Raw genomic sequence first — 144,179 nt, forward strand, 5'->3', positions numbered from 1 at the left:
CAACGTAATACTATATAACGTTACACGTTGTATGGTAATAGTATATGACGTTATACGTTATAACGTAATACTATATAACGTTACACGTTTTATCGTAATAGTATATAACGTTACACGTTATAACGTAATACTACATAACGATAAACGTTATAACGACATACTATATGAAGTTGCACGTTGTATGGTAATAGTATATATCGATATACGTTACAACGTAATACTATTTATCGTTATACGTTATAACGTAATACTATATAACGTTACACGTTATATCGTAATAGTATATAACGTTACACGTTATAACGTAATACTACATAACGTTAAACGTTATAACGTCATACTGTATAAAGTTACACGTTGTATGGTAATAGTATATAACGTTATACGTTACAACGTAATACTATTTAACGATATACGTTATAACGTAATACTATATAACGTTATATGTTTTAAGGTAATACTACATAACGTTAAACGTTATAACGTCATACTATATAACGTTACACGTTGTATAGTAGTGTTATATAACGTTATACGTTATAACGTAATACTATATAACGTTATATATTTTATCGTAATACTACATAACGTTAAACAATATAACGTCATACCATTAATGTTACACGTTGTATGGTTATAGTATATGACGTTATACGTTACAACGTAATACTATTTAACGTTATACGTTATTACGGACTACTATATAACGTTACACATTATATCGTAATACTATACAACGTTACGCGTTGTATGGTAATAGTACATAACTATATATGTTACAACGTTATACTATTTAACGTTATACGTTATAACGTAATACTATATAACGTTATATGTTTTAACGTAATACCACACAACGTTAAACGTTATAACGTCATACTATATAACGTTACACGTTGTATGGTAATAGTATATGACGTTATACGTTATTACGTAATACTATATAACGTTACACGTTATATCGCAATAGTATATAACGTTATACGTTATAACGTAATACTACAGAACGTTAAACGTTATAACGTAATACTATATAACGTTACACGTTGTATGGTAATAGTAAATGCCGTTATACGTTATAACGTAATGCTATATAACGCTATACGTTATAACGTAATACTATATAAAGTTATATGTTTTATCGTAATACTATATAACGTTAAAGGTTATAACGTCATACTACATAACGTTAAACGTTATAACGTCTGACTATATAACGTTACCCGTTGTATGGTAATTGTATATGACGTTACACGTTATATCGTAATACTATATAACGTTACACGTTGCATAGTAGTATTATGTAACGTTATACGTCATAACGTAATACTATATAACGTTATATGTTTTAAGGTAACACTACATAACGTTAAACGTTATAACGTCATACTATGTAACGTTACACGTTGTATGGTAATAGTATATAACGATATACATTACAACGTAATACTATTTAACGTTATACGTTATAACGTAATACTATATAACGTTACACGTAGTATGGTAATAGTATATGACGTTATACGTTATAACGTAATACTATATAACGTCATACGTTACAACGTAATACTATATAACGTTACACGTTGTATCGTAATAGTATATGACGTTATACGTTATAACGTAATACTATATAACGTTATATGTTTTATCGTAATACTACATAACGTTTAACGATATAAGGTCATACCATTAATGTTACACGTTGTATGGTTATAGTATATGACGTTATACGTTACAACGTAATACTATTTAACGTTATACGTTGTTACGGACTACTATATAACGTTACAGATTATATCGTAATACTATACAACGTTACGCGTTGTATGGTAATAGTACATAACTATATACGTTACAACGTTATACTATTTAACGTTATACGTTATAGCGTAATACTATATAACGTTATATGTTTTAACGTAATACCACATAACGTTAAACGTTATAACGTCATACTATATAACGTTACACGTAGTATGGTAATAGTATATGACGTTATACGTTATAACGCAATACTATATAACGTCATACGTTACAACGTAATACTATATAACGTTACACGTTGTATGGTAATAGTATATGACGTTATACGTTATAACGTAATACTATATAACGTTACACGTTTTATCGTAATAGTATATAACGTTATACGTTATAACGTAAAACTACATAACGATAAACGTTATAACGTCATACTATATGAAGTTGCACGTTGTATGGTAATAGTATATAACGTTATGCGTTACAACGTAATACTATTTAACGATATACGTTATAACGTAATACTATATAACGTTATATGTTTTAAGGTAATACTACATAACGTTAAACGTTATAACGTCATACTGTATAAAGTTACACGTTGTATGGTAATAGTATATAACGCTATACGTTACAACGTAATACTATATAACGTTATACGTTATAACGTAATACCATATAACGTTATATGTTTTATCGTAATACTACATGACGTTAAACGTTATAACGTCATACTATATAACGTTATACGTTATAACGTAATACTATATAACGTTATATGTTTTATCGTAATACTACATAACGTTAAACGATATAACGTCATACCATTAATGTTACACGTTGTATGGTTATAGTATATGACGTTATACGTTACAACGTAATACTATTTAACGTTATACGTTATTACGGACCACTGTATAACGTTACACATTATATCGCAACACTATATAACGTTATCCGTTGTATGGTAATAGTGCATAACTATATACGTTACAACGTTATACTACTTAACGTTATACGTTATAACGTAATACTATATAACGTTATATGTTTTAACGTAATACCACATAACGTTAAACGTTATAACGTCATACTATATAACGTTACACGTTGTATGGTAATAGTATATGACGTTATACGTTATAACGTAATACTATATAACGATACACGTTATATCGTAATAGTATATAACGTTATACGTTATAACGTAATACTACATAACGTTAAACGATATAACGTCATACTATATAACGTTACACGTTGCATGGTAACAGTATATGACGTTATACGTTACAACGTAATACTATTTAACGATATACGTTATAACGTAATGCCATATAACATTAAACGTTATGACGTCATACTATTTAACGTTACACGTTGTATAGTAGTGTTATATAACGTTATACGTTATAACGTAGTACTATGTAACGTTATATGTTTTATCGTAATACTACATAACGTTAAACGATATAACGTCATACCATTAATGTTACACGTTGTATGGTTACGGTATATGACGTTATACGTTACAACGTAATACTATTTATCGTTATACGTTACAACGTAATACTATTTATCGTTATACGTTATAACGTAATACTATATAACGCTATACGTTATAACGTAATACTATATAACGTTATATGTTTTATCGTAATACTACATAACGTTAAAGGTTATAACGTCATACTACATAATGTTAAACGTTATAACGTCATACTATATAACGTTACCCGTTGTATGGTAATAGTACATAACGTTAAACGTTATAACGTAATACTACATAACGTTAAACGTTATAACGTCATACTGTATAAAGTTACACGTTGTATGGTAATAGTATATAACGTTATACGTTATAACGTAATACTATATAACGATACACGTTATATCGTAATAGTATATAACGTTATACGTTATAACGTAATACTACATAACGTTAAACGATATAGCGTCATACTATATAACGTTACACGTTGTATAGTAATAGTATATGACGTTTTACGTTACAACGTAATACTGTATAACGTTACACGTTGTATGGTAATAGTATATGACGTTATACGTTATAACGTAATACTATATAACGATACACGTTATATCGTAATAGTATATAACGTTATACGTTATAACGTAATACTACATAACGTTAAACGATATAGCGTCATACTATATAACGTTACACGTTGTATGGTAATACTATATGACGTTTTACGTTACAACGTAATACTATTTAACGTTATACGTTATAACGTAATACTATATAACGTTAAACGTTATGACGTCATACTATATAACGTTACACGTTGTATGGTAATAGTATATGACGTTATACGTTATAACGTAATACTATATAGCGATACACGTTATATCGTAATAGTATATAATGTTATACGTTATAACGTAATACTGCATAACGTTAAACGATATAACGTCATACTATATAACGTTACACGTTGTATGGTAACAGTATATGACGTTATACGTTACAGCGTAATACTATTTAACGTTATACGTTATAACGTAATACTATATAACATTAAACGTTATGACGTCATACTATATAACGTTACACGTTGTATGGTAATAGTATATGACGTTATACGTTATAACGTAATACTATTTAACGTCATACGTTACAACGTAATACTATATAACGTTACACGTTGTATGGTAATAGTATATGACGTTATACGTTATAACGTAATACTATATAACGCTATACGTTATAACGTAATACTATATAACGTTATATGTTTTATCGTAATACTACATAACGTTAAAGGTTATAACGTCATACTACATAACGTTATACGTTATAACGTAATACTATATAACGTTACACGTTGTATGGTAATAGTATATGACGTTATACGTTATTACGTAATACTATATAACGTTACACGTTATATCGCAATAGTATATAACGTTATACGTTATAACGTAATACTACAGAACGTTAAACGTTATAACGTAATACTATATAACGTTACACGTTGTATGATAATAGTATATGACGTTATACGTTATAACGTAATACTATATAACGCTATACGTTATAACGTAATACTATATAACGTTATATGTTTTATCGTAATACTACATAACGTTAAAGGTTATAACGTCATACTACATAACGTTAAACGTTATAACGTCATACTATATAACGTTACCCGTTGTATGGTAATAGTACATAACGTTATACATTACAACGTAATACTATTTAACGTTATACGTTATAACATAATACTATATAACGTTACACGTAGTATGGTAATAGTATATGACGTTATACGTTATAACGTAATACTATATAACGTCATACGTTACAACGTAATACTATATAACGTTACACGTTGTATGGTAATAGTATATGACGTTATACGTTATAACGTAATACTATATAACGTTACACGTGGTATGGTAATAGTATAAGACGTTATACGTTATAACGTAATACTATATAACGTCATACGTTACAACGTAATACTATTTAACGTTATACGTTATAACATAATACTATATAACGTTACACGTAGTATGGTAATAGTATATGACGTTATACGTTATAACGTAATACTATATAACGTCATATGTTACAACGTAATACTATATAACGTTACACGTTGTATGGTAATAGTATATGACGTTATACGTTATAACGTAATACTATATAACGTTATACGTTATAACGTAATACTATATAACGTTACACGTAGTATGGTAATAGTATATGACGTTATACGTTATAACGTAATACTATATAACGTCATACGTTACAACGTAATACTATATAACGTTACACGTTGTATGGTAATAGTATATGACGTTATACGTTATAACGTAATACTATATAACGTTACACGTGGTATGGTAATAGTATATAACGTTATACGTTACAACGTAATACTATATAACGTTATACGTTATAACGTAATACTATATAACGTTACCCGTTGTATGGTAATAGTACATAACGTTATACATTACAACGTAATACTATTTAACGTTATACGTTATAACATAATACTATATAACGTTACACGTAGTATGGTAATAGTATATGACGTTATACGTTATAACGTAGTACTATATAACGTCATGCGTTACAACGTAATACTATATAACGTTACACGTTGTATGGTAATAGTATATGACGTTATACGTTATAACGTAATACTATATAACGTTACACGTGGTATGGTAATAGTATATGACGTTATACGTTATAACGTAATACTATATAACGTCATACGTTACAACGTAATACTATATAACGTTACACGTTGTATGGTAATAGTATATAACGTTATACGTTATAACGTAATACTATATAACGTCATACGTTACAACGTAATACTATATAACGTTACACGTTGTATGGTAATAGTATATGACGTTATACGTTATAACGTAATACTATAAAACGTTACACGCTGTATGGTAATAGTATAAGACGTTATACGTTATAACGTAATACTATATAACGTCATACGTTACAACGTAATACTATATAACGTTACACGTTGTATGGTAATAGTATATGACGTTATACGTTATAACGTAATACTATATAACGTCATACGTTACAACGTAATACTATATAACGTTACACGTTGTATGGTAATAGTATATGACGTTATACGTTATAACGTAATACTATTTAACGTTACACGTAGTATGGTAATAGTATATGACGTTATACGTTATAACGTAATACTATATAACGTCATATGTTACAACGTAATACTATATAACGTTACACGTTGTATGGTAATAGTATATGACGTTATACGTTATAACGTAATACTATATAACGTTACACGTTTTATCGTAATAGTATATAACGTTACACGTTATAACGTAAATCTACATAACGATAAACGTTATAACGACATACTATATGAAGTTGCACGTTGTATGGTAATAGTATATATCGATATACGTTACAGCGTAATACTATTTATCGTTATACGTTATAACGTAATACTATATAACGTTACACGTTATATCGTAATAGTATATAACGTTATACGTTATAACCTAATACTACAGAACGTTAAACGTTATAACGTAATACTATACAACGTTACACGTTGTATGGTAATAGTATATGACGATATACGTTATAACGTAAAACTCTATAACGTTACATGTTGTATGGTAATAGTATATGACGTTATACGTTATATCGTAATACTATATAACGATACACGTTATATCGTAATAGAATATAACGTTATACGTTATAACGTAATACTACATAACGTTAAACGTTATAACGTCACACTATATAACGTTACACGTTGTATAGTAGTGTTATATAACGTTATACGTTATAACGTAATACTACATAACGTTAAACGTTATAACGTCATACTGTATAAAGTTACACGTTGTATGGTAATAGTATATAACGTTATACGTTACAACGTAATACTATTTAACGATATACGTTATAACGTAATAATATATAACGTTATATGTTTTAAGGTAATACTACATAACGTTAAACGTTATAACGTCATACTATATAACGTTACACGTTGTATAGTAGTGTTATATAACGTTATACGTTATAACGTAATACTATATAACGTTATATATTTTATCGTAATACTACATAACGTTAAACGATATGACGTCATACCATTAATGTTACACGTTGTATGGTTATAGTATATGACGTTATACGTTACAACGTAATACTATTTAACGTTATACGTTATTACGGACTACTATATAACGTTACACATTATATCGTAATAGTATACAACGTTACGCGTTGTATGGTAATAGTACATAACTATATACGTTACAACGTTATACTATTTAACGTTATACGTTATAACGTAATAGTACATAACGTTAAACGTTATAACGTAATACTACATAACGTTAAACGTTATAACGTCATACTGTATAAAGTTACACGTTGTATGGTAATAGTATATGACGTTATACGTTATTACGTAATACTATATAACGTTACACGTTATATCGCAATAGTATATAACGTTATAAGTTATAACGAAATACTACAGAACGTTAAACGTTATAACGTAATACTATATAACGTTACACGTTGTATGGTAATAGTAAATGACGTTATACGTTATAACGTAATGCTGTATAACGCTATACGTTATAACGTAATACTATATAAAGTTATATGTTTTATCGTAATACTATATAACGTTAAAGGTTATAACGTCATACTATATAACGTTAAACGTTATAACGTCTGACTATATAACGTTACCCGTTGTATGGTAATTGTATATGACGTTACACGTTATATCGTAATACTATATAACGTTACACGTTGCATAGTAGTATTATGTAACGTTATACGTTATAACGTAATACTATATAACGTTGTATGTTTTAAGGTAACACTACATAACGTTAAACGTTATAACGTCATACTATGTAACGTTACACGTTGTTTGGTAATAGTATATAACGATATACATTACAACGTAATACTATTTAACTTTATACGTTATAACGTAATACTATATAACGTTACACGTAGTATGGTAATAGTATATGACGTTATACGTTATAACGTAATACTATATAACGTCATACGTTACAACGTAATACTATATAACGTTACACGTTGTATCGTAATAGTAGATGACGTTATACGTTATAACGTAATACTATATAACGTTATATGTTTTATCGTAATACTACATAACGTTAAACGATATAACGTCATACCATTAATGTTACACGTTGTATGGTTATAGTATATGACGTTATACGTTACAACGTAATACTATTTAACGTTATACGTTATTACGGACTACTATATAACGTTACACATTATATCGTAATACTATACAACGTTACGCGTTGTATGGTAATAGTACATAACTATATACGTTACAACGTTATACTATTTAACGTTATACGTTATAACGTAATACTATATAACGTTATATGTTTTAACGTAATACCACATAACGTTAAACGTTATAACGTCATACTATATAACGTTACACGTAGTATGGTCATAGTATATGACGTTATACGTTATAACGCAATACTATATAACGTCATACGTTACAACGTAATACTATATAACGTTACACGTTGTATGGTAATAGTATATGACGTTATACGTTATAACGTAATACTATATAACGTTACACGTTTTATCGTAATAGTATATAACGTTATACGTTATAACGTAAAACTACATAACGATAAACGTTATAACGTCATACTATATGAAGTTGCACGTTGTATGGTAATAGTATATAACGTTATGCGTTACAACGTAATACTATTTAACGATATACGTTATAACGTAATACTATATAACGTTATATGTTTTAAGGTAATACTACATAACGTTAAACGTTATAACGTCATACTGTATAAAGTTACACGTTGTATGGTAATAGTATATAACGCTATACGTTACAACGTAATACTATTTAACGATATACGTTATAACGTAATACTATATAACGTTATATGTTTTAAGGTAATACTACATAACGTTAAACGTTATAACGTCATACTATATAACGTTACACGTTGTATAGTAGTGTTATATAACGTTATACGTTAGAACGTAATACTATATAACGTTATATGTTTTATCGTAATACTACATAACGTTAAACGATATAACGTCATACCATTAATGTTACACGTTGTATGGTTATAGTATATGACGTTATACGTTACAACGTAATACTATTTAACGTTATACGTTATTACGGACCACTGTATAACGTTACACATTATATCGCAATACTATATAACGTTATCCGTTGTATGGTAATAGTGCATAACTATATACGTTACAACGTTATACTACTTAACGTTATACGTTATAACGTAATACTATATAACGTTATATGTTTTAACGTAATACCACATAACGTCAAACGTTATAACGTCATACTATATAACGTTACACGTTGTATGGTAATAGTATATGACGTTATACGTTATAACGTAATACTATATAACGATACACGTTATATCGTAATAGTATATAACGTTATACGTTATAACGTAATACTACATAACGTTAAACGATATAACGTCATACCATTAATGTTACTCGTTGTATGGTTATAGTATATGACGTTATACGTTACAACGTAATACTATTTAACGTTATACGTTATTACGGACCACTGTATAACGTTACACATTATATCGCAATACTATATAACGTTATCCGTTGTATGGTAATAGTGCATAACTATATACGTTACAACGTTATACTACTTAACGTTATACGTTATAACGTAATACTATATAACGTTATATGTTTTAACGTAATACCACATAACGTTAAACGTTATAACGTCATACTATATAACGTTACACGTTGTATGGTTATGGTATATGACGTTATACGTTACAACGTAATACTATTTATCGTTATACGTTACAACGTAATACTATTTATCGTTATACGTTATAACGTAATACTATATAACGCTATACGTTATAACGTAATACTATATAACGTTATATGTTTTATCGTAATACTACATAACGTTAAAGGTTATAACGTCATACTACATAATGTTAAACGTTATAACGTCATACTATATAACGTTACCCGTTGTATGGTAATAGTACATAACGTTAAACGTTATAACGTAATACTACATAACGTTAAACGTTATAACGTCTGACTATATAACGTTACCCGTTGTATGGTAATTGTATATGACGTTACACGTTATATCGTAATACTATATAACGTTACACGTTGCATAGTAGTATTATGTAACGTTATACGTTATAACGTAATACTATATAACGTTATATGTTTTAAGGTAACACTACATAACGTTAAACGTTATAACGTCATACTATGTAACGTTACACGTTGTATGGTAATAGTATATAACGATATACATTACAACGTAATACTATTTAACGTTATACGTTATAACGTAATACTATATAACGTTACACGTTGTATGGTAATAGTATATGACGTTATACGTTATTACGTAATACTATATAACGTTACACGTTATATCGCAATAGTATATAACGTTATACGTTATAACGTAATACTATATAACGTTACACGTGGTATGGTAATAGTATATGACGTTATACGTTATAACGTAATACTATATAACGTTATATGTTTTATCGTAATACAACATAACGTTAAAGGTTATAACGTCATACTACATAACGTTAAACGTTATAACGTCATACTATATAACGTTACCCGTTGTATGGTAATAGTACATAACGTTATACATTACAACGTAATACTATTTAACGTTATACGTTATAACATAATACTATATAACGTTACACGTAGTATGGTAATAGTATATGACGTTATACGTTATAACGTAATACTATATAACGTCATACGTTACAACGTAATACTATATAACGTTACACGTTGTATGGTAATAGTATATGACGTTATACGTTATAACGTAATACTATATAACGTTACACGTGGTATGGTAATAGTATATGACGTTATACGTTATAACGTAATACTATATAACGTCATACGTTACAACGTAATACTATATAACGTTACACGTTGTATGGTAATAGTATATAACGTTTTACGTTATATCGTAATAGTATATAACGTTATACGTTATAACGTAACACTACAGAACGTTAAACGTTATAACGTAATACTATATAACGGTACACGCTGTATGGTAATAGTATAAGACGTTATACGTTATAACGTAATACTATATAACGTCATACGTTACAACGTAATACTATATAACGTTACACGTTGTATGGTAATAGTATATGACGTTATACGTTATTACGGACTACTATATAACGTTACACATTATATCGTAATACTATATAACGTTACCCGTTGTATGGTAATAGTACATAACAATATACGTTACAACGTTATACTATTTAACGTTATACGTTATAACGTAATACTATATAACATTAAACGTTATGACGTCATACTATATAACGTTACACGTTGTATGGTAATAGTATATGACGTTATACGTTATAACGTAATACTATATAACGTTACACGTTTTATCGTAATAGTATATAACGTTACACGTTATAACGTAAAACTACATAACGATAAACGTTATAACGACATACTATATGAAGTTGCACGTTGTATGGTAATAGTATATAACGATATACGTTACAACGTAATACTATTTATCGTTATACGTTATAACGTAATACTATATAACGTTACACGTTATATCGTAATAGTATATAACGTTATACGTTATAACCTAATACTACAGAACGTTAAACGTTATAACGTAATACTATACAACGTTACACGTTGTATGGTAATAGTATATGACGATATACGTTATAACGTAATACTCTATAACGTTACACGTTGTATGGTAATAGTATATGACGTTATACGTTATAACGTAATACTATATAACGATACACGTTATATCGTAATAGTATATAACGTAATACTACATAACGTTAAACGATATAGCGTCATACTATATAACGTTACACGTTGTATGGTAATACTATATGACGTTATACGTTACAACGTAATACTATTTAACGTTATACGTTATAACGTAATACTATATAACGTTAAACGTTATGACGTCATACTATATAACGTTACACGTTGTATGGTAATAGTATATGACGTTATACGTTATAACGTAATACTATATAGCGATACACGTTATATCGTAATAGTATATAATGCTATACGTTATAACGTAATACTGCATAACGTTAAACGATATAACGTCATACTATATACCGTTACACGTTGTATGGTAACAGTATATGACGTTATACGTTACAGCGTAATACTATTTAACGTTATACGTTATAACGTAATACTATATAACATTAAACGTTATGACGTCATACTATATAACGTTACATGTAGTATGGTAATAGTATATGACGTTATACGTTATAACGTGATACTATATAACGTTACACGTTTTATCGTAATAGTATATAACGTTACACGTTATATCGTAATGGTATATAACGTTATACGTTATAACGTAATACTATATAACGTCATACGTTACAACGTAATACTATATAACGTTACACGTTGTATGGTAATAGTATATGACGTTATACGTTACAACGTAATACTATATAACGTCATACGTTACAACGTAATACTATATAACGTTACACGTTGTATGGTAATAGTATATGACGTAATACGTTATAACGTAATACTGTATAACGCTATACGATATAACGTAATACTATATAACGTTATATGTTTTATCGTAATACTACATAACGCTAAACGTTATAACGTCATACTACATAACGTTATACGTTATAACGTAATACTATATAACGTTACACGTTGTATGGTAATAGTATATGACGTTATACGTTATTACGTAATACTATATAACGTTACACGTTATATCGCAATAGTATATAACGTTATACGTTATAACGTAATACTACAGAACGTTAAACGTTACAACGTAATACTATATAACGTTACACGTTGTATGGTAATAGTATATGACGTTATACGTTATAACGTAATACTATATAACGCTATACGATATAACGTAATACTATATAACGTTATATGTTTTATCGTAATACTACATAACGTTAATGGTTATAACGTCATACTACATAACGTTAAACGTTATAACGTCATACTATATAACGTTACCCGTTGTATGGTAATAGTACATAACGTTATACATTACAACGTAATACTATTTAACGTTATACGTTATAACATAATACTATATAACGTTACACGTAGTATGGTAATAGTATATGACGTTATACGTTATTACGTAATACTATATAACGTTACACGTTGTATGGTAATAGTATATGACGTTATACGTTATAACGTAATACTATATAACGTCATACGTTACAACGTAATACTATATAACGTTACACGTTGTATGGTAATAGTATATGACGTTATACGTTATAACGTAATACTATATAACGTTACACGTGGTACGGTAATAGTATATGACGTTATACGTTATAACGTAATACTATATAACGTCATACGTTACAACGTAATACTATATAACGTTACACGTTGTATGGTAATAGTATATGACGTTATACGTTATAACGTAATACTATATAACGTTACACGTGGTACGGTAATAGTATATGACGTTATACGTTATAACGTAATACTATATAACGTCATACGTTACAACGTAATACTATATAACGTTACCCGTTGTATGGTAATAGTACATAACGTTATACATTACAACGTAATACTATTTAACGTTATACGTTATAACATAATACTATATAACGTTACACGTAGTATGGTAATAGTATATGACGTTATACGTTATAACGTAATACTATATAACGTCATACGTTACAACGTAATACTATATAACGTTACACGTTGTATGGTAATAGTATATGACGTTATACGTTATAACGTAATACTATATAACGTTACACGTGGTACGGTAATAGTATATGACGTTATACGTTATAACGTAATACTATATAACGTCATACGTTACAACGTAATACTATATAACGTTACCCGTTGTATGGTAATAGTATATAACGTTATACATTACAACGTAATACTATATAACGTTATACGTTATAACATAATACTATATAACGTTACACGTAGTATGGTAATAGTATATGACGTTATACGTTACAACGTAATACTATATAACGTCATACGTTACAACGTAATACTATATAACGTTACACGTTGTATGGTAATAGTATATGACGTTACACGTTATAACGTAATACTATATAACGCTATACGTTATAACGTAATACTATATAACGTTAAACGTTATGACGTCATACTATATAACGTTACACGTTGTATGGTAATAGTATATGACGTTATACGTTATAACGTAATACTATATAGCGATACACGTTATATCGTAATAGTATATAATGCTATACGTTATAACGTAATACTGCATAACGTTAAACGATATAACGTCATACTATATACCGTTACACGTTGTATGGTAACAGTATATGACGTTATACGTTACAGCGTAATACTATTTAACGTTATACGTTATAACGTAATACTATATAACATTAAACGTTATGACGTCATACTATATAACGTTACATGTAGTATGGTAATAGTATATGACGTTATACGTTATAACGTGATACTATATAACGTTACACGTTTTATCGTAATAGTATATAACGTTACACGTTATATCGTAATGGTATATAACGTTATACGTTATAACGTAATACTATATAACGTCATACGTTACAACGTAATACTATATAACGTTACACGTTGTATGGTAATAGTATATGACGTTATACGTTACAACGTAATACTATATAACGTCATACGTTACAACGTAATACTATATAACGTTACACGTTGTATGGTAATAGTATATGACGTTATACGTTATAACGTAATACTATATAACGCTATACGTTATAACGTAATACTATATAACGTTATATGTTTTATCGTAATACTACATAACGTTAAACGTTATAACGTCATACTACATAACGTTATACGTTATAACGTAATACTATATAACGTTACACGTTGTATGGTAATAGTATATGACGTTATACGTTATTACGTAATACTATATAACGTTACACGTTATATCGCAATAGTATATAACGTTATACGTTATAACGTAATACTACAGAACGTTAAACGTTACAACGTAATACTATATAACGTTACACGTTGTATGGTAATAGTATATGACGTTATACGTTATAACGTAATACTATATAACGCTATACGTTATAACGTAATACTATATAACGTTATATGTTTTATCGTAATACTACATAACGTTAATGGTTATAACGTCATACTACATAACGTTAAACGTTATAACGTCATACTATATAACGTTACCCGTTGTATGGTAATAGTACATAACGTTATACATTACAACGTAATACTATTTAACGTTATACGTTATAACATAATACTATATAACGTTACACGTAGTATGGTAATAGTATATGACGTTATACGTTATTACGTAATACTATATAACGTTACACGTTGTATGGTAATAGTATATGACGTTATACGTTATAACGTAATACTATATAACGTCATACGTTACAACGTAATACTATATAACGTTACACGTTGTATGGTAATAGTATATGACGTTATACGTTATAACGTAATACTATATAACGTTACACGTGGTACGGTAATAGTATATGACGTTATACGTTATAACGTAATACTATATAACGTCATACGTTACAACGTAATACTATATAACGTTACACGTTGTATGGTAATAGTATATGACGTTATACGTTATAACGTAATACTATATAACGTTACACGTGGTACGGTAATAGTATATGACGTTATACGTTATAACGTAATACTATATAACGTCATACGTTACAACGTAATACTATATAACGTTACCCGTTGTATGGTAATAGTACATAACGTTATACATTACAACGTAATACTATTTAACGTTATACGTTATAACATAATACTATATAACGTTACACGTAGTATGGTAATAGTATATGACGTTATACGTTATAACGTAATACTATATAACGTCATACGTTACAACGTAATACTATATAACGTTACACGTTGTATGGTAATAGTATATGACGTTATACGTTATAACGTAATACTATATAACGTTACACGTGGTACGGTAATAGTATATGACGTTATACGTTATAACGTAATACTATATAACGTCATACGTTACAACGTAATACTATATAACGTTACCCGTTGTATGGTAATAGTACATAACGTTATACATTACAACGTAATACTATTTAACGTTATACGTTATAACATAATACTATATAACGTTACACGTAGTATGGTAATAGTATATGACGTTATACGTTATAACGTAGTACTATATAACGTCATACGTTACAACGTAATACTATATAACGTTACACGTTGTATGGTAATAGTATATGACGTTATACGTTATAACGTAATACTATATAACGTTACACGTGGTATGGTAATAGTATATGACGTTATACGTTATAACGTAATACTATATAACGTCATACGTTACAACGTAATACTATATAACGTTACACGTTGTATGGTAATAGTATATAACGTTATACGTTATATCGTAATAGTATATAACGTTATACGTTATATCGTAATAGTATATAACGTTATACGTTATAACGTAACACTACAGAACGTTAAACGTTATAACGTAATACTATAAATCGTTACACGCTGTATGGTAATAGTATAAGACGTTATACGTTATAACGTAATACTATATAACGTTACACGTTGTATGGTAATAGTATATGACGTTATACGTTATAGCGTAATACTATATAACGTCATACGTTACAACGTAATACTATATAACGTTACACGTTGCATAGTAGTATTATGTAACGTTATACGTTATAACGTAATACTATATAACGTTATATGTTTTAAGGTAACACTACATAACGTTAAACGTTATAACGTCATACTATGTAACGTTACACGTTGTATGGTAATAGTATATAACGATATACGTTACAACGTAATACTATTTAACGTTATACGTTATAACGTAATACTATATAACGTTACACGTTGTATGGTAATAGTATATGACGTTATACGTTATTACGTAAGACTATATAACGTTACACGTTATATCGCAATAGTACATAACGTTATACGTTATAACGTAATACTACAGAACGTCAAACGTTATAACGTAATACTATATAACGTTACACGTTGTATGGTAATAGTATATGACGTTATACGTTATAACGTAATACTATATAACGCTATACGTTATAACGTAATACTATATAACGTTATATGTTTTATCGTAATACAACATAACGTTAAAGGTTATAACGTCATACTACATAACGTTAAACGTTATAACGTCATACTATATAACGTTACCCGTTGTATGGTAATAGTACATAACGTTATACATTACAACGTAATACTATTTAACGTTATACGTTATAACATAATACTATATAACGTTACACGTAGTATGGTAATAGTATATGACGTTATACGTTATAACGTAATACTATATAACGTCATACGTTACAACGTAATACTATATAACGTTACACGTTGTATGGTAATAGTATATGACGTTATACGTTATAACGTAATACTATATAACGTTACACGTGGTATGGTAATAGTATATGACGTTATACGTTATAACGTAATACTATATAACGTCATACGTTACAACGTAATACTATATAACGTTACACGTTGTATGGTAATAGTATATAACGTTATACGTTATATCGTAATAGTATATAACGTTATACGTTATAACGTAACACTACAGAACGTTAAACGTTATAACGTAATACTATATAACGGTACACGCTGTATGGTAATAGTATAAGACGTTATACGTTATAACGTAATACTATATAACGTCATACGTTACAACGTAATACTATATAACGTTACACGTTGCATGGTAATAGTATATGACGTTATACGTTATTACGGACTACTATATAACGTTACACATTATATCGTAATACTATATAACGTTACCCGTTGTATGGTAATAGTACATAACAATACACGTTACAACGTTATACTATTTAACGTTATACGTTATAACGTAATACTATATAACATTAAACGTTATGACGTCATACTATATAACGTTACACGTTGTATGGTAATAGTATATGACGTTATACGTTATAACGTAATACTATATAACGTTACACGTTTTATCGTAATAGTATATAACGTTATACGTTATAACGTAATACTATATAACGTCATACGTTACAACGTAATACTATATAACGTTACACGTTGTATGGTAATAGTATATAACGTTATACGTTATATCGTAATAGTATATAACGTTATACGTTATAACGTAACACTACAGAACGTTAAACGTTATAACGTAATACTATATAACGGTACACGCTGTATGGTAATAGTATAAGACGTTATACGTTATAACGTAATACTATATAACGTCATACGTTACAACGTAATACTATATAACGTTACACGTTGCATGGTAATAGTATATGACGTTATACGTTATTACGGACTACTATATAACGTTACACATTATATCGTAATACTATATAACGTTACCCGTTGTATGGTAATAGTACATAACAATATACGTTACAACGTTATACTATTTAACGTTATACGTTATAACGTAATACTATATAACATTAAACGTTATGACGTCATACTATATAACGTTACACGTTGTATGGTAATAGTATATGACGTTATACGTTATAACGTAATACTATATAACGTTACACGTTTTATCGTAATAGTATATAACGTTATACGTTATAACGTAATACTATATAACGTCATACGTTACAACGTAATACTATATAACGTTACACGTTGTATGGTAATAGTATATAACGTTATACGTTATATCGTAATAGTATATAACGTTATACGTTATAACGTAACACTACAGAACGTTAAACGTTATAACGTAATACTATATAACGGTACACGCTGTATGGTAATAGTATATGACGTTATACGTTATAACGTAATACTATATAGCGATACACGTTATATCGTAATAGTATATAATGCTATACGTTATAACGTAATACTGCATAACGTTAAACGATATAACGTCATACTATATACCGTTACACGTTGTATGGTAACAGTATATGACGTTATACGTTACAGCGTAATACTATTTAACGTTATACGTTATAACGTAATACTATATAACATTAAACGTTATGACGTCATACTATATAACGTTACACGTAGTATGGTAATAGTATATGACGTTATACGTTATAACGTGATACTATATAACGTTACACGTTTTATCGTAATACTATATAACGTTACACGTTATATCGTAATGGTATATAACGTTATACGTTATAACGTAATACTATATAACGTCATACGTTACAACGTAATACTATATAACGTTACACGTTGTATGGTAATAGTATATGACGTTATACGTTATAACGTAATACTATATAACGTCATACGTTACAACGTAATACTATATAACGTTACACGTTGTATGGTAATAGTATATGACGTTACACGTTATAACGTAATACTATATAACGCTATATGTTTTATCGTAATACCACATAACGTTAAACGTTATAACGTCATACTATATAACGTTACACGTTGTATGGTAATAGTATATGACGTTATACGTTATTACGTAATACTATATAACGTTACACGTTACATCGCAATAGTATATAACGTAAATGATCATAACGTCATACTACATAACGTTAAACGTTATAACGTCTGACTATATAACGTTACCCGTTGTATGGTAATTGTATATGACGTTACACGTTATATCGTAATACTATATAACGTTACACGTTGCATAGTAGTATTATGTAACGTTATACGTTATAACGTAATACTATATAACGTTATATGTTTTAAGGTAACACTACATAACGTTAAACGTTATAACGTCATACTATGTAACGTTACACGTTGTATGGTAATAGTATATAACGATATACATTACAACGTAATACTATTTAACGTTATACGTTATAACGTAATACTATATAACGTTACACGTTGTATGGTAATAGTATATGACGTTATACGTTATTACGTAATACTATATAACGTTACACGTTATATCGCAATAGTATATAACGTTATACGTTATAACGTAATACTACAGAACGTCAAACGTTATAACGTAATACTATATAACGTTACACGTTGTATGGTAATAGTATATGACGTTATACGTTATAACGTAATACTATATAACGCTATACGTTATAACGTAATACTATATAACGTTACACGTTGTATGGTAATAGTATATGACGTTATACGTTATAACGTAATACTATATAACGTCATACGTTACAACGTAATACTATATAACGTTACACGTTGTATGGTAATAGTATATGACGTTATACGTTATAACGTAATACTATATAACGTTACACGTGGTATGGTAATAGTATATGACGTTATACGTTATAACGTAATACTATATAACGTCATACGTTACAACGTAATACTATATAACGTTACACGTTGTATGGTAATAGTATATAACGTTTTACGTTATATCGTAATAGTATATAACGTTATACGTTATAACGTAACACTACAGAACGTTAAACGTTATAACGTAATACTATATAACGGTACACGCTGTATGGTATTAGTATAAGACGTTATACGTTATAACGTAATACTATATAACGTCATACGTTACAACGTAATACTATATAACGTTACACGTTGTATGGTAATAGTATATGACGTTATACGTTATTACGGACTACTATATAACGTTACACATTATATCGTAATACTATATAACGTTACCCGTTGTATGGTAATAGTACATAACAATATACGTTACAACGTTATACTATTTAACGTTATACGTTATAACGTAATACTATATAACATTAAACGTTATGACGTCATACTATATAACGTTACACGTTGTATGGTAATAGTATATGACGTTATACGTTATAACGTAATACTATATAACGTTACACGTTTTATCGTAATAGTATATAACGTTACACGTTATAACGTAAAACTACATAACGATAAACGTTATAACGACATACTATATGAAGTTGCACGTTGTATGGTAATAGTATATAACGATATACGTTACAACGTAATACTATTTATCGTTATACGTTATAACGTAATACTATATAACGTTACACGTTATATCGTAATAGTATATAACGTTATACGTTATAACCTAATACTACAGAACGTTAAACGTTATAACGTAATACTATACAACGTTACACGTTGTATGGTAATAGTATATGACGATATACGTTATAACGTAATACTCTATAACGTTACACGTTGTATGGTAATAGTATATGACGTTATACGTTATAACGTAATACTATATAACGATACACGTTATATCGTAATAGTATATAACGTTATACGTTATAACGTAATACTACATAACGTTAAACGATATAGCGTCATACTATATAACGTTACACGTTGTATGGTAATACTATATGACGTTATACGTTACAACGTAATACTATTTAACGTTATACGTTATAACGTAATACTATATAACGCTAAACGTTATGACGTCATACTATATAACGTTACACGTTGTATGGTAATAGTATATGACGTTATACGTTATAACGTAATACTATATAGCGATACACGTTATATCGTAATAGTATATAATGCTATACGTTATAACGTAATACTGCATAACGTTAAACGATATAACGTCATACTATATACCGTTACACGTTGTATGGTAACAGTATATGACGTTATACGTTACAGCGTAATACTATTTAACGTTATACGTTATAACGTAATACTATATAACATTAAACGTTATGACGTCATACTATATAACGTTACACGTAGTATGGTAATAGTATATGACGTTATACGTTATAACGTGATACTATATAACGTTACACGTTTTATCGTAATAGTATATAACGTTACACGTTATATCGTAATGGTATATAACGTTATACGTTATAACGTAATACTATATAACGTCATACGTTACAACGTAATACTATATAACGTTACACGTTGTATGGTAATAGTATATGACGTTATACGTTATAACGTAATACTATATAACGTCATACGTTACAACGTAATACTATATAACGTTACACGTTGTATGGTAATAGTATATGACGTTACACGTTATAACGTAATACTATATAACGCTATATGTTTTATCGTAATACCACATAACGTTAAACGTTATAACGTCATACTATATAACGTTACACGTTGTATGGTAATAGTATATGACGTTATACGTTATTACGTAATACTATATAACGTTACACGTTATATCGCAATAGTATATAACGTAAATGATCATAACGTCATACTACATAACGTTAAACGTTATAACGTCTGACTATATAACGTTACCCGTTGTATGGTAATTGTATATGGCGTTACACGTTATATCGTAATACTATATAACGTTACACGTTGCATAGTAGTATTATGTAACGTTATACGTTATAACGTAATACTATATAACGTTATATGTTTTAAGGTAACACTACATAACGTTAAACGTTATAACGTCATACTATGTAACGTTACACGTTGTATGGTAATAGTATATAACGATATACATTACAACGTAATACTATTTAACGTTATACGTTATAACGTAATACTATATAACGTTACACGTTGTATGGTAATAGTATATGACGTTATACGTTATTACGTAATACTATATAACGTTACACGTTATATCGCAATAGTATATAACGTTATACGTTATAACGTAATACTACAGAACGTCAAACGTTATAACGTAATACTATATAACGTTACACGTTGTATGGTAATAGTATATGACGTTATACGTTATAACGTAATACTATATAACGCTATACGTTATAACGTAATACTATATAACGTTATATGTTTTATCGTAATACAACATAACGTTAAAGGTTATAACGTCATACTACATAACGTTACACGTTGTATGGTAATAGTATATGACGTTATACGTTATTACGTAATACTATATAACGTTACACGTTATATCGCAATAGTATATAACGTAAATGATCATAACGTCATACTACATAACGTTAAACGTTATAACGTCTGACTATATAACGTTACCCGTTGTATGGTAATTGTATATGACGTTACACGTTATATCGTAATACTATATAACGTTACACGTTGCATAGTAGTATTATGTAACGTTATACGTTATAACGTAATACTATATAACGTTATATGTTTTAAGGTAACACTACATAACGTTAAACGTTATAACGTCATACTATGTAACGTTACACGTTGTATGGTAATAGTATATAACGATATACATTACAACGTAATACTATTTAACGTTATACGTTATAACATAATACTATATAACGTTACACGTAGTATGGTAATAGTATATGACGTTATACGTTATTACGTAATACTATATAACGTTACACGTTGTATGGTAATAGTATATGACGTTATACGTTATAACGTAATACTATATAACGTTATACGTTATAACATAATACTATATAACGTTACACGTAGTATGGTAATAGTATATGACGTTATACGTTATAACGTAATACTATATAACGTCATACGTTACAACGTAATACTATATAACGTTACACGTTGTATGGTAATAGTATATGACGTTATACGTTATAACGTAATACTATATAACGTTACACGTGGTACGGTAATAGTATATGACGTTATACGTTATAACGTAATACTATATAACGTCATACGTTACAACGTAATACTATATAACGTTACACGTTGTATGGTAATAGTATATGACGTTATACGTTATAACGTAATACTATATAACGTTACACGTGGTACGGTAATAGTATATGACGTTATACGTTATAACGTAATACTATATAACGTCATACGTTACAACGTAATACTATATAACGTTACCCGTTGTATGGTAATAGTACATAACGTTATACATTACAACGTAATACTATTTAACGTTATACGTTATAACATAATACTATATAACGTTACACGTAGTATGGTAATAGTATATGACGTTATACGTTATAACGTAGTACTATATAACGTCATACGTTACAACGTAATACTATATAACGTTACACGTTGTATGGTAATAGTATATGACGTTATACGTTATAACGTAATACTATATAACGTTACACGTGGTATGGTAATAGTATATGACGTTATACGTTATAACGTAATACTATATAACGTCATACGTTACAACGTAATACTATATAACGTTACACGTTGTATGGTAATAGTATATAACGTTATACGTTATATCGTAATAGTATATAACGTTATACGTTATATCGTAATAGTATATAACGTTATACGTTATAACGTAACACTACAGAACGTTAAACGTTATAACGTAATACTATAAATCGTTACACGCTGTATGGTAATAGTATAAGACGTTATACGTTATAACGTAATACTATATAACGTCACACGTTGTATGGTAATAGTATATGACGTTATACGTTATAGCGTAATACTATATAACGTCATACGTTACAACGTAATACTATATAACGTTACACGTTGCATAGTAGTATTATGTAACGTTATACGTTATAACGTAATACTATATAACGTTATATGTTTTAAGGTAACACTACATAACGTTAAACGTTATAACGTCATACTATGTAACGTTACACGTTGTATGGTAATAGTATATAACGATATACATTACAACGTAATACTATTTAACGTTATACGTTATAACGTAATACTATATAACGTTACACGTTGTATGGTAATAGTATATGACGTTATACGTTATTACGTAATACTATATAACGTTACACGTTATATCGCAATAGTATATAACGTTATACGTTATAACGTAATACTACAGAACGTCAAACGTTATAACGTAATACTATATAACGTTACACGTTGTATGGTAATAGTATATGACGTTATACGTTATAACGTAATACTATATAACGCTATACGTTATAACGTAATACTATATAACGTTATATGTTTTATCGTAATACAACATAACGTTAAAGGTTATAACGTCATACTACATAACGTTAAACGTTATAACGTCATACTATATAACGTTACCCGTTGTATGGTAATAGTACATAACGTTATACATTACAACGTAATACTATTTAACGTTATACGTTATAACATAATACTATATAACGTTACACGTAGTATGGTAATAGTATGTGACGTTATACGTTATAACGTAATACTATATAACGTCATACGTTACAACGTAATACTATATAACGTTACACGTTGTATGGTAATAGTATATGACGTTATACGTTATAACGTAATACTATATAACGTTACACGTGGTATGGTAATAGTATATGACGTTATACGTTATAACGTAATACTATATAACGTCATACGTTACAACGTAATACTATATAACGTTACACGTTGTATGGTAATAGTATATAACGTTATACGTTATATCGTAATAGTATATAACGTTATACGTTATAACGTAACACTACAGAACGTTAAACGTTATAACGTAATACTATATAACGGTACACGCTGTATGGTAATATTATAAGACGTTATACGTTATAACGTAATACTATATAACGTCATACGTTACAACGTAATACTATATAACGTTACACGTTGCATGGTAATAGTATATGACGTTATACGTTATTACGGACTACTATATAACGTTACACATTATATCGTAATACTATATAACGTTACCCGTTGTATGGTAATAGTACATAACAATATACGTTACAACGTTATACTATTTAACGTTATACGTTATAACGTAATACTATATAACATTAAACGTTATGACGTCATACTATATAACGTTACACGTTGTATGGTAATAGTATATGACGTTATACGTTATAACGTAATACTATATAACGTTACACGTTTTATCGTAATAGTATATAACGTTACACGTTATAACGTAAAACTACATAACGAGAAACGTTATAACGACATACTATATGAAGTTGCACGTTGTATGGTAATAGTATATAACGATATACGTTACAACGTAATACTATTTATCGTTATACGTTATAACGTAATACTATATAACGTTACACGTTATATCGTAATAGTATATAACGTTATACGTTATAACCTAATACTACAGAACGTTAAACGTTATAACGTAATACTATACAACGTTACACGTTGTATGGTAATAGTATATGACGATATACGTTATAACGTAATACTCTATAACGTTACACGTTGTATGGTAATAGTATATGACGTTATACGTTATAACGTAATACTATATAACGATACACGTTATATCGTAATAGTATATAACGTTATACGTTATAACGTAATACTACATAACGTTAAACGATATAGCGTCATACTATATAACGTTACACGTTGTATGGTAATACTATATGACGTTATACGTTACAACGTAATACTATTTAACGTTATACGTTATAACGTAATACTATATAACGTTAAACGTTATGACGTCATACTATATAACGTTACACGTTGTATGGTAATAGTATATGACGTTATACGTTATAACGTAATACTATATAGCGATACACGTTATGTCGTAATAGTATATAATGCTATACGTTATAACGTAATACTGCATAACGTTAAACGATATAACGTCATACTATATACCGTTACACGTTGTATGGTAACAGTATATGACGTTATACGTTACAACGTAATACTATTTAACGTTATACGTTATAACGTAATACTATATAACGTTAAACGTTATGACGTCATACTATATAACGTTACACGTTGTATGGTAATAGTATATGACTTTATACGTTATAACGTAATACTATATAGCGATACACGTTATATCGTAATAGTATATAATGTTATACGTTATAACGTAATACTGCATAACGTTAAACGATATAACGTCATACTATATAACGTTACACGTTGTATGGTAACAGTATATGATGTTATACGTTACAGCGTAATACTATTTAACGTTATACGTTATAACGTAATACTATATAACATTAAACGTTATGACGTCATACTATATAACGTTACACGTAGTATGGTAATAGTATATGACGTTATACGTTATAACGTGATACTATATAACGTTACACGTTTTATCGTAATAGTATATAACGTTACACGTTATATCGTAATGGTATATAACGTTATACGTTATAACGTAATACTATATAACGTCATACGTTACAACGTAATACTATATAACGTTACACGTTGTATGGTAATAGTATATGACGTTATACGTTATAACGTAATACTATTTAACGTCATACGTTACAACGTAATACTATATAACGTTACACGTTGTATGGTAATAGTATATGACGTTATACGTTATAACGTAATACCTTATAACGCTATACGTTATAACGTAATACCATATAACGTTAAATGTTTTATCGTAATACTACATGACGTTAAAGGTTATAACGTCATACTACATAACGTTATACGTTATAACGTAATACTATATAACGTTACACGTTGTATGGTAATAGTATATGACGTTATACGTTATTACGTAATACTATATAACGTTACACGTTATATCGCAATAGTATATAACGTTATACGTTATAACGTAATACTACATAACGTTAAACGTTATAACGTAATACTGTATAACGTTACACGTTGTATGATAATTGTATATGACGTTATACGTTGTAACGTAATACTATATAACGTTATACGTTATAACGTAATACTATATAACGTTATATGTTTTATCGTAATACTACATAACGTTAAACGTTATAACGTCATACTACATAACGTTAAACGTTATAACGTCATACTATATAACGTTACCCGTTGTATGGTAATAGTACATAACGTTATACATTACAACGTAATACTATTTAACGTTATACGTTATAACATAATACTATATAACGTTACACGTAGTATGGTAATAGTATATGACGTTATACGTTATAACGTAATACTATATAACGTCATACGTTACAACGTAATACTATATAACGTTACACGTTGTATGGTAATAGTATATGACGTTATACGTTATAACGTAATACTATATAACGTTACACGTGGTATGGTAATAGTATAAGACGTTATACGTTATAACGTAATACTATATAACGTCATACGTTACAACGTAATACTATTTAACGTTATACGTTATAACATAATACTATATAACGTTACACGTAGTATGGTAATAGTATATGACGTTATACGTTATAACGTAATACTATATAACGTCATACGTTACAACGTAATACTATATAACGTTACACGTTGTATGGTAATAGTATATGACGTTATACGTTATAACGTAATACTATATAACGTTATACGTTATAACATAATACTATATAACGTTACACGTAGTATGGTAATAGTATATGACGTTATACGTTATAACGTAATACTATATAACGTCATACGTTACAACGTAATACTATATAACGTTACACGTTGTATGGTAATAGTATATGACGTTATACGTTATAACGTAATACTATATAACGTTACACGTGGTATGGTAATAGTATATGACGTTATACGTTATAACGTAATACTATATAACGTCATACGTTACAACGTCATACTATATAACGTTACACGTTGTATGGTAATAGTATATGACGTTATACGTTATAACGTAATACTATTTAACGTTACACGTAGTATGGTAATAGTATATGACGTTATACGTTATTACGTAATACTATATAAGGTCATATGTTACAACGTAATACTATATAACGTTACACGTTGTATGGTAATAGTATATGACGTTATACGTTATAACGTAATACTATATAACGTTACACGTTTTATCGTAATAGTATATAACGTTACACGTTATATCGTAATAGTATATAACGTTATACGTTATAACCTAATACTACAGAACGTTAAACGTTATAACGTAATACTATACAACGTTACACGTTGTATGGTAATAGTATATGACGATATACGTTATAACGTAAAACTCTATAACGTTACACGTTGTATGGTAATAGTATATGACGTTATACGTTATAACGTAATACTATATAACGTTATATATTTTATCGTAATACTACATAACGTTAAACGATATAACGTCATACCATTAATGTTACACGTTGTATGGTTATAGTATATGACGTTATACGTTACAACGTAATACTATTTAACGTTATACGTTATTACGGACTACTATATAACGTTACACATTATATCGTAATACTATACAACGTTACGCGTTGTATGGTAATAGTACATAACTATATACGTTACAACGTTATACTATTTAACGTTATACGTTATAACGTAATAGTACATAACGTTAAACGTTATAACGTAATACTACATAACGTTAAACGTTATAACGTCATACTGTATAAAGTTACACGTTGTATGGTAATAGTATATGACGTTATACGTTATTACGTAATACTATATAACGTTACACGTTATATCGCAATAGTATATAACGTTATAAGTTATAACGAAATACTACAGAACGTTAAACGTTATAACGTAATACTATATAACGTTACACGTTGTATGGTAATAGTAAATGACGTTATACGTTATAACGTAATGCTGTATAACGCTATACGTTATAACGTAATACTATATAAAGTTATATGTTTTATCGTAATACTATATAACGTTAAAGGTTATAACGTCATACTATATAACGTTAAACGTTATAACGTCTGACTATATAACGTTACCCGTTGTATGGTAATTGTATATGACGTTACACGTTATATCGTAATACTATATAACGTTACACGTTGCATAGTAGTATTATGTAACGTTATACGTTATAACGTAATACTATATAACGTTATATGTTTTAAGGTAACACTACATAACGTTAAACGTTATAACGTCATACTATGTAACGTTACACGTTGTTTGGTAATAGTATATAACGATATACATTACAACGTAATACTATTTAACTTTATACGTTATAACGTAATACTATATAACGTTACACGTAGTATGGTAGTAGTATATGACGTTATACGTTATAACGTAATACTATATAACGTCATACGTTACAACGTAATACTATATAACGTTACACGTTGTATCGTAATAGTAGATGACGTTATACGTTATAACGTAATACTATATAACGTTATATGTTTTATCGTAATACTACATAACGTTAAACGATATAACGTCATACCATTAATGTTACACGTTGTATGGTTATAGTATATGACGTTATACGTTACAACGTAATACTATTTAACGTTATACGTTATTACGGACTACTATATAACGTTACACATTATATCGTAATACTATACAACGTTACGCGTTGTATGGTAATAGTACATAACTATATACGTTACAACGTTATACTATTTAACGTTATACGTTATAACGTAATACTATATAACGTTATATGTTTTAACGTAATACCACATAACGTTAAACGTTATAACGTCATACTATATAACGTTACACGTAGTATGGTCATAGTATATGACGTTATACGTTATAACGCAATACTATATAACGTCATACGTTACAACGTAATACTATATAACGTTACACGTTGTATGGTAATAGTATATGACGTTATACGTTATAACGTAATACTATATAACGTTACACGTTTTATCGTAATAGTATATAACGTTATACGTTATAACGTAAAACTACATAACGATAAACGTTATAACGTCATACTATATGAAGTTGCACGTTGTATGGTAATAGTATATAACGTTATGCGTTACAACGTAATACTATTTAACGATATACGTTATAACGTAATACTATATAACGTTATATGTTTTAAGGTAATACTACATAACGTTAAACGTTATAACGTCATACTGTATAAAGTTACACGTTGTATGGTAATAGTATATAACGCTATACGTTACAACGTAATACTATTTAACGATATACGTTATAACGTAATACTATATAACGTTATATGTTTTAAGGTAATACTACATAACGTTAAACGTTATAACGTCATACTATATAACGTTACACGTTGTATAGTAGTGTTATATAACGTTATACGTTAGAACGTAATACTATATAACGTTATATGTTTTATCGTAATACTACATAACGTTAAACGATATAACGTCATACCATTAATGTTACACGTTGTATGGTTATAGTATATGACGTTATACGTTACAACGTAATACTATTTAACGTTATACGTTATTACGGACCACTGTATAACGTTACACATTATATCGCAATACTATATAACGTTATCCGTTGTATGGTAATAGTGAATAACTATATACGTTACAACGTTATACTACTTAACGTTATACGTTATAACGTAATACTATATAACGTTATATGTTTTAACGTAATACCACATAACGTCAAACGTTATAACGTCATACTATATAACGTTACACGTTGTATGGTAATAGTATATGACGTTATACGTTATAACGTAATACTATATAACGATACACGTTATATCGTAATAGTATATAACGTTATACGTTATAACGTAATACTACATAACGTTAAAAGATATAACGTCATACCATTAATGTTACTCGTTGTATGGTTATAGTATATGACGTTATACGTTACAACGTAATACTATTTAACGTTATACGTTATTACGGACCACTGTATAACGTTACACATTATATCGCAATACTATATAACGTTATCCGTTGTATGGTAATAGTGCATAACTATATACGTTACAACGTTATACTACTTAACGTTATACGTTATAACGTAATACTATATAACGTTATATGTTTTAACGTAATACCACATAACGTTAAACGTTATAACGTCATACTATATAACGTTACACGCTGTATGGTTATGGTATATGACGTTATACGTTACAACGTAATACTATTTATCGTTATACGTTACAACGTAATACTATTTATCGTTATACGTTATAACGTAATACTATATAACGCTATACGTTATAACGTAATACTATATAACGTTATATGTTTTATCGTAATACTACATAACGTTAAAGGTTATAACGTCATACTACATAATATTAAACGTTATAACGTCATACTATATAACGTTACCCGTTGTATGGTAATAGTACATAACGTTAAACGTTATAACGTAATACTACATAACGTTAAACGTTATAACGTCATACTGTATAAAGTTACACGTTGTATGGTAATAGTATATAACGTTATACGTTACAACGTAATACTATTTAACGATATACGTTATAACGTAATACTATATAACGTTATATGTTTTATCGTAATACTACATAACGTTAAACGTTATAACGTCATACTATATAACGTTACACGTTGTATGGTAATAGTATTTGACGTTATACGTTATTACGTAATACTATATAACGTTACACGTTATATCGCAATAGTATATAACGTAAATGATCATAACGTCATACTACATAACGTTAAACGTTATAACGTCTGACTATATAACGTTACCCGTTGTATGGTAATTGTATATGACGTTACACGTTATATCGTAATACTATATAACGTTACACGTTGCATAGTAGTATTATGTAACGTTATACGTTATAACGTAATACTATATAACGTTATATGTTTTAAGGTAACACTACATAACGTTAAACGTTATAACGTCATACTATGTAACGTTACACGTTGTATGGTAATAGTATATAACGATATACATTACAACGTAATACTATTTAACGTTATACGTTATAACGTAATACTATATAACGTTACACGTTGTATGGTAATAGTATATGACGTTATACGTTATTACGTAATACTATATAACGTTACACGTTATATCGCAATAGTATATAACGTTATACGTTATAACGTAATACTACAGAACGTCAAACGTTATAGCGTAATACTATATAACGTTACACGTTGTATGGTAATAGTATATGACGTTATACGTTATAACGTAATACTATATAACGCTATACGTTATAACGTAATACTATATAACGTTATATGTTTTATCGTAATACAACATAACGTTAAAGGTTATAACGTCATACTACATAACGTTAAACGTTATAACGTCATACTATATAACGTTACCCGCTGTATGGTAATAGTACATAACGTTATACATTACAACGTAATACTATTTAACGTTATACGTTATAACATAATACTATATAACGTTACACGTAGTATGGTAATAGTATATGACGTTATACGTTATAACGTAATACTATATAACGTCATACGTTACAACGTAATACTATATAACGTTACACGTTGTATGGTAATAGTATATGACGTTATACGTTATAACGTAATACTATATAACGTTACACGTGGTATGGTAATAGTATATGACGTTATACGTTATAACGTAATACTATATAACGTCATACGTTACAACGTAATACTATATAACGTTACACGTTGTATGGTAATAGTATATAACGTTATACGTTATATCGTAATAGTATATAACGTTATACGTTATAACGTAACACTACAGAACGTTAAACGTTATAACGTAATACTATATAACGGTACACGCTGTATGGTAATAGTATAAGACGTTATACGTTATAACGTAATACTATATAACGTCATACGTTACAACGTAATACTATATAACGTTACACGTTGTATGGTAATAGTATATGACGTTATACGTTATTACGTAATACTATATAACGTTACACATTATATCGTAATACTATATAACGTTACCCGTTGTATGGTAATAGTACATAACAATATACGTTACAACGTTATACTATTTAACGTTATACGTTATAACGTAATACTATATAACATTAAACGTTATGACGTCATACTATATAACGTTACACGTTGTATGGTAATAGTATATGACGTTATACGTTATAACGTAATACTATATAACGTTACACGTTTTATCGTAATAGTATATAACGTTACACGTTATAACGTAAAACTACATAACGATAAACGTTATAACGACATACTATATGAAGTTGCACGTTGTATGGTAATAGTATATAACGATATACGTTACAACGTAATACTATTTATCGTTATACGTTATAACGTAATACTATATAACGTTACACGTTATATCGTAATAGTATATAACGTTATACGTTATAACCTAATACTACAGAACGTTAAACGTTATAACGTAATACTATACAACGTTACACGTTATATGGTAATAGTATATGACGATATACGTTATAACGTAATACTCTATAACGTTACACGTTGTATGGTAATAGTATATGACGTTATACGTTATAACGTAATACTATATAACGTTACACGTTGTATGGTAATAGTAAATGACGTTATACGTTATAACGTAATGCTGTATAACGCTATACGTTATAACGTAATACTATATAAAGTTATATGTTTTATCGTAATACTATATAACGTTAAAGGTTATAACGTCATACTATATAACGTTAAACGTTATAACGTCTGACTATATAACGTTACCCGTTGTATGGTAATTGTATATGACGTTACACGTTATATCGTAATACTATATAACGTTACACGTTGCATAGTAGTATTATGTAACGTTATACGTTATAACGTAATACTATATAACGTTATATGTTTTAAGGTAACACTACATAACGTTAAACGTTATAACGTCATACTATGTAACGTTACACGTTGTTTGGTAATAGTATATAACGATATACATTACAACGTAATACTATTTAACTTTATACGTTATAACGTAATACTATATAACGTTACACGTAGTATGGTAATAGTATATGACGTTATACGTTATAACGTAATACTATATAACGTCATACGTTACAACGTAATACTATATAACGTTACACGTTGTATCGTAATAGTAGATGACGTTATACGTTATAACGTAATACTATATAACGTTATATGTTTTATCGTAATACTACATAACGTTAAACGATATAACGTCATACCATTAATGTTACACGTTGTATGGTTATAGTATATGACGTTATACGTTACAACGTAATACTATTTAACGTTATACGTTATTACGGACTACTATATAACGTTACACATTATATCGTAATACTATACAACGTTACGCGTTGTATGGTAATAGTACATAACTATATACGTTACAACGTTATACTATTTAACGTTATACGTTATAACGTAATACTATATAACGTTATATGTTTTAACGTAATACCACATAACGTTAAACGTTATAACGTCATACTATATAACGTTACACGTAGTATGGTCATAGTATATGACGTTATACGTTATAACGCAATACTATATAACGTCATACGTTACAACGTAATACTATATAACGTTACACGTTGTATGGTAATAGTATATGACGTTATACGTTATAACGTAATACTATATAACGTTACACGTTTTATCGTAATAGTATATAACGTTATACGTTATAACGTAAAACTACATAACGATAAACGTTATAACGTCATACTATATGAAGTTGCACGTTGTATGGTAATAGTATATAACGTTATGCGTTACAACGTAATACTATTTAACGTTATACGTTATAACGTAATACTATATAACGTTACATGTTTTAACGTAATACTACATAACGTTAAACGTTATAACGTCATACTGTATAAAGTTACACGTTGTATGGTAATAGTATATAACGCTATACGTTACAACGTAATACTATTTAACGATATACGTTATAACGTAATACTATATAACGTTATATGTTTTAAGGTAATACTACATAACGTTAAACGTTATAACGTCATACTATATAACGTTACACGTTGTATAGTAGTGTTATATAACGTTATACGTTAGAACGTAATACTATATAACGTTATATGTTTTATCGTAATACTACATAACGTTAAACGATATAACGTCATACCATTAATGTTACACGTTGTATGGTTATAGTATATGACGTTATACGTTACAACGTAATACTATTTAACGTTATACGTTATTACGGACCACTGTATAACGTTACACATTATATCGCAATACTATATAACGTTATCCGTTGTATGGTAATAGTGCATAACTATATACGTTACAACGTTATACTACTTAACGTTATACGTTATAACGTAATACTATATAACGTTATATGTTTTAACGTAATACCACATAACGTCAAACGTTATAACGTCATACTATATAACGTTACACGTTGTATGGTAATAGTATATGACGTTATACGTTATAACGTAATACTATATAACGATACACGTTATATCGTAATAGTATATAACGTTATACGTTATAACGTAATACTACATAACGTTAAAAGATATAACGTCATACCATTAATGTTACTCGTTGTATGGTTATAGTATATGACGTTATACGTTACAACGTAATACTATTTATCGTTATACGTTACAACGTAATACTATTTATCGTTATACGTTATAACGTAATACTATATAACGCTATACGTTATAACGTAATACTATATAACGTTATATGTTTTATCGTAATACTACATAACGTTAAAGGTTATAACGTCATACTACATAATATTAAACGTTATAACGTCATACCATTAATGTTACACGTTGTATGGTTATAGTATATGACGTTATACGTTACAACGTAATACTATTTAACGTTATACGTTATTACGGACCACTGTATAACGTTACACATTATATCGCAATACTATATAACGTTATCCGTTGTATGGTAATAGTGCATAACTATATACGTTACAACGTTATACTACTTAACGTTATACGTTATAACGTAATACTATATAACGTTATATGTTTTAACGTAATACCACATAACGTCAAACGTTATAACGTCATACTATATAACGTTACACGTTGTATGGTAATAGTATATGACGTTATACGTTATAACGTAATACTATATAACGATACACGTTATATCGTAATAGTATATAACGTTATACGTTATAACGTAATACTACATAACGTTAAAAGATATAACGTCATACCATTAATGTTACTCGTTGTATGGTTATAGTATATGACGTTATACGTTACAACGTAATACTATTTAACGTTATACGTTATTACGGACCACTGTATAACGTTACACATTATATCGCAATACTATATAACGTTATCCGTTGTATGGTAATAGTGCATAACTATATACGTTACAACGTTATACTACTTAACGTTATACGTTATAACGTAATACTATATAACGTTATATGTTTTAACGTAATACCACATAACGTTAAACGTTATAACGTCATACTATATAACGTTACACGCTGTATGGTTATGGTATATGACGTTATACGTTACAACGTAATACTATTTATCGTTATACGTTACAACGTAATACTATTTATCGTTATACGTTATAACGTAATACTATATAACGCTATACGTTATAACGTAATACTATATAACGTTATATGTTTTATCGTAATACTACATAACGTTAAAGGTTATAACGTCATACTACATAATATTAAACGTTATAACGTCATACTATATAACGTTACCCGTTGTATGGTAATAGTACATAACGTTAAACGTTATAACGTAATACTACATAACGTTAAACGTTATAACGTCATACTGTATAAAGTTACACGTTGTATGGTAATAGTATATAACGTTATACGTTACAACGTAATACTATTTAACGATATACGTTATAACGTAATACTATATAACGTTATATGTTTTATCGTAATACTACATAACGTTAAACGTTATAACGTCATACTATATAACGTTACACGTTGTATGGTAATAGTATTTGACGTTATACGTTATTACGTAATACTATATAACGTTACACGTTATATCGCAATAGTATATAACGTAAATGATCATAACGTCATACTACATAACGTTAAACGTTATAACGTCTGACTATATAACGTTACCCGTTGTATGGTAATTGTATATGACGTTACACGTTATATCGTAATACTATATAACGTTACACGTTGCATAGTAGTATTATGTAACGTTATACGTTATAACGTAATACTATATAACGTTATATGTTTTAAGGTAACACTACATAACGTTAAACGTTATAACGTCATACTATGTAACGTTACACGTTGTATGGTAATAGTATATAACGATATACATTACAACGTAATACTATTTAACGTTATACGTTATAACGTAATACTATATAACGTTACACGTTGTATGGTAATAGTATATGACGTTATACGTTATTACGTAATACTATATAACGTTACACGTTATATCGCAATAGTATATAACGTTATACGTTATAACGTAATACTACAGAACGTCAAACGTTATAGCGTAATACTATATAACGTTACACGTTGTATGGTAATAGTATATGACGTTATACGTTATAACGTAATACTATATAACGCTATACGTTATAACGTAATACTATATAACGTTATATGTTTTATCGTAATACAACATAACGTTAAAGGTTATAACGTCATACTACATAACGTTAAACGTTATAACGTCATACTATATAACGTTACCCGCTGTATGGTAATAGTACATAACGTTATACATTACAACGTAATACTATTTAACGTTATACGTTATAACATAATACTATATAACGTTACACGTAGTATGGTAATAGTATATGACGTTATACGTTATAACGTAATACTATATAACGTCATACGTTACAACGTAATACTATATAACGTTACACGTTGTATGGTAATAGTATATGACGTTATACGTTATAACGTAATACTATATAACGTTACACGTTGTATGGTAATAGTATATGACGTTATACGTTATAACGTAATACTATATAACGTCATACGTTACAACGTAATACTATATAACGTTACACGTTGTATGGTAATAGTATATAACGTTATACGTTATATCGTAATAGTATATAACGTTATACGTTATAACGTAACACTACAGAACGTTAAACGTTATAACGTAATACTATATAACGGTACACGCTGTATGGTAATAGTATAAGACGTTATACGTTATAACGTAATACTATATAACGTCATACGTTACAACGTAATACTATATAACGTTACACGTTGTATGGTAATAGTATATGACGTTATACGTTATTACGGACTACTATATAACGTTACACATTATATCGTAATACTATATAACGTTACCCGTTGTATGGTAATAGTACATAACAATATACGTTACAACGTTATACTATTTAACGTTATACGTTATAACGTAATACTATATAACATTAAACGTTATGACGTCATACTATATAACGTTACACGTTGTATGGTAATAGTATATGACGTTATACGTTATAACGTAATACTATATAACGTTACACGTTTTATCGTAATAGTATATAACGTTACACGTTATAACGTAAAACTACATAACGATAAACGTTATAACGACATACTATATGAAGTTGCACGTTGTATGGTAATAGTATATAACGATATACGTTACAACGTAATACTATTTATCGTTATACGTTATAACGTAATACTATATAACGTTACACGTTATATCGTAATAGTATATAACGTTATACGTTATAACCTAATACTACAGAACGTTAAACGTTATAACGTAATACTATACAACGTTACACGTTATATGGTAATAGTATATGACGATATACGTTATAACGTAATACTCTATAACGTTACACGTTGTATGGTAATAGTATATGACGTTATACGTTATAACGTAATACTATATAACGTTACACGTTGTATGGTAATAGTAAATGACGTTATACGTTATAACGTAATGCTGTATAACGCTATACGTTATAACGTAATACTATATAAAGTTATATGTTTTATCGTAATACTATATAACGTTAAAGGTTATAACGTCATACTATATAACGTTAAACGTTATAACGTCTGACTATATAACGTTACCCGTTGTATGGTAATTGTATATGACGTTACACGTTATATCGTAATACTATATAACGTTACACGTTGCATAGTAGTATTATGTAACGTTATACGTTATAACGTAATACTATATAACGTTATATGTTTTAAGGTAACACTACATAACGTTAAACGTTATAACGTCATACTATGTAACGTTACACGTTGTTTGGTAATAGTATATAACGATATACATTACAACGTAATACTATTTAACTTTATACGTTATAACGTAATACTATATAACGTTACACGTAGTATGGTAATAGTATATGACGTTATACGTTATAACGTAATACTATATAACGTCATACGTTACAACGTAATACTATATAACGTTACACGTTGTATCGTAATAGTAGATGACGTTATACGTTATAACGTAATACTATATAACGTTATATGTTTTATCGTAATACTACATAACGTTAAACGATATAACGTCATACCATTAATGTTACACGTTGTATGGTTATAGTATATGACGTTATACGTTACAACGTAATACTATTTAACGTTATACGTTATTACGGACTACTATATAACGTTACACATTATATCGTAATACTATACAACGTTACGCGTTGTATGGTAATAGTACATAACTATATACGTTACAACGTTATACTATTTAACGTTATACGTTATAACGTAATACTATATAACGTTATATGTTTTAACGTAATACCACATAACGTTAAACGTTATAACGTCATACTATATAACGTTACACGTAGTATGGTCATAGTATATGACGTTATACGTTATAACGCAATACTATATAACGTCATACGTTACAACGTAATACTATATAACGTTACACGTTGTATGGTAATAGTATATGACGTTATACGTTATAACGTAATACTATATAACGTTACACGTTTTATCGTAATAGTATATAACGTTACACGTTATAACGTAAAACTACATAACGATAAACGTTATAACGTCATACTATATGAAGTTGCACGTTGTATGGTAATAGTATATAACGTTATGCGTTACAACGTAATACTATTTAACGATATACGTTATAACGTAATACTATATAACGTTATATGTTTTAAGGTAATACTACATAACGTTAAACGTTATAACGTCATACTGTATAAAGTTACACGATGTATGGTAATAGTATATAACGCTATACGTTACAACGTAATACTATTTAACGATATACGTTATAACGTAATACTATATAACGTTATATGTTTTAAGGTAATACTACATAACGTTAAACGTTATAACGTCATACTATATAACGTTACACGTTGTATAGTAGTGTTATATAACGTTATACGTTAGAACGTAATACTATATAACGTTATATGTTTTATCGTAATACTACATAACGTTAAACGATATAACGTCATACCATTAATGTTACACGTTGTATGGTTATAGTATATGACGTTATACGTTACAACGTAATACTATTTAACGTTATACGTTATTACGGACCACTGTATAACGTTACACATTATATCGCAATACTATATAACGTTATCCGTTGTATGGTAATAGTGCATAACTATATACGTTACAACGTTATACTACTTAACGTTATACGTTATAACGTAATACTATATAACGTTATATGTTTTAACGTAATACCACATAACGTCAAACGTTATAACGTCATACTATATAACGTTACACGTTGTATGGTAATAGTATATGACGTTATACGTTATAACGTAATACTATATAACGATACACGTTATATCGTAATAGTATATAACGTTATACGTTATACCGTAATACTACATAACGTTAAAAGATATAACGTCATACCATTAATGTTACTCGTTGTATGGTTATAGTATATGACGTTATACGTTACAACGTAATACTATTTAACGTTATACGTTATTACGGACCACTGTATAACGTTACACATTATATCGCAATACTATATAACGTTATCCGTTGTATGGTAATAGTGCATAACTATATACGTTACAACGTTATACTACTTAACGTTATACGTTATAACGTAATACTATATAACGTTATATGTTTTAACGTAATACCACATAACGTTAAACGTTATAACGTCATACTATATAACGTTACACGCTGTATGGTTATGGTATATGACGTTATACGTTACAACGTAATACTATTTATCGTTATACGTTACAACGTAATACTATTTATCGTTATACGTTATAACGTAATACTATATAACGCTATACGTTATAACGTAATACTATATAACGTTATATGTTTTATCGTAATACTACATAACGTTAAAGGTTATAACGTCATACTACATAATATTAAACGTTATAACGTCATACTATATAACGTTACCCGTTGTATGGTAATAGTACATAACGTTAAACGTTATAACGTAATACTACATAACGTCAAACGTTATAACGTCATACTGTATAAAGTTACACGTTGTATGGTAATAGTATATAACGTTATACGTTACAACGTAATACTATTTAACGATATACGTTATAACGTAATACTATATAACGTTATATGTTTTATCGTAATACCACATAACGTTAAACGTTATAACGTCATACTATATAACGTTACACGTTGTATGGTAATAGTATATGACGTTATACGTTATTACGTAATACTATATAACGTTACACGTTATATCGCAATAGTATATAACGTAAATGATCATAACGTCATACTACATAACGTTAAACGTTATAACGTCTGACTATATAACGTTACCCGTTGTATGGTAATTGTATATGACGTTACACGTTATATCGTAATACTATATAACGTTACACGTTGCATAGTAGTATTATGTAACGTTATACGTTATAACGTAATACTATATAACGTTATATGTTTTAAGGTAACACTACATAACGTTAAACGTTATAACGTCATACTATGTAACGTTACACGTTGTATGGTAATAGTATATAACGATATACATTACAACGTAATACTATTTAACGTTATACGTTATAACGTAATACTATATAACGTTACACGTTGTATGGTAATAGTATATGACGTTATACGTTATTACGTAATACTATATAACGTTACACGTTATATCGCAATAGTATATAACGTTATACGTTATAACGTAATACTACAGAACGTCAAACGTTATAGCGTAATACTATATAACGTTACACGTTGTATGGTAATAGTATATGACGTTATACGTTATAACGTAATACTATATAACGCTATACGTTATAACGTAATACTATATAACGTTATATGTTTTATCGTAATACAACATAACGTTAAAGGTTATAACGTCATACTACATAACGTTAAACGTTATAACGTCATACTATATAACGTTACCCGTTGTATGGTAATAGTACATAACGTTATACATTACAACGTAATACTATTTAACGTTATACGTTATAACATAATACTATATAACGTTACACGTAGTATGGTAATAGTATATGACGTTATACGTTATAACGTAATACTATATAACGTCATACGTTACAACGTAATACTATATAACGTTACACGTTGTATGGTAATAGTATATGACGTTATACGTTATAACGTAATACTATATAACGTTACACGTAGTATGGTAATAGTATATGACGTTATACGTTATAACGTAATACTATATAACGTCATACGTTACAACGTAATACTATATAACGTTACACGTTGTATGGTAATAGTATATAACGTAAAACGTTATATCGTAATAGTATATAACGTTATACGTTATAACGTAACACTACAGAACGTTAAACGTTATAACGTAATACTATATAACGGTACACGCTGTATGGTAATAGTATAAGACGTTATACGTTATAACGTAATACTATATAACGTTATACGTTACAACGTAATACTATATAACGTTACACGTTGTATGGTAATAGTATATGACGTTATACGTTATTACGGACTACTATATAACGTTACACATTATATCGTAATACTATATAACGTTACACGTTGTATAGTAGTGTTATATAACGTTATACGTTAGAACGTAATACTATATAACGTTATACGTTATAACGTAATACTATATAACATTAAACGTTATGACGTCATACTATATAACGTTACACGTTGTATGGTAATAGTATATGACGTTATACGTTATAACGTAATACTATATAACGTTACACGTTTTATCGTAATAGTATATAACGTTACACGTTATAACGTAAAACTACATAACGATAAACGTTATAACGACATACTATATGAAGTTGCACGTTGTATGGTAATAGTATATAACGATATACGTTACAACGTAATACTATTTATCGTTATACGTTATAACGTAATACTATATAACGTTACACGTTATATCGTAATAGTATATAACGTTATACGTTATAACCTAATACTACAGAACGTTAAACGTTATAACGTAATACTATACAACGTTACACGTTATATGGTAATAGTATATGACGATATACGTTATAACGTAATACTCTATAACGTTACACGTTGTATGGTAATAGTATATGACGTTATACGTTATAACGTAATACTATATAACGATACACGTTATATCGTAATAGTATATAACGTTATACGTTATAACGTAATACTACATAACGTTAAACGATATAGCGTCATACTATATAACGTTACACGTTGTATGGTAATACTATATGACGTTATACGTTACAACGTAATACTATTTAACGTTATACGTTATAACGTAATACTATATAACGTTAAACGTTATGACGTCATACTATATAACGTTACACGTTGTATGGTAATAGTATATGACGTTATACGTTATAACGTAATACTATATAGCGATACACGTTATATCGTAATAGTATATAATGCTATACGTTATAACGTAATACTGCATAACGTTAAACGATATAACGTCATACTATATACCGTTACACGTTGTATGGTAACAGTATATGACGTTATACGTTACAGCGTAATACTATTTAACGTTATACGTTATAACGTAATACTATATAACGTCATACGTTACAACGTAATACTATATAACGTTACACGTTGTATGGTAATAGTATATGACGTTATACGTTACAACGTAATACTATATAACGTCATACGTTACAACGTAATACTATATAACGTTACACGTTGTATGGTAATAGTATATGACGTTACACGTTATAACGTAATACTATATAACGCTATACGTTATAACGTAATACTATATAACGTTATATGTTTTATCGTAATACTACATAACGTTAAAGGTTATAACGTCATACTACATAACGTTATACGTTATAACGTAATACTATATAACGTTACACGTTGTATGGTAATAGTATATGACGTTATACGTTATTACGTAATACTATATAACGTTACACGTTATATCGCAATAGTATATAACGTTATACGTTATAACGTAATACTACAGAACGTTAAACGTTACAACGTAATACTATATAACGTTACACGTTGTATGGTAATAGTATATGACGTTATACGTTATAACGTAATACTATATAACGCTATACGTTATAACGTAATACTATATAACGTTATATGTTTTATCGTAATACTACATAACGTTAATGGTTATAACGTCATACTACATAACGTTAAACGTTATAACGTCATACTATATAACGTTACCCGTTGTATGGTAATAGTACATAACGTTATACATTACAACGTAATACTATTTAACGTTATACGTTATAACATAATACTATATAACGTTACACGTAGTATGGTAATAGTATATGACGTTATACGTTATTACGTAATACTATATAACGTTACACGTTGTATGGTAATAGTATATGACGTTATACGTTATAACGTAATACTATATAACGTCATACGTTACAACGTAATACTATATAACGTTACACGTTGTATGGTAATAGTATATGACGTTATACGTTATAACGTAATACTATATAACGTTACACGTGGTACGGTAATAGTATATGACGTTATACGTTATAACGTAATACTATATAACGTCATACGTTACAACGTAATACTATATAACGTTACACGTTGTATGGTAATAGTATATGACGTTATACGTTATAACGTAATACTATATAACGTTACACGTGGTACGGTAATAGTATATGACGTTATACGTTATAACGTAATACTATATAACGTCATACGTTACAACGTAATACTATATAACGTTACCCGTTGTATGGTAATAGTACATAACGTTATACATTACAACGTAATACTATTTAACGTTATACGTTATAACATAATACTATATAACGTTACACGTAGTATGGTAATAGTATATGACGTTATACGTTATAACGTAATACTATATAACGTCATACGTTACAACGTAATACTATATAACGTTACACGTTGTATGGTAATAGTATATGACGTTATACGTTATAACGTAATACTATATAACGTTACACGTGGTACGGTAATAGTATATGACGTTATACGTTATAACGTAATACTATATAACGTCATACGTTACAACGTAATACTATATAACGTTACCCGTTGTATGGTAATAGTACATAACGTTATACATTACAACGTAATACTATTTAACGTTATACGTTATAACATAATACTATATAACGTTACACGTAGTATGGTAATAGTATATGACGTTATACGTTATAACGTAGTACTATATAACGTCATACGTTACAACGTAATACTATATAACGTTACACGTTGTATGGTAATAGTATATGACGTTATACGTTATAACGTAATACTATATAACGTTACACGTGGTATGGTAATAGTATATGACGTTATACGTTATAACGTAATACTATATAACGTTATACGTTACAACGTAATACTATATAACGTTACACGTTGTATGGTAATAGTATATAACGTTATACGTAATATCGTAATAGTATATAACGTTATACGTTATAACGTAATAGTATATAACGTTATACGTTATAACGTAACACTACAGAACGTTAAACGTTATAACGTAATACTATAAATCGTTACACGCTGTATGGTAATAGTATAAGACGTTATACGTTATAACGTAATACTATATAACGTTACACGTTGTATGGTAATAGTATATGACGTTATACGTTATAGCGTAATACTATATAACGTCACACGTTACAACGTAATACTATATAACGTTACACGTTGCATAGTAGTATTATGTAACGTTATACGTTATAACGTAATACTATATAACGTTATATGTTTTAAGGTAACACTACATAACGTTAAACGTTATAACGTCATACTATGTAACGTTACACGTTGTATGGTAATAGTATATAACGATATACATTACAACGTAATACTATTTAACGTTATACGTTATAACGTAATACTATATAACGTTACACGTTGTATGGTAATAGTATATGACGTTATACGTTATTACGTAATACTATATAACGTTACACGTTATATCGCAATAGTACATAACGTTATACGTTATAACGTAATACTACAGAACGTCAAACGTTATAACGTAATACTATATAACGTTACACGTTGTATGGTAATAGTATATGACGTTATACGTTATAACGTAATACTATATAACGCTATACGTTATAACGTAATACTATATAACGTTATATGTTTTATCGTAATACAACATAACGTTAAAGGTTATAACGTCATACTACATAACGTTAAACGTTATAACGTCATACTATATAACGTTACCCGTTGTATGGTAATAGTACATAACGTTATACATTACAACGTAATACTATTTAACGTTATACGTTATAACATAATACTATATAACGTTACACGTAGTATGGTAATAGTATATGACGTTATACGTTATAACGTAATACTATATAACGTCATACGTTACAACGTAATACTATATAACGTTACACGTTGTATGGTAATAGTATATGACGTTATACGTTATAACGTAATACTATATAACGTTACACGTGGTATGGTAATAGTATATGACGTTATACGTTATAACGTAATACTATATAACGTCATACGTTACAACGTAATACTATATAACGTTACACGTTGTATGGTAATAGTATATAACGTTATACGTTATATCGTAATAGTATATAACGTTATACGTTATAACGTAACACTACAGAACGTTAAACGTTATAACGTAATACTATATAACGGTACACGCTGTATGGTAATAGTATATGACGTTATACGTTATAACGTAATACTATATAACGTCATATGTTACAACGTAATACTATATAACGTTACACGTTGCATGGTAATAGTATATGACGTTATACGTTATTACGGACTACTATATAACGTTACACATTATATCGTAATACTATATAACGTTACCCGTTGTATGGTAATAGTACATAACAATATACGTTACAACGTTATACTATTTAACGTTATACGTTATAACGTAATACTATATAACATTAAACGTTATAACGTCATACTATATAACGTTACACGTTGTATGGTAATATTATATGACGTTATACGTTATTACGTAATACTATATAACGTTACGCATTGTATGGTAATAGTATATGACGTTATACGTTATAACGTAATACTATATAACGTCATACGTTACAACGTAATACTATATAACGTTACACGTTGTATGGTAATAGTATATGACGTTATACGTTATAACGTAATACTATATAACGTTACACGTGGTACGGTAATAGTATATGACGTTATACGTTATAACGTAATACTATATAACGTCATACGTTACAACGTAATACTATATAACGTTACACGTTGTATGGTAATAGTATATGACGTTATACGTTATAACGTAATACTATATAACGTTACACGTGGTACGGTAATAGTATATGACGTTATACGTTATAACGTAATACTATATAACGTCATACGTTACAACGTAATACTATATAACGTTACCCGTTGTATGGTAATAGTACATAACGTTATACATTACAACGTAATACTATTTAACGTTATACGTTATAACATAATACTATATAACGTTACACGTTGTATGGTAATAGTATATGACGTTACACGTTATAACGTAATACTATATAACGTCATACGTTACAACGTCATACTATATAACGTTACACGTTGTATGGTAATAGTATATGACGTTATACGTTATAACGTAATACTATATAGCGATACACGTGGTACGGTAATAGTATATGACGTTATACGTTATAACGTAATACTATATAACGTCATACGTTACAACGTAATACTATATAACGTTACACGTTGTATGGTAATAGTTTATGACGTTATACGTTACAACGTAATACTATATAACGTCATACGTTACAACGTAATAATATATAACGTTACACGTTGTATGGTAATAGTATATGACGTTACACGTTATAACGTAATACTATATAACGCTATACGTTATAACGTAATACTATATAACGTTATATGTTTTATCGTAATACTACATAACGTTAAAGGTTATAACGTCATACTACATAACATTATACGTTATAACGTAATACTATATAACGTTACACGTTGTATGGTAATAGTATATGACGTTATACGTTATTACGTAATACTATATAACGTTACACGTTATATCGCAATAGTATATAACGTTATACGTTATAACGTAATACTACAGAACGTTAAACGTTACAACGTAATACTATATAACGTTACACGTTGTATGGTAATAGTATATGACGTTATACGTTATAACGTAATACTATATAACGCTATACGTTATAACGTAATACTATATAACGTTATATGTTTTATCGTAATACTACATAACGTTAATGGTTATAACGTCATACTACATAACGTTAAACGTTATAACGTCATACTATATAACGTTACCCGTTGTATGGTAATAGTACATAACGTTATACATTACAACGTAATACTATTTAACGTTATACGTTATAACATAATACTATATAACGTTACACGTAGTATGGTAATAGTATATGACGTTATACGTTATTACGTAATACTATATAACGTTACACGTTGTATGGTAATAGTATATGACGTTATACGTTATAACGTAATACTATATAACGTCATACGTTACAACGTAATACTATATAACGTTACACGTTGTATGGTAATAGTATATGACGTTATACGTTATAACGTAATACTATATAACGTTACACGTGGTACGGTAATAGTATATGACGTTATACGTTATAACGTAATACTATATAACGTCATACGTTACAACGTAATACTATATAACGTTACACGTTGTATGGTAATAGTATATGACGTTATACGTTATAACGTAATACTATATAACGTTACACGTGGTACGGTAATAGTATATGACGTTATACGTTATAACGTAATACTATATAACGTCATACGTTACAACGTAATACTATATAACGTTACCCGTTGTATGGTAATAGTACATAACGTTATACATTACAACGTAATACTATTTAACGTTATACGTTATAACATAATACTATATAACGTTACACGTAGTATGGTAATAGTATATGACGTTATACGTTATAACGTAATACTATATAACGTCATACGTTACAACGTAATACTATATAACGTTACACGTTGTATGGTAATAGTATATGACGTTATACGTTATAACGTAATACTATATAACGTTACACGTGGTACGGTAATAGTATATGACGTTATACGTTATAAAGTAATACTATATAACGTCATACGTTACAACGTAATACTATATAACGTTACCCGTTGTATGGTAATAGTACATAACGTTATACATTACAACGTAATACTATTTAACGTTATACGTTATAACATAATACTATATAACGTTACACGTAGTATGGTAATAGTATATGACGTTATACGTTATAACGTAGTACTATACAACGTCATACGTTACAACGTAATACTATATAACGTTACACGTTGTATGGTAATAGTATATGACGTTATACGTTATAACGTAATACTATATAACGTTACACGTGGTATGGTAATAGTATATGACGTTATACGTTATAACGTAATACTATATAACGTCATACGTTACAACGTAATACTATATAACGTTACACGTTGTATGGTAATAGTATATAACGTTATACGTTATATCGTAATAGTATATAACGTTATACGTTATATCGTAATAGTATATAACGTTATACGTTATAACGTAACACTACAGAACGTTAAACGTTATAACGTTATACTATAAATCGTTACACGCTGTATGGTAATAGTATAAGACGTTATACGTTATAACGTAATACTATATAACGTTACACGTTGTATGGTAATAGTATATGACGTTATACGTTATAGCGTAATACTATATAACGTCACACGTTACAACGTAATACTATATAACGTTACACGTTGCATAGTAGTATTATGTAACGTTATACGTTATAACGTAATACTATATAACGTTATATGTTTTAAGGTAACACTACATAACGTTAAACGTTATAACGTCATACTATGTAACGTTACACGTTGTATGGTAATAGTATATAACGATATACATTACAACGTAATACTATTTAACGTTATACGTTATAACGTAATACTATATAACGTTACACGTTGTATGGTAATAGTATATGACGTTATACGTTATTACGTAATACTATATAACGTTACACGTTATATCGCAATAGTACATAACGTTATACGTTATAACGTAATACTACAGAACGTCAAACGTTATAACGTAATACTATATAACGTTACACGTTGTATGGTAATAGTATATGACGTTATACGTTATAACGTAATACTATATAACGCTATACGTTATAACGTAATACTATATAACGTTATATGTTTTATCGTAATACAACATAACGTTAAAGGTTATAACGTCATACTACATAACGTTAAACGTTATAACGTCATACTATATAACGTTACCCGTTGTATGGTAATAGTACATAACGTTATACATTACAACGTAATACTATTTAACGTTATACGTTATAACATAATACTATATAACGTTACACGTAGTATGGTAATAGTATATGACGTTATACGTTATAACGTAATACTATATAACGTCATACGTTACAACGTAATACTATATAACGTTACACGTTGTATGGTAATAGTATATGACGTTATACGTTATAACGTAATACTATATAACGTTACACGTTGTATGGTAATAGTATATGACGTTATACGTTATAACGTAATACTATATAACGTCATACGTTACAACGTAATACTATATAACGTTACACGTTGTATGGTAATAGTATATAACGTTATACGTTATATCGTAATAGTATATAACGTTATACGTTATAACGTAACACTACAGAACGTTAAACGTTATAACGTAATACTATATAACGGTACACGCTGTATGGTAATAGTATAAGACGTTATACGTTATAACGTAATACTATATAACGTCATACGTTACAACGTAATACTATATAACGTTACACGTTGCATGGTAATAGTATATGACGTTATACGTTATTACGGACTACTATATAACGTTACACATTATATCGTAATACTATATAACGTTACCCGTTGTATGGTAATAGTACATAACAATATACGTTACAACGTTATACTATTTAACGTTATACGTTATAACGTAATACTATATAACATTAAACGTTATGACGTCATACTATATAACGTTACACGTTGTATGGTAATAGTATATGACGTTATACGTTATTACGTAATACTATATAACGTTACACGTTGTATGGTAATAGTATATGACGTTATACGTTATTACGTAATACTATATAACGTTATACGTTATAACGTAATACTATATAACGTTACACGTTGTATGGTAATAGTATATGACGTTATACGTTATAACGTCATACTATATAACGTTACACGTTGTATGGTAATAGTATATGACGTTATACGTTATAACGTAATACTATATAACGTCATACGTTACAACGTAATACTATATAACGTTACACGTTGTATGGTAATAGTATATGACGTTATACGTTATAACGTAATACTATATAACGTTACACGTGGTACGGTAATAGTATATGACGTTATACGTTATAACGTAATACTATATAACGTCATACGTTACAACGTAATACTATATAACGTTACCCGTTGTATGGTAATAGTACATAACGTTATACATTACAACGTAATACTATTTAACGTTATACGTTATAACATAATACTATATAACGTTACACGTAGTATGGTAATAGTATATGACGTTATACGTTATAACGTAGTACTATATAACGTCATACGTTACAACGTAATACTATATAACGTTACACGTTGTATGGTAATAGTATATGACGTTATACGTTATAACGTAATACTATATAACGTTACACGTGGTATGGTAATAGTATATGACGTTATACGTTATAACGTAGTACTATATAACGTCATACGTTACAACGTAATACTATATAACGTTACACGTTGTATGGTAATAGTATATGACGTTATACGTTATAACGTAATACTATATAACGTTACACGTGGTATGGTAATAGTATATGACGTTATACGTTATAACGTAATACTATATAACGTCATACGTTACAACGTAATACTATATAACGTTACACGTTGTATGGTAATAGTATATAACGTTATACGTTATATCGTAATAGTATATAACGTTATACGTTATATCGTAATAGTATATAACGTTATACGTTATAACGTAATACTACAGAACGTTAAACGTTATAACGTAATACTATAAATCGTTACACGCTGTATGGTAATAGTATAAGACGTTATACGTTATAACGTAATACTATATAACGTTACACGTTGTATGGTAATAGTATATGACGTTATACGTTATAGCGTAATACTATATAACGTCACACGTTACAACGTAATACTATATAACGTTACACGTTGCATAGTAGTATTATGTAACGTTATACGTTATAACGTAATACTATATAACGTTATATGTTTTAAGGTAACACTACATAACGTTAAACGTTATAACGTCATACTATGTAACGTTACACGTTGTATGGTAATAGTATATAACGATATACATTACAACGTAATACTATTTAACGTTATACGTTATAACGTAATACTATATAACGTTACACGTTGTATGGTAATAGTATATGACGTTATACGTTATTACGTAATACTATATAACGTTACACGTTATATCGCAATAGTACATAACGTTATACGTTATAACGTAATACTACAGAACGTCAAACGTTATAACGTAATACTATATAACGTTACACGTTGTATGGTAATAGTATATGACGTTATACGTTATAACGTAATACTATATAACGCTATACGTTATAACGTAATACTATATAACGTTATATGTTTTATCGTAATACAACATAACGTTAAAGGTTATAACGTCATACTACATAACGTTAAACGTTATAACGTCATACTATATAACGTTACCCGTTGTATGGTAATAGTACATAACGTTATACATTACAACGTAATACTATTTAACGTTATACGTTATAACATAATACCATATAACGTTACACGTAGTATGGTAATAGTATATGACGTTATACGTTATAACGTAATACTATATAACGTCATACGTTACAACGTAATACTATATAACGTTACACGTTGTATGGTAATAGTATATGACGTTATACGTTATAACGTAATACTATATAACGTTACACGTTGTATGGTAATAGTATATGACGTTATACGTTATAACGTAATACTATATAACGTCATACGTTACAACGTAATACTATATAACGTTACACGTTGTATGGTAATAGTATATAACGTTATACGTTATATCGTAATAGTATATAACGTTATACGTTATAACGTAACACTACAGAACGTTAAACGTTATAACGTAATACTATATAACGGTACACGCTGTATGGTAATAGTATATGACGTTATACGTTATAACGTAATACTATATAACGTCATACGTTACAACGTAATACTATATAACGTTACACGTTGCATGGTAATAGTATATGACGTTATACGTTATTACGGACTACTATATAACGTTACACATTATATCGTAATACTATATAACGTTACCCGTTGTATGGTAATAGTACATAACAATATACGTTACAACGTTATACTATTTAACGTTATACGTTATAACGTAATACTATATAACATTAAACGTTATGACGTCATACTATATAACGTTACACGTTGTATGGTAATAGTATATGACGTTATACGTTATTACGTAATACTATATAACGTTACACGTTGTATGGTAATAGTATATGACGTTATACGTTATAACGTAATACTATATAACGTCATACGTTACAACGTAATACTATATAACGTTACACGTTGTATGGTAATAGTATATGACGTTATACGTTATAACGTAATACTATATAACGTTACACGTGGTACGGTAATAGTATATGACGTTATACGTTATAACGTAATACTATATAACGTCATACGTTACAACGTAATACTATATAACGTTACACGTTGTATGGTAATAGTATATGACGTTATACGTTATAACGTAATACTATATAACGTTACACGTGGTACGGTAATAGTATATGACGTTATACGTTATAACGTAATACTATATAACGTCATACGTTACAACGTAATACTATATAACGTTACCCGTTGTATGGTAATAGTACATAACGTTATACATTACAACGTAATACTATTTAACGTTATACGTTATAACATAATACTATATAACGTTACACGTAGTATGGTAATAGTATATGACGTTATACGTTATAACGTAGTACTATATAACGTCATACGTTACAACGTAATACTATATAACGTTACACGTTGTATGGTAATAGTATATGACGTTATACGTTATAACGTAATACTATATAACGTTACACGTGGTATGGTAATAGTATATGACGTTATACGTTATAACGTAATACTATATAACGTCATACGTTACAACGTAATACTATATAACGTTACACGTTGTATGGTAATAGTATATAACGTTATACGTAAAAACGTAATTGTATATAACGTTATACGTTATAACGTAATACTATATAACGTTATACGTTACAACGTAACACTACAGAACGTTAAACGTTATAACGTAATACTATAAATCGTTACACGCTGTATGGTAATAGTATATGATGTTATACGTTATAACGTAATACTATATAACGTTACACGTTGTATGGTAATAGTATATGACGTTATACGTTATAGCGTAATACTATATAACGTCATACGTTACAACGTAATACTATATAACGTTACACGTTGCATAGTAGTATTATGTAACGTTATACGTTATAACGTAATACTATATAACGTTATATGTTTTAAGGTAACACTACATAACGTTAAACGTTATAACGTCATACTATGTAACGTTACACGTTGTATGGTAATAGTATATAACGATATACGTTACAACGTAATACTATTTAACGTTATACGTTATAACGTAATACTATATAACGTTACACGTTGTATGGTAATAGTATATGACGTTATACGTTATTACGTAATACTATATAACGTTACACGTTATATCGTAATAGTACATAACGTTATACGTTATAACGTAATACTACAGAACGTCAAACGTTATAACGTAATACTATATAACGTTACACGTTGTATGGTAATAGTATATAACGTTATACGTTATAACGTAATACTATATAACGCTATACGTTATAACGTAATACTATATAACGTTATATGTTTTATCGTAATACAACATAACGTTAAAGGTTATAACGTCATACTACATAACGTTAAACGTTATAACGTCATACTATATAACGTTACCCGTTGTATGGTAATAGTACATAACGTTATACATTACAACGTAATACTATTTAACGTTATACGTTATAACATAATACTATATAACGTTACACGTAGTATGGTAATAGTATATGACGTTATACGTTATAACGTAATACTATATAACGTCATACGTTATAACGTAATACTATATAACGTTACACGTTGTATGGTAATAGTATATGACGTTATACGTTATAACGTAATACTATATAACGTTACACGTGGTATGGTAATAGTATATGACGTTATACGTTATAACGTAATACTATATAACGTCATACGTTACAACGTAATACTATATAACGTTACACGTTGTATGGTAATAGTATATAACGTTATACGTTATATCGTAATAGTATATAACGTTATACGTTATAACGTAACACTACAGAACGTTAAACGTTATAACGTAATACTATATAACGGTACACGCTGTATGGTAATAGTATAAGACGTTATACGTTATAACGTAATACTATATAACGTCATACGTTACAACGTAATACTATATAACGTTACACGTTGCATGGTAATAGTATATGACGTTATACGTTATTACGGACTACTATATAACGTTACACATTATATCGTAATACTATATAACGTTACCCGTTGTATGGTAATAGTACATAACAATATACGTTACAACGTTATACTATTTAACGTTATACGTTATAACGTAATACTATATAACATTAAACGTTATGACGTCATACTATATAACGTTACACGTTGTATGGTAATAGTATATGACGTTATACGTTATAACGTAATACTATATAACGTTACACGTTTTATCGTAATAGTATATAACGTTACACGTTATAACGTAAAACTACATAACGATAAACGTTATAACGACATACTATATGAAGTTGCACGTTGTATGGTAATAGTATATAACGATATACGTTACAACGTAATACTATTTATCGTTATACGTTATAACGTAATACTATATAAGGTTACACGTTATATCGTAATAGTATATAACGTTATACGTTATAACCTAATACTACAGAACGTTAAACGTTATAACGTAATACTATACAACGTTACACGTTGTATGGTAATAGTATATGACGATATACGTTATAACGTAATACTCTATAACGTTACACGTTGTATGGTAATAGTATATGACGTTATACGTTATAACGTAATACTATATAACGATACACGTTATATCGTAATAGTATATAACGTTATACGTTATAACGTAATACTACATAACGTTAAACGATATAGCGTCATACTATATAACGTTACACGTTGTATGGTAATACTATATGACGTTATACGTTACAACGTAATACTATTTAACGTTATACGTTATAACGTAATACTATATAACGTTAAACGTTATGACGTCATACTATATAACGTTACACGTTGTATGGTAATAGTATATGACGTTATACGTTATAACGTAATACTATATAGCGATACACGTTATATCGTAATAGTATATAATGCTATACGTTATAACGTAATACTGCATAACGTTAAACGATATAACGTCATACTATATAACGTTACACGTTGTATGGTAACAGTATATGACGTTATACGTTACAGCGTAATACTATTTAACGTTATACGTTATAACGTAATACTATATAACATTAAACGTTATGACGTCATACTATATAACGTTACACGTAGTATGGTAATAGTATATGACGTTATACGTTATAACGTGATACTATATAACGTTACACGTTTTATCGTAATAGTATATAACGTTACACGTTATATCGTAATGGTATATAACGTTATACGTTATAACGTAATACTATATAACGTCATACGTTACAACGTAATACTATATAACGTTACACGTTGTATGGTAATAGTATATGACGTTATACGTTATAACGTAATACTATATAACGTCATATGTTACAACGTAATACTATATAACGTTACACGTTGTATGGTAATAGTATATGACGTAATACGTTATTACGTAATACTGTATAACGCTATACGATATAACGTAATACTATATAACGTTATATGTTTTATCGTAATACTACATAACGTTAAAGGTTATAACGTCATACTACATAACGTTATACGTTTTAACGTAATACTATATAACGTTACACGTTGTATGGTAATAGTATATGACGTTATACGTTATTACGTAATACTATATAACGTTACACGTTATATCGCAATAGTATATAACGTTATACGTTATAACGTAATACTACAGAACGTTAAACGTTACAACGTAATACTATATAACGTTACACGTTGTATGGTAATAGTATATGACGTTATACGTTATAACGTAATACTATATAACGCTATACGTTATAACGTAATACTATATAACGTTATATGTTTTATCGTAATACTACATAACGTTAATGGTTATAACGTCATACTACATAACGTTAAACGTTATAACGTCATACTATATAACGTTACCCGTTGTATGGTAATAGTACATAACGTTATACATTACAACGTAATACTATTTAACGTTATACGTTATAACATAATACTATATAACGTTACACGTAGTATGGTAATAGTATATGACGTTATACGTTATTACGTAATACTATATAACGTTACACGTTGTATGGTAATAGTATATGACGTTATACGTTATAACGTAATACTATATAACGTTATACGTTATAACGTAATACTATATAACGTTACACGTAGTATGGTAATAGTATATGACGTTATACGTTATAACGTAATACTATATAACGTCATACGTTACAACGTAATACTATATAACGTTACACGTTGTATGGTAATAGTATATGACGTTATACGTTATAACGTAATACTATATAACGTTACACGTGGTATGGTAATAGTATATGACGTTATACGTTATAACGTAATACTATATAACGTCATACGTTACAACGTAATACTATATAACGTTACCCGTTGTATGGTAATAGTACATAACGTTATACATTACAACGTAATACTATTTAACGTTATACGTTATAACATAATACTATATAACGTTACACGTAGTATGGTAATAGTATATGACGTTATACGTTATAACGTAGTACTATATAACGTCATACGTTACAACGTAACACTATATAACGTTACACGTTGTATGGTAATAGTATATGACGTTATACGTTATAACGTAATACTATATAACGTTACACGTTGTGTGGTAATAGTATATGACGTTATACGTTTTAACGTAATACCACATAACGTTAAACATTATAACGTCATACTATATATCGTTACACGTTGTATGGTAATAGTATATGACGTTATACGTTATAACGTAATACTATATAACGATACACGTTATATCGTAACAGTATATAACGTTATACGTTGTAACGTAATACTACATAACGTTAAACGATATAACGTCATACTATATAACGTTACACGTTGTATGGTAACAGTATATGACGTTATACGTTACAACGTAATAGTATTTAACGTTATACGTTATAACGTAATACTACATAACATTAAACGTTATGACGTCATACTATATAACGTTACACGTTGTATGGTAATAGTATATAACGATATACGTTACAACGTAATACTATTTATCGTTATACGTTATAACGTAATACTATATAACGTTACACGTTATATCGTAATAGTATATAACGTTACCCGTTGTATGGTAATAGTACATAACTATATACGTTACAACGTTATACTATTTAACGTTATACGTTATAACGTAATACTATATAACGTTATATGGTTTAACGTAATACCACATAACGTTAAACGTTATAACGTCATACTATATAACGTTACACGTTGTATGGTAATAGTATATGACGTTATACGTTACAACGTAATACTATTTAACGTTATACGTTATAACGTAATACTATATAACGTTAAACGTTATAACGTCATACTATATAACGTTACACGTTGTATGGTAATAGTATATGACGTTATACGTTACAACGTAATACTATTTAACGTTATACGTTATAACGTAATACTACATAACGTTAAACGATATAGCGTCATACTATATAACGTTACACGTTGTATGGTAATAGTATATGACGTTATACGTTATAACGTAACACTATATAACGTTGCACATTATATCGTAATACTATATAACGTTACCCGTTGTATGGTATTAGTACATAACTATATACGTTACAACGTTATACTATTTAACGTTATACGTTATAACGTAATACTATATAACGTTATATGTTTTAACGTAATACCACATAACGTTAAACGTTATAACGTCATACTATATAACGTTACACGTTGTATGGTAATAGTATATGACGTTATACGTTATAACGTAATACTATATAACGATACAAGGTTATATCGTAACAGTATATAACGTTATACGTTGTATCGTAATACTACATAACGTTAAACGATATAACGTCATACTATATAACGTTACACGTTGTATGGTAACAGTATATGACGTTATACGTTACAACGTAATAGTATTTAACGTTATACGTTATAACGTAATACTACATAACATTAAACGTTATGACGTCATACTATATAACGTTACACGTTGTATGGTAATAGTATATAACGATATACGTTACAACGTAATACTATTTATCGTTATACGTTATAACGTAATACTATATAACGTTACACGTTATATCGTAATAGTATATAACGTTATACGTTATAACGTAATACTACAGAACGTTAAACGTTATAACGTAATACTGTATAACGTTACACGTTGTATGGTAATAGTATATGACGTTATACGTTGTATGGTAATAGTATATAACGTTATACGTTACAACGTAATACTATTTAACGTTATACGTTATAACGTAATACTATAAAACGTTATATGTTTTAACGTAATACTATATAACGTCATACGTTACAACGTAATACTATATAACGTTATATGTTTTATCGTAATACTACATAACGTTAAAGGTTATAACGTCATACTACATAACGTTATACGTTATAACGTAATACTATATAACGTTACACGTTGTATGATAATAGTATATGACGTTATACGTTATTACGTAATACTATATAACGTTACACGCTGTATGGTAATAGTATATGACGTTATACGTTATAACGTAATACTATATAACGTCATACGTTACAACGTAATACTATATAACGTTACACGTTGTATGGTAATAGTATATGACGTTATACGTTTTAACGTAATACCACATAACGTTAAACATTATAACGTCATACTATATATCGTTACACGTTGTATGGTAATAGTATATGACGTTATACGTTATAACGTAATACTATATAACGATACACGTTATATCGTAACAGTATATAACGTTATACGTTGTAACGTAATACTACATAACGTTAAACGATATAACGTCATACTATATAACGTTACACGTTGTATGGTAACAGTATATGACGTTATACGTTACAACGTAATAGTATTTAACGTTATACGTTATAACGTAATACTACATAACATTAAACGTTATGACGTCATACTATATAACGTTACACGTTGTATGGTAATAGTATATAACGATATACGTTACAACGTAATACTATTTATCGTTATATCGTAATAGTATATAACGTTATACGTTATAACGTAATACTACAGAACGTTAAACGTTATAACGTAATACTGTATAACGTTACACGTTGTATGGTAATAGTATATGACGTTATACGTTGTATGGTAATAGTATATAACGTTATACGTTACAACGAAATACTATTTAACGTTATACGATATAACGTAATACTATATAACGTTATATGATTTAACGTAATACTATATAACGTCATACGTTACAACGTAATACTATATAACGTTATATGTTTTATCGTAATACTACATAACGTTAAAGGTTATAACGTCATACTACATAACGTTATACGTTATAACGTAATACTATATAACGTTACACGTTGTATGGTAATAGTATATGACGTTATACGTTATTACGTAATACTATATAGCGTTACACGTTATATCGCAATAGTATATAACGTTATACGTTATAACGTAATACTACAGAACGTTAAACGTTATAACGTAATACTATATAACGTTACACGTTGTATGGTAATAGTATATGACGTTATACGTATTAACGTAATACTATATAACGCTATACGTTATAACGTAATACTATATAACGTTATATGTTTTATCGTAATACTACATAACGTTAAAGGTTATAACGTCATACTATATAACGTTAAACGTTATAACGTAATACTATATAACGTTATATGTTTTATCGTAATACTACATGACGTTAACAGTTATAACGTCATACTATATAACGTTACACGTTGTATGGTAATAGTATATGACGTTATACGTTACAACGTAATACTATTTAACGTTACACGTTGTATGGTAATAGTATATGACGTTATACGTTATAACGTAATACTATATAACGTCATACGTTACAACGTAATACTATATAACGTTACACGTTGTATGGTAATAGTATATGACGTTATACGTTATAACGTAATACTATATAACGTTACACGTGGTCTGGTAATACTATATGACGTTACACGTTATAACGTAATACTATATAACGTCATACGTTACAACGTAATACTATATAACGTTACACGTTGTATGGTAATAGTATATAACATTATACGTTATATCGTAATAGTATATAACGTTATACTTTATAACGTAACACTACAGAACGTTAAACGTTATAACGTAATACTATATAACGTTACACGTTTTATCGTAATAGTATATAACGTTACACGTTATAACGTAAAACTACATAACGATAAACGTTATAACGACATACTATATGAAGTTGCACGTTGTATGGTAATAGTATATAACGATATACGTTACAACGTAATACTATTTATCGTTATACGTTATAACGTAATACTATATAACGTTACACGTTGTATGGTAATAGTATATAACGTTATACGTTGTATGGTAATAGTATATAACGTTATACGTTATAACGTAATACTATATAACGTTAAACGTTATGACGTCATACTATATAATGTTACACGTTGTATGGTTATAGTATATGACGTTATACGTTACAAGGTAATACTATTTAACGTTATAAGTTATAACGTAATACTATATAACGTTAAACGTTATAACGTTACACGTTGTATGGTAATAGTATATGACGTTATACGTTATTACGGACTACTATATAACGTTACACATTATATCGTAATACTATATAACGTTACCCTTTGTATGGTAATAGTACATAACTATATACGTTACAACGTTATACTATTTAACGTTATACGTTATAACGTAATACTATATAACGTTATATGTTTTAACGTAATACCACATAACGTTAAACGTTATAACGTCATACTATATAACGTTACACGTTGTATGGTAATAGTATATGACGTTATACGTTATAACGTAATACTATATAGCGATACACGTTATATCGTAATAGTATATAATATTGTACGTTATAACGTAATACTACATAACGTTAAACGATATAGCGTCATACTATATAACGTTACACGTTGTATGGTAATAGTATATGACGTTATACGTTATAACGTAACACTATATAACGTTGCACATTATATCGTAATACTATATAACGTTACCCGTTGTATGGTAATAGTACATAACTATATACGTTACAACGTTATACTATTTAACGTTATACGTTATAACGTAATACTATATAACGTCATATGATTTAACGTAATACCATACAACGTTAAACGTTATAACGTCATACTATATAACGTTACACGTTGTATGGTAATAGTATATGACGTTATACGTTATAACGTAATACTATATAACGATACACGTTATATCGTAACAGTATATGACGTTATACGTTGTAACGTAATACTACATAACGTTAAACGATATAACGTCATACTATATAACGTTACACGTTGTATGGTAACAGTATATGACGTTATACGTTACAACGTAATAGTATTTAACGTTATACGTTATAACGTAATACTATATAACGTTACACGTTGTATGGTAATAGTATATGACGTTATACGTTATTACGTAATACTATATAACGTTACACGTTATATCGCAATAGTATATAACGTTATACGTTATAACGTAATACTACAGAACGTTAAACGTTATAACGTAATACTATATAACGTTACACGTTGTATGGTAATTGTATATGACGTTATACGTTATAACGTAATATTATATAACGTTACACGTTATAACGTAAAACTACATAACGATAAACGTTATAACGACATACTATATGAAGTTGCACGTTGTATGGTAATAGTATATAACGATATACGTTACAACGTAATACTATTTATCGTTATACGTTATAACGTAATACTATATACCGTTACACGTTATATCGTAATAGTATATAACGTTATACGTTATAACCTAATACTACAGAACGTTAAACGTTATAACGTAATACTATACAACGTTACACGTTGTCTGGTAATAGTATATGACGATATACGTTATAACGTAATACTATATAACGTTACACGTTGTATGGTAATAGTATATGACGATGTACGTTATATCGTAATACTATATAACGATACACGTTATATCGTAATAGTATATAACGTTATACGTTATAACGTAATACTACATAACGTTAAACGATATAGCGTCATACTATATAACGTTACACGTTGTATGGTAATACTATATGACGTTATACGTTACAACGTAATACTATTTAACGTTATACGTTATAACGTAATACTATATAACGTTAAACGTTATGACGTCATACTATATAACGTTACACGTTGTATGGTAATAGTATATGACGTTATACGTTATAACGTAATACTATATAACGTTACACGTTTTATCGTAATAGTATATAACGTTACACGTTATAACGTAAAACTACATAACGATAAACGTTATAACGACATACTATATGAAGTTGCACGTTGTATGGTAATAGTATATAACGATATACGTTACAACGTAATACTATTTATCGTTATACGTTATAACGTAATACTATATAAGGTTACACGTTATATCGTAATAGTATATAACGTTATACGTTATAACCTAATACTACAGAACGTTAAACGTTATAACGTAATACTATACAACGTTACACGTTGTATGGTAATAGTATATGACGATATACGTTATAACGTAATACTCTATAACGTTACACGTTGTATGGTAATAGTATATGACGTTATACGTTATAACGTAATACTATATAACGATACACGTTATATCGTAATAGTATATAACGTTATACGTTATAACGTAATACTACATAACGTTAAACGATATAGCGTCATACTATATAACGTTACACGTTGTATGGTAATACTATATGACGTTATACGTTACAACGTAATACTATTTAACGTTATACGTTATAACGTAATACTATATAACGTTAAACGTTATGACGTCATACTATATAACGTTACACGTTGTATGGTAATAGTATATGACGTTATACGTTATAACGTAATACTATATAGCGATACACGTTATATCGTAATAGTATATAATGCTATACGTTATAACGTAATACTGCATAACGTTAAACGATATAACGTCATACTATATACCGTTACACGTTGTATGGTAACAGTATATGACGTTATACGTTACAGCGTAATACTATTTAACGTTATACGTTATAACGTAATACTATATAACATTAAACGTTATGACGTCATACTATATAACGTTACACGTAGTATGGTAATAGTATATGACGTTATACGTTATAACGTGATACTATATAACGTTACACGTTTTATCGTAATAGTATATAACGTTACACGTTATATCGTAATGGTATATAACGTTATACGTTATAACGTAATACTATATAACGTCATACGTTACAACGTAATACTATATAACGTTACACGTTGTATGGTAATAGTATATGACGTTATACGTTATAACGTAATACTATATAACGTCATATGTTACAACGTAATACTATATAACGTTACACGTTGTATGGTAATAGTATATGACGTTACACGTTATAACGTAATACTATATAACGCTATACGTTATAACGTAATACTATATAACGTTATATGTTTTATCGTAATACTACATAACGTTAAAGGTTATAACGTCATACTACATAACGTTATACGTTTTAACGTAATACTATATAACGTTACACGTTGTATGGTAATAGTATATGACGTTATACGTTATTACGTAATACTATATAACGTTACACGTTATATCGCAATAGTATATAACGTTATACGTTATAACGTAATACTACAGAACGTTAAACGTTACAACGTAATACTATATAACGTTACACGTTGTATGGTAATAGTATATGACGTTATACGTTATAACGTAATACTATATAACGCTATACGTTATAACGTAATACTATATAACGTTATATGTTTTATCGTAATACTACATAACGTTAATGGTTATAACGTCATACTACATAACGTTAAACGTTATAACGTCATACTATATAACGTTACCCGTTGTATGGTAATAGTACATAACGTTATACATTACAACGTAATACTATTTAACGTTATACGTTATAACATAATACTATATAACGTTACACGTAGTATGGTAATAGTATATGACGTTATACGTTATTACGTAATACTATATAACGTTACACGTTGTATGGTAATAGTATATGACGTTATACGTTATAACGTAATACTATATAACGTTATACGTTATAACGTAATACTATATAACGTTACACGTAGTATGGTAATAGTATATGACGTTATACGTTATAACGTAATACTATATAACGTCATACGTTACAACGTAATACTATATAACGTTACACGTTGTATGGTAATAGTATATGACGTTATACGTTATAACGTAATACTATATAACGTTACACGTGGTATGGTAATAGTATATGACGTTATACGTTATAACGTAATACTATATAACGTCATACGTTACAACGTAATACTATATAACGTTACCCGTTGTATGGTAATAGTACATAACGTTATACATTACAACGTAATACTATTTAACGTTATACGTTATAACATAATACTATATAACGTTACACGTAGTATGGTAATAGTATATGACGTTATACGTTATAACGTAGTACTATATAACGTCATACGTTACAACGTAACACTATATAACGTTACACGTTGTATGGTAATAGTATATGACGTTATACGTTATAACGTAATACTATATAACGTTACACGTTGTGTGGTAATAGTATATGACGTTATACGTTTTAACGTAATACCACATAACGTTAAACATTATAACGTCATACTATATATCGTTACACGTTGTATGGTAATAGTATATGACGTTATACGTTATAACGTAATACTATATAACGATACACGTTATATCGTAACAGTATATAACGTTATACGTTGTAACGTAATACTACATAACGTTAAACGATATAACGTCATACTATATAACGTTACACGTTGTATGGTAACAGTATATGACGTTATACGTTACAACGTAATAGTATTTAACGTTATACGTTATAACGTAATACTACATAACATTAAACGTTATGACGTCATACTATATAACGTTACACGTTGTATGGTAATAGTATATAACGATATACGTTACAACGTAATACTATTTATCGTTATACGTTATAACGTAATACTATATAACGTTACACGTTATATCGTAATAGTATATAACGTTACCCGTTGTATGGTAATAGTACATAACTATATACGTTACAACGTTATACTATTTAACGTTATACGTTATAACGTAATACTATATAACGTTATATGGTTTAACGTAATACCACATAACGTTAAACGTTATAACGTCATACTATATAACGTTACACGTTGTATGGTAATAGTATATGACGTTATACGTTACAACGTAATACTATTTAACGTTATACGTTATAACGTAATACTATATAACGTTAAACGTTATGACGTCATACTATATAACGTTACACGTTGTATGGTAATAGTATATGACGTTATACGTTACAACGTAATACTATTTAACGTTATACGTTATAACGTAATACTACATAACGTTAAACGATATAGCGTCATACTATATAACGTTACACGTTGTATGGTAATAGTATATGACGTTATACGTTATAACGTAACACTATATAACGTTGCACATTATATCGTAATACTATATAACGTTACCCGTTGTATGGTATTAGTACATAACTATATACGTTACAACGTTATACTATTTAACGTTATACGTTATAACGTAATACTATATAACGTTATATGTTTTAACGTAATACCACATAACGTTAAACGTTATAACGTCATACTATATAACGTTACACGTTGTATGGTAATAGTATATGACGTTATACGTTATAACGTAATACTATATAACGATACAAGGTTATATCGTAACAGTATATAACGTTATACGTTGTATCGTAATACTACATAACGTTAAACGATATAACGTCATACTATATAACGTTACACGTTGTATGGTAACAGTATATGACGTTATACGTTACAACGTAATAGTATTTAACGTTATACGTTATAACGTAATACTACATAACATTAAACGTTATGACGTCATACTATATAACGTTACACGTTGTATGGTAATAGTATATAACGATATACGTTACAACGTAATACTATTTATCGTTATACGTTATAACGTAATACTATATAACGTTACACGTTATATCGTAATAGTATATAACGTTATACGTTATAACGTAATACTACAGAACGTTAAACGTTATAACGTAATACTGTATAACGTTACACGTTGTATGGTAATAGTATATGACGTTATACGTTGTATGGTAATAGTATATAACGTTATACGTTACAACGTAATACTATTTAACGTTATACGTTATAACGTAATACTATAAAACGTTATATGTTTTAACGTAATACTATATAACGTCATACGTTACAACGTAATACTATATAACGTTATATGTTTTATCGTAATACTACATAACGTTAAAGGTTATAACGTCATACTACATAACGTTATACGTTATAACGTAATACTATATAACGTTACACGTTGTATGATAATAGTATATGACGTTATACGTTATTACGTAATACTATATAACGTTACACGCTGTATGGTAATAGTATATGACGTTATACGTTATAACGTAATACTATATAACGTCATACGTTACAACGTAATACTATATAACGTTACACGTTGTATGGTAATAGTATATGACGTTATACGTTTTAACGTAATACCACATAACGTTAAACATTATAACGTCATACTATATATCGTTACACGTTGTATGGTAATAGTATATGACGTTATACGTTATAACGTAATACTATATAACGATACACGTTATATCGTAACAGTATATAACGTTATACGTTGTAACGTAATACTACATAACGTTAAACGATATAACGTCATACTATATAACGTTACACGTTGTATGGTAACAGTATATGACGTTATACGTTACAACGTAATAGTATTTAACGTTATACGTTATAACGTAATACTACATAACATTAAACGTTATGACGTCATACTATATAACGTTACACGTTGTATGGTAATAGTATATAACGATATACGTTACAACGTAATACTATTTATCGTTATATCGTAATAGTATATAACGTTATACGTTATAACGTAATACTACAGAACGTTAAACGTTATAACGTAATACTGTATAACGTTACACGTTGTATGGTAATAGTATATGACGTTATACGTTGTATGGTAATAGTATATAACGTTATACGTTACAACGAAATACTATTTAACGTTATACGATATAACGTAATACTATATAACGTTATATGATTTAACGTAATACTATATAACGTCATACGTTACAACGTAATACTATATAACGTTATATGTTTTATCGTAATACTACATAACGTTAAAGGTTATAACGTCATACTACATAACGTTATACGTTATAACGTAATACTATATAACGTTACACGTTGTATGGTAATAGTATATGACGTTATACGTTATTACGTAATACTATATAGCGTTACACGTTATATCGCAATAGTATATAACGTTATACGTTATAACGTAATACTACAGAACGTTAAACGTTATAACGTAATACTATATAACGTTACACGTTGTATGGTAATAGTATATGACGTTATACGTATTAACGTAATACTATATAACGCTATACGTTATAACGTAATACTATATAACGTTATATGTTTTATCGTAATACTACATAACGTTAAAGGTTATAACGTCATACTACATAACGTTAAACGTTATAACGTAATACTATATAACGTTATATGTTTTATCGTAATACTACATGACGTTAAACGTTATAACGTCATACTATATAACGTTACACGTTGTATGGTAATAGTATATGACGTTATACGTTACAACGTAATACTATTTAACGTTACACGTTGTATGGTAATAGTATATGACGTTATACGTTATAACGTAATACTATATAACGTCATACGTTACAACGTAATACTATATAACGTTACACGTTGTATGGTAATAGTATATGACGTTATACGTTATAACGTAATACTATATAACGTTACACGTGGTCTGGTAATACTATATGACGTTACACGTTATAACGTAATACTATATAACGTCATACGTTACAACGTAATACTATATAACGTTACACGTTGTATGGTAATAGTATATAACATTATACGTTATATCGTAATAGTATATAACGTTATACTTTATAACGTAACACTACAGAACGTTAAACGTTATAACGTAATACTATATAACGTTACACGTTTTATCGTAATAGTATATAACGTTACACGTTATAACGTAAAACTACATAACGATAAACGTTATAACGACATACTATATGAAGTTGCACGTTGTATGGTAATAGTATATAACGTTATACGTTACAACGTAATACTATTTATCGTTATACGTTATAACGTAATACTATATAACGTTACACGTTGTATGGTAATAGTATATAACGTTATACGTTGTATGGTAATAGTATATAACGTTATACGTTATAACGTAATACTATATAACGTTAAACGTTATGACGTCATACTATATAATGTTACACGTTGTATGGTTATAGTATATGACGTTATACGTTACAAGGTAATACTATTTAACGTTATAAGTTATAACGTAATACTATATAACGTTAAACGTTATAACGTTACACGTTGTATGGTAATAGTATATGACGTTATACGTTATTACGGACTACTATATAACGTTACACATTATATCGTAATACTATATAACGTTACCCTTTGTATGGTAATAGTACATAACTATATACGTTACAACGTTATACTATTTAACGTTATACGTTATAACGTAATACTATATAACGTTATATGTTTTAACGTAATACCACATAACGTTAAACGTTATAACGTCATACTATATAACGTTACACGTTGTATGGTAATAGTATATGACGTTATACGTTATAACGTAATACTATATAGCGATACACGTTATATCGTAATAGTATATAATATTGTACGTTATAACGTAATACTACATAACGTTAAACGATATAGCGTCATACTATATAACGTTACACGTTGTATGGTAATAGTATATGACGTTATACGTTATAACGTAACACTATATAACGTTGCACATTATATCGTAATACTATATAACGTTACCCGTTGTATGGTAATAGTACATAACTATATACGTTACAACGTTATACTATTTAACGTTATACGTTATAACGTAATACTATATAACGTTATATGTTTTAACGTAATACCACACAACGTTAAACGTTATAACGTCATACTATATAACGTTACACGTTGTATGGTAATAGTATATGACGTTATACGTTATAACGTAATACTATATAACGATACACGTTATATCGTAACAGTATATGACGTTATACGTTGTAACGTAATACTACATAACGTTAAACGATATAACGTCATACTATATAACGTTACACGTTGTATGGTAACAGTATATGACGTTATACGTTACAACGTAATAGTATTTAACGTTATACGTTATAACGTAATACTATATAACGTTACACGTTGTATGGTAATAGTATATGACGTTATACGTTATTACGTAATACTATATAACGTTACACGTTATATCGCAATAGTATATAACGTTATACGTTATAACGTAATACTACAGAACGTTAAACGTTATAACGTAATACTATATAACGTTACACGTTGTATGGTAATTGTATATGACGTTATACGTTATAACGTAATATTATATAACGTTACACGTTATAACGTAAAACTACATAACGATAAACGTTATAACGACATACTATATGAAGTTGCACGTTGTATGGTAATAGTATATAACGATATACGTTACAACGTAATACTATTTATCGTTATACGTTATAACGTAATACTATATACCGTTACACGTTATATCGTAATAGTATATAACGTTATACGTTATAACCTAATACTACAGAACGTTAAACGTTATAACGTAATACTATACAACGTTACACGTTGTCTGGTAATAGTATATGACGATATACGTTATAACGTAATACTATATAACGTTACACGTTGTATGGTAATAGTATATGACGTTATACGTTATAACGTAATACTATATAACGATACACGTTATATCGTAATAGTATATAACGTTATACGTTATAACGTAATACTACATAACGTTAAACGATATAGCGTCATACTATATAACGTTACACGTTGTATGATAATAGTATATGACGTTATACGTTATTACGTAATACTATATAACGTTACACGTTATATCGTAATAGAATATGACGTTATACGTTATAACGTAATACTATATAACGTCATACGTTACAACGTAATACTATATAACGTTACACGTTGTATGGTAATAGTATATGACGTTATACGTTTTAACGTAATACCACATAACGTTAAACGTTATAACGTCATACTATATATCGTTACAGGTTGTATGGTAATAGTATATGACGTTATACGTTATAACGTAATACTATATAACGATACACGTTATATCGTAACAGTATATAACGTTATACGTTGTAACGTAATACTACATAACGTTAAACGATATAACGTCATACTATATAACGTTACACGTTGTATGGTAACAGTATATGACGTTATACGTTACAACGTAATAGTATTTAACGTTATACGTTATAACGTAATACTACATAACATTAAACGTTATGACGTCATACTATATAACGTTACACGTTGTATGGTAATAGTATATAACGATATACGTTACAACGTAATACTATTTATCGTTATACGTTATAACGTAATACTATATAACGTTACACGTTATATCGTAATAGTATATAACGTTATACGTTATAACGTAATACTACAGAACGTTAAACGTTATAACGTAATACTGTATAACGTTACACGTTGTATGGTAATAGTATATGACGTTATACGTTGTATGGTAATAGTATATAACGTTATACGTTACAACGAAATACTATTTAACGTTATACGATATAACGTAATACTATATAACGTTATATGATTTAACGTAATACTATATAACGTCATACGTTACAACGTAATACTATATAACGTTATATGTTTTAACGTAATACTACATAACGTTAAACGTTATAACGTCATACTACATAACGTTATACGTTATAACGTAATACTATATAACGTTACACGTTGTATGGTAATAGTATATGACGTTATACGTTATTACGTAATACTATATAGCGTTACACGTTATATCGCAATAGTATATAACGTTATACGTTATAACGTAATACTACAGAACGTTAAACGTTATAACGTAATACTATATAACGTTACACGTTGTATGGTAATAGTATATGACGTTATACGTTATAACGTAATACTATATAACGCTATACGTTATAACGTAATACTATATAACGTTATATGTTTTATCGTAATACTACATAACGTTAAAGGTTATAACGTCATACTACATAACGTTAAACGTTATAACGTAATACTATATAACGTTATATGTTTTAACGTAATACCACATAACGTTAAACGTTATAACGTCATACTATATAACGTTACACGTTGTATGGTAATAGTATATGACGTTATACGTTACAACGTAATACTATTTAACGTTACACGTTGTATGGTAATAGTATATGACGTTATACGTTATAACGTAATACTATATAACGTCATACGTTACAACGTAATACTATATAACGTTACACGTTGTATGGTAATAGTATATGACGTTATACGTTATAACGTAATACTATATAACGTTACACGTGGTCTGGTAATACTATATGACGTTACACGCTATAACGTAATACTATATAACGTCATACGTTACAACGTAATACTATATAACGTTACACGTTGTATGGTAATAGTATATAACATTATACGTTATATCGTAATAGTATATAACGTTATACGTTATAACGTAACACTACAGAACGTTAAACGTTATAACGTAATACTATATAACGTTACACGTTTTATCGTAATAGTATATAACGTTACACGTTATAACGTAAAACTACATAACGATAAACGTTATAACGACATACTATATGAAGTTGCACGTTGTATGGTAATAGTATATAACGATATACGTTACAACGTAATACTATTTATCGTTATACGTTATAACGTAATACTATATAACGTTACACGTTATATCGTAATAGTATATAACGTTATACGTTATAACCTAATACTACAGAACGTTAAACGTTATAACGTAATACTATACAACGTTACACGTTGTATGGTAATAGTATATGACGTTATACGTTATAACGTAATACTATATAACGTCATACGTTACATCGTAATACTATATAACGTTACACGTTGTATGGTAATAGTATATAACGTTATACGTTGTATGGTAATAGTATATAACGTTATACGTTATAACGTAATACTATATAACGTTAAACGTTATGACGTCATACTATATAATGTTACACGTTGTATGGTTATAGTATATGACGTTATACGTTACAAGGTAATACTATTTAACGTTATAAGTTATAACGTAATACTATATTACGTTAAACGTTATAACGTTACACGTTGTATGGTAATAGTATATGACGTTATACGTTATTACGGACTACTATATAACGTTACACATTATATCGTAATACTATATAACGTTACCCTTTGTATGGTAATAGTACATAACTATATACGTTACAACGTTATACTATTTAACGTTATACGTTATAACGTAATACTATATAACGTTATATGTTTTAACGTAATACCACATAACGTTATAGGTTATAACGTCATACTATATAACGTTACACGTTGTATGGTAATAGTATATGACGTTATACGTTAGAACGTAATACTATATAACGCTATACGTTATAACGTAATAGTATATAACGTTACACGTTATATCGTAATGGTATATAACGTTATACGTTATAACGTAATACTATATAACGATACACGTTATATCGTAACAGTATATAACGTTATACGTTATAACGTAATACTACAGAACGTTAAACGTTATAACGTAATACTATGTAACGTTACCCGTTGTATGGTAATAGTATATGACGTTATACGTTGTATGGTAATAGTATATAACGTTATACGTTACAACGTAATACTATTTAACGTTATACGTTATAACGTAATACTATATAACGTTATATGTTTTATCGTAATACTATATAACGTTACACGTTGTATGGTAATAGTATATGACGTTATACGTTATAACGTAATACTATATAACATTACACGTGGTATGGTAATAGTATATGACGTTATACGTTATAACGTAATACTATATAACGTCATACGTTACAACGTAATACTATATAACGTTACACGTTGTATGGTAATAGTATATAACGTTATACGTTACAACGTAATACTATTTAACGTTATACGTTATAACGTAATACTATATAACGTTATATGTTTTAATGTAATACTATATAACGTTACACGTTGTATGGTAATAGTATATGACGTTATACGTTATAACGTAATACTATATAACGTTACACGTGGTATGGTAATAGTATAAGCCGTTATACGTTATAACGTAATACTATATAACGTCATACGTTACAACGTAATACTATATAACGTTACACGTAGTATGGTAATAGTATATGACGTTATACGTTATAACGTAATACTATATAACGTCATACGTTACAACGTAATACTACATAACGTTACACGTTGTATGGTAATAGTATATGACGTTATACGTTATAACGTAATACTATATAACGTTACACGTGGTATGGTAATAGTATATGACGTTATACGTTATAACATAATACTATATAACGTCATACGTTACAACGTAATACTATATAACGTTACCCGTTGTATGGTAATAGTACATAACGTTATACATTACAACGTAATACTATTTAACGTTATACGTTATAACATAATACTATATAACGTTACACGTAGTATGGTAATAGTATATGACGTTATACGTTATAACGTAATACTATATAACGTCATACGTTACAACGTAATACTATATAACGTTACACGTTTTATCGTAATAGTATATAACGTTACACGTTATAACGTAAAACTACATAACGATAAACGTTATAACGACATACTATATGAAGTTGCACGTTGTATGGTAATAGTATATAACGATATACGTTACAACGTAATACTATTTATCGTTATACCTTATAACGTAATACTATATAACGTTACACGTTATATCGTAATAGTATATAACGTTATACGTTATAACCTAATACTACAGAACGTTAAACGTTATAACGTAATACTATACAACGTTACACGTTGTATGGTAATAGTATATGACGATATACGTTATAACGTAATACTCTATAACATTACACGTTGTATGGCAATAGTATATGACGATGTACGTTATATCGTAATACTATATAACGATACACGTTATATCGTAATAGTATATAACGTTATACGTTATAACGTAATACTACATAACGTTAAACGATATAGCGTCATACTATATAACGTTACACGTTGTATGGTAATAGTATATGACGTTATACGTTATAACGTAACACTATATAACGTTGCACATTATATCCTAATACTATATAACGTTACCCGTTGTATGGTAATAGTACATAACTATATACGTTACAACGTTATACTATTTAACGTTATACGTTATAACGTAATACTATATAACGTTATATGTTTTAACGTAATACCACATAACGTTAAACGTTATAACGTCATACTATATAACGTTACACGTTGTATGGTAATAGTATATGACGTTATACGTTACAACGTAATACTATTTAACGTTATACGTTATAACGTAATACTATATAACGTTAAACGTTATGACGTCATACTATATAACGTTACAAGTTGTATGGTAATAGTATATGACGTTATACGTTACAACGTAATACTATTTAACGTTATACGTTATAACGTAATACTATATAACGTTAAACGTTATGACGTCATACTATATAACGTTACACGTTGTATGGTAATAGTATATGACGTTATACGTTATAACGTAACACTATATAACGTTGCACTTTATATCGTAATACTATATAACGTTACCCGTTGTATGGTAATAGTACATAACTATATACGTTACAACGTTATACTATTTAACGTTATACGTTATAACGTAATACTATATAACGTTATATGTTTTAACGTAATACCATACAACGTTAAACGTTATAACGTCATACTATATAACGTTACACGTTGTATGGTAATAGTATATGACGTTATACGTTATAACGTAATACTATATAGCGATACACGTTATATCGTAACAGTATATAACGTTATACGTTGTAACGTAATACTACATAACGTTAAACGATATAACGTCATACTATATAACGTTACACGTTGTATGGTAACAGTATATGACGTTATACGTTACAACGTAATAGTATTTAACGTTATACGTTATAACGTAATACTACATAACATTAAACGTTATGACGTCATACTATATAACGTTACACGTTGTATGGTAATAGTATATAACGATATACGTTACAACGTAATACTATTTATCGTTATACGTTATAACGTAATACTATATAACGTTACACGTTATATCGTAATAGTATATAACGTTATAAGTTATAACGTAATACTACAGAACGTTAAACGTTATAACGTAATACTGTATAACGTTACACGTTGTATGGTAATAGTATATGACGTTATACGTTGTATGGTAATAGTATATAACGTTATACGTTACAACGTAATACTATTTAACGTTATACGTTATAACGTAATACTATATAACGTTATATGTTTTAACGTAATACTATATAACGTCATACGTTACAACGTAATACTATATAACGTTATAAGTTTTATCGTAATACTACATAACGTTAAAGGTTATAACGTCATACCACATAACGTTATACGTTATAACGTAATACTATATAACGTTACACGTTGTATGGTAATAGTATATGACGTTATACGTTATAACGTAATATTATATAACGTTACACGTTATAACGTAAAACTACATAACGATAAACGTTATAACGACATACTATATGAAGTTGCACGTTGTATGGTAATAGTATATAACGATATACGTTACAACGTAATACTATTTATCGTTATACGTTATAACGTAATACTATATACCGTTACACGTTATATCGTAATAGTATATAACGTTATACGTTATAACCTAATACTACAGAACGTTAAACGTTATAACGTAATACTATACAACGTTACACGTTGTATGGTAATAGTATATGACGTTATACGTTATAACGTAATACTATATAACGTCATACGTTACATCGTAATACTATATAGTGTTACACGTTGTATGGTAATAGTATATAACGTTATACGTTGTATGGTAATAGTATATAACGTTATACGTTACAACGTGATACCTTATAACGTTACACGTTATATCGTAATCGTATATAACGTTATACGTTATAACCTAATACTACAGAACGTTAAACGTTATAACGTAATACTATACAACGTTACACGTTGTGTGGTAATAGTATATGACGATATACGTTATAACGTAATACTATATAACGTTACACGTTGTATGGTAATAGTATATGACGTTATACGTTATAACGTAATACTATATAACGATACACGTTATATCGTAATAGTATATAACGTTATACGTTATAACGTAATACTACATAACGTTAAACGATATAGCGTCATACTATATAACGTTACACGTTGTATGGTAATAGTATATGACGTTATACGTTACAACGTAATACTATTTAACGTTATTCGTTATAACGTAATACTATATAACGTTAAACGTTATGACGTCATACTATATAACGTTACACGTTGTATGGTAATAGTATATGACGTTATACGTTACAACGTAATACTATTTATCGTTATACCTTATAACGTAATACTATATAACGTTACACGTTATATCGTAATAGTATATAACGTTATACGTTATAACCTAATACTACAGAACGTTAAACGTTATAACGTAATACTATACAACGTTACACGTTGTATGGTAATAGTATATGACGATATACGTTATAACGTAATACTCTATAACATTACACGTTGTATGGCAATAGTATATGACGATGTACGTTATATCGTAATACTATATAACGATACACGTTATATCGTAATAGTATATAACGTTATACGTTATAACGTAATACTACATAACGTTAAACGATATAGCGTCATACTATATAACGTTACACGTTGTATGGTAATAGTATATGACGTTATACGTTATAACGTAACACTATATAACGTTGCACATTATATCGTAATACTATATAACGTTACCCGTTGTATGGTAATAGTACATAACTATATACGTTACAACGTTATACTATTTAACGTTATACGTTATAACGTAATACTATATAACGTTATATGTTTTAACGTAATACCACATAACGTTAAACGTTATAACGTCATACTATATAACGTTACACGTTGTATGGTAATAGTATATGACGTTATACGTTACAACGTAATACTATTTAACGTTATACGTTATAACGTAATACTATATAACGTTAAACGTTATGACGTCATACTATATAACGTTACAAGTTGTATGGTAATAGTATATGACGTTATACGTTACAACGTAATACTATTTAACGTTATACGTTATAACGTAATACTATATAACGTTAAACGTTATGACGTCATACTATATAACGTTACACGTTGTATGGTAATAGTATATGACGTTATACGTTATAACGTAACACTATATAACGTTGCATTTTATATCGTAATACTATATAACGTTACCCGTTGTATGGTAATAGTACATAACTATATACGTTACAACGTTATACTATTTAACGTTATACGTTATAACGTAATACTATATAACGTTATATGTTTTAACGTAATACCACACAACGTTAAACGTTATAACGTCATACTATATAACGTTACACGTTGTATGGTAATAGTATATGACGTTATACGTTATAACGTAATACTATATAGCGATACACGTTATATCGTAACAGTATATAACGTTATACGTTGTAACGTAATACTACATAACGTTAAACGATATAACGTCATACTATATAACGTTACACGTTGTATGGTAACAGTATATGACGTTATACGTTACAACGTAATAGTATTTAACGTTATACGTTATAACGTAATACTACATAACATTAAACGTTATGACGTCATACTATATAACGTTACACGTTGTATGGTAATAGTATATAACGATATACGTTACAACGTAATACTATTTATCGTTATACGTTATAACGTAATACTATATAACGTTACACGTTATATCGTAATAGTATATAACGTTATAAGTTATAACGTAATACTACAGAACGTTAAACGTTATAACGTAATACTGTATAACGTTACACGTTGTATGGTAATAGTATATGACGTTATACGTTGTATGGTAATAGTATATAACGTTATACGTTACAACGTAATACTATTTAACGTTATACGTTATAACGTAATACTATATAACGTTATATGTTTTAACGTAATACTATATAACGTCATACGTTACAACGTAATACTATATAACGTTATATGTTTTATCGTAATACTACATAACGTTAAAGGTTATAACGTCATACCACATAACGTTATACGTTATAACGTAATACTATATAACGTTACACGTTGTATGGTAATAGTATATGACGTTATACGTTATTACGTAATACTATATAACGTTACACGCTGTATGGTAATAGTATATGACGTTATACGTTATAACGTAATACTATATAACGCTGTACGTTATAACGTAATACTATATAACGTTATATGTTTTATCGTAATACTACATAACGTTAAAGGTTATAACGTCATACTACATAACGTTATACGTTATAACGTAATACTACATAACGTTACACGTAGTATGGTAATAGTATATGACGTTATACGTTATTACGTAATACTATATAACGTTACACGTTATATCGCAATAGTATATAACGTTATACGTTATAACGTAATACTACAGAACGTTAAACGTTATAACGTAATACTATATAACGTTACACGTTGTATGGTAATAGTATATGACGTTATACGTTATAACGTAATATTATATAACGTTACACGTTATAACGTAAAACTACATAACGATAAACGTTATAACGACATACTATATGAAGTTGCACGTTGTATGGTAATAGTATATAACGATATACGTTACAACGTAATACTATTTATCGTTATACGTTATAACGTAATACTATATACCGTTACACGTTATATCGTAATAGTATATAACGTTATACGTTATAACCTAATACTACAGAACGTTAAACGTTATAACGTAATACTATACAACGTTACACGTTGTATGGTAATAGTATATGACGTTATACGTTATAACGTAATACTATATAACGTCATACGTTACATCGTAATACTATATAGTGTTACACGTTGTATGGTAATAGTATATAACGTTATACGTTGTATGGTAATAGTATATAACGTTATACGTTACAACGTGATACCTTATAACGTTACACGTTATATCGTAATCGTATATAACGTTATACGTTATAACCTAATACTACAGAACGTTAAACGTTATAACGTAATACTATACAACGTTACACGTTGTGTGGTAATAGTATATGACGATATACGTTATAACGTAATACTATATAACGTTACACGTTGTATGGTAATAGTATATGACGTTATACGTTATAACGTAATACTATATAACGATACACGTTATATCGTAATAGTATATAACGTTATACGTTATAACGTAATACTACATAACGTTAAACGATATAGCGTCATACTATATAACGTTACACGTTGTATGGTAATAGTATATGACGTTATACGTTACAACGTAATACTATTTAACGTTATTCGTTATAACGTAATACTATATAACGTTAAACGTTATGACGTCATACTATATAACGTTACACGTTGTATGGTAATAGTATATGACGTTATACGTTATAACGTAATACTATATAACGTCATACGTTACATCGTAATACTATATAGTGTTACACGTTGTATGGTAATAGTATATAACGTTATACGTTGTATGGTAATAGTATATAACGTTATACGTTACAACGTGATACCTTATAACGTTACACGTTATATCGTAATAGTATATAACGTTATACGTTATAACCTAATACTACAGAACGTTAAACGTTATAACGTAATACTATACAACGTTACACGTTGTGTGGTAATAGTATATGACGATAGTATATAACGTAATACTATATAACGTTACACGTTGTATGGTAATAGTATATGACGTTATACGTTATTACGTAATACTATATAACGTTACACGTTATATCGCAATAGTATATAACGTTATACGTTATAACGTAATACTACAGAACGTTAAACGTTATAACGTAATACTATATAACGTTACACGTTGTATGGTAATAGTATATCACGTTATACGTTATAACGTAATATTATATAACGTTACACGTTATAACGTAAAACTACATAACGATAAACGTTATAACGACATACTATATGAAGTTGCACGTTGTATGGTAATAGTATATAACGATATACGTTACAACGTAATACTATTTATCGTTATACGTTATAACGTAATACTATATACCGTTACACGTTATATCGTAATAGTATATAACGTTATACGTTATAACCTAATACTACAGAACGTTAAACGTTATAACGTAATACTATACAACGTTACACGTTGTATGGTAATAGTATATGACGTTATACGTTATAACGTAATACTATATAACGTCATACGTTACATCGTAATACTATATAGTGTTACACGTTGTATGGTAATAGTATATAACGTTATACGTTGTATGGTAATAGTATATAACGTTATACGTTACAACGTGATACCTTATAACGTTACACGTTATATCGTAATCGTATATAACGTTATACGTTATAACCTAATACTACAGAACGTTAAACGTTATAACGTAATACTATACAACGTTAAACGTTATGACGTCATACTATATAACGTTACACGTTGTATGGTAATAGTATATGACGTTATACGTTATAACGTAATACTATATAACGTCATACGTTACATCGTAATACTATATAGTGTTACACGTTGTATGGTAATAGTATATAACGTTATACGTTGTATGGTAATAGTATATAACGTTATACGTTACAACGTGATACCTTATAACGTTACACGTTATATCGTAATAGTATATAACGTTATACGTTATAACCTAATACTACAGAACGTTAAACGTTATAACGTAATACTATACAACGTTACACGTTGTGTGGTAATAGTATATGACGATAGTATATAACGTAATACTATATAACGTTACACGTTGTATGGTAATAGTATATGACGTTATACGGTATAACGTAATACTATATAACGATACACGTTATATCGTAATAGTATATAACGTTATACGTTATAACGTAATACTACATAACGTTAAACGATATAGCGTCATAGTATATAACGTTACACGTTGTATGGTAATAGTATATGACGTTATACGTTACAACGTAATACTATTTAACGTTATTCGTTATAACGTAATACTATATAACGTTAAACGTTATGACGTCATACTATATAACGTTACACGTTGTATGGTAATAGTATATGACGTTATACGTTATAACGTAATACTATATAACGTTGCACATTATATCGTAATACTATATAACGTTACCCGTTGTATGGTAATAGCACATAACGATATACGTTATATCGTAATGCTATATAACGTTACACGATATATCGTAATAGTATATAACGTTATACGTTATAACGTAATACTACAGAACGTTAAACGTTATAACGTAATCCTATATAACGTTACACGTTGTATGGTAATAGTATATGACGTTATACGTTGTATGGTAATAGTATATAACGTTATACGTTACAACGTAATACTATTTAACGTTATACGTTATAACGTAATACTATATAGCGTTATACGTTTTAACGTAATACCACATAACGTTAAACGTTATAACGTCATACTATATATCGTTACAGGTTGTATGGTAATAGTATATGACGTTATACGTTATAACGTAATACTATATAACGATACACGTTATATCGTAACAGTATATAACGTTATACGTTGTAACGTAATACTACATAACGTTAAACGATATAACGTCATACTATATAACGTTACACGTTGTATGGTAACAGTATATGACGTTATACGTTACAACGTAATAGTATTTAACGTTATACGTTATAACGTAATACTACATAACATTAAACGTTATGACGTCATACTATATAACGTTACACGTTGTATGGTAATAGTATATAACGATATACGTTACAACGTAATACTATTTATCGTTATACGTTATAACGTAATACTATATAACGTTACACGTTATATCGTAATAGTATATAACGTTATACGTTATAACGTAATACTACAGAACGTTAAACGTTATAACGTAATACTGTATAACGTTACACGTTGTATGGTAATAGTATATGACGTTATACGTTGTATGGTAATAGTATATAACGTTATACGTTACAACGAATTACTATTTAACGTTATACGATATAACGTAATACTATATAACGTTATATGATTTAACGTAATACTATATAACGTCATACGTTACAACGTAATACTATATAACGTTATATGTTTTATCGTAATACTACATAACGTTAAAGGTTATAACGTCATACTACATAACGTTATACGTTATAACGTAATACTATATAACGTTACACGTTGTATGGTAATAGTATATGACGTTATACGTTATTACGTAATACTATATAGCGTTACACGTTATATCGCAATAGTATATAACGTTATACGTTATAACGTAATACTACAGAACGTTAAACGTTATAACGTAATACTATATAACGTTACACGTTGTATGGTAATAGTATATGACGTTATACGTTATAACGTAATACTATATAACACTATACGTTATAACGTAATACTATATAACGTTATATGTTTTATCGTAATACTACATAACGTTAAAGGTTATAACGTCATACTACATAACGTTAAACGTTATAACGTAATACTATATAACGTTATATGTTTTAACGTAATACCACATAACGTTAAACGTTATAACGTCATACTATATAACGTTACACGTTGTATGGTAACAGTATATGACGTTATACGTTACAACGTAATACTATTTAACGTTACACGTTGTATGGTAATAGTATATGACGTTATACGTTATAACGTAATACTATATAACGTCATACGTTACAACGTAATACTATATAACGTTACACGTTGTATGGTAATAGTATATGACGTTATACGTTATAACGTAATACTATATAACGTTACACGTGGTCTGGTAATACTATATGACGTTACACGCTATAACGTAATACTATATAACGTCATACGTTACAACGTAATACTATATAACGTTACACGTTGTATGGTAATAGTATATAACATTATACGTTATATCGTAATAGTATATAACGTTATACGTTATAACGTAACACTACAGAACGTTAAACGTTATAACGTAATACTATATAACGTTACACGTTTTATCGTAATAGTATATAACGTTACACGTTATAACGTAAAACTACATAACGATAAACGTTATAACGACATACTATATGAAGTTGCACGTTGTATGGTAATAGTATATAACGATATACGTTACAACGTAATACTATTTATCGTTATACGTTATAACGTAATACTATATAACGTTACACGTTATATCGTAATAGTATATAACGTTATACGTTATAACCTAATACTACAGAACGTTAAACGTTATAACGTAATACTATACAACGTTACACGTTGTATGGTAATAGTATATGACGTTATACGTTATAACGTAATACTATATAACGTCATACGTTACATCGTAATACTATATAACGTTACACGTTGTATGGTAATAGTATATAACGTTATACGTTGTATGGTAATAGTATATAACGTTATACGTTATAACGTAATACTATATAACGTTAAACGTTATGACGTCATACTATATAATGTTACACGTTGTATGGTTATAGTATATGACGTTATACGTTACAAGGTAATACTATTTAACGTTATAAGTTATAACGTAATACTATATTACGTTAAACGTTATAACGTTACACGTTGTATGGTAATAGTATATGACGTTATACGTTATTACGGACTACTATATAACGTTACACATTATATCGTAATACTATATAACGTTACCCTTTGTATGGTAATAGTACATAACTATATACGTTACAACGTTATACTATTTAACGTTATACGTTATAACGTAATACTATATAACGTTATATGTTTTAACGTAATACCACATAACGTTATACGTTATAACGTCATACTATATAACGTTACACGTTGTATGGTAATAGTATATGACGTTATACGTTAGAACGTAATACTATATAACGCTATACGTTATAACGTAATAGTATATAACGTTACACGTTATATCGTAATGGTATATAACGTTATACGTTATAACGTAATACTATATAACGATACACGTTATATCGTAACAGTATATAACGTTATACGTTATAACGTAATACTACAGAACGTTAAACGTTATAACGTAATACTATATAACGTTACACGTTGTATGGTAATAGTATATGACGTTATACGTTGTATGGTAATAGTATATAACGTTATACGTTTCAACGTAATACTATATAACGTTATACGTTATAACGTAATACTATATAACGTTACATGTTTTATCGTAATACTATATAACGTTACACGTTGTATGGTAATAGTATATGACGTTATACGTTATAACGTAATACTATATAACGTTACACGTTGTATGGTAATAGTATATGACGTTATACGTTATAACGTAATACTATATAACGTCATACGTTACAACGTAATACTATATAACGTTACACGTTGTATGGTAATAGTATATAACGTTATACGTTACAACGTAATACTATTTAACGTTATACGTTATAACGTAATACTATATAACGTTATATGTTTTAATGTAATACTATATAACGTTACACGTTGTATGGTAATAGTATATGACGTTATACGTTATAACGTAATACTATATAACGTTACACGTGGTATGGTAATAGTATAAGCCGTTATACGTTATAACGTAATACTATATAACGTCATACGTTACAACGTAATACTATATAACGTTACACGTAGTATGGTAATAGTATATGACGTTATACGTTATAACGTAATACTATATAACGTCATACGTTACAACGTAATACTACATAACGTTACACGTTGTATGGTAATAGTATATGACGTTATACGTTATAACGTAATACTATATAACGTTACACGTGGTATGGTAATAGTATATGACGTTATACGTTATAACATAATACTATATAACGTCATACGTTACAACGTAATACTATATAACGTTACCCGTTGTATGGTAATAGTACATAACGTTATACATTACAACGTAATACTATTTAACGTTATACGTTATAACATAATACTATATAACGTTACACGTAGTATGGTAATAGTATATGACGTTATACGTTATAACGTAATACTATATAACGTCATACGTTACAACGTAATACTATATAACGTTACACGTTTTATCGTAATAGTATATAACGTTACACGTTATAACGTAAAACTACATAACGATAAACGTTATAACGACATACTATATGAAGTTGCACGTTGTATGGTAATAGTATATAACGATATACGTTACAACGTAATACTATTTATCGTTATACCTTATAACGTAATACTATATAACGTTACACGTTATATCGTAATAGTATATAACGTTATACGTTATAACCTAATACTACAGAACGTTAAACGTTATAACGTAATACTATACAACGTTACACGTTGTATGGTAATAGTATATGACGATATACGTTATAACGTAATACTCTATAACATTACACGTTGTATGGCAATAGTATATGACGATGTACGTTATATCGTAATACTATATAACGATACACGTTATATCGTAATAGTATATAACGTTATACGTTATAACGTAATACTACATAACGTTAAACGATATAGCGTCATACTATATAACGTTACACGTTGTATGGTAATAGTATATGACGTTATACGTTATAACGTAACACTATATAACGTTGCACATTATATCGTAATACTATATAACGTTACCCGTTGTATGGTAATAGTACATAACTATATACGTTACAACGTTATACTATTTAACGTTATACGTTATAACGTAATACTATATAACGTTATATGTTTTAACGTAATACTACATAACGTTAAACGTTATAACGTCATACTATATAACGTTACACGTTGTATGGTAATAGTATATGACGTTATACGTTACAACGTAATACTATTTAACGTTATACGTTATAACGTAATACTATATAACGTTAAACGTTATGACGTCATACTATATAACGTTACAAGTTGTATGGTAATAGTATATGACGTTATACGTTACAACGTAATACTATTTAACGTTATACGTTATAACGTAATACTATATAACGTTAAACGTTATGACGTCATACTATATAACGTTACACGTTGTATGGTAATAGTATATGACGTTATACGTTATAACGTAACACTATATAACGTTGCACTTTATATCGTAATACTATATAACGTTACCCGTTGTATGGTAATAGTACATAACTATATACGTTACAACGTTATACTATTTAACGTTATACGTTATAACGTAATACTATATAACGTTATATGTTTTAACGTAATACCACACAACGTTAAACGTTATAACGTCATACTATATAACGTTACACGTTGTATGGTAATACTATATGACGTTATACGTTATAACGTAATACTATATAGCGATACACGTTATATCGTAACAGTATATAACGTTATACGTTGTAACGTAATACTACATAACGTTAAACGATATAACGTCATACTATATAACGTTACACGTTGTATGGTAACAGTATATGACGTTATACGTTACAACGTAATAGTATTTAACGTTATACGTTATAACGTAATACTACATAACATTAAACGTTATGACGTCATACTATATAACGTTACACGTTGTATGGTAATAGTATATAACGATATACGTTACAACGTAATACTATTTATCGTTATACGTTATAACGTAATACTATATAACGTTACACGTTATATCGTAATAGTATATAACGTTATAAGTTATAACGTAATACTACAGAACGTTAAACGTTATAACGTAATACTGTATAACGTTACACGTTGTATGGTAATAGTATATGACGTTATACGTTGTATGGTAATAGTATATAACGTTATACGTTACAACGTAATACTATTTAACGTTATACGTTATAACGTAATACTATATAACGTTATATGTTTTAACGTAATACTATATAACGTCATACGTTACAACGTAATACTATATAACGTTATATGTTTTATCGTAATACTACATAACGTTAAAGGTTATAACGTCATACCACATAACGTTATACGTTATAACGTAATACTATATAACGTTACACGTTGTATGGTAATAGTATATGACGTTATACGTTATTACGTAATACTATATAACGCTGTACGTTATAACGTAATACTATATAACGTTATATGTTTTATCGTAATACTACATAACGTTAAAGGTTATAACGTCATACTACATAACGTTATACGTTATAACGTAATACTATATAACGTTACACGTAGTATGGTAATAGTATATGACGTTATACGTTATTACGTAATACTATATAACGTTACACGTTATATCGCAATAGTATATAACGTTATACGTTATAACGTAATACTACAGAACGTTAAACGTTATAACGTAATACTATATAACGTTACACGTTGTATGGTAATAGTATATGACGTTATACGTTATAACGTAATATTATATAACGTTACACGTTATAACGTAAAACTACATATCGATAAACGTTATAACGACATACTATATGAAGTTGCACGTTGTATGGTAATAGTATATAACGATATACGTTACAACGTAATACTATTTATCGTTATACGTTATAACGTAATACTATATACCGTTACACGTTATATCGTAATAGTATATAACGTTATACGTTATAACCTAATACTACAGAACGTTAAACGTTATAACGTAATACTATACAACGTTACACGTTGTATGGTAATAGTATATGACGTTATACGTTATAACGTAATACTATATAACGTCATACGTTACATCGTAATACTATATAGTGTTACACGTTGTATGGTAATAGTATATAACGTTATACGTTGTATGGTAATAGTATATAACGTTATACGTTACAACGTGATGCCTTATAACGTTACACGTTATATCGTAATCGTATATAACGTTATACGTTATAACCTAATACTACAGAACGTTAAACGTTATAACGTAATACTATACAACGTTACACGTTGTGTGGTAATAGTATATGACGATATACGTTATAACGTAATACTATATAACGTTACACGTTGTATGGTAATAGTATATGACGTTATACGTTATAACGTAATACTATATAACGATACACGTTATATCGTAATAGTATATAACGTTATACGTTATAACGTAATACTACATAACGTTAAACGATATAGCGTCATACTATATAACGTTACACGTTGTATGGTAATAGTATATGACGTTATACGTTACAACGTAATACTATTTAACGTTATTCGTTATAACGTAATACTATATAACGTTACACGTTGTATGGTAATAGTATATAACGTTATACGTTGTATGGTAATAGTATATAACGTTATACGTTATAACGTAATACTATTTAACGTTATTCGTTATAACGTAATACTATATAACGTTACACGTTGTGTGGTAATAGTATATGACGATATACGTTATAACGTAATACTATATAACGTTACACGTTGTATGGTAATAGTATATGACGTTATACGTTATAACGTAATACTATATAACGTTACACGTTATATCGTAATAGTATATAACGTTATACGTTATAACCTAATACTACAGAACGTTAAACGTTATAACGTAATACTATACAACGTTACACGTTGTATGGTAATAGTATATGACGTTATACGTTATAACGTAATACTATATAACGTCATACGTTACATCGTAATACTATATAACGTTACACGTTGTATGGTAATAGTATATAACGTTATACGTTGTATGGTAATAGTATATAACGTTATACGTTATAACGTAATACTATATAACGTTAAACGTTATGACGTCATACTATATAATGTTACACGTTGTATGGTTATAGTATATGACGTTATACGTTACAAGGTAATACTATTTAACGTTATAAGTTATAACGTAATACTATATTACGTTAAACGTTATAACGTTACACGTTGTATGGTAATAGTATATGACGTTATACGTTATTACGGACTACTATATAACGTTACACATTATATCGTAATACTATATAACGTTACCCTTTGTATGGTAATAGTACATAACTATATACGTTACAACGTTATACTATTTAACGTTATACGTTATAACGTAATACTATATAACGTTATATGTTTTAACGTAATACCACATAACGTTATACGTTATAACGTCATACTATATAACGTTACACGTTGTATGGTAATAGTATATGACGTTATACGTTATAACGTAATACTATATAACGCTATACGTTATAACGTAATAGTATATAACGTTACACGTTATATCGTAATGGTATATAACGTTATACGTTATAACGTAATACTATATAACGATACACGTTATATCGTAACAGTATATAACGTTATACGTTATAACGTAATACTACAGAACGTTAAACGTTATAACGTAATACTATATAACGTTACACGTTGTATGGTAATAGTATATGACGTTATACGTTGTATGGTAATAGTATATAACGTTATACGTTACAACGTAATACTATATAACGTTATACGTTATAACGTAATACTATATAACGTTACATGTTTTATCGTAATACTATATAACGTTACACGTTGTATGGTAATAGTATATGACGTTATACGTTATAACGTAATACTATATAACATTACACGTGGTATGGTAATAGTATATGACGTTATACGTTATAACGTAATACTATATAACGTCATACGTTACAACGTAATACTATATAACGTTACACGTTGTATGGTAATAGTATATAACGTTATACGTTACAACGTAATACTATTTAACGTTATACGTTATAACGTAATACTATATAACGTTATATGTTTTAATGTAATACTATATAACGTTACACGTTGTATGGTAATAGTATATGACGTTATACGTTATAACGTAATACTATATAACGTTACACGTGGTATGGTAATAGTATAAGCCGTTATACGTTATAACGTAATACTATATAACGTCATACGTTACAACGTAATACTATATAACGTTACACGTAGTATGGTAATAGTATATGACGTTATACGTTATAACGTAATACTATATAACGTCATACGTTACAACGTAATACTACATAACGTTACACGTTGTATGGTAATAGTATATGACGTTATACGTTATAACGTAATACTATATAACGTTACACGTGGTATGGTAATAGTATATGACGTTATACGTTATAACATAATACTATATAACGTCATACGTTACAACGTAATACTATATAACGTTACCCGTTGTATGGTAATAGTACATAACGTTATACATTACAACGTAATACTATTTAACGTTATACGTTATAACATAATACTATATAACGTTACACGTAGTATGGTAATAGTATATGACGTTATACGTTATAACGTAATACTATATAACGTCATACGTTACAACGTAATACTATATAACGTTACACGTTTTATCGTAATAGTATATAACGTTACACGTTATAACGTAAAACTACATAACGATAAACGTTATAACGACATACTATATGAAGTTGCACGTTGTATGGTAATAGTATATAACGATATACGTTACAACGTAATACTACTTATCGTTATACCTTATAACGTAATACTATATAACGTTACACGTTATATCGTAATAGTATATAACGTTATACGTTATAACCTAATACTACAGAACGTTAAACGTTATAACGTAATACTATACAACGTTACACGTTGTATGGTAATAGTATATGACGATATACGTTATAACGTAATACTCTATAACATTACACGTTGTATGGCAATAGTATATGACGATGTACGTTATATCGTAATACTATATAACGATACACGTTATATCGTAATAGTATATAACGTTATACGTTATAACGTAATACTACATAACGTTAAACGATATAGCGTCATACTATATAACGTTACACGTTGTATGGTAATAGTATATGACGTTATACGTTATAACGTAACACTATATAACGTTGCACATTATATCGTAATACTATATAACGTTACCCGTTGTATGGTAATAGTACATAACTATATACGTTACAACGTTATACTATTTAACGTTATACGTTATAACGTAATACTATATAACGTTATATGTTTTATCGTAATACTACATGACGTTAAACGTTATAACGTCATACTATATAACGTTACACGTTGTATGGTAATAGTATATGACGTTATACGTTACAACGTAATACTATTTAACGTTATACGTTATAACGTAATACTATATAACGTTAAACGTTATGACGTCATACTATATAACGTTACAAGTTGTATGGTAATAGTATATGACGTTATACGTTACAACGTAATACTATTTAACGTTATACGTTATAACGTAATACTATATAACGTTAAACGTTATGACGTCATACTATATAACGTTACACGTTGTATGGTAATAGTATATGACGTTATACGTTATAACGTAACACTATATAACGTTGCACTTTATATCGTAATACTATATAACGTTACCCGTTGTATGGTAATAGTACATAACTATATACGTTACAACGTTATACTATTTAACGTTATACGTTATAACGTAATACTATATAACGTTATATGTTTTAACGTAATACCACACAACGTTAAACGTTATAACGTCATACTATATAACGTTACACGTTGTATGGTAATAGTATATGACGTTATACGTTATAACGTAATACTATATAACGATACACGTTATATCGTAACAGTATATAACGTTATACGTTGTAACGTAATACTACATAACGTTAAACGATATAACGTCATACTATATAACGTTACACGTTGTATGGTAACAGTATATGACGTTATACGTTACAACGTAATAGTATTTAACGTTATACGTTATAACGTAATACTACATAACATTAAACGTTATGACGTCATACTATATAACGTTACACGTTGTATGGTAATAGTATATAACGATATACGTTACAACGTAATACTATTTATCGTTATACGTTATAACGTAATACTATATAACGTTACACGTTATATCGTAATAGTATATAACGTTATAAGTTATAACGTAATACTACAGAACGTTAAACGTTATAACGTAATACTGTATAACGTTACACGTTGTATGGTAATAGTATATGACGTTATACGTTGTATGGTAATAGTATATAACGTTATACGTTACAACGTAATACTATTTAACGTTATACGTTATAACGTAATACTATATAACGTTATATGTTTTAACGTAATACTATATAACGTCATACGTTACAACGTAATACTATATAACGTTATATGTTTTATCGTAATACTACATAACGTTAAAGGTTATAACGTCATACCACATAACGTTATACGTTATAACGTAATACTATATAACGTTACACGTTGTATGGTAATAGTATATAACGATATACGTTACAACGTAATACTATTTATCGTTATACGTTATAACGTAATACTATATAACGTTACACGTTATATCGTAATAGTATATAACGTTATAAGTTATAACGTAATACTACAGAACGTTAAACGTTATAACGTCATACTATATAACGTTACACGTTGTATGGTAATAGTATATGACGTTATACGTTAGAACGTAATACTATATAACGCTATACGTTATAACGTAATAGTATATAACGTTACACGTTATATCGTAATGGTATATAACGTTATACGTTATAACGTAATACTATATAACGATACACGTTATATCGTAACAGTATATAACGTTATACGTTATAACGTAATACTACAGAACGTTAAACGTTATAACGTAATACTATATAACGTTACACGTTGTATGGTAATAGTATATGACGTTATACGTTGTATGGTAATAGTATATAACGTTATACGTTACAACGTAATACTATTTAACGTTATACGTTATAACGTAATACTATATAACGTTATATGTTTTATCGTAATACTATATAACGTTACACGTTGTATGGTAATAGTATATGACGTTATACGTTATAACGTAATACTATATAACATTACACGTGGTATGGTAATAGTATATGACGTTATACGTTATAACGTAATACTATATAACGTCATACGTTACAACGTAATACTATATAACGTTACACGTTGTATGGTAATAGTATATAACGTTATACGTTACAACGTAATACTATTTAACGTTATACGTTATAACGTAATACTATATAACGTTATATGTTTTAATGTAATACTATATAACGTTACACGTTGTATGGTAATAGTATATGACGTTATACGTTATAACGTAATACTATATAACGTTACACGTGGTATGGTAATAGTATAAGCCGTTATACGTTATAACGTAATACTATATAACGTCATACGTTACAACGTAATACTATATAACGTTACACGTAGTATGGTAATAGTATATGACGTTATACGTTATAACGTAATACTATATAACGTCATACGTTACAACGTAATACTACATAACGTTACACGTTGTATGGTAGTAGTATATGACGTTATACGTTATAACGTAATACTATATAACGTTACACGTGGTATGGTAAGAGTATATGACGTTATACGTTATAACATAATACTATATAACGTCATACGTTACAACGTAATACTATATAACGTTACCCGTTGTATGGTAATAGTACATAACGTTATACATTACAACGTAATACTATTTAACGTTATACGTTATAACATAATACTATATAACGTTACACGTAGTATGGTAATAGTATATGACGTTATACGTTATAACGTAATACTATATAACGTCATACGTTACAACGTAATACTATATAACGTTACACGTTTTATCGTAATAGTATATAACGTTACACGTTATAACGTAAAACTACATAACGATAAACGTTATAACGACATACTATATGAAGTTGCACGTTGTATGGTAATAGTATATAACGATATACGTTACAACGTAATACTATTTATCGTTATACCTTATAACGTAATACTATATAACGTTACACGTTATATCGTAATAGTATATAACGTTATACGTTATAACCTAATACTACAGAACGTTAAACGTTATAACGTAATACTATACAACGTTACACGTTGTATGGTAATAGTATATGACGATATACGTTATAACGTAATACTCTATAACATTACACGTTGTATGGCAATAGTATATGACGATGTACGTTATATCGTAATACTATATAACGATACACGTTATATCGTAATAGTATATAACGTTATACGTTATAACGTAATACTACATAACGTTAAACGATATAGCGTCATACTATATAACGTTACACGTTGTATGGTAATAGTATATGACGTTATACGTTATAACGTAACACTATATAACGTTGCACATTATATCGTAATACTATATAACGTTACCCGTTGTATGGTAATAGTACATAACTATATACGTTACAACGTTATACTATTTAACGTTATACGTTATAACGTAATACTATATAACGTTATATGTTTTAACGTAATACTACATAACGTTAAACGTTATAACGTCATACTATATAACGTTACACGTTGTATGGTAATAGTATATGACGTTATACGTTACAACGTAATACTATTTAACGTTATACGTTATAACGTAATACTATATAACGTTATACGTTTAAACGTAATACTAGTAACGTTACAAGTTGTATGGTAATAGTATATGACGTTATACGTTACAACGTAATACTATTTAACGTTATACGTTATAACGTAATACTATATAACGTTAAACGTTATGACGTCATACTATATAACGTTACACGTTGTATGGTAATAGTATATGACGTTATACGTTATAACGTAACACTATATAACGTTGCACTTTATATCGTAATACTATATAACGTTACCCGTTGTATGGTAATAGTACATAACTATATACGTTACAACGTTATACTATTTAACGTTATACGTTATAACGTAATACTATATAACGTTATATGTTTTAACGTAATACCACACAACGTTAAACGTTATAACGTCATACTATATAACGTTACACGTTGTATGGTAATAGTATATGACGTTATACGTTATAACGTAATACTATATAGCGATACACGTTATATCGTAACAGTATATAACGTTATACGTTGTAACGTAATACTACATAACGTTAAACGATATAACGTCATACTATATAACGTTACACGTTGTATGGTAACAGTATATGACGTTATACGTTACAACGTAATAGTATTTAACGTTATACGTTATAACGTAATACTACATAACATTAAACGTTATGACGTCATACTATATAACGTTACACGTTGTATGGTAATAGTATATAACGATATACGTTACAACGTAATACTATTTATCGTTATACGTTATAACGTAATACTATATAACGTTACACGTTATATCGTAATAGTATATAACGTTATAAGTTATAACGTAATACTACAGAACGTTAAACGTTATAACGTAATACTGTATAACGTTACACGTTGTATGGTAATAGTATATGACGTTATACGTTGTATGGTAATAGTATATAACGTTATACGTTACAACGTAATACTATTTAACGTTATACGTTATAACGTAATACTATATAACGTTATATGTTTTAACGTAATACTATATAACGTCATACGTTACAACGTAATACTATATAACGTTATATGTTTTATCGTAATACTACATAACGTTAAAGGTTATAACGTCATATCACATAACGTTATACGTTATAACGTAATACTATATAACGTTACACGTTGTATGGTAATAGTATATGACGTTATACGTTATTACGTAATACTATATAACGTTACACGCTGTATGGTAATAGTATATGACGTTATACGTTATAACGTAATACTATATAACGCTGTACGTTATAACGTAATACTATATAACGTTATATGTTTTATCGTAATACTACATAACGTTAAAGGTTATAACGTCATACTACATAACGTTATACGTTATAACGTAATACTATATAACGTTACACGTAGTATGGTAATAGTATATGACGTTATACGTTATTACGTAATACTATATAACGTTACACGTTATATCGCAATAGTATATAACGTTATACGTTATAACGTAATACTACAGAACGTTAAACGTTATAACGTAATACTATATAACGTTACACGTTGTATGGTAATAGTATATGACGTTATACGTTATAACGTAATATTATATAACGTTACACGTTATAACGTAAAACTACATAACGATAAACGTTATAACGACATACTATATGAAGTTGCACGTTGTATGGTAATAGTATATAACGATATACGTTACAACGTAATACTATTTATCGTTATACGTTATAACGTAATACTATATACCGTTACACGTTATATCGTAATAGTATATAACGTTATACGTTATAACCTAATACTACAGAACGTTAAACGTTATAACGTAATACTATACAACGTTACACGTTGTATGGTAATAGTATATGACGTTATACGTTATAACGTAATACTATATAACGTCATACGTTACATCGTAATACTATATAGTGTTACACGTTGTATGGTAATAGTATATAACGTTATACGTTGTATGGTAATAGTATATAACGTTATACGTTACAACGTGATACCTTATAACGTTACACGTTATATCGTAATCGTATATAACGTTATACGTTATAACCTAATACTACAGAACGTTAAACGTTATAACGTAATACTATACAACGTTACACGTTGTGTGGTAATAGTATATGACGATATACGTTATAACGTAATACTATATAACGTTACGCATTGTATGGTAATAGTATATGACGTTATACGTTATAACGTAATACTATATAACGATACACGTTATATCGTTATAGTATATAACGTTATACGTTATAACGTCATACCACATAACGTTAAACGATATAGCGTCATACTATATAACGTTACACGTTGTATGGTAATAGTATATGACGTTATACGTTACAACGTAATACTATTTAACGTTATTCGTTATAACGTAATACTATATAACGTTAAACGTTATGACGTCATACTATATAACGTTACACGTTGTATGGTAATAGTATATGACGTTATACGTTATAACGTAATACTATATAACGTCATACGTTACATCGTAATACTATATAGTGTTACACGTTGTATGGTAATAGTATATAACGTTATACGTTGTATGGTAATAGTATATAACGTTATACGTTACAACGTGATACCTTATAACGTTACACGTTATATCGTAATAGTATATAACGTTATACGTTATAACCTAATACTACAGAACGTTAAACGTTATAACGTAATACTATACAACGTTACACGTTGTGTGGTAATAGTATATGACGATAGTATATAACGTAATACTATATAACGTTACACGTTGTATGGTAATAGTATATGACGTTATACGGTATAACGTAATACTATATAACGATACACGTTATATCGTAATAGTATATAACGTTATACGTTATAACGTAATACTACATAACGTTAAACGATATAGCGTCTTACTATATAACGTTACACGTTGTATGGTAATAGTATATGACGTTATACGTTACAACGTAATACTATTTAACGTTATTCGTTATAACGTAATACTATATAACGTTAAACGTTATGACGTCATACTATATAACGTTACACGTTGTATGGTAATAGTATATGACGTTATACGTTATAACGTAATACTATATAACGTTGCACATTATATCGTAATACTATATAACGTTACCCGTTGTATGGTAATAGCACATAACGATATACGTTATATCGTAATGCTATATAACCTTACACGATATATCGTAATAGTATATAACGTTATACGTTATAACGTAATACTACAGAACGTTAAACGTTATAACGTAATCCTATATAACGTTACACGTTGTATGGTAATAGTATATGACGTTATACGTTGTATGGTAATAGTATATAACGTTATACGTTACAACGTAATACTATTTAACGTTATACGTTATAACGTAATACTATATAGCGTTATATGTTTTAACGTAATACTACATAACGTTAAACGTTATAACGTCATACTATATAACGTTACACGTTGTATGGCAATAGTATATGACGTTATACGTTATAACGTAATACTATATAACGATACACGTTATATCGTAATAGTATATAACGTTATATGTTATGACGTAATACTTCATAACGTTAAACGATATAACGTCATACTATATAACGTTACACGTTGACTGGTATTTAGTATATGACGTGATACGTTATTACGTAATACTATATAACGTTACACGCTGTATGGTAATAGTATAAGACGTTATACGTTATAACGTAATACTATATAACGTTACACGTTGTATGGTAATAGTATATGACGTTATAAGTTATTACGAAATACTATATAACGTTACACGTTATATCGCAATAGTATATAACGTTATACGTTATAACGTAATACTACAGAACGTTAAACGTTATAACGTAATACTATATAACGATACACGTTATATCGTAATAGTATATAACGATATACGTTATCTCGTAATGCTATATAACGTTACCCGTTATATCGTAATAGTATATAACGATATATATTATGACGTAATACTTCATAACGTTAAACGATATAACGTCATACTATATAACGTTACACGTTGTATGGTATTTAGTATATGACGTGATACGTTATTACGTAATACTATATAACGTTACACGCTGTATGGTAATAGTATAAGACGTTATACGTTAGAACGTAATACTATATAACGCTATACGTTATAACGTAATACTATATAACGTTACCCGTTGTATGGTAATAGTACATAACGATATACGTTATCTCGTAATGCTATATAACGTTACCCGTTGTATGGTAATAGTATATGACTTTATACGTTATAACGTAATATTATGTAACGTTACACGTTATATCTTAATAGTATATAACGTTACACGTTGTATGGTAATAGTATATAACGATATACGTTACAACGTAATACTAGCTATCGTTATACGTTATAACGTAATACTATATAACGTTACACGTTATATCGTAATAGTATATAACGTTATACGTTATAACGTAATACTACAGAACGTTAAACGTTATAACGTAATACTATATAACGTTACACGTTGTATGGTAATAGTATATGACGTTATACGTTGTATGGTAATAGTATATAACGTTATACGTTACAACGTAATACTATTTAACGTTATACGTTATAACGTAATACTATATAACGTTATATGTTTCAACGTAATACTACATAACGTTAAACTTTATAACGTCATACTATATAACGTTACACGTTGTATGGCAATAGTATATGACGTTATACGTTATAACGTAATGCTATATAACGATACACGTTATATCGTAATAGTATATAACGTTATATGTTATGACGTAATACTTCATAACGTTAAACGATATAACGTCATACTATATAACGTTACACGTTGTATGGTATTTAGTATATGACGTGATACGTTATTACGTAATACTATATAACGTTATACGTTATAACGTAACACTACAGGTCGTTAAACGTTATAACGTAACACTACAGACCGTTAAACGTTATAACGTAATACTATATAACGTTACACGTTGTATGGTAATAGTATATGTCGTTATACGTTATAACGTAATACTATATAACGTTAAACGTTATAACGTCATACTATATAACGTTACACGTTGTATGGTATTTGTATATGACCTTATACGTTATAACGTAATACTATATAACGTTACACGTAGTATGGTAATAGTATATGACGTTATACGTTATAACGTAATACTATATAACGTCATACGTTACAACGTAATACTATATAACGTTACACGTTGTATGGTAATAGTATATAACGTTATACGTTATATCGTAATAGTATATAACGTTATACGTTATAACGTAACACTACAGAACGTTAAACGTTATAACGTAATACTATATAACGTTATATGTTTTATCGTAATACTACATAACGTTAAAGGTTATAACGTCATACTACATAACGTTAAACGTTATAACGTCATACTATATAACGTTACCCGTTGTATGGTAATAGTACATAACGTTAAACGTTATAACGTAATACTACATAACGTTAAACGTTATAACGTCATACTATATAACGTTACACGTTGTATGGTAATTCTATATGACGTTACACGTTATATCGTAATACTATATAACGTTACACGTTGCATAGTAGTATTATGTAACGTTATACGTTATAACGTAATACTATATAACGTTACACGTAGTATGGTAATAGCATATGACGTTATACGTTATAACGTAATGCTATATAACGTCATACGTTACAACGTAATACTATATAACGTTACACGTTGTATGGTAATAGTATATGACGTTATACGTTATAACGTAATACTATATAAAGTTACACGTAGTATGGTAATAGTATATGACGTTATACGTTATAACGTAATACTATATAACGTCATACGTTACAACGTAATACTATATAACGTTACACGTTGTATGGTAATAGTATATGACGTTATACGTTATAACGTAATACTATATAACGTTACACGTTTTATCGTAATATTATATAACGTTATACGTTATAACGTAATACTATATAACGTTACACGTAGTATGGTAATAGTATATGACGTTATACGTTATAACGTAATACTATATAACGTCATACGTTACAACGTAATACTATATAACGTTACACGTTGTATGGTAATAGTATATGACGTTATACGTTATAACGTAATATTATATAACGTTACACGTTATAACGTAAAACTACATAACGATAAACGTTATAACGACATACTATATGAAGTTGCACGTTGTATGGTAATAGTATATAACGATATACGTTACAACGTAATACTATTTATCGTTATACGTTATAACGTAATACTATATACCGTTACACGTTATATCGTAATAGTATATAACGTTATACGTTATAACCTAATACTACAGAACGTTAAACGTTATAACGTAATACTATACAACGTTACACGTTGTATGGTAATAGTATATGACGTTATACGTTATAACGTAATACTATATAACGTCATACGTTACATCGTAATACTATATAGTGTTACACGTTGTATGGTAATAGTATATAACGTTATACGTTGTATGGTAATAGTATATAACGTTATACGTTACAACGTGATACCTTATAACGTTACACGTTATATCGTAATAGTATATAACGTTATACGTTATAACCTAATACTACAGAACGTTAAACGTTATAACGTAATACTATACAACGTTACACGTTGTGTGGTAATAGTATATGACGATATACGTTATAACGTAATACTATATAACGTTACACGTTGTATGGTAATAGTATATGACGTTATACGTTATGACGTAATACTGTATAACGATACACGTTATATCGTAGTACTATATAACGTTATACGTTATAACGTAATGCTACATAACGTTAAACGATATAACGTCATACTATATAACGTTACACGTTGTATGGTAGTAGTATATGACGTTATACGTTACAACGTAATACTATTTAACGTTATTCGTTATAACGTAATAGTATATAACGTTAAACGTTATGACGTCATACTATATAACGTTACACGTTGTATGGTAATAGTATATGACGTTATACGTTATAACGTAATACTATATAACGTTGCACATTATATCGTAATACTATATAACGTTACCCGTTGTATGGTAATAGTACATAACGATATACGTTATATCGTAATGCTATATAACGTTACACGATATATCGTAATAGTATATAACGTTATACGTTATAACGTAATACTACAGAACGTTAAACGTTAGAACGTAATCCTATATAACGTTACACGTTGTATGGTAATAGTATATGACGTTATACGTTGTATGGTAATAGTATATAACGTTATACGTTACAACGTAATACTATTTAACGTTAAACGTTATGACGTCATACTATATAATGTTACACGTTGTATGGTTATAGTATATGACGTTATACGTTACAAGGTAATACTATTTATCGTTATACGTTATAACGTAATACTATATAACGTTACACGTTATATCGTAATAGTATATAACGTTATACGTTATAACCTAATACTACAGAACGTTAAACGTTATAACGTAATACTATACAACGTTACACGTTGTATGGTAATAGTATATGACGTTATACGTTATAACGTAATACTATATAACGTTACACGTAGTATGGTAATAGTATATGACGTTATACGTTATAACGTAATACTACATAACGTTAAACGTTATAACGTCATACTATATAACGTTACACGTTGTATGGTAATTCTATATGACGTTACACGTTATATCGTAATACTATATAACGTTACACGTTGCATAGTAGTATTATGTAACGTTATACGTTATAACGTAATACTATATAACGTTATATGTTTTAAGGTAATACTACATAACGTTAAACGTTATAACGTCATACTATGTAACGTTACACGTTGTATGGTAATTGTATCTAACGTTATACATTACAACGTAATACTATTTAACGTTATACGTTATAACGTAATACTATATAACGTTACACGTAGTATGGTAATAGCATATGACGTTATACGTTATAACGTAATGCTATATAACGTCATACGTTACAACGTAATACTATATAACGTTACACGTTGTATGGTAATAGTATATGACGTTATACGTTATAACGTAATACTATATAACGTTACACGTAGTATGGTAATAGTATATGACGTTATACGTTATAACGTAATACTATATAACGTCATACGTTACAACGTAATACTATATAACGTTACACGTTGTATGGTAATAGTATATGACGTTATACGTTATAACGTAATACTATATAACGTTACACGTTATATCGTAATATTATATAACGTTATACGTTATAACGTAATACTATATAACGTTACACGTAGTATGGTAATAGTATATGACGTTATACGTTATAACGTAATACTATATAACGTCATATGTTACAACGTAATACTATATAACGTTACACGTTGTATGGTAATAGTATATGACGTTATACGTTATAACGTAATATTATATAACGTTACACGTTATAACGTAAAACTACATAACGATAAACGTTATAACGACATACTATATGAAGTTGCACGTTGTATGGTAATAGTATATAACGATATACGTTACAACGTAATACTATTTATCGTTATACGTTATAACGTAATACTATATACCGTTACACGTTATATCGTAATAGTATATAACGTTATACGTTATAACCTAATACTACAGAACGTTAAACGTTATAACGTAATACTATACAACGTTACACGTTGTATGGTAATAGTATATGACGTTATACGTTATAACGTAATACTATATAACGTCATACGTTACATCGTAATACTATATAGTGTTACACGTTGTATGGTAATAGTATATAACGTTATACGTTGTATGGTAATAGTATATAACGTTATACGTTACAACGTGATACCTTATAACGTTACACGTTATATCGTAATAGTATATAACGTTATACGTTATAACCTAATACTACAGAACGTTAAACGTTATAACGTAATACTATACAACGTTACACGTTGTGTGGTAATAGTATATGACGATATACGTTATAACGTAATACTATATAACGTTACACGTTGTATGGTAATAGTATATGACGTTATACGTTATGACGTAATACTGTATAACGATACACGTTATATCGTAATAGTATATAACGTTATACGTTATAACGTAATGCTACATAACGTTAAACGATATAGCGTCATACTATATAACGTTACACGTTGTATGGTAATAGTATATGACGTTATACGTTACAACGTAATACTATTTAACGTTATTCGTTATAACGTAATAGTATATAACGTTAAACGTTATGACGTCATACTATATAACGTTACACGTTGTATGGTAATAGTATATGACGTTATACGTTATAACGTAATACTATATAACGTTGCACATTATATCGTAATACTATATAACGTTACCCGTTGTATGGTAATAGTACATAACGATATACGTTATATCGTAATGCTATATAACGTTACACGATATATCGTAATAGTATATAACGTTATACGTTATAACGTAATACTACAGAACGTTAAACGTTAGAACGTAATCCTATATAACGTTACACGTTGTATGGTAATAGTATATGACGTTATACGTTGTATGGTAATAGTATATAACGTTATACGTTACAACGTAATACTATTTAACGTTAAACGTTATGACATCATACTATATAATGTTACACGTTGTATGGTTATAGTATATGACGTTATACGTTACAAGGTAATACTATTTATCGTTATACGTTATAACGTAATACTATATAACGTTACACGTTATATCGTAATAGTATATAACGTTATACGTTATAACCTAATACTACAGAACGTTAAACGTTATAACGTAATACTATACAACGTTACACGTTGTATGGTAATAGTATATGACGTTATACGTTATAACGTAATACTATATAACGTCATACGTTACATCGTAATACTATATAACGTTACACGTTGTATGGTAATAGTATATAACGTTATACGTTGTATGGTAATAGTATATGACGTTATACGTTATAACGTAATACTATATAACGTCATACGTTACATCGTAATACTATATAACGTTACACGTTGTATGGTAATAGTATATAACGTTATACGTTGTATGGTAATAGTATATAACGTTATACGTTATAACGTAACACTACAGAACGTTAAACGTTATAACGTAATACTATATAACGTTACACGCTGTATGGTAATAGTATAAGACGTTATACGTTACAACGTAATACTATTTAACGTTATTCGTTATAACGTAATAGTATATAACGTTAAACGTTATGACGTCATACTATATAACGTTACACGTTGTATGGTAATAGTATATGACGTTATACGTTATAACGTAATACTATATAACGTTGCACATTATATCGTAATACTATATAACGTTACCCGTTGTATGGTAATAGTACATAACGATATACGTTATATCGTAATGCTATATAACGTTACACGATATATCGTAATAGTATATAACGTTATACGTTATAACGTAATACTACAGAACGTTAAACGTTAGAACGTAATCCTATATAACGTTACACGTTGTATGGTAATAGTATATGACGTTATACGTTGTATGGTAATAGTATATAACGTTATACGTTACAACGTAATACTATTTAACGTTAAACGTTATGACGTCATACTATATAATGTTACACGTTGTATGGTTATAGTATATGACGTTATACGTTACAAGGTAATACTATTTATCGTTATACGTTATAACGTAATACTATATAACGTTACACGTTATATCGTAATAGTATATAACGTTATACGTTATAACCTAATACTACAGAACGTTAAACGTTATAACGTAATACTATACAACGTTACACGTTGTATGGTAATAGTATATGACGTTATACGTTATAACGTAATACTATATAACGTCATACGTTACATCGTAATACTATATAACGTTACACGTTGTATGGTAATAGTATATAACGTTATACGTTGTATGGTAATAGTATATGACGTTATACGTTATAACGTAATACTATATAACGTCATACGTTACATCGTAATACTATATAACGTTACACGTTGTATGGTAATAGTATATAACGTTATACGTTGTATGGTAATAGTATATGACGTTATACGTTATAACGTAATACTATATAACGTCATACGTTACATCGTAATACTATATAACGTTACACGTTGTATGGTAATAGTATATAACGTTATACGTTGTATGGTAATAGTATATAACGTTATACGTTATAACGTAACACTACAGAACGTTAAACGTTATAACGTAATACTATATAACGTTACACGCTGTATGGTAATAGTATAAGACGTTATACGTTATAACGTAATACTATATAACGTTACACGTTGTATGGTAATAGTATATGACGTTATACGTTATAACGTAATACTATATAACGTCATACGTTACAACGTAATACTATATAACGTTACACGTTGTATGGTAATAGTATATGACGTTATACGTTATAACGTAATACTATTTAACGTTACACGTAGTATGGTAATAGTATATGACGTTATACGTTATTACGTAATACTATATAACGTCATACGTTATAACGTAATACTATATAACGTTACACGTTTTATCGTAATAGTATATAACGTTACACGTTATAACGTAAAACTACATAACGATAAACGTTATAACGACATACTATATGAAGTTGCACGTTGTATGGTAATAGTATATAACGATATACGTTACAACGTAATACTATTTATCGTTATACGTTATAACGTAATACTATATAACGTTACACGTTATATCGTAATAGTATATAACGTTATACGTTATAACCTAATACTACAGAACGTTAAACGTTATAACGTAATACTATACAACGTTACACGTTGTATGGTAATAGTATATGACGTTATACGTTATAACGTAATACTATATAACGTCATACGTTACATCGTAATACTATATAACGTTACACGTTGTATGGTAATAGTATATAACGTTATACGTTGTATGGTAATAGTATATAACGTTATACGTTATAACGTAATACTATATAACGTTAAACGTTATGACGTCATACTATATAATGTTACACGTTGTATGGTTATAGTATATGACGTTATACGTTACAAGGTAATACTATTTAACGTTATAAGTTATAACGTAATACTATATTACGTTAAACGTTATAACGTTACACGTTGTATGGTAATAGTATATGACGTTATACGTTATTACGGACTACTATATAACGTTACACATTATATCGTAATACTATATAACGTTACACGTTGTATGGTAATAGTATATAACGTTATACGTTGTATGGTAATAGTATATGACGTTATACGTTATAACGTAATACTATATAACGTCATACGTTACATCGTAATACTATATAACGTTACACGTTGTATGGTAATAGTATATAACGTTATACGTTGTATGGTAATAGTATATGACGTTATACGTTATAACGTAATACTATATAACGTCATACGTTACATCGTAATACTATATAACGTTACACGTTGTATGGTAATAGTATATAACGTTATACGTTGTATGGTAATAGTATATAACGTTATACGTTATAACGTAACACTACAGAACGTTAAACGTTATAACGTAATACTATATAACGTTACACGCTGTATGGTAATAGTATAAGACGTTATACGTTATAACGTAATACTATATAACGTTACACGTTGTATGGTAATAGTATATGACGTTATACGTTATAACGTAATACTATATAACGTCATACGTTACAACGTAATACTATATAACGTTACACGTTGTATGGTAATAGTATATGACGTTATACGTTATAACGTAATACTATTTAACGTTACACGTAGTATGGTAATAGTTTATGACGTTATACGTTATTACGTAATACTATATAACGTCATACGTTATAACGTAATACTATATAACGTTACACGTTTTATCGTAATAGTATATAACGTTACACGTTATAACGTAAAACTACATAACGATAAACGTTATAACGACATACTATATGAAGTTGCACGTTGTATGGTAATAGTATATAACGATATACGTTACAACGTAATACTATTTATCGTTATACGTTATAACGTAATACTATATAACGTTACACGTTATATCGTAATAGTATATAACGTTATACGTTATAACCTAATACTACAGAACGTTAAACGTTATAACGTAATACTATACAACGTTACACGTTGTATGGTAATAGTATATGACGTTATACGTTATAACGTAATACTATATAACGTCATACGTTACATCGTAATACTATATAACGTTACACGTTGTATGGTAATAGTATATAACGTTATACGTTGTATGGTAATAGTATATAACGTTATACGTTATAACGTAATACTATATAACGTTAAACGTTATGACGTCATACTATATAATGTTACACGTTGTATGGTTATAGTATATGACGTTATACGTTACAAGGTAATACTATTTAACGTTATAAGTTATAACGTAATACTATATTACGTTAAACGTTATAACGTTACACGTTGTATGGTAATAGTATATGACGTTATACGTTATTACGGACTACTATATAACGTTACACATTATATCGTAATACTATATAACGTTACCCTTTGTATGGTAATAGTACATAACTATATACGTTACAACGTTATACTATTTAACGTTATACGTTATAACGTAATACTATATAACGTTATATGTTTTAACGTAATACCACATAACGTTAAACGTTATAACGTCATACTATATAACGTTACACGTTGTATGGTAATAGTATATGACGTTATACGTTATAACGTAATACTATATAGCGATACACGTTATATCGTAATAGTATATAATATTATACGTTATAACGTAATACTGCATAACGTTAAACGATATAACGTCATACTATATAACGTTACACGTTGTATGGTAAGAGTATATGACGTTATACGTTACAGCGTAATACTATTTAACGTTATACGTTATAACGTAATACTATATAACATTAAACGTTATGACGTCATACTATATAACGTTACACGTTGTATGGTAATAGTATATGACGTTATACGTTATAACGTGATACTATATAACGTTACACGTTTTATCGTAATAGTATATAACGTTACACGTTATATCGTAATGGTATATAACGTCATACGTTATAACGTAATACTATATAACGTTACACGTTTTATCGTAATAGTATATAACGTTACACGTTATAACGTAAAACTACATAACGATAAACGTTATAACGACATACTATATGAAGTTGCACGTTGTATGGTAATAGTATATGACGTTATACGTTATAACGTAATACTATATAACGTCATACGTTACATCGTAATACTATATAACGTTACACGTTGTATGGTAATAGTATATAACGTTATACGTTGTATGGTAATAGTATATAACGTTATACGTTATAACGTAATACTATATAACGTTAAACGTTATGACGTCATACTATATAATGTTACACGTTGTATGGTTATAGTATATGACGTTATACGTTACAAGGTAATACTATTTAACGTTATAAGTTATAACGTAATACTATATTACGTTAAACGTTATAACGTTACACGTTGTATGGTAATAGTATATGACGTTATACGTTATTACGGACTACTATATAACGTTACACATTATATCGTAATACTATATAACGTTACCCTTTGTATGGTAATAGTACATAACTATATACGTTACAACGTTATACTATTTAACGTTAAACGTTATAACGTAATACTATATAACGTTATATGTTTTAACGTAATACCACATAACGTTAAACGTTATAACGTCATACTATATAACGTTACACGTTGTATGGTAATAGTATATGACGTTATACGTTATAACGTAATACTATATAGCGATACACGTTATATCGTAATAGTATATAATATTATACGTTATAACGTAATACTGCATAACGTTAAACGATATAACGTCATACTATATAACGTTACACGTTGTATGGTAACAGTATATGACGTTATACGTTACAGCGTAATACTATTTAACGTTATACGTTATAACGTAATACTATATAACATTAAACGTTATGACGTCATACTATATAACGTTACACGTTGTATGGTAATAGTATATGACGTTATACGTTATAACGTGATACTATATAACGTTACACGTTTTATCGTAATAGTATATAACGTTACACGTTATATCGTAATGGTATATAACGTTATACGTTATAACGTAATACTATATAACGATACACGTTATATCGTAACAGTATATAACGTTATACGTTATAACGTAATACTACAGAACGTTAAACGTTATAACGTAATACTATATAACGTTACACGTTGTATGGTAATAGTATATGACGTTATACGTTGTATGGTAATAGTATATAACGTTATACGTTACAACGTAATACTATTTAACGTTATACGTTATAACGTAACACTATATAACGTTATATGTTTTAACGTAATACTATATAACGTTACACGTTGTATGGTAATAGTATATGACGTTATACGTTATAACGTAATACTATATAACATTACACGTGGTATGGTAATAGTATATGACGTTATACGTTATAACGTAATACTATATAACGTCATAGGTTACAACGTAATACTATATAACGTTACACGTTGTATGGTAATAGTATATAACGTTATACGTTACAACGTAATACTATTTAACGTTATACGTTATAACGTAATACTATATAACGTTATATGTTTTAACGTAATACTATATAACGTTACACGTTGTATGGTAATAGTATATGACGTTATACGTTATAACGTAATACTATATAACGTTAGACGTGGTATGGTAATAGTATAAGACGTTATACGTTATAACGTAATACTATATAACGTCATACGTTACAACGTAATACTATTTAACGTTATACGTTATAACATAATACTATATAACGTTACACGTAGTATGGTAATAGTATATGACGTTATACGTTATAACGTAATACTATATAACGTCATACGTTACAACGTAATACTATATAACGTTACACGTAGTATGGTAATAGTATATGACGTTATACGTTATAACGTAATACTATATAACGTCATACGTTACAACGTAATACTACATAACGTTACACGTTGTATGGTAATAGTATATGACGTTATACGTTATAACGAAATACTATATAACGTTACACGTGGTATGGTAATAGTATATGACGTTATACGTTATAACATAATACTATATAACGTCATACGTTACAACGTAATACTATATAACGTTACACGTTTTATCGTAATAGTATATAACGTTACACGTTATAACGTAAAACTACATAACGATAAACGTTATAACGACATACTATATGAAGTTGCACGTTGTATGGTAATAGTATATAACGATATACGTTACAACGTAATACTATTTATCGTTATACCTTATAACGTAATACTATATAACGTTACACGTTATATCGTAATAGTATATAACGTTATACGTTATAACCTAATACTACAGAACGTTAAACGTTATAACGTAATACTATACAACGTTACACGATGTATGGTAATAGTATATGACGATATACGTTATAACGTAATACTCTATAACGTTACACGTTGTATGGCAATAGTATATGACGATATACGTTATATCGTAATACTATATAACGATACACGTTATATCGTAATAGTATATAACGTTATACGTTATAACGTAATACTACATAACGTTAAACGATATAGCGTCATACTATATAACGTTACACGTTGTATGGTAATAGTATATGACGTTATACGTTATAACGTAACACTATATAACGTTGCACATTATATCGTAATACTATATAACGTTACCCGTTGTATGGTAATAGTACATAACTATATACGTTACAACGTTATACTATTTAACGTTATACGTTATAACGTAATACTATATAACGTTATATGTTTTATCGTAATAGTATATAACGTTACACGTTATAACGTAAAACTACATAACGATAAACGTTATAACGACATACTATATGAAGTTGCACGTTGTATGGTAATAGTATATAACGTTATACGTTATAACCTAATACTACAGAACGTTAAACGTTATAACGTAATACTATACAACGTTACACGATGTATGGTAATAGTATATGACGATATACGTTATAACGTAATACTCTATAACGTTACACGTTGTATGGCAATAGTATATGACGATATACGTTATATCGTAATACTATATAACGATACACGTTATATCGTAACAGTATATAACGTTATACGTTGTAACGTAATACTACATAACGTTAAACGATATAACGTCATACTATATAACGTTACACGTTGTATGGTAACAGTATATGACGTTATACGTTACAACGTAAAAGTATTTAACGTTATACGTTATAACGTAATACTACATAACATTAAACGTTATGACGTCATACTATATAACGTTACACGTTGTATGGTAATAGTATATAACGATATACGTTACAACGTAATACTATTTATCGTTATACGTTATAACGTAATACTATATAACGTTACACGCTGTATGGTAATAGTATAAGACGTTATACGTTATAACGTAATACTATATAACGTTACACGTTGTATGGTAATAGTATATGACGTTATAAGTTATTACGAAATACTATATAACGTTACACGTTATATCGCAATAGTATATAACGTTATACGTTATAACGTAATACTACAGAACGTTAAACGTTATAACGTAATACTATATAACGATACACGTTATATCGTAATAGTATATAACGATATACGTTATCTCGTAATGCTATATAACGTTACCCGTTATATCGTAATAGTATATAACGATATATGTTATGACGTAATACTTCATAACGTTAAACGATATAACGTCATACTATATAACGTTACACGTTGTATGGTATTTAGTATATGACGTGATACGTTATTACGTAATACTATATAACGTTACACGCTGTATGGTAATAGTATAAGACGTTATACGTTAGAACGTAATACTATATAACGCTATACGTTATAACGTAATACTATATAACGTTACCCGTTGTATGGTAATAGTACATAACGATATACGTTATCTCGTAATGCTATATAACGTTACCCGTTGTATGGTAATAGTATATGACTTTATACGTTATAACGTAATATTATGTAACGTTACACGTTATATCGTAATAGTATATAACGTTACACGTTGTATGGTAATAGTATATAACGATATACGTTACAACGTAATACTATCTATCGTTATACGTTATAACGTAATACTATATAACGTTACACGTTATATCGTAATAGTATATAACGTTATACGTTATAACGTAATACTACAGAACGTTAAACGTTATAACGTAATACTATATAACGTTACACGTTGTATGGTAATAGTATATGACGTTATACGTTGTATGGTAATAGTATATAACGTTATACGTTACAACGTAATACTATTTAACGTTATACGTTATAACGTAATACTATATAACGTTATATGTTTCAACGTAATACTACATAACGTTAAACTTTATAACGTCATACTATATAACGTTACACGTTGTATGGCAATAGTATATGACGTTATACGTTATAACGTAATGCTATATAACGATACACGTTATATCGTAATAGTATATAACGTTATATGTTATGACGTAATACTTCATAACGTTAAACGATATAACGTCATACTATATAACGTTACACGTTGTATGGTATTTAGTATATGACGTGATACGTTATTACGTAATACTATATAACGTTATACGTTATAACGTAACACTACAGGTCGTTAAACGTTATAACGTAACACTACAGACCGTTAAACGTTATAACGTAATACTATATAACGTTACACGTTGTATGGTAATAGTATATGTCGTTATACGTTATAACGTAATACTATATAACGTTAAACGTTATAACGTCATACTATATAACGTTACACGTTGTATGGTATTTGTATATGACCTTATACGTTATAACGTAATACTATATAACGTTACACGTAGTATGGTAATAGTATATGACGTTATACGTTATAACGTAATACTATATAACGTCATACGTTACAACGTAATACTATATAACGTTACACGTTGTATGGTAATAGTATATAACGTTATACGTTATATCGTAATAGTATATAACGTTATACGTTATAACGTAACACTACAGAACGTTAAACGTTATAACGTAATACTATATAACGTTATATGTTTTATCGTAATACTACATAACGTTAAAGGTTATAACGTCATACTACATAACGTTAAACGTTATAACGTCATACTATATAACGTTACCCGTTGTATGGTAATAGTACATAACGTTAAACGTTATAACGTAATACTACATAACGTTAAACGTTATAACGTCATACTATATAACGTTACACGTTGTATGGTAATTCTATATGACGTTACACGTTATATCGTAATACTATATAACGTTACACGTTGCATAGTAGTATTATGTAACGTTATACGTTATAACGTAATACTATATAACGTTATATGTTTTAAGGTAATACTACATAACGTTAAACGTTATAACGTCATACTATGTAACGTTACACGTTGTATGGTAATTGTATCTAACGTTATACATTACAACGTAATACTATTTAACGTTATACGTTATAACGTAATACTATATAACGTTACACGTAGTATGGTAATAGCATATGACGTTATACGTTATAACGTAATGCTATATAACGTCATACGTTACAACGTAATACTATATAACGTTACACGTTGTATGGTAATAGTATATGATGTTATACGTTATAACGTAATACTATATAACGTTACACGTAGTATGGTAATAGTATATGACGTTATACGTTATAACGTAATACTATATAACGTCATACGTTACAACGTAATACTATATAACGTTACACGTTGTATGGTAATAGTATATGACGTTATACGTTATAACGTAATACTATATAACGTTACACGTTTTATCGTAATATTATATAACGTTATACGTTATAACGTAATACTATATAACGTTACACGTAGTATGGTAATAGTATATGACGTTATACGTTATAACGTAATACTATATAACGTCATACGTTACAACGTAATACTATATAACGTTACACGTTGTATGGTAATAGTATATGACGTTATACGTTATAACGTAATATTATATAACGTTACACGTTATAACGTAAAACTACATAACGATAAACGTTATAACGACATACTATATGAAGTTGCACGTTGTATGGTAATAGTATATAACGATATACGTTACAACGTAATACTATTTATCGTTATACGTTATAACGTAATACTATATACCGTTACACGTTATATCGTAATAGTATATAACGTTATACGTTATAACCTAATACTACAGAACGTTAAACGTTATAACGTAATACTATACAACGTTACACGTTGTATGGTAATAGTATATGACGTTATACGTTATAACGTAATACTATATAACGTCATACGTTACATCGTAATACTATATAGTGTTACACGTTATATGGTAATAGTATATAACGTTATACGTTGTATGGTAATAGTATATAACGTTATACGTTACAACGTGATACCTTATAACGTTACACGTTATATCGTAATAGTATATAACGTTATACGTTATAACCTAATACTACAGAACGTTAAACGTTATAACGTAATACTATACAACGTTACACGTTGTGTGGTAATAGTATATGACGATATACGTTATAACGTAATACTATATAACGTTACACGTTGTATGGTAATAGTATATGACGTTATACGTTATGACGTAATACTGTATAACGATACACGTTATATCGTAATAGTATATAACGTTATACGTTATAACGTAATGCTACATAACGTTAAACGATATAGCGTCATACTATATAACGTTACACGTTGTATGGTAATAGTATATGACGTTATACGTTACAACGTAATACTATTTAACGTTATTCGTTATAACGTAATAGTATATAACGTTAAACGTTATGACGTCATACTATATAACGTTACACGTTGTATGGTAATAGTATATGACGTTATACGTTATAACGTAATACTATATAACGTTGCACATTATATCGTAATACTATATAACGTTACCCGTTGTATGGTAATAGTACATAACGATATACGTTATATCGTAATGCTATATAACGTTACACGATATATCGTAATAGTATATAACGTTATACGTTATAACGTAATACTACAGAACGTTAAACGTTAGAACGTAATCCTATATAACGTTACACGTTGTATGGTAATAGTATATGACGTTATACGTTGTATGGTAATAGTATATAACGTTATACGTTACAACGTAATACTATTTAACGTTAAACGTTATGACGTCATACTATATAATGTTACACGTTGTATGGTTATAGTATATGACGTTATACGTTACAAGGTAATACTATTTATCGTTATACGTTATAACGTAATACTATATAACGTTACACGTTATATCGTAATAGTATATAACGTTATACGTTATAACCTAATACTACAGAACGTTAAACGTTATAACGTAATACTATACAACGTTACACGTTGTATGGTAATAGTATATGACGTTATACGTTATAACGTAATAATATATAACGTCATACGTTACATCGTAATACTATATAACGTTACACGTTATATTGTAATAGTATATAACGTTATACGTTGTATGGTAATAGTACATGACGTTATACGTTATAACGTAATACTATATAACGTCATACGTTACATCGTAATACTATATAACGTTACACGTTGTATGGTAATAGTATATAACGTTATACGTTGTATGGTAATAGTATATAACGTTATACGTTATAACGTAACACTACAGAACGTTAAACGTTATAACGTAATACTATATAACGTTACACGCTGTATGGTAATAGTATAAGACGTTATACGTTATAACGTAATACTATATAACGTTACACGTTGTATGGTAATAGTATATGACGTTATACGTTATAACGTAATACTATATAACGTCATACGTTACAACGTAATACTATATAACGTTACACGTTGTATGGTAATAGTATATGACGTTATACGTTATAACGTAATACTATTTAACGTTACACGTAGTATGGTAATAGTATATGACGTTATACGTTATTACGTAATACTATATAACGTCATACGTTATAACGTAATACTATATAACGTTACACGTTTTATCGTAATAGTATATAACGTTACACGTTATAACGTAAAACTACATAACGATAAACGTTATAACGACATACTATATGAAGTTGCACGTTGTATGGTAATAGTATATAACGATATACGTTACAACGTAATACTATTTATCGTTATACGTTATAACGTAATACTATATAACGTTACACGTTATATCGTAATAGTATATAACGTTATACGTTATAACCTAATACTACAGAACGTTAAACGTTATAACGTCATACTATATAACGTTACACGTTGTATGGTAATTCTATATGACGTTACACGTTATATCGTAATACTATATAACGTTACACGTTGCATAGTAGTATTATGTAACGTTATACGTTATAACGTAATACTATATAACGTTATATGTTTTAAGGTAATACTACATAACGTTAAACGTTATAACGTCATACTATGTAACGTTACACGTTGTATGGTAATTGTATCTAACGTTATACATTACAACGTAATACTATTTAACGTTATACGTTATAACGTAATACTATATAACGTTACACGTAGTATGGTAATAGCATATGACGTTATACGTTATAACGTAATGCTATATAACGTCATACGTTACAACGTAATACTATATAACGTTACACGTTGTATGGTAATAGTATATGACGTTATACGTTATAACGTAATACTATATAACGTTACACGTAGTATGGTAATAGTATATGACGTTATACGTTATAACGTAATACTATATAACGTCATACGTTACAACGTAATACTATATAACGTTACACGTTGTATGGTAATAGTATATGACGTTATACGTTATAACGTAATACTATATAACGTTACACGTTTTATCGTAATATTATATAACGTTATACGTTATAACGTAATACTGTATAACGTTACACGTAGTATGGTAATAGTATATGACGTTATACGTTATAACGTAATACTATATAACGTCATACGTTACAACGTAATACTATATAACGTTACACGTTGTATGGTAATAGTATATGACGTTATACGTTATAACGTAATATTATATAACGTTACACGTTATAACGTAAAACTACATAACGATAAACGTTATAACGACATACTATATGAAGTTGCACGTTGTATGGTAATAGTATATAACGATATACGTTACAACGTAATACTATTTATCGTTATACGTTATAACGTAATACTATATACCGTTACACGTTATATCGTAATAGTATATAACGTTATACGTTATAACCTAATACTACAGAACGTTAAACGTTATAACGTAATACTATACAACGTTACACGTTGTATGGTAATAGTATATGACGTTATACGTTATAACGTAATACTATATAACGTCATACGTTACATCGTAATACTATATAGTGTTACACGTTGTATGGTAATAGTATATAACGTTATACGTTGTATGGTAATAGTATATAACGTTATACGTTACAACGTGATACCTTATAACGTTACACGTTATATCGTAATAGTATATAACGTTATACGTTATAACCTAATACTACAGAACGTTAAACGTTATAACGTAATACTATACAACGTTACACGTTGTGTGGTAATAGTATATGACGATATACGTTATAACGTAATACTATTTAACGTTACACGTTGTATGGTAATAGTATATGACGTTATACGTTATGACGTAATACTGTATAACGATACACGTTATATCGTAATAGTATATAACGTTATACGTTATAACGTAATGCTACATAACGTTAAACGATATAGCGTCATACTATATAACGTTACACGTTGTATGGTAATAGTATATGACGTTATACGTTACAACGTAATACTATTTAACGTTATTCGTTATAACGTAATAGTATATAACGTTAAACGTTATGGCGTCATACTATATATCGTTACACGTTGTATGGTAATAGTATATGACGTTATACGTTATAACGTAATACTATATAACGTTGCACATTATATCGTAATACTATATAACGTTACCCGTTGTATGGTAATAGTACATAACGATATACGTTATATCGTAATGCTATATAACGTTACACGATATATCGTAATAGTATATAACGTTATACGTTATAACGTAATACTACAGAACGTTAAACGTTAGAACGTAATCCTATATAACGTTACACGTTGTATGGTAATAGTATATGACGTTATACGTTGTATGGTAATAGTATATAACGTTATACGTTACAACGTAATACTATTTAACGTTAAACGTTATGACGTCATACTATATAATGTTACACGTTGTATGGTTATAGTATATGACGTTATACGTTACAAGGTAATACTATTTATCGTTATACGTTATAACGTAATACTATATAACGTTACACGTTATATCGTAATAGTATATAACGTTATACGTTATAACCTAATACTACAGAACGTTAAACGTTATAACGTAATACTATACAACGTTACACGTTGTATGGTAATAGTATATGACGTTATACGTTATAACGTAATAATATATAACGTCATACGTTACATCGTAATACTATATAACGTTACACGTTGTATTGTAATAGTATATAACGTTATACGTTGTATGGTAATAGTACATGACGTTATACGTTATAACGTAATACTATATAACGTCATACGTTACATCGTAATACTATATAACGTTACACGTTGTATGGTAATAGTATATAACGTTATACGTTGTATGGTAATAGTATATAACGTTATACGTTATAACGTAACACTACAGAACGTTAAACGTTATAACGTAATACTATATAACGTTACACGCTGTATGGTAATAGTATAAGACGTTATACGTTATAACGTAATACTATATAACGTTACACGTTGTATGGTAATAGTATATGACGTTATACGTTATAACGTAATACTATATAATGTCATACGTTACAACGTAATACTATATAACGTTACACGTTGTATGGTAATAGTATATGACGTTATACGTTATAACGTAATACTATTTAACGTTACACGTAGTATGGTAATAGTATATGACGTTATACGTTATTACGTAATACTATATAACGTCATACGTTATAACGTAATACTATATAACGTTACACGTTTTATCGTAATAGTATATAACGTTACACGTTATAACGTAAAACTACATAACGATAAACGTTATAACGACATACTATATGAAGTTGCACGTTGTATGGTAATAGTATATAACGATATACGTTACAACGTAATACTATTTATCGTTATACGTTATAACGTAATACTATATAACGTTACACGTTATATCGTAATAGTATATAACGTTATACGTTATAACCTAATACTACAGAACGTTAAACGTTATAACGTAATACTATACAACGTTACACGTTGTATGGTAATAGTATATGACGTTATACGTTATAACGTAATACTATATAACGTCATACGTTACATCGTAATACTATATAACGTTACACGTTGTATGGTAATAGTATATAACGTTATACGTTGTATGGTAATAGTATATAACGTTATACGTTATAACGTAATACTATATAACGTTAAACGTTATGACGTCATACTATATAATGTTACACGTTGTATGGTTATAGTATATGACGTTATACGTTATAACCTAATACTACAGAACGTTAAACGTTATAACGTAATACTATACAACGTTACACGTTGTATGGTAATAGTATATGACGTTATACGTTATAACGTAATACTATATAACGTCATACGTTACATCGTAATACTATATAACGTTACACGTTGTATGGTAATAGTATATAACGTTATACGTTGTATGGTAATAGTATATAACGTTACACGTTATAACGTAAAACTACATAACGATAAACGTTATAACGACATACTATATGAAGTTGCACGTTGTATGGTAATAGTATATAACGATATACGTTACAACGTAATACTATTTATCGTTATACGTTATAACGTAATACTATATAACGTTACACGTTATATCGTAATAGTATATGACGTTATACGTTATAACGTAATACTATATAACGTCATACGTTACAACGTAATACTATATAACGTTACACGTTGTATGGTAATAGTATATGACGTTATACGTTATAACGTAATACTATTTAACGTTACACGTAGTATGGTAATAGTATATGACGTTATACGTTATTACGTAATACTATATAACGTCATACGTTATAACGTAATACTATATAACGTTACACGTTTTATCGTAATAGTATATAACGTTATACGTTATAACCTAATACTACAGAACGTTAAACGTTATAACGTAATACTATACAACGTTACACGTTGTATGGTAATAGTATATGACGTTATACGTTATAACGTAATACTATATAACGTCATACGTTACATCGTAATACTATATAGTGTTACACGTTGTATGGTAATAGTATATAACGTTATACGTTGTATGGTAATAGTATATAACGTTATACGTTACAACGTGATACCTTATAACGTTACACGTTATATCGTAATAGTATATAACGTTATACGTTATAACCTAATACTACAGAACGTTAAACGTTATAACGTAATACTATACAACGTTACACGTTGTGTGGTAATAGTATATGACGATATACGTTATAACGTAATACTATTTAACGTTACACGTTGTATGGTAATAGTATATGACGTTATACGTTATGACGTAATACTGTATAACGATACACGTTATATCGTAATAGTATATAACGTTATACGTTATAACGTAATGCTACATAACGTTAAACGATATAGCGTCATACTATATAACGTTACACGTTGTATGGTAATAGTATATGACGTTATACGTTACAACGTAATACTATTTAACGTTATTCGTTATAACGTAATAGTATATAACGTTAAACGTTATGGCGTCATACTATATATCGTTACACGTTGTATGGTAATAGTATATGACGTTATACGTTATAACGTAATACTATATAACGTTGCACATTATATCGTAATACTATATAACGTTACCCGTTGTATGGTAATAGTACATAACGATATACGTTATATCGTAATGCTATATAACGTTACACGATATATCGTAATAGTATATAACGTTATACGTTATAACGTAATACTACAGAACGTTAAACGTTAGAACGTAATCCTATATAACGTTACACGTTGTATGGTAATAGTATATGACGTTATACGTTGTATGGTAATAGTATATAACGTTATACGTTACAACGTAATACTATTTAACGTTAAACGTTATGACGTCATACTATATAATGTTACACGTTGTATGGTTATAGTATATGACGTTATACGTTACAAGGTAATACTATTTATCGTTATACGTTATAACGTAATACTATATAACGTTACACGTTATATCGTAATAGTATATAACGTTATACGTTATAACCTAATACTACAGAACGTTAAACGTTATAACGTAATACTATACAACGTTACACGTTGTATGGTAATAGTATATGACGTTATACGTTATAACGTAATAATATATAACGTCATACGTTACATCGTAATACTATATAACGTTACACGTTGTATGGTAATAGTATATAACGTTATACGTTGTATGGTAATAGTATATGACGTTATACGTTATAACGTAATACTATATAACGTCATACGTTACATCATAATACTATATAACGTTACACGTTGTATGGTAATAGTATATAACGTTATACGTTGTATGGTAATAGTATATAACGTTATACGTTATAACGTAACACTACAGAACGTTAAACGTTATAACGTAATACTATATAACGTTACACGCTGTATGGTAATAGTATAAGACGTTATACGTTATAACGTAATACTATATAACGTTACACGTTGTATGGTAATAGTATATGACGTTATACGTTATAACGTAATACTATATAACGTTATACGTTACAACGTAATACTATATAACGTTACACGTTGTATGGTAATAGTATATGACGTTATACGTTATAACGTAATACTATTTAACGTTACACGTAGTATGGTAATAGTATATGACGTTATACGTTATTACGTAATACTATATAACGTCATACGTTATAACGTAATACTATATAACGTTACACGTTTTATCGTAATAGTATATAACGTTACACGTTATAACGTAAAACTACATAACGATAAACGTTATAACGACATACTATATGAAGTTGCACGTTGTATGGTAATAGTATATAACGATATACGTTACAACGTAATACTATTTATCGTTATACGTTATAACGTAATACTATATAACGTTACACGTTATATCGTAATAGTATATAACGTTATACGTTATAACCTAATACTACAGAACGTTAAACGTTATAACGTAATACTATACAACGTTACACGTTGTATGGTAATAGTATATGACGTTATACGTTATAACGTAATACTATATAACGTCATACGTTACATCGTAATACTATATAACGTTACACGTTGTATGGTAATAGTATATAACGTTATACGTTGTATGGTAATAGTATATAACGTTATACGTTATAACGTAATACTATATAACGTTAAACGTTATGACGTCATACTATATAATGTTACACGTTGTATGGTTATAGTATATGACGTTATACGTTATAACCTAATACTACAGAACGTTAAACGTTATAACGTAATACTATACAACGTTACACGTTGTATGGTAATAGTATATGACGTTATACGTTATAACGTAATACTATATAACGTCATACGTTACATCGTAATACTATATAACGTTACACGTTGTATGGTAATAGTATATAACGTTATACGTTGTATGGTAATAGTATATAACGTTACACGTTATAACGTAAAACTACATAACGATAAACGTTATAACGACATACTATATGAAGTTGCACGTTGTATGGTAATAGTATATAACGATATACGTTACAACGTAATACTATTTATCGTTATACGTTATAACGTAATACTATATAACGTTACACGTTATATCGTAATAGTATATGACGTTATACGTTATAACGTAATACTATATAACGTCATACGTTACAACGTAATACTATATAACGTTACACGTTGTATGGTAATAGTATATGACGTTATACGTTATAACGTAATACTATTTAACGTTACACGTAGTATGGTAATAGTATATGACGTTATACGTTATTACGTAATACTATATAACGTCATACGTTATAACGTAATACTATATAACGTTACACGTTTTATCGTAATAGTATATAACGTTACACGTTATAACGTAAAACTACATAACGATAAACGTTATAACGACATACTATATGAAGTTGCACGTTGTATGGTAATAGTATATAACGATATACGTTACAACGTAATACTATTTATCGTTATACGTTATAACGTAATACTATATAACGTTACACGTTATATCGTAATAGTATATAACGTTATACGTTATAACCTAATACTACAGAACGTTAAACGTTATAACGTAATACTATACAACGTTACACGTTGTATGGTAATAGTATATGACGTTATACGTTATAACGTAATACTATATAACGTCATACGTTACATCGTAATACTATATAACGTTACACGTTGTATGGTAATAGTATATAACGTTATACGTTGTATGGTAATAGTATATAACGTTATACGTTATAACGTAATACTATATAACGTTAAACGTTATGACGTCATACTATATAATGTTACACGTTGTATGGTTATAGTATATGACGTTATACGTTATAACCTAATACTACAGAACGTTAAACGTTATAACGTAATACTATACAACGTTACACGTTGTATGGTAATAGTATATGACGTTATACGTTATAACGTAATACTATATAACGTCATACGTTACATCGTAATACTATATAACGTTACACGTTGTATGGTAATAGTATATAACGTTATACGTTGTATGGTAATAGTATATAACGTTACACGTTATAACGTAAAACTACATAACGATAAACGTTATAACGACATACTATATGAAGTTGCACGTTGTATGGTAATAGTATATAACGATATACGTTACAACGTAATACTATTTATCGTTATACGTTATAACGTAATACTATATAACGTTACACGTTATATCGTAATAGTATATAACGTTATACGTTATAACCTAATACTACAGAACGTTAAACGTTATAACGTAATACTATACAACGTTACACGTTGTATGGTAATAGTATATGACGTTATACGTTATAACGTAATACTATATAACGTCATACGTTACATCGTAATACTATATAACGTTACACGTTGTATGGTAATAGTATATAACGTTATACGTTGTATGGTAATAGTATATAACGTTATACGTTATAACGTAATACTATATAACGTTAAACGTTATGACGTCATACTATATAATGTTACACGTTGTATGGTTATAGTATATGACGTTATACGTTACAAGGTAATACTATTTAACGTTATAAGTTATAACGTAATACTATATTACGTTAAACGTTATAACGTTACACGTTGTATGGTAATAGTATATGACGTTATACGTTATTACGGACTACTATATAACGTTACACATTATATCGTAATACTATATAACGTTACCCTTTGTATGGTAATAGTACATAACTATATACGTTACAACGTTATACTATTTAACGTTATACGTTATAACGTAATACTATATAACGTTATATGTTTTAACGTAATACCACATAACGTTAAACGTTATAACGTCATACTATATAACGTTACACGTTGTATGGTAATAGTATATGACGTTATACGTTATAACGTAATACTATATAGCGATACACGTTATATCGTAATAGTATATAATATTATACGTTATAACGTAATACTGCATAACGTTAAACGATATAACGTCATACTATATAACGTTACACGTTGTATGGTAACAGTATATGACGTTATACGTTACAGCGTAATACTATTTAACGTTATACGTTATAACGTAATACTATATAACATTAAACGTTATGACGTCATACTATATAACGTTACACGTTGTATGGTAATAGTATATGACGTTATACGTTATAACGTGATACTATATAACGTTACACGTTTTATCGTAATAGTATATAACGTTACACGTTATATCGTAATGGTATATAACGTTATACGTTATAACGTAATACTATATAACGATACACGTTATATCGTAACAGTATATAACGTTATACGTTATAACGTAATACTACAGAACGTTAAACGTTATAACGTAATACTATATAACGTTACACGTTGTATGGTAATAGTATATGACGTTATACGTTGTATGGTAATAGTATATAACGTTATACGTTACAACGTAATACTATTTAACGTTATACGTTATAACGTAATACTATATAACGTTATATGTTTTAACGTAATACTATATAACGTTACACGTTGTATGGTAATAGTATATGACGTTATACGTTATAACGTAATACTATATAACATTACACGTGGTATGGTAATAGTATATGACGTTATACGTTATAACGTAATACTATATAACGTCATAGGTTACAACGTAATACTATATAACGTTACACGTTGTATGGTAATAGTATATAACGTTATACGTTACAACGTTATACTATTTAACGTTATACGTTATAACGTAATACTATATAACGTTATATGTTTTAACGTAATACTATATAACGTTACACGTTGTATGGTAATAGTATATGACGTTATACGTTATAACGTAATACTATATAACGTTAGACGTGGTATGGTAATAGTATAAGACGTTATACGTTATAACGTAATACTATATAACGTCATACGTTACAACGTAATACTATTTAACGTTATACGTTATAACATAATACTATATAACGTTACACGTTGTATGGTAATAGTATATGACGTTATACGTTATAACGTAATACTATATAACGTCATACGTTACAACGTAACACTATATATCGTTACACGTAGTATGGTAATAGTATATGACGTTATACGTTATAACGTAATACTATATAACGTCATACGTTACAACGTAATACTACATAACGTTACACGTTGTATGGTAATAGTATATGACGTTATACGTTATAACGTAATACTATATAACGTTACACGTGGTATGGTAATAGTATATGACGTTATACGTTATAACATAATACTATATAACGTCATACGTTACAACGTAATACTATATAACGTTACACGTTTTATCGTAATAGTATATAACGTTACACGTTATAACGTAAAACTACATAACGATAAACGTTATAACGACATACTATATGAAGTTGCACGTTGTATGGTAATAGTATATAACGATATACGTTACAACGTAATACTATTTATCGTTATACCTTATAACGTAATACTATATAACGTTACACGTTATATCGTAATAGTATATAACGTTATACGTTATAACCTAATACTACAGAACGTTAAACGTTATAACGTAATACTATACAACGTTACACGTTGTATGGTAATAGTATATGACGATATACGTTATAACGTAATACTCTATAACGTTACACGTTGTATGGCAATAGTATATGACGATATACGTTATATCGTAATACTATATAACGATACACGTTATATCGTAATAGTATATAACGTTATACGTTATAACGTAATACTACATAACGTTAAACGATATAGCGTCATACTATATAACGTTACACGTTGTATGGTAATAGTATATGACGTTATACGTTATAACGTAACACTATATAACGTTGCACATTATATCGTAATACAATATAACGTTACCCGTTGTATGGTAATAGTACATAACTATATACGTTACAACGTTATACTATTTAACGTTATACGTTATAACGTAATACTATATAACGTTATATGTTTTAACGTAATACCACATAACGTTAAACGTTATAACGTCATACTATATAACGTTACACGTTGTATGGTAATAGTATATGACGTTATACGTTACAACGTAATACTATTTAACGTTATACGTTATAACGTAATACTATATAACGTTAAACGTTATAACGTCATACTATATAACGTTACACGTTGTATGGTAATAGTATATGACGTTATACGTTACAACGTAATACTATTTAACGTTATACGTTATAACGTAATACTATATAACGTTAAACGTTATGACGTCATACTATATAACGTTACACGTTGTATGGTAATAGTATATGACGTTATACGTTATAACGTAACACTATATAACGTTGCACTTTATATCGTAATACTATATAACGTTACCCGTTGTATGGTAATAGTACATAACTATATACGTTACAACGTTATACTATTTAACGTTATACGTTATAACGTAATACTATATAACGTTATATGTTTTAACGTAATACCACACAACGTTAAACGTTATAACGTCATACTATATAACGTTACACGTTGTATGGTAATAGTATATGACGTTATACGTTATAACGTAATACTATATAACGATACACGTTATATCGTAACAGTATATAACGTTATACGTTGTAACGTAATACTACATAACGTTAAACGATATAACGTCATACTATATAACGTTACACGTTGTATGGTAACAGTATATGACGTTATACGTTACAACGTAAAAGTATTTAACGTTATACGTTATAACGTAATACTACATAACATTAAACGTTATGACGGCATACTATATAACGTTACACGTTGTATGGTAATAGTATATAACGATATACGTTACAACGTAATACTATTTATCGTTATACGTTATAACGTAATACTATATAACGTTACACGTTATATCGTAATAGTATATAACGTTATAAGTTATAACGTAATACTACAGAACGTTAAACGTTATAACGTAATACTGTATAACGTTACACGTTGTATGGTAATGGTATATGACGTTATACGTTGTATGGTAATAGTATATAACGTTATACGTTACAACGTAATACTATTTAACGTTATACGTTATAACGTAATACTATATAACGTTATATGTTTTAACGTAATACTATATAACGTCACACGTTACAACGTAATACTATATAACGTTATATGTTTTATCGTAATACTACATAACGTTAAAGGTTATAACGTCATACTACATAACGTTATACGTTATAACGTAATACTATATAACGTTACACGTTGTATGGTAATAGTATATGACGTTATACGTTATTACGTAATACTATATAACGTTACACGCTGTATGGTAATAGTATATGACGTTATACGTTATAACGTAATACTATATAACGCTGTACGTTATAACGTAATACTATATAACGTTATATGTTTTATCGTAATACTACATAACGTTAAAGGTTATAACGTCATACTACATAACGTTATACGTTATAACGTAATACTATATAACGTTACACGTAGTATGGTAATAGTATATGACGTTATACGTTATTACGTAATACTATATAACGTTACACGTTATATCGCAATAGTATATAACGTTATACGTTATAACGTAATACTACAGAACGTTAAACGTTATAACGTAATACTATATAACATTACACGTTGTATGGTAATAGTATATGACGTTATACGTTATAACGTAATATTATATAACGTTACACGTTATAACGTAAAACTACATAACGATAAACGTTATAACGACATACTATATGAAGTTGCACGTTGTATGGTAATAGTATATAACGATATACGTTACAACGTAATACTATTTATCGTTATACGTTATAACGTAATACTATATACCGTTACACGTTATATCGTAATAGTATATAACGTTATACGTTATAACCTAATACTACAGAACGTTAAACGTTATAACGTAATACTTTACAACGTTACACGTTGTATGGTAATAGTATATGACGTTATACGTTATAACGTAATACTATATAACGTCATACGTTACATCGTAATACTATATAGTGTTACACGTTGTATGGTAATAGTATATAACGTTATACGTTGTATGGTAATAGTATATAACGTTATACGTTACAACGTGATACCTTATAACGTTACACGTTATATCGTAATCGTATATAACGTTATACGTTATAACCTAATACTACAGAACGTTAAACGTTATAACGTAATACTATACAACGTTACACGTTGTGTGGTAATAGTATATGACGATATACGTTATAACGTAATACTATATAACGTTACACGTTGTATGGTAATAGTATATGACGTTATACGTTATAACGTAATACTATATAACGATACACGTTATATCGTAATAGTATATAACGTTATACGTTATAACGTAATACTACATAACGTTAAACGATATAGCGTCATACTATATAACGTTACACGTTGTATGGTAATAGTATATGACGTTATACGTTACAACGTAATACTATTTAACGTTATTCGTTATAACGTAATACTATATAACGTTAAACGTTATGACGTCATACTATATAACGTTACACGTTGTATGGTAATAGTATATGACGTTATACGTTATAACGTAATACTATATAACGTCATACGTTACATCGTAATACTATATAGTGTTACACGTTGTATGGTAATAGTATATAACGTTATACGTTGTATGGTAATAGTATATAACGTTATACGTTACAACGTGTTACCTTATAACGTTACACGTTATATCGTAATAGTATATAACGTTATACGTTATAACCTAATACTACAGAACGTTAAACGTTATAACGTAATACTATACAACGTTACACGTTGTGTGGTAATAGTATATGACGATAGTATATAACGTAATACTATATAACGTTACACGTTGTATGGTAATAGTATATGACGTTATACGTTATAACGTAATACTATATAACGATACACGTTATATCGTAATAGTATATAACGTTATACGTTATAACGTAATACTACATAACGTTAAACGATATAGCGTCATACTATATAACGTTACACGTTGTATGGTAATAGTATATGACGTTATACGTTACAACGTAATACTATTTAACGTTATTCGTTATAACGTAATACTATATAACGTTAAACGTTATGACGTCATACTATATAACGTTACACGTTGTATGGTAATAGTATATGACGTTATACGTTATAACGTAATACTATATAACGTTGCACATTATATCGTAATACTATATAACGTTACCCGTTGTATGGTAATAGCACATAACGATATACGTTATATCGTAATGCTATATAACGTTACACGATATATCGTAATAGTATATAACGTTATACGTTATAACGTAATACTACAGAACGTTAAACGTTATAACGTAATCCTATATAACGTTACACGTTGTATGGTAATAGTATATGACGTTATACGTTGTATGGTAATAGTATATAACGTTATACGTTACAACGTAATACTATTTAACGTTATACGTTATAACGTAATACTATATAACGTTATATGTTTTAACGTAATACTACATAACGTTAAACGTTATAACGTCATACTATATAACGTTACACGTTGTATGGCAATAGTATATGACGTTATACGTTATAACGTAATACTATATAACGTTACACGTTATATCGTAATAGTATATAACTTTATATGTTATGACGTAATACTTCATAACGTTAAACGATATAACGTCATACTATATAACGTTACACGTTGTATGGTATTTAGTATATGACGTGATACGTTATTACGTAATACTATATAACGTTACACGCTGTATGGTAATAGTATAAGACGTTATACGTTATAACGTAATACTATATAACGTTACACGTTGTATGGTAATAGTATATGACGTTATAAGTTATTACGTAATACTATATAACGTTACACGTTATATCGCAATAGTATATAACGCTATACGTTATAACGTAATACTACAGAACGTTAAACGTTATAACGTAATACTATATAACGATACACGTTATATCGTAATAGTATATAACGATATACGTTATCTCGTAATGCTATATAACGTTACCCGTTATATCGTAATAGTATATAACGTTATATGTTATGACGTAATACTTCATAACGTTAAACGATATAACGTCATACTATATAACGTTACACGTTGTATGGTATTTAGTATATGACGTGATACGTTATTAAGTAATACTATATAACGTTACACGCTGTATGGTAATAGTATAAGACGTTATACGTTAGAACGTAATACTATATAACGTTATACGTTATAACGTAATACTATATAACGTTACACGTTATATCGTAATAGTATATAACGTTATACGTTATAACGTAATACTACAGAACGTTAAACGTTATAACGTAATACTATATAACGTTACACGTTGTATGGTAATAGTATATGACGTTATACGTTGTATGGTAATAGTATATAACGTTATACGTTACAACGTAATACTATTTAACGTTATACGTTATAACGTAATACTATATAACGTCATACGTTACAACGTAATACTATATAACGTTACACGTTGTATGGTAATAGTATTTAACGTTATACGTTATATCGTAATAGTATATAACGTTATACGTTATAACGTAACACTACAGAACGTTAAACGTTATAACGTAATACTATATAACGTTATATGTTTTATCGTAATACTACATAACGTTAAAGGTTATAACGTCATACTACATAACGTTAAACGTTATAACGTCATACTATATAACGTTACCCGTTGTATGGTAATAGTACATAACGTTAAACGTTATAACGTAATACTACATAACGTTAAACGTTATAACGTCATACTATATAACGTTACACGTTGTATGGTAATTGTATATGACGTTACACGTTATATCGTAATACTATATAACGTTACACGTTGCATAGTAGTATTATGTAACGTTATACGTTATAACGTAATACTATATAACGTTATATGTTTTAAGGTAATACTACATAACGTTAAACGTTATAACGTCATACTATGTAACGTTACACGTTGTATGGTAATTGTATATAACGTTATACATTACAACGTAATACTATTTAACGTTATACGTTATAACGTAATACTATATAACGTTACACGTAGTATGGTAATATCATATGACGTTATACGTTATAACGTAATGCTATATAACGTCATACGTTACAACGTAATACTACATAACGTTACACGTTGTATGGTAATAGTATATGACGTTATACGTTATAACGTAATACTATATAACGTTACACGTAGTATGGTAATAGTATATGACGTTATACGTTATAACGTAATACTATATAACGTCATACGTTACAACGTAATACTATATAACGTTACACGTTGTATGGTAATAGTATATGGCGTTATACGTTATAACGTAATACTATATAACGTTACACGTTTTATCGTAATATTATATAACGTTATACGTTATAACGTAATACTATATAACGTTACACGTAGTATGGTAATAGTATATGACGTTATACGAATATAACGTAATACTATATAACGTCATACGTTACAACGTAATACTATATAACGTTACACGTTGTATGGTAATAGTATATGACGTTATACGTTATAACGTAATATTATATAACGTTACACGTTATAACGTAAAACTACATGACGATAAACGTTATAACGACATACTATATGAAGTTGCACGTTGTATGGTAATAGTATATAACGATATACGTTACAACGTAATACTATTTATCGTTATACGTTATAACGTAATACTATATACCGTTACACGTTATATCGTAATAGTATATAACGTTATACGTTATAACCTAATACTACAGAACGTTAAACGTTATAACGTAATACTATACAACGTTACACGTTGTATGGTAATAGTATATGACGTTATACGTTATAACGTAATACTATATAACGTCATACGTTACATCGTAATACTATATAGTGTTACACGTTGTATGGTAATAGTATATAACGTTATACGTTGTATGGTAATAGTATATAACGTTATACGTTACAACGTGATACCTTATAACGTTACACGTTATATCGTAATAGTATATAACGTTATACGTTATAACCTAATACTACAGAACGTTAAACGTTATAACGTAATACTATACAACGTTACACGTTGTGTGGTAATAGTATATGACGATATACGTTATAACGTAATACTATATAACGTTACACGTTGTATGGTAATAGTATATGACGTTATACGTTATGACGTAATACTGTATAACGATACACGTTATATCGTAATAGTATATAACGTTATACGTTATAACGTAATGCTACATAACGTTAAACGATATAGCGTCATACTATATAACGTTACACGTTGTATGGTAATAGTATATGACGTTATACGTTACAACGTAATACTATTTAACGTTATTCGTTATAACGTAATAGTATATAACGTTAAACGTTATGACGTCATACTATATAACGTTACACGTTGTATGGTAATAGTATATGACGTTATACGTTATAACGTAATACTATATAACGTTGCACATTATATCGTAATACTATATAACGTTACCCGTTGTATGGTAATAGTACATAACGATATACGTTATATCGTAATGCTATATAACGTTACACGATATATCGTAATAGTATATAACGTTATACGTTATAACGTAATACTATTTAACGTTAAACGTTATGACGTCATACTATATAATGTTACACGTTGTATGGTTATAGTATATGACGTTATACGTTACAAGGTAATACTATTTAACGTTAAACGTTATGACGTCATACTATATAATGTTACACGTTGTATGGTTATAGTATATGACGTTATACGTTACAAGGTAATACTATTTATCGTTATACGTTATAACGTAATACTATATAACGTTACACGTTGTATGGTAATAGTATATGACGTTATACGTTGTATGGTAATAGTATATAACGTTATACGTTACAACGTGTTACCTTATAACGTTACACGTTATATCGTAATAGTATATAACGTTATACGTTATAACCTAATACTACAGAACGTTAAACGTTATAACGTAATACTATACAACGTTACACGTTGTGTGGTAATAGTATATGACGATAGTATATAACGTAATACTATATAACGTTACACGTTGTATGGTAATAGTATATGACGTTATACGTTATAACGTAATACTATATAACGATACACGTTATATCGTAATAGTATATAACGTTATACGTTATAACGTAATACTACATAACGTTAAACGATATAGCGTCATACTATATAACGTTACACGTTGTATGGTAATAGTATATGACGTTATACGTTACAACGTAATACTATTTAACGTTATTCGTTATAACGTAATACTATATAACGTTAAACGTTATGACGTCATACTATATAACGTTACACGTTGTATGGTAATAGTATATGACGTTATACGTTATAACGTAATACTATATAACGTTGCACATTATATCGTAATACTATATAACGTTACCCGTTGTATGGTAATAGCACATAACGATATACGTTATATCGTAATGCTATATAACGTTACACGATATATCGTAATAGTATATAACGTTATACGTTATAACGTAATACTACAGAACGTTAAACGTTATAACGTAATCCTATATAACGTTACACGTTGTATGGTAATAGTATATGACGTTATACGTTGTATGGTAATAGTATATAACGTTATACGTTACAACGTAATACTATTTAACGTTATACGTTATAACGTAATACTATATAACGTTATATGTTTTAACGTAATACTACATAACGTTAAACGTTATAACGTCATACTATATAACGTTACACGTTGTATGGCAATAGTATATGACGTTATACGTTATAACGTAATACTATATAACGATACACGTTATATCGTAATAGTATATAACTTTATATGTTATGACGTAATACTTCATAACGTTAAACGATATAACGTCATACTATATAACGTTACACGTTGTATGGTATTTAGTATATGACGTGATACGTTATTACGTAATACTATATAACGTTACACGCTGTATGGTAATAGTATAAGACGTTATACGTTATAACGTAATACTATATAACGTTACACGTTGTATGGTAATAGTATATGACGTTATAAGTTATTACGTAATACTATATAACGTTACACGTTATATCGCAATAGTATATAACGCTATACGTTATAACGTAATACTACAGAACGTTAAACGTTATAACGTAATACTATATAACGATACACGTTATATCGTAATAGTATATAACGATATACGTTATCTCGTAATGCTATATAACGTTACACGTTATATCGTAATAGTATATAACGTTATATGTTATGACGTAATACTTCATAACGTTAAACGATATAACGTCATACTATATAACGTTACACGTTGTATGGTATTTAGTATATGACGTGATACGTTATTAAGTAATACTATATAACGTTACACGTAGTATGGTAATACCATATGACGCTATACGTTATAACGTAATACTATATAACGCTATACGTTATAACGTAATACTATATAACGTTACACGTTATATCGTAATAGTATATAACGTTATACGTTATAACGTAATACTACAGAACGTTAAACGTTAAAACGTAATACTATATAACGTTACACGTTGTATGGTAATAGTATATGACGTTATACGTTGTATGGTAATAGTATATAACGTTATACGTTACAACGTAATACTATTTAACGTTATACGTTATAACGTAATACTATATAACGTCATACGTTACAACGTAATACTATATAACGTTACACGTTGTATGGTAATAGTATTTAACGTTATACGTTATATCGTAATAGTATATAACGTTATACGTTATAACGTAACACTACAGAACGTTAAACGTTATAACGTAATACTATATAACGTTATATGTTTTATCGTAATACTACATAACGTTAAAGGTTATAACGTCATACTACATAACGTTAAACGTTATAACGTCATACTATATAACGTTACCCGTTGTATGGTAATAGTATATAACGTTATACGTTATAACGTAATACTACATAACGTTAAACGTTATAACGTCATACTATATAACGTTACACGTTGTATGGTAATTGTATATGACGTTACACGTTATATCGTAATACTATATAACGTTACACGTTGCATAGTAGTATTATGTAACGTTATACGTTATAACGTAATACTATATAACGTTATATGTTTTAAGGTAATACTACATAACGTTAAACGTTATAACGTCATACTATGTAACGTTACACGTTGTATGGTAATTGTATATAACGTTATACATTACAACGTAATACTATTTAACGTTATACGTTATAACGTAATACTATATAACGTTACACGTAGTATGGTAATATCATATGACGTTATACGTTATAACGTAATGCTATATAACGTCATACGTTACAACGTAATACTACATAACGTTACACGTTGTATGGTAATAGTATATGACGTTATACGTTATAACGTAATACTATATAACGTTACACGTAGTATGGTAATAGTATATGACGTTATACGTTATAACGTAATACTATATAACGTCATACGTTACAACGTAATACTATATAACGTTACACGTTGTATGGTAATAGTATATGGCGTTATACGTTATAACGTAATACTATATAACGTTACACGTTTTATCGTAATATTATATAACGTTATACGTTATAACGTAATACTATATAACGTTACACGTAGTATGGTAATAGTATATGACGTTATACGAATATAACGTAATACTATATAACGTCATACGTTACAACGTAATACTATATAACGTTACACGTTGTATGGTAATAGTATATGACGTTATACGTTATAACGTAATATTATATAACGTTACACGTTATAACGTAAAACTACATGACGATAAACGTTATAACGACATACTATATGAAGTTGCACGTTGTATGGTAATAGTATATAACGATAAACGTTACAACGTAATACTATTTATCGTTATACGTTATAACGTAATACTATATACCGTTACACGTTATATCGTAATAGTATATAACGTTATACGTTATAACCTAATACTACAGAACGTTAAACGTTATAACGTAATACTATACAACGTTACACGTTGTATGGTAATAGTATATGACGTTATACGTTATAACGTAATACTATATAACGTCATACGTTACATCGTAATACTATATAGTGTTACACGTTGTATGGTAATAGTATATAACGTTATACGTTGTATGGTAATAGTATATAACGTTATACGTTACAACGTGATACCTTATAACGTTACACGTTATATCGTAATAGTATATAACGTTATACGTTATAACCTAATACTACAGAACGTTAAACGTTATAACGTAATACTATACAACGTTACACGTTGTGTGGTAATAGTATATGACGATATACGTTATAACGTAATACTATATAACGTTACACGTTGTATGGTAATAGTATATGACGTTATACGTTATGACGTAATACTGTATAACGATACACGTTATATCGTAATAGTATATAACGTTATACGTTATAACGTAATGCTACATAACGTTAAACGATATAGCGTCATACTATATAACGTTACACGTTGTATGGTAATAGTATATGACGTTATACGTTACAACGTAATACTATTTAACGTTATTCGTTATAACGTAATAGTATATAACGTTAAACGTTATGACGTCATACTATATAACGTTACACGTTGTATGGTAATAGTATATGACGTTATACGTTATAACGTAATACTATATAACGTTGCACATTATATCGTAATACTATATAACGTTACCCGTTGTATGGTAATAGTACATAACGATATACGTTATATCGTAATGCTATATAACGTTACACGATATATCGTAATAGTATATAACGTTATACGTTATAACGTAATACTACAGAACGTTAAACGTTAGAACGTAATCCTATATAACGTTACACGTTGTATGGTTATAGTATATGACGTTATACGTTACAAGGTAATACTATTTATCGTTATACGTTATAACGTAATACTATTTAACGTTAAACGTTATGACGTCATACTATATAATGTTACACGTTGTATGGTTATAGTATATGACGTTATACGTTACAAGGTAATACTATTTATCGTTATACGTTATAACGTAATACTATATAACGTTACACGTTATATCGTAATAGTATATAACGTTATACGTTATAACCTAATACTACAGAACGTTAAACGTTATAACGTAATACTATACAACGTTACACGTTGTATGGTAATAGTATATGACGTTATACGTTATAACGTAATACTATATAACGTCATACGTTACATCGTAATACTATATAACGTTACACGTTGTATGGTAATAGTATATAACGTTATACGTTGTATGGTAATAGTATATGACGTTATACGTTATAACGTAATACTATATAACGTCATACGTTACATCGTAATACTATATAACGTTACACGTTGTATGGTAATAGTATATAAAGTTATACGTTGTATGGTAATAGTATATAACGTTATACGTTATAACGTAACACTACAGAACGTTAAACGTTATAACGTAATACTATATAACGTTACACGCTGTATGGTAATAGTATAAGACGTTATACGTTATAACGTAATACTATATAACGTTACACGTTGTATGGTAATAGTATATGACGTTATACGTTATAACGTAATACTATATAACGTCATACGTTACAACGTAATACTATATAACGTTACACGTTGTATGGTAATAGTATATGACGTTATACGTTATAACGTAATACTATTTAACGTTACACGTAGTATGGTAATAGTATATGACGTTATACGTTATTACGTAATACTATATAACGTCATACATTATAACGTAATACTATATAACGTTACACGTTTTATCGTAATAGTATATAACGTTACACGTTATAACGTAAAACTACATAACGATAAACGTTATAACGACATACTATATGAAGTTGCACGTTGTATGGTAATAGTATATAACGATATACGTTACAACGTAATACTATTTATCGTTATACGTTATAACGTAATACTATATAACGTTACACGTTATATCGTAATAGTATATAACGTTATACGTTATAACCTAATACTACAGAACGTTAAACGTTATAACGTAATACTATACAACGTTACACGTTGTATGGTAATAGTATATGACGTTATACGTTATAATGTAATACTATATAACGTCATACGTTACATCGTAATACTATATAACGTTACACGTTGTATGGTAATAGTATATAACGTTATACGTTGTATGGTAATAGTATATAACGTTATACGTTATAACGTAATACTATATAACGTTAAACGTTATGACGTCATACTATATAATGTTACACGTTGTATGGTTATAGTATATGACGTTATACGTTACAAGGTAATACTATTTAACGTTATAAGTTATAACGTAATACTATATTACGTTAAACGTTATAACGTTACACGTTGTATGGTAATAGTATATGACGTTATACGTTATTACGGACTACTATATAACGTTACCCTTTGTATGGTAATAGTACATAACTATATACGTTACAACGTTATACTATTTAACGTTATACGTTATAACGTAATACTATATAACGTTATATGTTTTAACGTAATACCACATAACGTTAAACGTTATAACGTCATACTATATAACGTTACACGTTGTATGGTAATAGTATATGACGTTATACGTTATAACGTAATACTATATAGCGATACACGTTATATCGTAATAGTATATAATATTATACGTTATAACGTAATACTGCATAACGTTAAACGATATAACGTCATACTATATAACGTTACACGTTGTATGGTAACAGTATATGACGTTATACGTTACAGCGTAATACTATTTAACGTTATACGTTATAACGTAATACTATATAACATTAAACGTTATGACGTCATACTATAT

Source organism: Bombus terrestris, chromosome 9 (genome assembly GCF_910591885.1).
Source record: "Bombus terrestris chromosome 9, iyBomTerr1.2, whole genome shotgun sequence".
NCBI classification, from domain to species: Eukaryota; Metazoa; Arthropoda; class Insecta; order Hymenoptera; family Apidae; genus Bombus; species Bombus terrestris.